This window comes from Chrysoperla carnea, chromosome X, assembly GCF_905475395.1.
Source record: "Chrysoperla carnea chromosome X, inChrCarn1.1, whole genome shotgun sequence".
Classification (NCBI taxonomy): domain Eukaryota; kingdom Metazoa; phylum Arthropoda; class Insecta; order Neuroptera; family Chrysopidae; genus Chrysoperla; species Chrysoperla carnea.
The window spans coordinates 1,017,762-1,138,836 of NC_058342.1; the positions used below are offsets into that span (position 1 = coordinate 1,017,762).

At 30.9% G+C, this 121,075-nt stretch overlaps 2 protein-coding genes and 1 long non-coding RNA gene across 3 annotated transcripts; 2 read left to right on the forward strand and 1 right to left on the reverse strand.

The window, feature by feature from the left end:
• Positions 1-18,210: 18,210 nt before the first annotated feature.
• On the forward strand, positions 18,211-38,906 carry LOC123302688. The gene is made up of 3 exons (XR_006535548.1): positions 18,211-18,221; positions 33,285-33,289; positions 38,774-38,906. It is a non-coding gene; the product is annotated as an uncharacterized LOC123302688 (long non-coding RNA).
• A 5,252-nt stretch (positions 38,907-44,158) lies between these two features.
• Positions 44,159-49,447, reverse strand: LOC123302284. Its single transcript, XM_044885151.1, has 4 exons — positions 49,336-49,447; positions 48,612-48,699; positions 45,581-48,242; positions 44,159-44,173 (listed from the first exon to the last, which is right to left on the reverse strand). Exons 1-4 carry the CDS (start codon positions 49,445-49,447, stop codon positions 44,159-44,161), a joined length of 2,877 nt encoding a protein of 958 aa, XP_044741086.1.
• A 66,440-nt stretch (positions 49,448-115,887) lies between these two features.
• On the forward strand, positions 115,888-116,274 carry LOC123302287. The gene has a single exon (XM_044885159.1). It carries the CDS (start codon positions 115,888-115,890, stop codon positions 116,272-116,274), a length of 387 nt encoding a protein of 128 aa, XP_044741094.1.
• Positions 116,275-121,075: the final 4,801 nt, after the last annotated feature.

Consider the following 121,075-nt stretch of genomic DNA (forward strand, 5'->3'; position numbering starts at 1 on the left):
TAGGGCGATTTACAAACATTCATATCTAACGTTTTCGTGATAATTATCGCCAAAAGCGGCACTTATCGTCAAATGTGACCATTTTTTTTACCGACGGTGGCGGTGTGATAATTATCGTCTATAGTCGTTAAGTTAACAACCAATTGTTTTTCCGTGATAACTATGTAACGATTCTGACGCTTGCGCACTGACAAGATTTTAAGTAAACAAATTAGAATACAAAATAAATGTTTTAACCTTACTAATTTATTTAATTTTATTTTTCTATTAAAATTACAAAGTGCGTAATAAATTTTCTCAAATTTAAATATTTAGTTTAATTAATATTAAAAAGATAGTTTAATTAATTAGTTTAGCATTAGGTCTTTATTTATTTCAGTGCTGTGTGGTGTTCTCATTTGATAGTTAGGTTTTAGGTAAGTAATTTTATTCGGTTATATTCTATTCATATTCTTAAAATGATTTTATTTTGATTGTTGCAAAGATATTGTTATTTCAGTAACAATGTATATTGTTATCTAAGAATTAACAAAACAATTTCTTAAAGTTATTTCAAGCATTGTTTATAAAAATTTTTATTCAAATAGCTACACATTTTAGCTCAGAGTCAACCAAATTTTTGTTACAATTCAAATTAGAAGCACGAAATAAATTACAAAATTTTGTGTAATGCATTAAAAGTTTTGATATTTAAAGTTTTTTTGATATAAATTTATTTATCTTTATAGTAATGGCTTACACAGAAGCTGCAGCGGACCTCCTCTGCAGCGGACCTCCTTCCAAAATAAGCGTCGGGGTACAATTCAATTGATAATGACGAAGATGATGGTGTAATATAACAGCCCTAATGATGTGGCAGTGTCAGTTCAAAATCGTTTGATTATGGCAGAGATGTAGGATAGATTATATTTAATATAATAAATATTCATTATTTTTCCAACTTTTGTTTTTTTTTTATCAACCCCCAACAAATTACATTACCTCAGTTTTGATAATCATTGAATACTTACAGATACATCGAGCTACAAACTCAAATTGTCCTAAATGTTAAATGTTTTCGGATGTCTAACTTTAATTCGTGGTTAATAAATTGTATTTCATTTTCAAAATATTCTTCCTTTAATTAATTGAAATGTATTAAATGTCGTGGATTATCATTCTTCGAAAATGGTTCCACAGAATTTGTAGGATAGAATTTTATCGATCATTATAGAAGTAGTTACAGGTTTTAAGATAAATTAAGGACACAAATCCGACTAACAAAGTTATTTTTCTGTTTATGAGAAAGTGCATCACTTATCTCTGTACACAATACATAGTATTTTGGCCGCCTGTCAAATCAGCTCTATTGTGAAAAGTCCTTAAATCCGAGACCTACAATAACAAACATATTTTTTGTAATCGGAATTTAAAAACCACAAGGTCTTGAAATCTTTAAATGGTATATTTTTAACCGTAACGGGAAGAGAGAAGAAAAATTCAAATACAATCTTGTTTTTCATAATTAAAGTGAAAAACAGTTGTTTGCTGTTATAAGAACAAACTTTATTTTGTATTTGAAGTTTTTTCCATTCGTTACGGTTTAAATGTGTGAAGATAGATTTAAGTTTCTAACTATTCTGATTTTCAAATGCCTTTTTTACTAAGAATATTGAAGAATAATGAACAACGATACCGCAAATTTTTTTAAAAGCTGTTGGTTAGACTTTAAAGTTAATAAATTTCATTGTTTGATTCAAATCGAAATTTGTATATTCGGACATCTATTAAATCTTTTTTAAAAGATGTATTCCATCAGTTCTAAAGATGAAAATTTTCTAGATCGTGAACTTGTTTCTTTCAATTTTCTTGACCAATATGCATTTGATATTGGAGAAAGTAACAAGATTATACATTAAATAGCGGACATAATCTTTCGCTTAAATATAGACTATATTTTTAGAGTCTCTTACTAACCAAAATTATTTTTTAGGTTGATATATATCAACATGCATCTTGACCAAGATCAATTCTATTCAACGGGCGATACATCCCTATTGTTTGTTTTTAAATATCATCAAATCCACCTGGAGTCGGTCTTCATGCTTCTCAATTTGAGTGTTTTAGTGGTGTCAATGAGTGTTATAGTGGCTCAATTTCAGTGAGTGCTTTAAAGTCAATTATTGTTATTGCTGTATTTTGTTTTTATATTTAGGAAAATATTTAAAATTAATTTTCAAAATTCTTGATATTTTCATATCAATATTTCTTTTCTATATATCAATTTTTAATATTTTCATTCTTTTTGCTGTGTTCACGTTTACTTTTCAAATATTTTCATTTTATTTTAATCTAAAGGAGATTGAGGTTTTTTTACGTGGTTTTCTAACCACGAATAATCATTTATTTCTTTTCTGTATGTTTCTTATAATTTGAATATTTTGTTTAAATACTCTAGAAACACCATTCAATCAAAATTTTAATTATTCTTGGTTGGTTTCCACGATTTTTTTCTTCGACCGCGAAGTATATTCCATAATACGGAAATAAATTATTTAAAAAGAATCTCTTTGTTTCAATTTATTATTTTCAGGTTCATCACAAAATAAAATGAAAAGTTGATTCTTAAAATACATTTTATACTTAATTATATTATCCAATTAAATTTTCTATTTTTAGACTTATTAGACAAAATTAATGTGTTCAATTTTACAAAAAAAATTTTGCACTTCAAATCTTTTCAATAAAACAAAGAAATGTTTTTAAATGTACTTTTCAACCAAAATTAACTAAAATGTATAAAATATATGAGCCTGTATGAAAATTGTATTTATCCTATTGTATGACATTGCAAAACTTATAATCTTTAATTACCTTTGAAAAATAATCTAAAAAATTCAATTTTAAAAATTACATACAACTTAATTATTATAATTGAATTTTATAAATAAGTTTTCAAAGTTAATTAAATATTTTAAGTTTTCTAATGTGATGCATATGGGATAAATACAATTTTTATGCAAGACAATAACCCTATTATTCAAGGTGAGAACCTTATTATATAAGGTAATAAAGAGATCTATATAGTCGATTATACTAATTAAGTTTGCCTGTACATTCAGAAGTGGCATTCGGTGGCATGTGATAAAAATTAGCATTGACTTTCGGTTCTGTTTTACCGATATATTCTCTGGTGCAAGCGCCAAAAAACAATAAGTATCATTTTTGTGATAATTATCACGAATGTTTGTGAATAGCGCTATAGTAGGGCGATTCACAAACATTCATATATACCGTTTTCGTGACAATTATCGTCAAAAGCGGTACTTATCGTCCAATGCGATTCACAAACGTTTCTTACCAACGGAGGCGGTGTGACAATTATCATCTATAGACGTTAACTTAACAACCATTTTTTTTTTCGAAATAACTATGTAACGCTTCTGACGCTTGCGCAATGACAAGATTTTAAGTAAACAAATGTTAATACAAAGTAAATGTCATAACCATACTAATTGATTTTATTTTTTTTCTATTAAAATTGCAAAGTGCGTAATAAATTTTCTCAAATTTAAATATCTAGTTTAATAAATATTAAAAAGATACTTTAATTAGTTTGTAAAAATTAGTTTAGCTAATTCTTATTTTTATTTAACATTTCATTTTGTTTGCTTACAAGTTTTTTTAGTTTTTTACCACTTAGGAATAAATTTTAGTTTAGTTACGTTTTAAAAATTAGTTTAGTTAAGTTTAGCTTAATTTTTTAATTAATTTAGCATTAAGTCTTTATTTCTGTGCTGTGTGATGTTGTAATTTGATATTTAGGTAAGTAATTTTGTTTTATATTTCGTTAGTATTCTTTAAATGATTTTATTTCAATTATTCTAACGATTCAGTAACAATGTATATTGCTATCTTGGAAGTAACAACAAAATTTCTCAAAGTCATTTCTAGCATTATTTATAAAAAGAATTTCTGACATTTGGAAAAAGGTTTTGTTTCGATCACAGCATAATTTTTTTATTCAAATAGCTACACATTTTAGCTCAGAGTCAACCAAATTTTTGTTCAATTCAAATTAGGCTCACGAAATAAAATTACAAAACTTTATGTAAAACATTAAAAGTTTGTATATTTATAATGTGAATCTTGGAAATAAATGACAGTTTTTGAATAAACACTTGTGTTGCTCTGAAAAGAGTTTATTTTTATAAATTAATTACATGAATAATCTTAATACTAATTGAAGTACATAAAGGAATTAATTATTTAATTACCTGAAAAGAGAAACGACAATAATGTCAATTCTTACAATGACATTTATTCCCTCTCGAGTTATCAAATTATATCTAGTTTTTATTATGATGTATACAAATGCAAATCTATAGTAACAACAATTAGCATACGAACATACCAACCCGCGGTCAAGTGAGCGCTGGGGTAATTAATTAAAGAAATGCATTTCTTTACATCTCCCCCCTTTGGGTAAAATTTTATGTATTTAGTAAAATTTTAAGATATTTCAATATATAATACTATCTTCTATTGATTCTTAATTTTTCTTTTCATCTTCTTCATATTCTACATCTTTTGGTAATAGTTTAGTTATGTGAAAAAAATTAGATTCTAATTTTCCACGCCCTGTGTTTATTTTGTAAATGGAATCAGATATTTTTTCCAGTATTTGGAATGGTCCTATTTTCAGTTCATCTAATTTTTTTCTGTTTAGTTTGTTTCCATTTTCTATGTAGACCAAATCTCCTTTTTCAAATACATGTGGCTTTCTATGTTTATCAAATTGTTGTTTGTTATATTTATGTGACCGAATTGTATTTTTTAATGCTATCAATCTATCTGATATCCACTCTTGTTTTGATTTATTATGTTTAAGTTCATCTGGTAATATCGATACATCTGTGCCATTCAACAGGTATTTGGGGACAAATCCTGTAACTGTATGCTCTGTTTCATTGTACCTTTTTACGCATTCCTGTGCGATTGATGTCCATGCTAATATTTTTTCTTTCTCATTTATTTTACATCTTATTTTGTTTACTAATGTTTGATTTAATCTTTCGTTTAATCCGTTTGAAAATGGTGAGTTTACTGCCGTAAATATCATAGTTGTATTGTTTTCTTTTAAGAATTTCTTAAATTCTTTTGAATTTATTCCTGGATATTGATCCGAAAAGAGTGTTTCTATTTTTTCGGTTTCATTAGTATTTTTAATTAGTTTTATAAAGTCATTTGACATTTGGGTTTTTGATGTTGCTGTAAATGCATACCTTGTAAAGTGATCCACTAAAAGATGCAAGTATTTCTTTGTTGATCTAGATCCACCAAAACCCCCTATTGTATCAATTGATACTATTTCAAAAGGTCTGGTTGCCGGTCCCAGATGTGACATTAAACCATACTTTTTTGCGCCTCTTGACTTATTTTTTATACAGATCTCGCAGTTGTTTATTATTTTTTTAATATTTGTTGTCAAATTCCTTGCTGTATATGTTGTACCAATTTTTCTTTGGGTTTGTTTAATGCCTATGTGACACATCTCTTCATGGATCTGTTTTATTAATTTCTTACTAAAGTCTTCCGATATTATTATTTTTTCTGTTTTGCTATTTATCTTGTAATATACATTATTTCTTAATATTAATTTTTCTTTTTTTTTGTTGTAGATCGCCATTTTGTTCTTGATCTATTATTATTTCATTTAATGTTATTAAATTTACAACTTTAAGTTGTTCATCTTCATTCGCATTAGCTTCTACTACTGGGTTTCTGCTAAGGCAATCAGCTTCTACGTTACTTTTTCCAGGTGCATATTTTATTTTGAAATCATACTGTGATAAATAGTACGTCATATCTCCCAGTTCTTCGTCTGGTCTTGATCTTATGTTTAGATCCTCTAGAGGTTTATGGTCTGTGAATACCAAAAACTGTTTTCCGATCAACCAGTATTGCCAGTAACGCAAAGCTTCTTTTATGGCTAAACATTCCAAATAGATAGCTTTTTTTTTCTTTTGAGCTTCATTTAATTTCTTTGAGAAGTAAGCTACAGGCTTTTCTTCACCATTCTGTTGTATCTGTTTAGGTGTTGCTCCAACACCTAGTAGACTTGCATCTGTGTAGATTTTTATTGGCAGTTCATTATCAAAGATTTCCAGAATTGGTTGCGAGCATAACATTTCCTTTACCTTATCAAATATTTCTTGACATTTATCTGACCAGATAAATTTTATGTTTTTCCTTAATAAATTATGCAATGGATCCAGAAGAATTGCGCTCTTCGGTATGTATTCGTTGTAGAAATTTATTTTCCCCAAAAATTGTCTTACATTTTTTTGCGTTTTTGGTATTGGAAAATTCTTTATCGCTATTAGGTTATCTTTTAATGGTCTTACTGTATTATTTTCTGTTATGTGACCAAGATATTTTGCCCAGCTTGCTGCAAAATGGCATTTTACGAATTTTAGTCTAAACCCTTCTATTTTAATTGCATTAAACAATTTCTCTAAATGTTGCTTATGGTCATTAAAGGATTTTGAAAACACCAAAATATCATCTATATAGTTAACTGCAAATTCTGTCAGCTTGTATTTCCTTAAAATATTACTTAGTATCCTTTGGAAGATAGCTGGAGAAGTCTTTAGACCGAATGGCATCACTGTCCATTGATAATGTCCTTCTTGAGTCACAAATCCCGTTTTTTTTTTATCCCCAACTCGTAATGGTATAGACCAAAAAGCAGAGTTTATGTCTAAACTTGAGAAATATTTGCAATTTCTTGTCTTTACCATAAGATCTTCTATTATCGGAAACGGTTGTGCTTGAGGAACAATTATTTTATTTAAATCCCTGAAATCTATGCACATTCTTGTTTTACCTTCGCCTGTTTTTTCTGCTAGTGTTACCGGAGCCGCAAAGGGACTGTACGATTCTTCTATTAGTCCTCTCTCTAGCAATCTTGATATCTGTGTTTCAATTTTTTTTCTATCTTCAATCGAACATCTGTAGGGTCTTTTGCTGCAATATTTTTCTACCGTTAGGTCAATTCTGGCTTCGTATTCTTTTACTGTGCCTATATCATATTTATCTTTTGCAAACAAACTTTTATTTTTATCGATTAGAAGTTTTATTTCTCTTTTTTCATCTTCTGATAAATTTTTGTCAATATTATATTCTGTATTTTCTATGTGCTCGTTAAAGTTCACTGAACTTCTTTTAAAACACTCTTTTTCTATTTTCTCAAAATTTGATGTAATATCTTTATTATCAATTTTCTTTACATCATCTTTTTCTCTTCCTTGTTTTATTTCAAGGTTTTCATCTTGAGTTAAATGAAACTCTTTTATTAAATCTAATCCGATTAAAAAATCGTATTTGAAATCTTCATTATCAATAATATGACAACAAACTAATTTTTCTATGTTAAATATTTTAATTTTTAATTTAGTCAAACCACAAGTTTTTTGATTACCATTAATTGTCTTTAAATTAATCTGATTATTATTATTTTTATTTTCTTTTATTTTTAATAATTTTGAATTAATTAATGAAATATTGGCACCTGAATCATATACTCCTAGCACCTCTGTTATATCATTAATTAGTAGTTTGACTGCGATTAATGGCATTATTCGTTTTTTTGTTCTTCTTCAATTAATTCTGCATCAATAGCATTGTTTACTGTTTGAACTCTTTTTGTATAATCATTTTCTTTGTAGTAACATTTATTCTCTGGGTGATAGCGTACTCCTTTTTTTAATCTATTGCATATAGAGCACGGAGTTCTCTGACCTGGTTCTTTATAATCTGATTTTGTTGTTTTTTGTTTCTCTGTTTCTCTCTTCCTTGCTAAGAACTCATACTGGCTAATCTCTTTAAATAAATCTGTGGTTGTCTTTAGTGATTCTTTTTTTATTTTATTCATAATATTGTCCGGTAATCCCATTACTATTAAGTATATCATTGTAGAATCGTCTATGTTTCTATTCACTTCAAGAATCAACCTCTCCTTCTTTGTTGCATATTCTAATATTGGGCCCGTCTGGTATCTAAAATTAAAGTTTAACTTGTGACCAACCTTTAATTTCATAAGTTTCAAGAAATTTTGCAGTCCATGTGTTCCAATTGGACTCTACGGTATATTTTATGGGCATGCTGCTCTACCAATCGTGACATTGTTTTTCTAATAGGAACTTCAAGATTTCTATTTTTTTTTCTTCTATAACATTTTTGTGATAATTATCGTTTTTTGGCGCTTGCACTAACGACTTAGTGATTCACGAACACTCTATGTTAGCGAGAAAAACGTTAATTTTCTTATCGACTTTATTCACAGACTTCTGTATGTATTAAGAAATTATTAAATAAAAGTTAGTTACTTTTTGTTACAAACCAAAAAAAATTACTATAAAAATAATAAAAACTAAATTCACATGTAAATAAACTATATGTCAAATACCTAATATAAAAATAATTTAATAATGATAATTTAAAAAAAATACTATTTTTATTTTTAATAATCATTTAATTTCGTGTTTTTGTGCGTGTGTGTTTTGTATTATTAGTTTTAGTTATGTTTTGAAATTAATTAGAAAAAAGAACATAATTTTCACCTACTCATCGAGGAAGAAATATTTTAGGAAAGAATTACCTAGAAAAGAATGTTGAATTAATATATATTGAAATGTACATATTTTTATTATTAAAGTTTTGAAATAAAATGAATAATTTTATTAATTTACTTGTAACCTAAATACCGGTATTATCATCGTCATTCCAAAAACCTAATTTTATGAATTGATTATTTATATCTATTAATTAGATTAAAACATAAAAGTCTGTGATATGGGTGCTTTCAAATTTATCAAAATTTATGGCCTTGACCTTCAATAACGAACGCTAAAGAATTTTTCGCAATCGGCATTTGAAAATCAGAAAAGTTAGAAACTTAAATCTATCTTCACATATTTAAACCGTAACGGATGGAAAAAACTTCAAATACAAAATAAAGTTTGTTCTTATAACAGCAAACAACTGTTCACTTTAATTATGAAAAACAAGATTGTATTTGAATTTTTCTTCTCTCTTCCCGTTACGGTTAAAAATATACCATTTATAGATTTCAAGACCTTGTGGTTTTTAAATTCCGATTACGAAAAATATGTTATTGTAGGTTTCGGATCTAAGGACTTTTCATAATAGATCTGATTTGACAGGGGGTCAAAATACTTTGTATTGTGTACAGAGACAAGTTCGTGATGCACTTTCTCATAAACAGAACAATAAATTTGTTAGTCGGATTTGTGTCCTTAATTTAAAACCCGTAACTACTTCTATAATGATCGATGCAATTCTATCCTACATATTCTGTGGAACCATTTTCGAAGCATGATATCCACGACATTTAATACGTTTCAAATAATTAAAGTAAGAATATTTTGAAAATGAAATATAATTTACTAACCACGAATTAAACTTAGACATCCGAAAACTTTTACCATTAAGGGAAATTTGAGTTTTTAGCTCGATGTATCTGTAAGTATTCTATAATTATCAAAACTAAGGTAATCTAATTGGTTGTGGACTGATTAAAAAAAAAGAAAAGTTGGAAAAATATGAATATTTATTATATTAAAAAATATTTTAAATATAATCTATCCTACATCTCTCCCATAATCAAACGGTTTTGAACTGACACTGCCACATCATGTGGGCTGTTATATTATACCATAATCTTCCTCATTATCAATTAAATTGTACCCCGACGCTTATTATGGAAATCGAGGAGCTCCTAGGTCCGCTGCAGCTTCTGTGTAAGCCATTGCTATAAAGATAAAAAAATCTATATCAAAAAAACTTTAAATATCAATAATGATTTGTATGGATGTTGAAATTACCATCCTAGTAATATTGAAATAATATCATCAGTTGATATTCTATTTCTTTAGTATTACAATAAGGTAGCGTCGTTTGAACTAATGTTTGAACCGGCGTTCTCATATTTCAATACGGGTGTAAAAATATAATTTATAGTAAGTTTTTTTTGAGCATGCATATTGCGTATTTATGTAATTTATTTCGTATACGCCGTGTTGTGGTCGAAATTTAAGTAGATTTAAACGTGTTTAGTTTTATGATTTATTCGGGTGACGTGTCCTATTGTATAATTTAAAGCAATGTAGGTTTAAGTATGTTAAGTTGAATTTGTAACTGCTCAGGTAGTATCTAAGTTTGTTAATATTTCATTTAACCCCATGCTATCGTTTAATAAAATGGTGGTTTATATATTTAAAGTCAATTGTTCAGGTTTGTTAGTATTTGGTTAAAATTTACGTTACCACTACGGTAAACGTAATTTATAGATTTAAAGATATTAGTTGAAGTTTGTTAAAATAGTTTGTTAAAACTCATGTTATAGCTGAGCATAAATTGTTATAGATTCGAACGTTGTTATTTTAAGTTTGTTTAAAATTTGTTAAAGTTTATTCTGATACACGTTTAGTCATTAAAAATAAATTGTTTATCGATATCGAGTATAGTGGTTATCAATTACATTTTCTTTCAGGCGTGGACTAAGTTACTCTCTTCTCTACACTGATGCATAGGGGTTCCTTTGAAAGGAATTAGATCTGGGGTAAATCCTCTGGGAATGGATTCAGTTTAGTTACTCAATCCCTACTTGGGCCCAATTTTAACATCTGACACCCGCTTCTAATGTCCATCAAACTCTCATTATTTAATTAATTATTAATCATTTTTATCGTTTGCAACATTTAATCTAATATATTTAATATTTCGCAACATTTGGTAACAGATAATTTTTGTTTCGCAACAAAGTGTTAAATATGATAAAACCTACATTCATTAATTTTTCGAAAAAACGAAAGTTTTTTCAATTTTACTCTGATTAATTCTGAAAAAGTCTTACTATTACTTTTGCTAAATTTGCATAAAATGTCTGATTTATTCTGAAAAAGTCTTCGAGTAGAGTCCAGGCCCGTGCGCAAGGGAGAGATTTTCGGGGTCGAATACCCCTCCCTTTGAGAATATGTCCACATAAATTTTGAACTTACAATATAATACTGTAAATGCGCCCATTTATGAGACGCATTTAAACTTTGAGTCGAGTATTTCAAACAAAAACTTGGATCTTGGCGAGACCATCGAGCTAGCTGATGCTACGAAATTTTGATTGAAAGAAGAGGAATTGTTGGAGAAGAGTCAGGAAAATTTTCAAAACCATGAGCGATATCGTCGACGAATTCGACATAGAAGTGCGGAAGTCAAGGTTGACGTCATAACAGACTCAACGCTTGAATATACACACTGATTCAGTTAAAGATTATAGATCGAATTTTAAATCATCGCAATATTTTGTCAAATTTTAGTTGTCTCTTTCTCAATAAAATGATAAATTTTGATGAAAACTCTTACTCCACTTTTTGAACTATAATATTCAATTTTGAACATTGATTCCCATGACATTTGGGTCGACGAAGTTCATCTTTGATGAAAACGCATTGTTCACTCGAAATTTGCAATAAACGTGTCCAAATGTTTGCTAAATGCTTCGCGTTCTACCAGTTTTGTCTGTGACAAAATCGACGAATGAACGCTTCTTTTCAACCTTGCGTTGTCTCAAAACATACCTAAGATCGGCAATGTCTGAAGATCGGCTAAACGGTTTAGTCCTCGCTTAATATATATCGCGGTGTTGAAGTCGTGTACAGACTTTTGGAAAGGTTTTTTTCTGTACCTCGTAGAATTAACTGATTGAAAAACAATGATTGATTACATTTTGACCTAGTAAAATGTTCTGTTACAAGAAAAAAGAATTTCTTGTTTTATTGACCTCATGGCCTAACATGGCGAACAAAAATTTTTCAGACTTACTCATTCTAGAATTGTTTTTCAGAATACTGCATGACGAAATTAGACTATTGGCGGAGAAATATTTCCACTAGGGAATTACAAAATGCAAAAATACAAAATGATATGGCGTTCGTTGAGGTGTTGATCGGAGCGTATTAACAGCGATATGATCCGAAAATAACTACATAACATTCGAGCCGGTGGAAATTTTAGTTTTTATAACTATTTATTTTGCTGGGAAAATATTCGCGTGGACCTCAGGGTCGCAACAAAGCCTACCCACGGATAGTTTAATAAAAGGATAATTACCTGTGCACATAATATGAAAATAAATGAATATAATATTAATATTATGCAAAAAGTGTCAATAAAGAATGAAATCATTTATTTGTGTCAATACAATGGCTTTCACTGGCATCGTTGCAATATCACTTCATGAAATAAATTTTTTCTGGAAGTCAGAATAAATAGTATTTAGTGAAATTCAGAAAAAAAATATGTGAAGTCAAATTATCTCTGAAAAACGTCAAATTATCTCTGAAAAAAGTCAGAAAAACTCTGAGATAAATTATTAATCAATTATTTAATGGCCGAAAATGGTAGTAAATTGAGACTCTTTCGGAAGAGATAATCTGAGTTACTAAAAAAATTTTCAGAAAAATCAAAGAAGACAAAATAATACTTTTTTCTGAATTTAGCATCTTTTTAAAAGATTCAATCTTAAGAGGGAGCCCTTAAAAATACTTTATTACAGACCGAAAAGCCACATAGAAGAAAATCGTCTCCACCAAAACAAAATCTACTAAAACAAACCAACAAAAGAAATTAGATGCTGTATCTGAAGTCCGAAAGGTACGAATTCTCTTAAATTTATATTTTTGATCATTTTGTAGTATATATATATATCTATCTATAAACTAAATTGAAGAGTTTAGACGTTGATTTCAATCCGTTTTTGAATAATTGATTTAAAAAATTTTCATCTAAAGAGATTGACAAAAATAATTGATAGTTAATAATTATTGATAATTATAAAAATAAAAATTATATAATTGATTTGTTTGAAGATTTGCTACTATATTGTAATTTATATAACTAGATTTCGTAGCCAATGGAAATGATAATATCAGTTTATTGAATTTTTAAAATTATCCAGTCAATTATTTTTGATCTATTTTTCTATAAAATTGTATTTTTAACTGAATTATGTTTACAAATTACAATTATTTCTTGTATTCAAATTCTTTCTTGTATTATATAATGTATTGAATTAGTTTAAAAAGCTTATTTTATCATGTATGAATCAGACTTGATAAAAAAAATTTTAAGCATTGCCTTTCGTGAAGCTAGTAATGAAGATGTGTCATCAAAGTTCGTCACTGCCATGGCGTATGCTATCTGAAATCCAGTAATACTAACAACTAGAGTCATGATAAAGCAGTGTAATATTAGTGAAATGGTGAGCAATATACTCTTAAACCTAGAAAATTGAGTTACTGAAGTAAAATTTTTTGGAATGTCGAAATTATTCTCAAGAGAGAATATTACAGATTTGAAAATATTAAATACATATTTGGGCCGTGCAATAACCATAGAATAAAAAAGTTGGACATTTAAGGATATTCTATGACACGGGCCCCCACTTTTAAAAAATATTCAATGACTTTCAATCGTAATGACTTTATTGAAATTTGGGTAGGAAAAATTTAAAAAAAGTTAAAGCATTAATTAAAAAAAGGGCAATGCAGTTATAATTTCATCGAGACACAGATTTAAAAAAATTATTAAGTTAGTATCGATTAAGAGTGAAACGTTACGATTCGGAATGTCTAATTTTTCAGGCTAATATTTATTTACCAAATTTAGTTTAACAATGATTTTTTTTTTTAAATCAATTAATAAAATTTACTGTTATGACAGCTTAAGGCCATTGAGTAAAAAACAAATGAGAGACATTGAGAATATCCTTAAATAATAATCGACCACTAGAAGTTCAACTTCAAAAAAAATTCTTACAGATTAAATAGTCCACAGTGACGTTTCAATTTAAAATTTAAGTACCATTTTTTATACTAAGTTTGCAAAATATCTGCTAAGCTAAAAATTTGTTTTATAGTATATACAATTAAAAATAAAAAAATAATTCAATTTATAATTTATCTTGAGAACTTGGACAAAAAATTTTGATACAAAAAACACGTTATTAGGTCCATTACATCCTATGTGGGTCATTTATAAAAGCAAAACGTTTGGGTGGTGGAGATAATCAACTATTTTTGGAATCCATACTAGTGGAAAAAAAATTGCCATTTCATCTCGATTTTTAAAAATTTTTAATGACTTGCAACTGTTATAAGCGTATTAAAATTTTCAGAATTGATTAAAAATATAAATTAAAAAAAAAATTCTAAAAGGGATATAAATTATTAGTTCGAGAGTCCAATTACTGCTCGAAAGATATTATTTATGTTTTTATATTAATAATTAATAATTAATTGTTTTTTAAAAAGTTAATATTAGTTTCAAGTTTTTGTCATATTCAAATAAAAAAGTAATATCGTCCATTGTACAGCGTGTAATAATTGCTCGTAAAATATTATGTATACTTTTAGGTTAATAATTAATAATTTATTTATTTATGATAATTAGGAATGAATAAAATTAAAGCGATAGTAAATAGATTTAAAAAATATTAATATAAGCTTTAAAAGTTTGTAATAATCAAACAAAAAAGTAATATTCAAAAAACAGCGCTCTTAAAAAATTATTAATATTATTATTTTTTAATTATTAAATATTTACGATTTTATAATTTAAAAAATGTAAAAAAAAAACTTTGTAAAAATAGATAGAAAAAATAAAAATTTGTTTTTAATTATTTCTTCAAAATTATTACCTTAAACGTTTGAAATACAATTATATTTATATTTGAAAATATGTCAGTTATCGTCGGCATTATAAATTCGTCCCTATTAAAAAGTACAAATAATTGTTACTAACTCTTTTAGTAAGTTTTATTAACTCTGAATAACTTACTCTTCTGGCAGAGTCAAAATCTTGGAATTATTCCGACTTATTACGTCTTACTCAAAGTTACTCAGATATTATAAGAATTTTTCGGAGTTTTTAAGAGAAAGTAAAACTTTGAGAACTGTTATTCAGACTCATTAACAGCTTCTTTTTTCCATAAGGGTGATTAAAAATTAATTTCATATTTTCTGACTTTTTCAGAGTTTTTCTGACTTTTTCAGACATAATTTAAATGACTTCACATAATCTTTTACTAAATTTCAAACTAAATATTCTGAGTTCCAGAACAGATTTATTTCCACAAGGGTACCTGTACCTTTATTTTCAGATTCAACTTCAAACGTTAAAATACAATCAAAACAAGCATTTAAATAGTGTTGATCTTTTTATTTGGGATGAAGCTCCTGTAGCACCATAATAAACATTAGAATTGATAGATCGTACTATACGAGATTTTATGAATAACAACAAATCATTTTGTTTCGTAATTTATGTCATTTAGTGTACATAAATTACGAACAAACATATTACATAAATTCATATATCTAGTTTCTTATGCGCAGTAGATTGTGGCGCAGAGTAATCTTACTAACCTACTTCTTTGAGGATTGATGATGAGTTCTCTTCGGGTCGGTCTCTCGGACAGCAAGGATCGCAATGTAAAATCAATAATGGATCCTACATTCAATATACAATTTTAAATTATTGCACGTGGCACACTTAAAAATATGTGAGCAAGCAGTGGTATTCTTATTAAATTATCTGGTATGTTTTGATTTATTATAATTATGGGATTTTTGGAGATAGTTTGAAAGGTTTTCATTTCAATATATTATGCATCCGTTTAAACTTTGATATAAGTTTATTTAAGGTTTCTAGGTTAAAAATGACTTAGAATTTATTAATCTTTATTTGTAAAACACTTTAGATTTTGTGTATTTATTAAATATTTGATTTATGTTATTTAGTAAACACTTAATGTGTTCAATTTCTATGCCTTGTAGATTTTCATAATGACGCTTAACGCGTTAAGTTTGTATTTGATTGTGTTTATATAAAATATCTTTCAAGTTTAAAATTATCTTTGATGTTGTTTTTAACTCTTTCCCTTTTCGACATTTTGTTTTGTAGATGTGAAATTCAAATCCATACGGTAACTTTTGGAAAATAAAGAAATGAAGCCTTTACTTTGAACACTAAACATTACTTCCAAGTTCTGATCTTAACCTCTGGACCTGTCAGTTTAAATATCAGGGTGGCTCTAAATAGTACAATTATCCCGGAAAACTGTATGGATGGGCCCTTTAGCACACTTTTTTAACTCGTAACTCCGTTAATCTTAAATAATAATAATTATATTCTCATTTCTTGTAACCCCATAATGGGTTACTTTCGTTTTTTTGCTTCATTTGGCAGCGAGCCAAATGGATGGATGTTTGGTGTTTTATAACCGAAATTTACCGTAAACTGATGGATATACCAATTTCTTCGGTTATCAAACTAGATAATTTATTTTCGTTTTGATCTACACTAAATTTTATCTTTCAATTCTATCTCAAACCCTTAATATGATATTTTATTCTCATTACTTATGATATTTAATTTTTGTTTTCCCTTTCTTACTTTAAAACTGAGATTTTGCCCATTTAAAGCACCTTTTGTGCGTTAATATTTTAATAGATAACTTGATGTTGTACTATTAAATTTTTTTTTTTTGGAAAAATACCTCGTGTATTTTCTTCCTCTCTTTAAGTTTTTTACCTTAAAATTGAGATTTTTTCTCATTTAAAGCACCTTTTGTGCGTTAATATTTTAATAGATAACTTGATGTTGTACTATTAAACTTTTTTTTTTTTGGAAAAATACCTCGTGTATTTTCTTCCTCTCTTTAAGTTTTTACCTTAAAATTGAGATTTTTCTCATTTAAAGCACCTTTTGTGCGTTAATATTTTAATAGATAACTTGATGTTGTACTATTAAATTTTTTTTTTTTTTGGAAAAATACCTCGTGTATTTGCTTCCTCTCTTTAAGTTTTTACCTTAAAATTGAGATTTTTCTCATTTAAAGCACCTTTTGTGCGTTAAGATTTTAATAGATAACTTGATGTTATACTATTAAAAATTTTTTTTTTGAAAATACCTGGTCTATTTTCTTTCTCTCTTTAAGTTTTTGTTGAACATTTTATGTACAGTTTTTTCTTATAGGTTGCATATTAATTACATCTGTAAAATTCATTAATCTGATATTTTTATAATGGATTCGTCAATTACCGAAGTACAATCTGAAGGACCAGCAGTACCTGTCCCAGGCACTAGTCCACGTAGACGGCAACGTACGCCACTATCTACCTTTAGAAGAGCAAGAAGGCGAATTGATGATTTGGTGAGTCCTCCTTTAAGACAAACTTCATTATTTTTACAAGAAACCACAAACTTGTTACGGAATTTATCCTTGGCCGTTAACCAACAACAGAACTCTCTTGCTGAATTAACTAGAAATGCGCAAATGCAGCTAAACCACAGTAGTAACAATAATAATGAATCTGTTCGACCCCATGATGTCATTAAGGAAATTCCTGTGTTGGATGTATTGAATTTTGAGTCGATTTTGAACTTCGTAATTGAAGTTGATGAAGTAGTTTCACTTCGCATTATTAAAGAGTCTATTTTAATAAGATCATTAATTGCGAAAGTTAATGTGCACTCACGACATAAATGGTCTGAGTTTATTGTACAGAATTTACCTTGGAATATTATCAGAAATAGTCTAATAGCTTGTATCCCTTATCCAGAAATTCAAATTTTAGTAGACCGTTTTGTGCGACGAACTCAGAGATTCAATGAAAAATTTTACAGTTTTTGCCTTTCTATTCGTAAATATGCTAGAGTAATTTGTCCGTTATTTCCGCAAGAAGAAATAATTAGCATTATATTTTCTCATGTAAATTCACAGACATATGATTTAATTAAAACGATGGATATGCCACGTAATTTCGAAAATTTAGATTCTTTTGCTTTGAAAATCGAACAAATACAAAACCGTGTTGCTTCCTATTCGACTGTTTTGCCAAGTGCTAGTTTTCGATCACCTACAAATAGTTATGGTATAAATGATTCAACTAGTAGTCATAGAAATACTATTGCACAAGCTTCAAATTTTTCAAATAGTACATCAATTTCTAGTTTAAATCGTTCTCGCAGTAATTTCACTAACTGTGTGTATTGCAAAGCGTCTGATCATCATATTTCAGATTGCCCTACAAGGCCTCAAAGGCGACAAACTTCTGTAGCAACTACAGAAATTGTTTCTCAACCGTTACCAAATAATAGTTCGAGTAATTCAAAAAACTAAATTCTAACTTCCCTAACTTTTCTATACACTTGCCTTTGATTTATCTTAATTTTTCTTGTACATCTTTATTATCTCTTTTGGATTCGGGCAGCACATGTAATATTATTTCACGACAAGCAGTCAATTCTTTACTCAAAACAATAAAAATTAATTTCGAAACTGTTTCATATACGGCAACGTTACCGGGTTCTAACTTTATGCAATTTAAGCAAGCGTGTAAACTATCTTTTAAGTTGGGCTATTTTTCTTGGAAATCTACCTTTTTAATTGCGGATAATATCCCTTTTCCTGTTATTATAGGATCTGAAACTCTTACTCACACGGGTATTTTAATTAATTTTGCGACCTCAAGAATCAAATTTCAGTTTGATTCAGATTTTGAAGTTCCATTTGTATCTTATAAAAGTGATTCAAAATTATGTAATCTAATTTCAGAGGTTCAAGCGGTGTTATCACAACCTCAAACCGAACGCTTAAATAAGGTTTTATCTATGTTTTCATCTGTTTTATCTAATAAACCGGGTTTAGCTCGCAATTTTGAATATAAATTAATTTTAAAAGATAGCGAACCTCTACGAAAATCTCCATACTATTTACCTAAAGATAAAATGCAACTTTTGGAGGCGCATATTCAAGAATTAGTATTTTGGAAAATTCTTTCTCCATGTATTTCTCCTTGGGGAACACCAGTATTTTTCGTTCCAAAACAAAGTGGTGTTCGTTTATGTGCCGATTATAGGTTCGTAAACCCTAAAATACAGTTTGATCCGCTTACGGGAGTGAAAATGAACTCTATTTTTGATTCCTTGTGTTCGTCTAGGTACTATTCGAGTCTGGACATGAGTAGTAGCTTCTATCAAATTCCCTTAGCTCCTGAGTCACGCGATATCACTGCGATTGTAACCCCCTTTGGCCAGTATCGTTTTAATGTGGTCCCTTTTGGTATGGTAAATTCCTCTCAAGCTCTTAATAGGTATTTATTACGTGAATTTTCTGACTTTCGGAAAGAAGGTTTTTTCCTACAGTATTATGATGATTTGATTATTTACTCAGATAACTTGGATGAGCATATTTCTCAGTTGTCAAGAGTGTTTAAACGTTTCCAGGAACTAAATTTAACAATTAATCCTAAAAAACTTCGTTTATGTATGACACGCTTAAGACTTTTAGGACATGTTGTCAGTAATATGGGAAAATTACCTGATCCAGAAAAATGTGCAGCGATAAATACTCTACCTTTTCCGAGAAATCTTAAGGAGGTACAAAAGTTCGTGGGTATGTGTGCTTTTTATGCTAAGTTTATTCCAAACTTTAGCTCAATTGTTAATCCCTTTAATGGTCTCAAAAAGAAAAACGCTAAGTTCAAAATCGATCAAAGTCATCATACAGCCTTTCAACAACTTAAAAAAGCTTTAATATCTCCCCCTTTATTACGTTTCCCAGATTTTAATTTACGTTTTATTGTTACTACTGATGCTTCTTCTTTCGGTATTTCGGCAACATTGTCACAAGATTTTGTGGACGGCAGACATCCTATTGAATATTTTTCAAAAAAATTACAAGGAGCGGAAATTCGCTACAGTGCGCACGAATTGGAATTACTCGCTGTCGTCAAGGCCCTAGCGCATTTTAAAGATTACCTTTTGGACAGGGAATTTTCGTTAGAAACTGATTGTTCAGCTTTAGTTTGGCTCTTTAAAACACCACAAACTTTTAATAAACTCAGTAGATGGATTTTACATTTGAGTAGGTTTAAATTTTCTATAGTACACATTCGAGGTAAAGATAATGTTATAGCAGATACTTTGTCGCGTATTTTCGAACAAAGCGAGAAAGATACAATATTTGATAATTTAGAAAAAGTTCATATTTCGGAGTCTAAACTGTTAGTATCTAATATTATTCACACAGAACCGCAAGGTTATTTATCTCTACGAGAATCACAGAAAAATTCAGAATATTGCAAATTCATTTACCGTGACATCGAGTCGGGTTTAAATGTCAAAGATTTCTTTATTCGGGATGGCCTTTTGTGTAAATTCGTGGGTAAAAATCGTGTGAAAAGAATAGTTCTTCCCGATAATTTTCTAAATTATACACTTCAGTATTTTCATAATCTATCTCATTCCGGTATTACTAAACTGTACAGAGATATAGCCAAAAGATTCTGGTGTAAAAATCTATTTCAGTTGGTTAAAAATTTTGTTAATAAATGCGATATCTGTGCGGTCATGAAACCACACAATAAATCAATGGTCGTTAAACCAACATATATATCCCCAGAAAATGTTTGGACACATTTGTATATCGATTATATTGGTCCCTTAATAAATTCCGTGGAAAATTTTAAATACATTTTTGTAGCCATGGACGGATTTTCCAAATTTCTAATTACAATTCCTACTCGTAGGGTTACGGCAGCTGTAACAGTTAAAAATTTAAAAAATATATTTTGTCAGTATGGTTACGTGGATTTTGTTATTTCTGATAACGCTCCGAATTTTAGGTCAAATTTATACAATGATTACCTAATGAAATGCGCTGTACGACCGGTATTCATTTCAGCGTACAACGCCCAAAGCAATCTTTCCGAACGCGTCAATAGAAATATTAAAATAAACTTATCCTCTGTTTTAAAAATGGAAGATTTAAACCATAAGTATTGGTCAGAATTATTGAAATCTGTTACTTTCAATTACAACCGTACGTACCATTCTTCTATTGATACGACACCAGCAAAAGTTTTTCTGGGTAGAGAATTGAAAACTCCTTTCGATTTAGCGTATAGTATTAATTTGGCTGAAAACGATTTTTCTATAGATGATGTGAAGGTCGCGATTCATGCCGCGAACGTAAAAGCTTTAAAGAAGTATAAAGATTATCCTATTCAATCAAATCTAAAAATAGGTGATACTGTTATGGTTAAAAACATGGAACCATCTTCGACTTTTGATACTGATAAAAAATTCGCTGTTAGATTTTCGGGTCCATATGTGATTACAAAGTTTAATACACCGTCTTCTGTACAAGTAAAACATATTAATACAAACGAAATTAAAAAATGCCATGTTACACATCTTAAACCTGTCCATCATAGTACTAGATAATTACATTATCCTAAAGGATACTAATACTTATTTAACGATATATATCTAGGGGAGGGAACTGGTACATCAAAGTTGTAAATTAATGAAAACTTATTGAGTTATTTATAAATTGCTTTATTCTTTTCAAACTTTAATTTTTTTCGTAAAAATTATACAATGTTGATAATTTAAAAAAAAAAAAAATAATAATTTCATATTTCGGAGTCTAAACTGTTATTATCTAGGGCTATTTATCTCAACGCTATTTATCTCTACGAGAATCACAAAAAGTTCGGAATATTGCAAATTCATGAGGTCCAGTCGGACCAGTCTACCGTGACGTCCAGTCGGGTTTAAATGTCATAGATTTCTTTATTCGGGATGGTCTTTTGTGTAAATTTGTGGGTAAAAATCGTGTGAAAAGAATAGTTCTTTCCGAAAATTTTTAAATTATACACTTCAATATTTTCATAATCTATCTCATTCCGTTTCACGATACTGTACAGAGATATTTCTGAAAAAGAAACTGGTACATCAAAATTGTAAATTAATGAAAACTTATTAAGCTATTTATAAATTACTTTATTCTTTTCAAACTTTAATTTTTTCGTAAAATTTATACCATGTTTCATCAGCAATTGTTTATATATAAAGTAAATTGTAATGAACGTAACCTAAAACTGAAATAAAAATAATTATTTAACAACTTATAAAACATATATTACGTGCAATTAATATTAAATTGTTTAAATCATTACCTAGCAGCAATTGTAATTTATTGGATGATTATTGCATATTTTCTAATAATTGTTTATTTATAATATATTGTACAAGAATTTTCCATAGAGATCCGTAATATTATCTTTTGGTTAAACGTTGTCTGAAGGAATTTTTCCATATCGCGGATGTATTTTCCTTTAGTAAATAAAAGGAAAAACTTTTGTTTGTTGGAGTAAGGATTTCTTTAGATGAATTGTTTATTTTCCTAGTAGAAGAGTGGAAAATTCGCATAACATCTAGTATATTTTTTTTTTAAATTTTGATTTTTCTTTTTGTCTTGAATTCCTACAAATTAAATGTTCTATTGCATAATGTAAAAACTTATTGTAAAAATCAAGTCTTTTTCGTTTCTTAAAACTTACCGTTTCTTAAATAAAAAATATTTTTGTATACTTTGGTGTATTTGACCGATACAATGTTTATAATTTTAATACACCTTAGTAGTAGTTAAATGAATAAAATAATGTTCATCCAAAGAAGGGAAAAGACTTGATCAAATAAATTAATCATCAAATTCTTCAAAAAAAACTGTGTTATATGAAACATAACCTCATCTTTATTAAATGTCATTTGATATAAATATGGTTGTCTACAATACAGAAATATGATAGTACACTGTTTTAGATAACGATTTGAAATTTCATACACTTTTGGCACAAATTATTTTTTGTTTATGGAGATGAACTATTAAGTTTTACAAAAATGGATTATGCATAATTATATTTGGATACATAAAATTCGATGGAAAATTTTGTATATTTTTTCGTCACAATAAACAACTTACCATGATACAAGTGTGTGTATTCGTGTTTGGATGTTGGCGTCAATTTTTTATGCAATCGATATAACATTACTGATAACTGTTTGCCTGACCGTTGAGAAAATACTTTGAATGTTGAATTATGTATATTAAAATTTAACATATGTATGGAGTATGACACATTGATTTTGTAATTTGCCTAGTGTATGATTTTCTAAGTGCTATTAACGGATGTACTCTGGAATTTTATCTGCATCAGCAGCATATATGAAGAATAAAGTGGTATGAAGATGGTTTAATATAATGGTGCGAATTAACTCCTAATCTAAATTTTAAACATAACGAGTGCAATAATTTAAGTTTTCCTTGTTAAGTAAATTTGTATATGTAAAGTAGGAATTCAACACATTGTATAATTTTAAATAATTTTTTTTTTGAATCTTATAATTAAAATTGTAAATCGGGTCATGATGAAGACATACCCGTTTAAAAAAACAATTTTTTCCTTTCGTCACTTGACATTTGTATTTTCGTTTTGAACCTCAAAAAGTGTCAGAGGTGTAATTTGTTCTTGTTCTTGTCATTATAAATGTTAATGATATCGTTTTTTTTTTTTTTTTTTTTTTATGTACGTAAAAATTGAAATTATTGATTTAGAAAATTTTTACATATATGGTAATGTGAGAATTATTTATTAACGGATAGCTAAAGTGGTAATATTTTATTAAAAATTTTTATAAGATAGTTGAAAGTTAGGGAAGGTTTTGTTAAAGCTTAAAAAATTCTTTATGATTGTTGGAAGTTTTTCTTAAACTTGTTATTTAAATTGTATTATAGATTCTAATTAAGATTGTCAATGATTCGCTTAGTCATTGATATATTTGTACTTTTCTTTCTTAAATTTATGGTTTATAATTAATGTGAAAATTATTTATTAAGAGATAGTTAGATTGAAATATGTTATTAAAAATTTTGATAAGTTAATAATGTTTTGTTAAAGCTTAAAAAATTCTTTATGATTGTTGGAAGTTTTTCTTAAATTTGTTATTTAAATTGTATTATAGATTCTAGTTAAGGTTGTCTAAAATTCTATTAATCATTAATACAATTTTTTTTTCTTTTTCTTAAATTTATAGTTTATACTTAGTTATACAAATGTGAAAATGGATGCATATCGTTTAGATGATTAATTTGGGGTGTATTTCTTGCTTTCTTTAGACATGGGGTGGTTGCTTTAAAAAAATTTTTTTTTTCTTTCAAAAAAAAAAAATTTTTTTTTACCTGACCCTTGGGGAATGTTCCGTAATTTATGTCATTCAGTGTACATAAATTACGAACAAACATATTACATAAATTCATATATCTAGTTTCTTATGCGCAGTAGATTGTGGCGCAGAGTAATCTTACTAACCTACTTCTTTGAGGATTGATGATGAGTTCTCTTCGGGTCGGTCTCTCGGACAGCAAGGATCGCAATGTAAAATCAATAATGGATCCTACATTCAATATACAATTTTAAATTATTGCACGTGGCACACTTAAAAATATGTGAGCAAGCAGTGGTATTCTTATTAAATTATCTGGTATGTTTTGATTTATTATAATTATGGGATTTTTGGAGATAGTTTGAAAGGTTTTCATTTCAATATATTATGCATCCGTTTAAACTTTGATATAAGTTTATTTAAGGTTTCTAGGTTAAAAATGACTTAGAATTTATTAATCTTTATTTGTAAAACACTTTAGATTTTGTGTATTTATTAAATATTTGATTTATGTTATTTAGTAAACACTTAATGTGTTCAATTTCTATGCCTTGTAGATTTTCATAATGACGCTTAACGCGTTAAGTTTGTATTTGATTGTGTTTATATAAAATATCTTTCAAGTTTAAAATTATCTTTGATGTTGTTTTTAACTCTTTCCCTTTTCGACATTTTGTTTTGTAGATGTGAAATTCAAATCCATACGGTAACTTTTGGAAAATAAAGAAATGAAGCCTTTACTTTGAACACTAAACATTACTTCCAAGTTCTGATCTTAACCTCTGGACCTGTCAGTTTAAATATCAGGGTGGCTCTAAATAGTACAATTATCCCGGAAAACTGTATGGATGGGCCCTTTAGCACACTTTTTTAACTCGTAACTCCGTTAATCTTAAATAATAATAATTATATTCTCATTTCTTGTAACCCCATAATGGGTTACTTTCGTTTTTTTGCTTCAACTTGATGGGAAAAGTTTTGTTTTAGGAAAAAATTTTTGACAAATTATCGAAGTTAAATTCCAAGTAATCCGTACTGAAACGGCCAATCTTTCTGTTTCCAAATGAAATTGAATTCACGAAATTTTTGCTAGATGTAGGCAATGGTAGTTCAACTGATCAAAATAATTATTTAAAAGTTCAAGAACCTTGGTTTTCAACCGCCAATGATAACATACTTTAAGAATTTTTTTCTTTCATAAAAAATTTCTTTGTAAACATAATTTTTAATTGAGTTTTCGCATTGATCGTGATCAATATATATTTTTAAACGCTCTGATGAACGTACTTGTGATAAAGCAACATGTAATTGCCCGTGAGTAAAAATATCTCTTCGAATATCTATGCTAATTTTATCAAATGTTTGTCCTTGTGCATTATTAATTGTCAAGGTGAATGCAATTTTTATAGGAAATTGACGTCTTTTAAATGTAAAAGGGTATTCATTTTCTTAGTAAATTGTTACGCGATTTAAAAATAAAAATTCATCTTTTTTATCACTACAATTTTACATTGTAAAACATTATTACCTAGCTTAAGAAGCATTAATCGTGTTCCATTACATAAACCTTCATTTACATTTTTAATTCCTAATTAGCATAATGATGGTATATTTTATAGCCTTAGTTCACGACGTTGTAAATATGAAGGTTATAAAGATTCAAGTATTCTGATAAGAGAGCTTCTGTAACTTTATAATCAATATCATTTTCTGGAATGTCGACGCTAGTATAAATACGCTCACTTTTTCATCCAGTAAATTAATAACTTGATGCTTAAGTTCATCTACATCCATATTCCGAGCAGATAAAATAGCACATGTGGCCATTTCGTCACATTTTTTATATCTGATGTATTCCGTATATAGTCTGGTTCACATGTACGATTTTTTCTAACTTTTTTGTATATTCTCCGAAAATTACGAAATAAGTGTCATTCGATTTGTAATTTTATGTAGAAAGTTTACTGAAAAACCGAAATGACGCTGAGAAAAATTGCAAAAGTTATAAACAATTAAGTGAAAAATAAAATTGGGTGCTCAGTTTTTTTTGAATAACTCAAAAAATATTGAAAATTTTCAAAATCTAAAAAAAGATCCAAAAAGATGAAGAAATTTCCTAAAATAAAGTTCCAACTGCCGGAATTGTATCTCTAGTATTTATAATTTTTTACAGAGCCCTGAAAATAGCTCAAAATACGGCAAGTCTGGCACTCGTGCGCGTTCTGTCTCTGAGACCTACTAACAAAAAAAGTTATTTAAACATATAAAATATGAGTATAAGGAAATAAAAAAATTAATGTAGTTTTGAGATACATGAATAAACAATAATCCGTGGTTTAAAAATTTTTTTTTCCATTAGTTATGTAATTGTTAACTAACAATTGTTTCTATGCAGAATGTTAACATCAAATCTCCGATAATTATTAAACTAAAATCCCAGAATTTTTTTCCCTCCATGTAGGTATTCTTAATAGGCTTACAAATAAATTGCCGTTTTTCAAATTTTAAAATTTTGATTTTTCAATTTGTTATTAACATTTGAAAATTAACAAGTGAAAAAAAGTAATGAAAAAATCTTTTTGCATCTTTTTTCAGATTTTGAAAATTTTCAATATTTTTTGAGTTATTCAAAAAAAAACTGAGCACCCTATTTCATTTTTCACTTAACTGTTTATAACTTTTGAAATTTTTCTCAGCGCCATTTCGGATTTTTCAGTAAACTTTCTACATAAAATTACGAATCGAATGACACCTATTTCGTAATTTTCGGAGAATATACAAAAAAGTTAGAGAAAATCATACATGTGAACTAGACTACGTAAGTGTTTTGTAGTATGTTATCAATGGCGGTTGATAACCAAGGTTCTTTAAGTTTTCAATTATTATTCTGATCAGTTGAACTACCATTGCCTACATCTAGCAAAAATTTCGTTAATTCAATTTCATTTGATAGCACTCGCATATTTTGAGTTAAAGAGTGTATAAAAAAGTGTTGCCATAATATACTACGTTTAATTGAAAGATTGAGAGTACGGATTCCATGCAATTTAATCGGAAGAATTCCTCCTAAAACAAAAATTTTTCTACCAAATGGTTTGTTGTTATTCATAAAATCTCGTATAATACGACCTATCAATTCTAATACGTATTATGGTGCTACAGGAGCTTCATCCCAAATGAAAAGATCAACACTCTTTAAATAATTTGCTTGTTTTGATTGTATTTTAATGTTTGAAGTTGAATCTGAAAATAAAGGTACAGGTAATTCATGCTTTATGAACTATTTTTCTTCTGGAAGTAATGTTGCAGTGATGCCAGTGAAAGTAATTGTATTGACACAAATAAATGATTTCATTCTTGTTATGAAATAAATGATTTCATATTATGTGCAATAGTAATTATGAAAGAAAAAAATTTTTATTTCAGATTCAAGAATTTTGTAATTAATACTAAAATGTAACCTACCAAAATTTGAGTAAAACTTTCTTAAATAATATTCTAAAATAATGTAATTTGTGTTTAAAAACTCAATTTTTTCACTATTCGTTACAGTGTGTATAAATTAATTTTTTTCAAATAAAATAACCATATAATTAGTATTTAATTGTGATAGGCTGGTAATTAAAAAATTTTATATCTTTTCACTAACAAATTTAATTTATTTCTTGAGCTTCGAATGTGTACAGATCTACATCGATCTTTTCGCCAAACGAAATGGGTATCAGAAGAAAGAGAATTTAATTACGGAAATAATGATAAAGGCTTGCCTACAAAAAACTGTTAATGACAAAAATTGATTAAAATTAATTTAATTAAAAATAACCATTTTTCAATAGAAAAAATATGATATACGTGTTTGTAAAAAAATAAAATTTAATAAAAATATGTTTCAAGTTGGTTATCAGATGGGTGAGTTCGACATTATACAGTCTCCTGTATTATTATGTGATAAAGTTTCTTCGCCTTTCAATACTTTTCGTGGGCTGAAGCAGGGCTGTCATCTTTCTGCTTTATTGTTTTTAATATATGTAAATGATATGTTTGAATGGATGAATTTCTTGGACTGTGCATCTCCCTGTGTAAGCGGGCGGGAGGTTAAAACCCTTTTCTATGCTGATGACGTCGTGTTGTTAGCAAGAACTGTTGGAGGCATGCAACGAATGTTAATGCGATTAAATGACTACTGTACAACATGGTGTTTAAACGTAAATGTTAGTAAGTCAGAGATGATGGTTGTCTCTAATTGATCCAAGCAATCTAGACGGGAAATCTGGACCTACAAGGAGAATGTCCTTGAAAATGTTAAGCACTTCCAGTATCTGGGAGTAATTCTAAGCCATAATGGAAAGTGGAACGAACATCTGAAATTTGCAAGCGGAAAGTGTAAGCAAGCACTAATGAGTCTCAGGCGGCGTGTTTACAAATACAATGACTCCCCGTTCAAGTTGATCCTGGAAATGTTTAATGCTTTGATAATGCCAATAATAACGTATGGTTGTGAAATTTGGGCTTTAAACTGCGGTAAAGAGCAGATTAAAATTGCAAATACAGTCGCATATAACTTCTATAAAGAGATTCTTGGAGTATCGCGCTCCACCCCTAGTTCCGCCATAAATATTGAGCTGGGCGTAAAATCTATAGAACTTATATGTTGGCAAAGGGCTCTATGTTATTACATGCCCGTCGTTAACAGCAATAAGTCTTTACAAAAACTTTGCATGAATGGAAGCTGGGGTGCGCAATATGTCTCTAGAATGACTGAGCTTGGCATTGGGGATCCTTATGCGAGCAATAAAAATATGATAAAAAATAAAATCACGGAGAAATCTATTACGGAATCACTAAATGACATCAGTACCAAAGTCAGCCTTAGTCTTTTTAATAGACTGAGCCATTACCAAAATGGCGCTAAGTATCTATCGGTCGCCGGTAAGAATGACAGGCATCTCATAGCTAGCTTTCGCACATATGGCTTTAGATGGAACACTTTGAAAATAAATGGTGAAAGAATTTGCGTGTTATGTGGTGGATGTGAAAGTGTTGAACATCTTCTAGAAGACTGCGAAGGTACAGCTGGAGAGCTGAGAACCCAACTAATAAATTTAGGACTAACTAGCGCTACCGGTATTTTAAATGTGACTGACTGCAAAACACTCTCCGCCGTTACACAATACCTAATGTACATCCGGTCCAGACGAAGTGAATATCTGTCTTGATTGCTATGTCTCCACTTGTTTGACCTGGTACTAATTTAATAGTTTGACCTGGAATTGTTTGATTTTTCTTTTTTTTTTCTTAAATTATATTTTTTATTTTTTTTTTATTTGTTAGCTTTTACTTGTTATTTAATTGTTCTTTCTTTTCGAATTTTATTGTTTATACTATTTATTCTGTTTTGTGATTGGATTTTTGATTGTTTGTTTTGTTTTTGTGATTTACTCATGTATTGTATTGATTTATATATCAAATATACTAAATTGAATTGTATTATTATGATAAAATGACAAAAATTTTATCTTTTCCCTAAAAAATTTGATTTATTTATTGAGCTTCGAATGTTACAATTTAACTGAAAAAGGCGCGAATAATATATCCTCTGCTAGTTATATTTTTTTAGATACTTAAAACCATAGTATAAAGTAACATGTGCATTTGTTAAATAATAATTTATTACCTTACTTAAATAAGAATAGTTATTTTAGAAAGATTATTTTAAATATTGCTATACTCAAAAAAAAAAAAAAGTTTCTCAGAAAACTGACCTTTAAATATTATAATAATATTAATGTTATAACATCCGGACGGTCACAAGTGTTGTATAAAAGATCATATTACAAAAAGGATCCTTTAAAACACATCCCTTAATTACTAATCAGTATTTTAAAACCATATATAAAGTGAACTATCTAATGTACGAATCATAACATTCTTGTTACAATCTTTTGACATAAGTTCGGATTGTTAGATAATTTGTTTCATTAAAATATTGATTTTTAATTGTTGTTACTTAACGTTTTGTACAATTGTAACTTGAATTGTAAATTTAATTAAATAAATAAATTTTTATTTAAATATCTGGTCTACGAGATATTAATGGCGCAGCCGATAGGATAATTCAAGAAAAATATTTTCTTAAATTATCGCGCCCATCGTAAATTTTTGCAAATTCTACGAGTAGCTCTTAAGTCTTTGGGACGTATCTTCACTCCAAATAAAGTTTTAATATCAACCAGAGTAAAAAATAAAATTTACTGAATTGGAAGCAACATTAGAACTGGTTAAATCCATTTCGACTGCATATCGAAGATTTATGGTATATTTTTTTGGAATCTCAACCAATTCAAAATAACCCCTTTAATAACTCGAATCATTACCGCCCCATACAGTATAATCGACCAACTTGGAATCATAATCAAATTCAACCCCAACAAAGTCGATTTAATAGTTCACCAATAAATAAACCTCAAGTACCTAGACCTGAACCTATGGATATTTCAAGTGTAAATACCAGCCAATCATTTCATCGAATGAATAATATTATCGCTTTTGATAACATCAAATATTCTCAAAACGTCCCTTTTGATAACAACAAATATTCTCAAAACGATTATTTTGATAGTTTTGCAAGTGACCAATATTATTCATATGATGTAGATCCCTATAACTCTATTTCATATGACCAAAATAACAAAATTCCTGTAGATCCCTATAACTCTATTTCATATAACCACAATAACAAAATTGCTGAAGAACAACATTCAGAAAAATTAGAAATATCTGATGATCAAAATTTTCCCCAAAAAGCCTTGAATCTTCCGGATACATAGAATTAAATAATATGCACCATAGCTCGTTACCGTTTATCAAAATAGAAAATTTACGTTTTCTAATTGATACAGGAGCAGATGCAAATTTTATAGATCTTAAACATACTAATAATTCCCAACAATTTAAAACTAAAGTAACTAATGCAACAGCTCTTAAAAATCATGAAATTACTGAAAAAATTATTATTAATTATATCCCGCAACTGGATAACCCAGAACCATTAGAATTTTTATTTTTAAATTTCATCGCTATTTTGATGAAATTATAGGCAGTAATACCTTAACAAAATTAAATGATAACATAAATTATAAAAATGATACAATAAAACTTATGGTAGAATTCAAAACAAATTGTATAAAAAATCATTACATGAGTATCAAATATACCAGTTGGAACTTTATCAAAAAAAATATAGGGGCTCTAGTTAACGTAAAAGAAGGTGACGTGTTTTTCAAATTCTTAAAAAGATACATACGTACAAATAAGAAAAACTATTTACGAATGTTGTAAAAATCTTTCAGACAATATATTATTTCACAATAAGTGATAATTAAGAAAATATTGTAACCAAAGATAATTAATTTATAATTGGCTCCTGGATAACAACGTGCGAAAACATTTTGTGTTTCAAAAACAACCAGGACCACGATAAGTGAACACATGGCCTGCCATACAAATTGAGGTTATTTATGAAACCAAAATGTTACATTAATTAGATCAAACAAATCATGACTCACCGGATTAATAGTAATAACTAAATTGTCACAACCATTTAAGTAAATGTAATTGATATGTCCATAATTATTGAAGTATCAAAATTAAAATATATTTCTCTCCCATATAATATGCATCATTGAATAGACTCCATTATATATGTGTATTAAAGATGCTTTCCAGCCAAGAAGTGACTTAACCATGCAACAGGTAATGTTAGAAGAAGTACTATGTAACTCATTCACATGAATCATACTTAGAGTGACGAAAGCGCCACTGGTCAAGAACTAAAAATACATATAATATTTAGGTTTGTTCAGATAACCAAGATTGAATATGAAATTGAAAAAAAATTTCATAACACTATATATGCTAAAGGATTTAGGTAACCTCATTCTCAAAAAGAAGAAATAACAAAACAAATCAACGAATTGTTGGAAAAAAAACACCATACGACCATCGATTTCCCCTTGGAATTATCCTGTTTTTATCGTGAGTTAAAAGGCACATTCTTCCGGCATAAAGAAATTTCGTTTAGTAACCGACTATAGAAAGCTGAACGAAAAGACAATTGACGATCGCTACTCATTGCCAAATATATCTGACATTCTTTATAAGTTAGGTAAATGCCAATATTTCACTTGTCTGGATTTAGTTTTGGGGTACTATCAAATAGAAATGGGTCCCAAAGATACGGCCAGGATAGCATTTTCTGTAGATAACGGACACTATGAGTATACTCGTATGTGTTTCGGCCTTAAGAACGCTCCTGCAACGTTCTAAAGTGTTATGGCTAACATGCTCCGTGAATACATTGGAAAAAACGTATTAGTATATATAGGTGACATAATTGTATTCTCTTCTTCTCTACAAGAACATATTGAAACTCTTCAAAAAGTTTTTGATAAATTATGATTGCACAATTTTAAAACACAATTAGACAAATGCGAATTTCTACGTAAAGAAATTGAATTTTTGGGACATGTAGTTACAACCAAAGGAATTAAACCTAACCCAAAAAATATCTGCCATTGAAAAATATCCACTTCCAAAAACTGTCACGGAAATAAAATTATTTTTAGAGCTAATCGGATATTACCGCAAATTCATTAAGGATTTTGCTAAAATAACAAAACCGATGTCTTCACAACTTTGTAAAAATAAAGTAGTACATTATAAAAATAAAGCCTATATAGAAACATTTGAAATTTGTAAAACATTGTTAAAAGGACACCCAATTCTCCAATATCCCGATTTTAAGAAACCTTTTATTCTATCACAATGTACTGTTGGTTCAGACAAGCCAATTTGCTATGCTTCTAGAACATTGAGCAAAGGCGAACAAAACTATTCCACCATTGAAAAGGAATTACTTACTATCGTTTGGGGATGTAAACAGTTTAGACCCTATTTGTTCGGGCAAAAGTTTAATATTTTAACGGACCAAAAGCCTTCAAAATGAGTATTTTCCTTAAAAGAGGCCAACTCGAAATTAGTAAGATGGGAAATAAAATAACTCGACTATAATTTCAATATAGACCATAAACCTGGTAGAATAAATACTAATGTAGAGCATTATCTAAGGTTCAAATAAAAAATTTAAGTAGCAATAGTACCCAACATTCAGCCGAAGAAGATCTTAATCTCGGTATTAGAATATCCGAACGTGCATTAAATGATTAAATTAATTTTCACAACAAAAAATAATTAAATTAGGAACAAAAAATGAAAGAAAACTAATTAAATTACTTAAAACAAGGCAACATGTTCTATTAACAATACCAAAAACAGACAAATCCATAGCTATTAAAATTTTAAGGACAGAAATTGTTAACAATAAGCAAAACACTATCTACGCAGACAATATCTTTAATGTAATTCAAAGAGCATATGTAAAAAATTTTGATTTAAAATTAAAAATCATTCGGTGTATTAAATTCTTACAGGATGTTGAAAACATAGATGAACAAACGAAACTGATAAAAGACTATCACGAATTATCAATCCATCGTGGGATTGATGAAACGCTAAATCATCTTAAAAGGTTATATTATTTTGACGATATGAAGTCAAAGATTCAAAAATATATAAATAATTGTGATATCTGTAAAAAAAAAACAAATATAAAAGGCATCCACTAAAAATCAAATTGACACAAACACAACAGGCAAACAAACCATTTGAAATTTTACACATAGATATATTTCATGCAGATAATACAAATATTTTAACTATCATAGATAAATTTAGTAAATATGGAGAAGCTACGGTTATGAAAGCTAAAAATTCAAAATATACTTTAGATGCACTGAGACATTATTTATCAAGGCACGGTATTCCTGAACTTACAATTCATGATCCCGGTATGGAATTCGAAGGTAATGATTTTAACGATTTTTTGAATCTTTATAATATTGGTAATCACACTACTTGTGCTAGAAAATCAACTGGCAACTCACCAGTTGAACGATTTCATTCAACTTTAGTAGTATTAATAACAATATAAAAAACTACTCATAAAAATTTGACAATAGTAGAGCAAGTAGATATGGCTTTATTAACTAATAATAATGCCATACATTCAAGTACCAAGCTTACACCTTTTGAAGTTATAAAGGGAATCAGAGATAATAAAATTTTAAAACCTACCACCGATAATATACATTCTACTTATGTTAATAAACATACCGAGGAAATACAAATTATAAAAGATTTAATCACTAAACAAAACGATAAATTAAAACAAATATCGGAAGTCCGAAACAAAGACCGAATTGACCCTACAAATGTAACAGTAGGTGAAAATGTTTTTGTAAAACAGAATAGACGAAACAAAATAGCACCGAAATATACAAAAGATAAAGTAATAGAAAATAAGGGTAAGACTCTTAAAGTTAGTTAAGAGTCAGAAAGTAAAAAAATATCATAAAGGAAAAATTAAAGTGAGAAAAAAATAATCTGTTTCAGATTATGTGTTGCTGTGCAGAAAATTACTTACAACGACGTTAGCAGTACTCAAGGACTATTCGCGTTTCCCAAATTAAACAAACCTTATTACACGAAAAAGCTTATCTCGTCACTAACCCAATGACAGATACAGCAATGTTTTTAGTAGAAATAGAAAAAGTAAGTGATAAAGTTAATAGTTTAATGCCTTTTCATAGAAACAAACGAGGGCTTACAAATGGGTTAGGATCTTTAATAAAATGATGCTATACGCATAAACGATGATGCTATACGCATAAACGAACAGATTAGGAATTTAGAAGACAATGAATTGATTTTAAAACAGGGACAAACAAATCAATATTCATTAAATCAAGAAATAATCAAACGATTTATATTACAAATTTTATAAATGCAGAACAAACTAAATTAAAGCACATAATCAATTCTTTTAATGACTATAACGTAGTGCAACAACAAATCTTACAATCACAATTTTTCTTTTCTATTCAGTTTCAAGTTAGATATTTAGATCAACACATAGACAATATAATTACTGTTATTCAATTAGCCAGAGAAAACGTTATATCTAAACATATTTTGAGTTATAACGAAATGAAATTAATCAAAAATGAGTTAGATCAACATATTAATTTAATAAACGTAGAACATATATACGAGTTATTAGGATTGAAAGCGTATTTTAATGATTCAAATGTTATATTCATAAAAAACGTAATACATGTGAAATGGAAACACTTGAAAATAGTATTGGACACTGCATTTACGAGCAGGCAGACAAAATGATTATTATGTTAGAACTAGTTACTAATCATTTTATAATTTTTACAAACACCGGATTAAATATTAGTTCGTCATGTGGAAAAAAAAATTACCAATTTTGTTGGTAAACTTCATGTTAGTCTGAAGTATGGTCAAAGGAATCAAAACACACAAGCTGTGCCAATACCTGCAATTATTATATGTGCATGTTACGCATTTGTTAAATAATAATTTATTAGCTTACATAAATTAGAATAGTTATTTTAGGAAGTTTATTTTAAATATTGCTATACTCAAATAGTTTCTCAGAAAACTGACCTTTAAATATTACGAGAAAGCTGACTTTTAAATATTATAATAATATTAATGTTATAACATCTGAACGGTCACAAGTGTTGTACAAAAGATCATATTAAAAAAAGGATCTTTTAAAACACATCCCTTAATTACTAAGCAGTATTTTAAAAGCATATATAAAGTGAACTATCTAATGTACGAATCAGAATTGTTATACAATCTTTTGACATAAGTTCGGATCGTTAGATAATTTTTTTCTTGACATAAGTTCGGATTTTTAGATAATTTGTTTCATTAAAATATTTATTTTTAATTGTTGTTATTTAACGTTTTGTACAATTGTAACTTGAATTGTAAATTTAATTAAATAAATAAAGTTTTATTTAAATATCTGGTCTACGAGATATTAATCGCACACTAAATTTGCCTAGTAACGATAAAAAGGATGTATTACAAACTCGTGTTTTAAGTCTAAATTTCAAATAATTTTGTTGAAATTGTCCTATCATGTTTTCAAGGTATTTAAGAATTAATAAATACCGTAAAAATTTTATAAAAATCATGCTATTTGTTTCGTTATATTTTTTGTAAACAATCCAGTTAATGGCGTCCAAGTGCGTTCAGTAAATGGCGTCCAGTAATATGACGCCTAAGTGCGTTCTTAAAGAGCGTGTTTAGAATGGATCTTTACAACTTTGTCAAGAGTTATTTTTTCTGATATTTGAAGACACAGTTCTTAAAGAGTTCCTATTTTTTTCTTACTGAGCGCTTTCAGAATTATTTTTCATAAAGACAGAATACAGACTTCTTTATGTCTTCTTATTTTAGACCAATTAATAAGAGGTAACATTCTTTAAATCTATGGTATTACTTTTCGACAGAATTTAACCAATTTTTTTCACAGACTAACAATAAGGCTTGCTATTAAATCTAAAAGTTTCAGAAATTTTTACCGTTTAGAACACGAAATAATTAATGCCCATATAAATTCCCTATTTTGATCAATTTACGTCAAATACGAGCTTTGGCGTTAATTATCTCGCGTTCTAAATTTTTGAAGCTTTGAGATTTAAAAGTAAGCCTTATACTTAATTTAAAAAAAAAATTGGTTAAATTTCAGTTGAAAAGTAGGTTTTACGAAAGTAGTTTCCACGCTGGTAATAACTTAAATTTTAAGTTTTACTTAAAAGATAAAACTTAAAATTTATTATCAAACATTTAATTTAAAAAAAACCTTGTACATTGATAAATATAGAAAAGTGGGCAAACCGTACCGATTTCAATGAAACTTTTTGTAACGTGTAATAGGGACCAGCGGGGGGCATATGTAGTTCAAGTTTTTTGAAATGCTTATTTTGGCTTAAAATGGTCATCTAGCAGGTATTTTTAGTCGCTGAATACGAATCCGATGTCAGATTACATGAATTCTGCCAAGTATTCCAAAAATCGTGCCGTCTTTTACCCGAAATTCCACTTTTGATACAAAAACGGAAAACTAAGTATTTATCACCGAAACTGTTAATTCCGAAAATCGTGCCATTATTGGGCAAGAACTTCACTTTTTTGATACAAAAAAAACTAAGCAAGCTAATTATTTGACGCCCAAACTTTGTTCAGGTAGTTATTTTCCGACTAATCTGACATCGGATTCGTAATCAGCGACCAAAAATACCTTCTAAAGTACAATTTGGACGATAAATACTTAATTTTCATTTTTGTGCCAAGAATGTCATTTTTTGGCACAATTTTTGGAAGATGGGCAGAATCCGCAACATTTTGGACGGTAAATATTTAGATTTGACCGAAAAATTCCCACTATATATATATATGTCCTATAAACACTGTAGCGGGCTTAACGTAATCAAATTTGTGTAATGAAGAATTGAACTATTTATACTGAAATAATTATACAAATTTTTATTGTTAACCTTTTTTTACTACATACAAATATAATACATTTTAATGTTATTTTGATAATGTAATCTCACCATATTGTAATCTTTCGTATTGTAATCTGTTCGATTTTTAACTGTGCTGACGGTGTCGCACTCTCTGTTTATATAGTTACAATCCATTGTTATCGTATCGTCTAGCCAACTCTAGATGTTCTATTGCATATATCTTATTTGTAATTGTTACCATAGAGTCTAGCAAATTCTAGAACTGTCGTATGTTCTATAGCATATATTTTACTATGAAACGATATTGTTTGTTTCTTTTTGGAATTGTCTGGATTACATTTGCTTATAATATAATTCTGTATGTGTGTGTTAATTGTTAACACCACAGTCCCCCCCCCCCCGCCAGAACTTTGCGCTATTTTGTTTCAAAGTCGCTGTATCGATCCGGAAATCGAACTCGTCGGCCAGATCTTGTTGATCGATTGTCAACTGGAGTAGGAGATTTGGTGCCGTCACTCCTTCGGTTGTAGAGGTGAACTGTCGTGATTTGTTTAGATGTACGCTGGTAGACGGTTTTTACTGACTGTTTTTTCTGTACCGCTGATGTTTATTCGAAATACCTTATCGGTTCTGTTAATAACTGGGTAAGGTCCATCGTATGGCGGTTGAAGTATCTGTTTGGAACTAGCGCGCCGTACGAATACTTTATCGGCTGTCGCTAGATCTTTGTACACGAAAGTCTTTGCATTGTTATGTCGTTCAACCATTAGTCGAACTTAATATGCTCATATGCTCTTTTAATTCTTTCACGAATTGATATGTTGTTGTATTTTCGCTGTTAAGTCGTGGTACTAAAAATTTTACAGGTAATCGTATTGGTTGTCTATACAGCATAGCCGCAGAAGTAGCGTCGAGATCTTCTTTTAAAATTCGTGCTCATGAAGTACCTGAGTGGCACATGATAGCGGCTTTCAGTTGTCTATGAAATCGTTCCACCATGCCATCGGCAAAAGGGTGATGCTCTGTTGTTTTGAAGAGATTTGTTCCCAACAATTGGTCCAATTCCTTAAACAAGTGTGATTCGAATTGTCCTACTTGATCAGACGAAATGCGTAGTGGCGTGCTAAACCGAGCTATCCCATTCTCGTATAAAGCGCCGGCCAATGTAGGTAACAACAACAACAATAGGCGCTACAGCCCGACGTGGGCCTTGGCCTCCTCCACAATGCGCCTCCAGACGTTGCGATCCTGGGTCTTGGTTCCCCATCCAGTGACTCGTATTGTCCTCAAATCATCCAGCACCTGGTCCATCCATCTGAGCCTTGGTCTTCCCCTCTTCCTGGTTGCATAGATCTTGGCGTTAAGTATCTTCTTCGGCATCCTGGCGGCTTCCATTCCATTCTCTGGACGTGCCCAAACCAACGAAGTCTTTGGGATTTGATGAACTTAACAATATCTTCACCGTCCAGGATTTGTAATATCTTGCTGTTGTTCCGGATACGCCATTCTGTCTCATTGATTTGTACAGCTCCAAAGCTTCTTCTGATTATTTTCCGTTCGAACCTTCTTATCTTCTCCTGATCTTCTACCGTGAGTGTCCAGTTTTCACTCCCATAGGTTATTACTGGTCGAACCAATGTCTTGTATATTTTCAACTTTGTCCTTCTTCTAATCAGTTTGCTTTTCAAGAGCTTCACATTTGCAAAGTATGCTCGATTGCCTCTCTGGAGTCTTTCTTTTATCGCTGTGCTAGTTGAATCCGAGACAGGTGAACGAAGAGACTCCTTAAAATAACACATTTTCAATCTGAAGGTCTTGGACTTTCCTCCGATCAGGTGAGGCTGACATATACATGTAAACAGTTTTCTTTTCGTTGACACTCAGTCATAGCTCTTTACCGTTCTTTTCTAATTCCTTGAACACGTTAATCAGACGGTCCTTAGTTCTCACTATTATGGCAATATCGTCCGCATATGCTCATATTTGGGTGGTCTTGTTGAAGATGGTTCCTCTCTGGTCAATGGGTTGTATTGCTTTATGCAGTGCTATGATAAACAGCTTAGTGGACAGCCCATCTCCTTGCTTAGCTCCGGACGATATGTTGAATGGCTCGCTCAGACTATTGTCGACTTTCACCTTCGCTCTTGAGTTGGACATTGTCATCATAGCTAAATTGATCAGTTTAGGTGTTACATCAATGTCTATGAGTGCGCTTTTGTGTTTTGAGCGTATCAGGCTGTCAAATGCTTGTTTGTAATCAACGAATAGGATATGCAGGTCGATTTCATACTCATAGCTTTTCTCTAATATCTGTCTCACAACAAAAAGTTGGTCAGTGGTGCCCTTAGATTCCCGAAATCCACATTGATACTCACCAATTTTGGTATTTGCTATAGTCTTGATTCTATCATTAAGTATGGTTATGAGTACTTTGTAGGCCGTGTTTAACAGTGTTATGCCTCTATAGTTATCAAATATGGTCTTGTCGCCTTTTTGTATGGGGTAAATGATTCCAGTTTTTTCAGGCATCGGGAATTCTTTCCTGCGTCCATATATCCTCTATTATTTCTTGCATCACTTCTTCTAATTGATTTCCTGCATATTTGATAAGTTCCGAAATAATGTTGTCTTCACCTGGCGCTCTGTTGTTTCTGAGTCTCTGTTTGCTTTCCGGACTACACAGGTAGTAGGGATTGCATCGTACTCATTCTCTCCAATTGTTGCGGTTTCGTCAATGGTAACATCTGGTGAGTTGTCTTTGTTCAGGAGCCCTTTGAAATGCAGCGCCCATCGCTCCACCGTTTTGGCTTCGTCGGTAAGTATTGCCCCAGTTTCGCTTCTACAGCCTGCAATCTTTGGTTGAAATTCTTTCCGGACTTTCTTGATGGCTGCATAAAATTTCCTGTCCCCACCTTTTTGGTTAAAATTTTTAATATCCCGTATCTCTTTATTTAGGCTTTCTCTTTTCTTCTTCCTCAGAATCTTGGATTCTCTTCTCATATCACTATAAGCTTCTCTGTTACCTCGAGTGTTTCTGTTAATCAGGATTTCTCTGGCTTTATTCGTCTGTCTGATCATTTCTTGGCATTACTCATCAAACCAGCTTCCATTGCGTTCCTTCTTTTCTTCACCGAGGATTTCCCTTGCTTCATCAATAACAGCATTTTAAGTTTTGTGCCATTTTTCTTCTATGTTATTACTCCCAGATAGGTTAAGCTTTTGTTCAAAGGCATCCTGATATGCTGCAAGGACGTTGTTGTTTTTTTTGAGCTTATTTGTGTCCCATTTTGTCTTCTTGTTTTTCTTGAGTGTCTGTAATGTGGATAGTTTTTCTCTTAATACAGTTTTCACAAAATAGTGAACGGAGTCACAGTTTTGGCCACGGTATACTCTGATGTCCATTATTGAAGAGTAGTGTCTTTTGAAAACTAGCACATGATCGATTTGGTTGACCGCATTTCCACCGGGCATCATCCACGTTCCTAAGTGTATGTTCTTATGCTGGAATGACGTACTCCTGATGAAGAGTTTGTTACGGGACGGGAACTCAGATACGTAGTCGCCATTAACACTATTAAAATCATGTAATGTGAACGGGCCTGCCACATTAGTCTGGTTTTCCAGTTTCCCGATTTTTGCGTTGAAATCACCCATCACTAAGATTAGATCATACCTCGGGATCTGGGATACAACTTCATCAGGTGTCTCGTAGAAGTTTTCTTTGTCTTCGTCTCGTTTTTCAGCAGTGGGAGCGTGACCTTACACAATTGAGACATTCCGAAATTTACCTTTAATGCTGATTTTACAGATCCGATCATTTACGGTTTGGTATTCAAGTACACAATCCCTCACTGTCTTGTTGATCAGAAATCCAGTGCCCAACTGACCGGTCTGTGAGTCGGATCCACTGAAGACGACACTGAAGTCCTTCTTGTCGATTGTCTCTTGTCCTTTCCATCTGATTTCTTGCAAGGCTACTAAGTCTAGTTTGTATTTGAGCATTTCGACAGCTACCTCCTTCATCTTGCCAGGTTGTAGTATGGTTCTGACGTTCCAGGTACCAAGATGTAAATCCGATGCAGTTAATTCCTTCCGTTGTCCATTATTCAAGTCCAAATTGAGTTTTCCGAGCTGCCAATGAGATCCAGTCTGTTTCATCCAAGGCTTTTATTTTGGATTCACAGACGCGTTAGATAGAAGTCCGTTTTACGTGATCGGGGAGCTAACCCAATGCACAACCCTCCTCTTTTATCCAGGCTTGGGACTGGGAGAAGCACTTACTCGAGAGCAACTTCCCGCGGAGTTCAATGTAGGTGATTCTTGATAAACAATTGGTATGGCTTCAGGCCATCTTGAGAAACGATCCACTATTGTAAGACAATAGCGATAGCCTTCCGATGGTAACATGATTTCAATATCTATGTGAATGTGATTAAATCTCAATGAAGGTAAAGCGAATGTGCCGATCGGCTATTCGCGACAATCGGTATTCATTGATGGCCAAACGTAGCGTGATGTCACATTCTTCGTCGCAGACCTTATTCCGGGATAAACAGTTAATGTATCAAGTCGAATGCTTGTTTTCTGAACGACTTTCTTAAAAAATTGTCGAGCATTTGCTGTCAAAAGTCGCAATAAACTGAGTCATCCGTGCCAGGGATGAGAATCAATTTAAATCGGAGTGACGATGAGTCGTTCAGATATTTTCGAAGTTCCGCATCGTTACGCTGTGACTGCGAGTTCTTTATAGTCAATTGCATCTGAAATTTTGTCGATTCTTGATTCTGCCACGATGTTTTTTTTTACCTGATATAGGCCCAATGTTTGTCGTAAATTGTACAATGAAATCAAGGTGTCGCATTTGTCTAGGTGAACACTCTGAATTACGGCGTTCAAATGCGAAAGTAATTGGCTTATGATCCGTATATATAATAAATATTCGCGCTTCTACCATATGTCGAAAATGCTTGATGGCAAGATAGATGGGCAATAATTCGCGATCATAAGCAAAGTAATTGTGTTCTGTCACTCTTCGTTTTTTTGCAAATAATTCCAACAGGTCCAACCGCGAAATAAGATGCGTCGGTGAAAACTGCTAGCGATGCGTTAGGTATTCTAATCTCTAGTATTGTAATCTGTCCGATTCTAATCTGTGATGATGGTATCGCACACTCTGTTTATATAGTTACAATCCATGGTTATCGTATCGTCTAGCAAATTCTAGAAATGTCATGTATGTTCTGTATTCTGTTGTATATATTTTACTATAAAACGATATTGTTTGTTTCTTTTTCGAATTATATGGATTACATTTGTTCATAATGGAGTACTATGTGTGTGTTAGTTGTTAACACCCTAGCACGTTAAAAAAGAATTCATTAAAATCGGTATTGTTTCACCACTTTTCCACTTTCGCCACTTTTTTCCGGTTTATTAATTGAACTTAATCACAAAAAATAACTATAAAAATAAAAATATTGGTAATCATAAAAATAAACCCAATAAGCCAGTTGAGTCCAATAAATTTCACGCGGTATCAAATACAGTTGTCGCTTTGAGCTCTTCGATATTGGCAAACCATGAATAGTTAGTTTCAAAAACAATAAAACAAATTAATTCAGGTTACTTATTTAATTATTGTATATTTTATATGTATACAAGTGAAACGTTTTCCAAAATGCTTCATCATATTGTCTCTTCAATCGCCTTTTCGTTTGACTTGACAATTCTCTAAATTTTTTCCTTGACGACATATCCTGGTATATAAAACATATTTTTAAATTATGAAAATTCATATATTCCTATCCATACCTTAAATTTAATTTTAGATTCTTTCCATAAATCCTTATTATTGGATAAATACACTTTGTTGGATTTTCCGCCAACTTCTTGAATTGAGTGGACTGAATCTACTACTATTTTAAATAGATGACGATTGTCCAACATAAATAAATAGGTTTTGTTGATGTAATTAAATGTTAATACAAATTCATTAAATAAGTTAGTGGCACTTACCCGTTGAAACTTGATCCCATGTGGTACGAGTCCTGGACCGGAGGAAAAAATTTTGGGATACCAGGATAAGGAATCGCACTTCACAACTTTGCAATAAGGACCCGTTTTAACGACAGAATTATAAGAACGTTCAATAAACACCAACTTTTACAATGATTTTATTATAGATCTAAATAACTTTGCTTTTGCGGTAACGTTACGGAACGATATTAAATATTAGCAAAAAAAAGGGACTTGGTCGTCACGCTTTCAAAAAAAAACTACTACTAATCACTACCAAAATATCTTATTATTACATAAATGTTTACGGCTTGTATGTAACATTTATGTACAAAAAAAATAAAATATAGTCTGTCTACACAAAACATGATGCGACGCCATAAAATAAAATAAATAAATTTGGAAACTCTATATAACGGCTAAATGCGGCCTCAACATCCCCCCCACCCTGAAATATTGTTTCAGAAATCAAGCAAACCAAGTTTACCAAATTTTAATGTAAAGGGGACATAAAGGGACATATATAGGAAACTAAAATGCTAAACCATAAGGTTCTAAAATAAAAAAATCAAATTCTAATTAAGTGAATATTATATTAAACTAAAATAATGCTACTCTACTGAAATACGTAAAAAAAAGGGTCTATAAAGGTTATTGTGAGGGAAGCGGGCAAACTTTAACCGTGGGCCTTTTGAACAGCCCTTGTTTGGTTCGAACGGAGACAACTCTAATTACACCGTCTTTACTAGGGAAGATTTCTTCGATAACACCAAGAGGCCACCCTAAAGGCGGAATGCCATCTTGCTTTAAAATGACAATCATACCAGGTACGATTGGAACAGAGGGGGTGTTCCATTTTTCCCTGACTTGCAAGGTTGTTAGATATTCCAATCTCCAGCGATGCCAATAGTCTTGAACCATTCTATCAATCAATTGAAAACGATCCAGCCGATTGATTGGTTCAGCACTTAAATCTGGTGCGGGAATATTTTGGAGCGGAGTTAGCGTCAAAAAATGGGCCGGAGTCAACGCGGTGGGTGCGGTTGGATCAGAACTAAGAACGCATAGCGGACGTGAGTTAAGTAATGCTTCAATTTGAGCTAACAACGTTGTTAATTCTTCATAAGACAATAGTTGGGAATTGAGACCTTTATATAATTGGGTTTTTACGGAGCGCACGTTGCGCTCCTAAATACCTCCGAAGTGCGGAGCGTTTGGTACGTTGAATTTCCAAGCTATTTTCCTTGAGGCGACCTCATCTCCAATAAGTTCATTGTACTCTTTGGATATTACAAGTTTGTACAACTCGTCTAAATTCGATTTAGCTCCCACGAAATTCGTACCTTGATCGGAATAAAGGCAGGCGCATAAACCACGGCGAGATAAAAACCTTTTGAAGGCTTGTAAAAAATGTTGCGTTGACAATGAACTTACTAGCTCTAAATGCACAGCTTTAACGCTTAGGCAAACGAAAAGGCAAATATAAGCCTTTGCGACAGTGTACCACGTTTACGGTGAAGAGTGATACTTACAGGTCCTAAATAGTCAACTCCAGTGTGAAGAAAGGGTTTAGCTTGCTGAATTCTATAAGCTGGCAGGTCGGCCATCAAAGGAAATGTAGGTTTGGGTTTAAATTTATAACAATAGTTGCAAGATTGGATACGATTACGAATCACTCCACGACCCGCCATGATCCAATATTTTTGGCGGATAAGTGCAGAAACTAAGTATGGTCCAGTATGTAAATTCTTACGATGATAGTAATCTATTAAGAGGTTTACTAGCGGATCCTTCTTTGGTAAAAGCAAGGGATGCTGCTGATCATAAGTGAGTTCAGCTGAGTTTGACAAACGACCCCCCACCCTGAGAAGGCCATCCCTCAAAAAAGGTCTGAGTTTTCGTAAATAAGGAGAGCATTCCTTATTAGAAGCTAAAAGTGACATATCTTCCTCGAAATGTACCCTTTGTACTACTCTAATCATTGTTAGCTCAGCCTTTTCCAATTGTTCAGCGAGTATATAATTTTGTCGCGGTAAAATACGAAGAAATCGCAATACGTTTATAGTAGCCCGAATTAGTTTCCACCATGTTGAAATTCGGGTCACTAATAGATATAGTGAATTTGCTCCTTTATCAACAAGCGGAAGCGCTATTAACTTTTGTTCAATAGTGGTCGAACTTACACCACTATCAAATGGTTGAATAGGCCATTGATCTCTGTAATTAGATAACCAAGATGGCCCAGTTAACCAGAGCGGGTGTTCTAATAATTCGGAAGGAGTTAAACCACGTGAAATGCAATCAGCGGGGTTAGATTGGCTATCAATATGGAACCAATTTTCTTTGGAAACCAACTGCGTGACCTTTGTAACGCGATTTGCCACAAATGTCGCCCATCTTGAAGGAGAAGAATTTAGCCAACTTAAAACTACGGTGCTATCAGAAAATGCAAGTAGGTCGATTATAGGAATCCGGGATTTATATGTATCTAATACAAAATGAACTAATTTTGAAACTAAATGTGCGGCGCATAATTCTAGTCTGGGAATAGAAATTGTTTTTGTTGGCGAGACTTTCGATTTAGAACACAGCAATGTGACTTTGATTTGTTTGTTTGGAGTTAAGGTTTGGAGGTAAACTACTCCCCCATAGGCCTTTTCACTGGCATCAGCGAAAGCTACTAAAATTGTGGGACTATTTTTGAAAACAGACACATGTCGCGGAACTTGAAAATTATTCAACAACGATAGTTCATCAATGAATAATAACCATTTTTTTAATATGTTAGGCGGTGGCGTATCATCCCATTGAAGTGCAAGACTCCATAAATCTTTAATAATTAATTTAGCGTAAAGAATAACGGGAGATAAAAGACCTAAAGGATCATAACAGCGTGCAATGGTGGATAAAATTATGCGTTTTGAACAGGTTTGTCTAGTTGAGTTAACCTGAAATGATAAAATATCTGCATGCGGGTTCCATTGAAGGCCAAGCACCTTCAATGTATCACTTTCAAATTGTAGCAGGTCAACAAGATGAATTTGCGGTGGAATAATGTCGAGAAGTTGTTTACTATTAGAGGACCACTTGACCAATTCAAATCCTCCTGATTTAAACAAACCCACCGATTCCTCATACAACAATTTGGCATCATCAATACTATCGACACTAGAGACAAGGTCGTCTATGTATAGATCTCTTAAAACAACTTGTGCAGCATTCGGATATGTTTTGGATTCATCTTTAGCCAATTGTTGGACAACTCTTAGAGCCAAATAAGGAGATGATTTGATTCCAAATGAAACTGTGTTCAATTGAAGTTTTGTAACTAGTCTCTCAGGTGAGAAACGCCATAGTCGTCTTTGATAACGTCTATGCGATTCATCAACAATAATTTGTCTGTACATTTGTCGTATGTCTGCACACATAGCAATGGAAAATAAGCGAAAATTCAATAATATAGTGCGAATATCTATTTGCAATTTTGGTCCCGCATATAAAATGTCATTTAAAGATAATGAAGAAGTACTTTTCATACTGGCATCGAAAACTACGTGAACTGGTGTTGATGAACTAGCTTTGAATATGGGATGATGAGGTATATAATAGGTCGTTGAGTCGGAATCGTTTTCTTCGACTATACTCATGTGACCTTGATTTAGATAATCTTGAATAATTTTGTCGTATTCAAGTTTTAACTCAGGAGAAGCCTTTAGTCTCCGTTCCAATGAAAGATATCGTTTATAGGCAAATGAATATGAATCACCTAAATTTGAAGGGTGATTTTTAAAGGGCAATGATACAATATATCTCCCAGTAGGATCTCTATCAACCGTTGAAACGAATAAATTTTCGCAATATTCATCTTCAGGGTCCATTGCCACAGATACTGAGACCTCTTCTAATTCCCAAAAACGTTTTAAAATATTTTCTATGGGTGGTTCATCCATTGTAGTGCAAAAGATCTGAGTTTGATCGGTTGAAGACAAAAGAGGTGCGCAACCCATAACTACATAGCCTAAGCTACTCTCAACTGCAATAGGTGATGATTTGGAGGTGGTTACTCTACCAGTGTAAAACAAATGCGGGAATAATTGAGCACCAATTATTCCGTCTATAGGACCCGGTTGATGGTATTTTTCATCTGCAAGGGGTAAATTTTTAAAACAGGACATGGATTCCGTGTTTATTGGTGACGTTGGTAATTGATTCGTTATTTTGTTGACTACTAAGACATTTATATTGTATGATTTTAAGGGATCATATCGCGAGAAAAATGTTAAGTTTGATTGTCCATGGGCTGGGTTGGAATTTGATCCGATTCCACTAATTGAATTGTAAACTTTGGACATTGGTAGTCCAAGGCGTTTGCGACAATTTGTGGTTAATAAATGAGCTTGAGATGCACTATCCAAAATAAAACGAGCTTGTTGCTTTTCTCCATTACAATCTTGAATATAAACAATAGCGGTAGCTAAGAGCACTGTTGAGTTTTGTTGAGGACTATTACACGATGTCGTTGAGCACAAACTATGCGAGGGCGAAATACTTTCTAAACTATGGTTTTCTTTCGGCGGTGATTTTGACTCAACGGCAATAGGTCCAGTTTGCGGTATTGTAACCCTAGTTTGGTCAAAATGCAATAATGAATGATGTTTCCAGTTGCAAGTTGAACAAGTTGATTTTGAATTACAATTTGCTATAAGGTGACGATCGCTTAAGCAATTCAAACATAAATGTTTTTGAATGGCGCAAGTGTATCTTTCCTTTGGGGAAAGCCTTGTAAATTGGCTACAACGGTAAACTATATTGTGGTCAGTCTGATGGCACATTGGGCATTTGTTATTTGATGAGCCATTTTTAATCATAAATGAAGACATGGTTTTGGACTTATTGTGGCTAGCGTTATTAATTTGGCTGGATTTAATGCTATTAGCATAAGTAACATGAGGACGTGAGCGCGATAAAATTTTAGTTTGTTCTTTCACAAACTCAATAATATCTTCGTAATTTGGGATAGAATCTTTTCTTTTACAATTTTCGAACAAACGTGATGTTTCGGGATCAAGTTTAGATAAAGCTAAATAAGAAAAAATGAAATTTGATAAATTAGGGATATCTAATTTTTGTAGGGCAACTACAGCGGTATCAAATTTTTCGACGAATGAATTGAGCTGGGACTCAGAGTTTAATGATTTAAATTCAAAAATTTGTTTCAGATAAGAGCTAGCTAGTACGCGTTTCTCCTGGTATTTATCAGTAAGTGATTTCCAAATTATTGGATAATTTTCGGAAATTGGAGGTATTCCAGAACAAATATTTAAGGCGTTTCCTTTTAGCTGTCCAATTAGATAATGTATTCTATCCGTGTCATTTAATTCACAATTATCATGAATCATGCTTTTGTAACACTGGTAAAAGATGGGCCACTGAGAAATATCCCCTGAAAATGTAGGCAATTCTAATTTAGGAAGTCGCGGTAAAGATCTATGGGGTTGTGAATTTTGTATTGTCGATGAGGCTGCCTTTTCTCTATCAGCTACTTGCCTAGCTACAAAGCGAATATGATCACGTAGGTCCTCGAAACTGTTTAAAGATTGGTAATCAGGAACAAAAGTTTTGTCTAGTTTTAATTCAAGGAGGTTTATGGAATCGATTGTTTCCGTAAATAATAAACTGGTTTGCTCGAACCCCTCGTATTTAATTTTGAAAATACGAAGATTTTCTGAAGTTGCAATATTATTGCTTGCATCGTAGATACCTTGAATTCGACGAAAAAGATTCTCCTTTTTTGCCGTTAAAACTCTCAACTGTTGTTCAGTTGCCATTATGATAGCCGTTAACAATTAATTTGTAATAACAAACAATGAATAAAGATACAAAAAAAAATTTCTAAAATGTTCCAAAAAAATCCCAACAAATGAATTTAAGTATTGTTTAAACAATTCTTGAATGTTCAATAGATGTTTATTGAATGTTCAATAAATGTAGCGAAGCAAATTCAAATGAGTTTAGAAAGCTAAATGAAATTCAAACTATTTCAATAAATGATTGCTATGGCGAAGCAGCAATTTTGTTTGAGACAAACTATAATAAAGTACGAAATAATTTTTAAATTTTATTTTCTATTTTCGAAATTAATAAGTTAATTAAATAATCTTGATTCGCAAAATGGTTTTAATTATTATCTCGAATTTAATTATAAAAGTAAATAAAACTATTTAAAGCGGTTTCAAAACTAAAAAAAAAAAAAAAAACAAAATATCAATGGCGATTTCAAAACTACAATAACAAAATTTATGGCGGTTACTACTAAACTAACAAAACAAAATTGAAAAGGTTTTCCATCCGGTTCGTATGGACCAAATATATGTTGGATTTTCCGCCAACTTCTTGAATTGAGTAGACTGAATCTACTACTATTTTAAATAGATGACGATTGTCCAACATAAATAAATAGGTTTTGTTATTGTAATTAAATGTTAATACAAATTCATTAAATAAGTTAGTGGAACTTACCCGTTGAAACTGGATCCCATGTGGTACGAGTCCTGGACCGGAGGAAAAAATTTTGGGATACCAGGATAAGGAATCGCACTTCACAACTTTGCAATAAGGACCCGTTTTAACGAGAGAATTATAAGAACGTTCAATAAACACCAACTTTTACAATGATTTTATTATAGATCTAAATAACTTTGCTTTTGCGGTAACGTTACGGAACGATATTAAATATTAGCAAAAAAAAGGGACTTGGTCGTCACGCTTTCAAAAAAAAAACTACTACTAATCACTACCAAAATATCTTATTATTATATAAATGTTTACGGCTTGTATGTAACATTTATGTACAAAAAAAATAAAATATAGTCTGTCTACACAAAACATGATGCGACGCCATAAAATAAAATAAATAAATTTGGAAACTCTATATAACGGCTAACTGCGGCCTCAACACACTTCGATAATTAAAAATTTAATTTATCAAATACTTTTTTAATCTTAAAAAAAAAACTTGCTTGAAAAATGTAAATGAAAGATGCATTAAATTTTAGGTTATAAATAGAAACATAGACATGGATAGACATCCGATAGAGTATTATAATTTTTTGTTAAGAAACAATATTTATGTAGAATATATGGGCATGCGTCCAATTTATTTCGATTTTCAGAAGTATTAAGTAAGACAAGATATTTGTCAATATTTAGTTTACGCCTGTATGTAACATATTACATCAAAATATAGTCGAATAGACCATGATGTAGATATCGTGTGCATGATTAAATGCAAACAACAATAATAAGTAATAATAATAAATAAGTGGATAAACTAATTAAAAAAATTCATAGAGTTGAAAAAATTGCATTCGTGTCTAAAACTCGAATAGCCTAATTGGTAGGGCGCTTGACATGAATCCAAGAAGTCCATGTGTACCAAGTGATGACCTCCTGCTTGCAATCAATGTACTACACATACACAACATCTCCCCCCTTATACAATTAATTCCCCAATGTATTGATCGTATAATTTCAATTACATAAGAACTTTCAACAATGTGAATAAATCATTATTTTAATGATACAATTTTTTCCATATTCTCAATTCTAGTTTGATAAAATAAAATTTAAATAAAATCCTTATATTTTTCAGGCCTATTAATGGCCCTCCCACATCTTGTCATTTTTGGTTCCTCTGATACGGTTCGATCTCCATCCGTTTCACTGTTTTAACCCCGCTCCACATCTAAACCCCTACCTTCCTTCTCATTTTTTAACAAATCCTCAACTCTATTATCACCCTCCCCACTAGTCTCCTCCTGAGTGAGACTTTTTTTTTTGAATTTTTGATTTGAATTTCTTCTGACTACTTTGCAATTTCCATTCCTCACTATAAATGATCGCGGAGTCGAACTTTTTCAATGATTTTACCCGGAACCAAAATGTCATCTTTTTGAATCGCAACCTTATCATTTTTATTAAGTGTCGGTCTAAATTTAGCCGTTCTGTCATAACCTGTTTTATACTGTTGCTGTGTTTTGTTTAATTTATTCGCGATATTACAATCTATCTTTGGTTTTAGGTTTTTGCCCAAATTTGGTAATTTAGTTCTTAGCTTTCTGTTCATCAGCATTTCTGCTGGTGATAAATTGATTATTGGAATACGTGTCGATCTATACTCCAATAGTGCACTATACAACCCATTATGGTTCTTCCCACATTTAAAAAAAATCCTTTTAATTATATCCACAGCCTTTTCCGCTAACCCATTTGACTTTGGGTAATCAGGGCTGGACGTTGTTATTTGAAAATTCCACCTTTTTGAAATTCTGTTATCTCACCGATAAAAATGCCATATTATCAGCGATCACTATTTTTGGTATTCTATGTACACTAAATATGGCCATTAATTTAGAGATAACGTGATGTTTTCTTTTCAATTGATCTAATTTCAATCCACTTTGAATAGTAATCCATGACTACCAAAAATCTTTTTGATTATGTGTCAGAATATCTACCCCTATTTTTTGGAATGGTAAGTCTGGCAATGGATGTGGAATCAATGGTTCCTTAACATTAGAAACATGATGTTTCTTACAAATTTTACATTTTTTATAACATTTTCTATATCCTGATTTATCCCCGGCTAATAAATTATTTGCCTAGCTCTTGTTTTAACAATCCCAAAATGACCTTCATTATGTAGCCATTCTATGATTTTCATTCTCAAATTCTCAAATCATTTAAGTATATTATATTATTCTTTACAGTGATATCATTTTTTAAATTTACAAAATGTTTAACTTCAAAATGTTTTATTTGACAATGTATTTGGTATCGAGTGCCATTCTTCCTTATATAAATTTAATACTATTTTCAATGTTTCATCTGATTCTGTATTTTCCCTGATAGCATGCTCATTAACAATCTCCAATTTTTCTATCATATGAATTGTTCCTTCCTATTTAATTTCCCCTTCCTTATTACTTATTACTTTCTTTTAGAAAATTCCTCGAAAATAAATCAGCTATGAACATTTATTTCCTTATCTGGTAGGTATTGAACGTTTATATCATACTGTAATAGTTTTAACTTAATTTTTAAAAGCCTATCAGATGCTACTTTTTCGAATTCTTTCTCATTTATTGCCACAAGAGGTTTGTGGTCTGTGAGTATCTTTATCTTCTGCCCAAAAATATAATTATGAAACATTTTACAACTGAATAAAATACTTAGCATTTCCTTTTCAATTTGCGCATAACCTTTTTCAGTTTCAATTAAACTACGAGACGCAAATGATACCGGTTTCCCATTTTGAATTAAACAGCATCCTAGCCCGTTTTTGCTTGCATCACACTGTATTACAATTTCTGATTTTGGATCAAAATTACACAAAATAGGCGGTTTTGTTACTATTTCTTTTAACATGTTAAACGTCTGTTCGTGTTTTTCGGTCCATAACCACACTGATTGTTTTTTTAATAATTCTCTTAAATTATTAGTTAGTTCTGCCAAATAAGGAATGAAATCCCTCAAATACTTAAACATACCCAATATGCTTTGAAGTTCTTTTCGGTTTTTAGGTGATTCTAATTTTATTATTGCACTTATTCTTTCTTCATCTTGCCTTACTCCCTCAACACTAAATACATGATCCAGGTATTTATTACTCTGTTGCTTATATTGCAACTTATTTTTATTGAATTTGACATTCAGTGATCGTGCTCTTTTTAATAGTGCTTTCACTGCTATGTCATGTTCTTCTAGTGTTTCAGTTGCAATTAAAATATCATCAAAATAAATTATTACGTTTTTAATGTCTCAAAAATTCTTTACTACAATCTTTTGAAAGATTTCTGGAGCGCACGCTACACCAAACGGTAATCGTAAAAATTTATAATATCCATGTGGGATACTGAAGGTACACAGATCACTAGACTGATCTGTTAGTGGGATGTGCCAAAATCCATCGTTTAAATCAAAAACCTAGTAATATTTTTTATGTGATAATTTTGAACGTATTTCATTGAACGTGGGAATTAAGAAATATTCCCTTTTAATTACTTTACTTAGATGATGGGGATCCAAACAAATCCTTAATGATTTGTCAGCTTTTTTAACAATAACTATATTACTAGCCCATTCTTTTGGCTGATCTACAGGTGCAATGATTTTTTCTTTTACAAATTTATTTAATGATATTTGTCTTTAAATTTTCCTAATCCTTCAAAAACATCAATATTATTTTCAATAAACAAATTTCTAATATTTTGTTCAGTTATCACAGGTTTATTTACTTCAGTTATTTCTGTAATTATATCCCTTTTAAATAGTTTTAATGCAATACAACCAGGCATACCTAATATAGGCACTGCTTTGAAATTTACAACAATAAACTTTAAGTATTTTGTAAGCCCATTAATTGAGCATTTTAAATTAATTTTACCAATGGGATTAACTTTCTACGCACCATAACTGAGCAAAATAGTGTTACATGTTCTAACTTTTAAATTTTTAACATTTGTTATATCATTTATAGATATTAAATTTTACTATACTATTTTCTAATCTAATATTTTCAAACCATTTTGTATTTGATTTTTCTTTGCCATCTGTTTTATCCACTGCATCCACTTCAATTGAACCCACCAAGGCAGATTCTTCAGAACTATCACTATCTACATCAACGGTGTAGACTCGTTTGTTTTTACACACTACAGCAAAATGATTGAATTTGTTGCACCTCAAACATTTTTTACCATATGCAGGACAATTTCCAAACTTGTGCTTGCATTTATACTTTTTACATAACAAGTATTTTTTATTAAGCTCTTTTTTCCTTTCACTGCCATTTTTTGCTTTTACCATGTCAACTGTGTTTTCACTTTTTGTTGCATTATTTTCACCATTTTGTATTACTAGTAATTGGTTTTCATTTATTTCAAATACTTTTGCCACTTCAATGCATTTATCCAATGATATGTTGGTTTCTATTAATAATTGTGATTGTAATTTTTTGTTTTTACAACCCAATATTATTTTGTCCCTGATAAATCCATTTTCTTGCTCCTTAAATTCACAATTTTTTACTGCTTTTATTAGTTCCGTTGTAAATTGATCAATACTTTGATCACTTTTTTGATACAACGAAAAGAATTTAAATCGCTCAAATACCACATTCACATGGTCCTTGAAATGAATGTCAAATAATTCCAACATATTTGTATATTTTAGTGTTTTCATATCAACTTTGAATGTATTGTATATACACAATCCCATGCCAATAAAATTCAAAAACAACGCTATTTTCTGCTTGTCTGTTGATTCCTCCTGGCCACTAGCAATCAGATATATTTAAAAATTTAGCTTGAATATATCCCAGTTAACCGCCGTGTATCCTATCACATCCAATTTCTCTGGTTTATTTACCTCCATTTTCAAACTTATTTTCTTCGTATGTTTACAACTTAACGTACACTGAACCACGTGGTGTTTATATTCTATTTTTATTTTACTGCACTCAATGTATTAATATATTTTGTTTTATTATTTTATTTATGCAGCGCCATGTTATGTTTGATAATTAAAACACATGTTATTAAATTAAATATGATTTATTAATTAATTACCATAAACAACTATGTTGATTAATACAGATCAACTTGTTGAAAGTGTGTAGTAGTTGCTTACCAGCATGTATATTATTTGTACCAAGTGGTAACCTCCTGCTTGCAATCAATGTACTACACATACACAACAATAATAAGTTACAAATTTTCTTAGTTTTCGTTCGCGTCCACTGCGGGGTTGTCCAATGCCCTTTAGCAAATAAATTAATCTTCACGCATAATTAACGAAAAAATAAGTATCAAAATGAAACGACATAAAGCATATGCAACAATTTAAGTATAGCAAGTGAAAATTAACAATTGACTGAGTGAATTGTTGAATACTATATACAGAAAGTGCAGCGTTGAATATAACTGCTTGTATTATTTTTATAAATAAGATAGGCTTAAAAAAAGAGAAAAAAGGTATGTCGGATAAAATTTCTTTTTCCAAAATTTTGCTGATATTTTTTTGATAAAATTTTATTTTGTCCTGAAGACCTATATTAATTTAAATTTATAAGAAATATTCTTGTTCAAAGTTGTAGAGCATTCAATTTCTTCCTGATCTGTGCATTTGTTTTAACTTTACACGATATAGACATTTCTTTTGCTCATTCTAGTAGTGAAAGTACGAAAACTGAAAATATACATATCAATTGAAAACTTTGAAGTGAAATATTTCTTCAGTTAAATGCTTAGTTTTTGAGTATATCAATGCAGATTTTTCCAAAAACATGAAAACTGGAAAAAATCAAAATAGACATATCTATAATTTTAAGCTCTACAACTTTGGGACGTTCTACATACTTTTTGAGTAAATTGCAAAAAATAGGAGGGTTAACAAGTTGCCTCCCAAAATCAGCCATTTTTTAATGCGCCTATGAAAAATGTTCTGTAAGCTGGGCATAGCTGATTGTTTACCTTCTTTAATGTTTTACTATTTCGGATGGACATACATATTTTAATCGGTTGTATTGGTACGATATGATCAATTGGTACGATATGATCTCACCAATCTGACTATATGATAGTACGATACGATTTTTTTGATAAACTAGAAACCACATTTTGTGGTCCTTTATGCGAAGAAACTATCACACGGCTACATTTAGAATTTAAAATACTTACCTAATAGAATAAAATCCAACGCAAATGTAAATTTTTAACCCTCTAGAACAGTTTCCAATCTTTCTTCTTTGTTGACTAAGGACCTCTTTGATCATCTTTTATCTAACAAGGACTACAAAGCTAATTCTTTGAAAATATATAAATCGAAAGTTACTACTAACGCTGTCTTTTGCATAACTATAGTATATAAAACTATAATATAAACTGGGGGAATCATATCGTGCCATTTTGCATGATGGTTTGTAAGTACGATAATTTACCAGAATTGATTCTTCATAAAATTGCTCAAATAGTATAATTTCATTTGTTACTTAATTTAAACCAGTAAAAAGCTCAAATTTAGAGAAAACAAGTGAAAGCAAACAATTGACTGAGTTAATTGTTGAAAAACCATGTATAGACAATGTTGATTACAAAATCGTATTTTATTTGACGTCAGGTAGTTACTCTCCTTAGATAGCAACACAGAACTGATATTTCCATATAATACATACTATATAATTTGCGCCCTTAAGGGTAATCAGTGATGTTTACGAAAAAATGTCTAAATCAAAAGTGTTTTTTTAAGGTAGTACCTACACGAAAGTGATATTCCAAGAATTTCTCAAAACTCAGAATATAAAATATTTAATTCATAATACACTTGCTGTTAAAATTAGAAGATGATTTACCATGCCATACATGAGATATTAGCAATTAAAAGTGACGCAATTTGTACGTGTACATGGGAGAAGTGTATAAAAATACACAAATTTACAAATATTATATTTATTTACCAATGAATGACGTCCACCATCTCTATGAAAAACTAATATAATGTAGAATACTATATTTAGAAAATATATAAATAAAAATAAAAATTATTTACCATATAGTTTTGATAAAAAACTTAAATAAATAACTCGTTTTAGCGATGATTTTTGTGGAAAAGATATGAAGACTAATGTTAAAGGCATATGTCATAGTGTGTGTATTTATATGTATACTAGAAACAGTAGTAAGGAACTACAGTCTTTTGAAAATAATATATAGTATATGTATAATAGTCATAGCACAGTTAACGCACTGAATGATAGTATTAGTCCAAAACTTTTTGACTGGACGGTCGCGGAGGAACTACCTTAAGAGGAACAATTGTTACATTTAAACTTTTGTTCTATCTCCAACGGTATATAAAATAGGTCTCACGCTGCCAAGACCCAGTTGGCCTTTGAAGCTCGTGTACGAACTCGGCCTTATTTTTTACATCCTGAGCAAGCTATAAAAATTTCAGCAAGATAATTTTGTCCTCTTTGGAGCTATCGTGTCGACGTACAGACGAACAGACGGACAAACAACCGAAAATGGACTAATTAGGTGATTTAATGAACACATATACAAAAATTTTCTTTCTTATCATCAATATTTTTAAGCCTTACAAACTTGTGACTAAACTTAAAATATATATAATAAAAATATTAAAAATAAAAATTTATTTACGGTGTTTCCAGCTTGGTATTTGCTTGAACTTCGGTAATAGCCTCTTTTCATTCGAGTTTAACGGATTCTTAAAGAGTTTAGTTTAGTTCATATCAACTTTATTAGTTCAGTTTAAACCACGAATTAATTAATGCCTAAGCTCAATTTAATTTTTTGGATTAATTCTAGACACGTTCCTTTCAATTCTCCTACCTTTTGTTTTACTTCTCTCCACAGAATTTTTTAACACGTAAAAAATCGCTGGGAGGGCGTAGGGAGGGAGTTGTACAGGGTTTTACCCTCGAAATCGCGAACTTAGGATCTGATTATTTCGCGAACCAAAAATAATAAGCGACAAAAAATTCTACAACTTTGAGATCTCACAGTTAACATTATTCTGAGTTTGTGAACAATTTGTCGACAAGTGCTTTCATGCTAGAAATAGTGAACGGAAGCTAGCAGACAAATTTATTCTCTTATCATGAATATGCGAAACTCCCTATACATCATTATAAATTTGAAAAAACCCAAATATTATTGAAAATAATAAATTTTTATGAGTTAAAATTAAAATAATAATAAATTTTAAAAGGGTTCAAGTTTCTATAGTGGTGAAAATCCCATTTATAGGGACTGTTAGTATGGAATATCGGGAACCATGGATATGGTGATGGAAAAACCAACGTAATGATTTTCCTCCATATGGATTTTGATTAAATTGGATTAACTATATACTAAAGAAAGTTTTCTGAGAATATCAAGATTTTAAAATGGTGCAAAGATATTTTTTGGGACTTTTTAAGTTAAAATTGAAGCTAACAGACAATTTTAAAAATTCGTTAAAAAGCATTAACAGGCTATCCTTCGTAACAATTTTCAATGAAATGGATTTATTATATCCTAAAAGAGGTTTACTGAACGTTTCAAGTTTTTAACGATGCAAACCCTATTTATAGGGACTCTAAATATGAAATATCGGGATCAATAAAGATGGGGTGGAAAAATCAACTTAATGATTTTCATCCCTCACAATTTTGATTTTATTTGGTTAATGATATACTAAGGAAATTCTCTGAGCATATTAAGACTTTAAAGGGTGCAAAGATATTTTTCGGGACTCTTTAATTAAGTTAAAACTGAAGCTAGCAGCCAATTTAAAAAATTTGTTAAAAAGCATTCATAGATTTTCTAAACAAGTTTAATTCATCCTATTTCTGTTTTCACAAAAATATATTTGTTTGGTATTGGTGCTATAATTTTCTAAGTTTTAAAAAGCGAAATATAATTTCTAGGCTGATTTTCAACCGTGTATAATTACGAAAATAATTTAACGGAAAATGTTACCACTCACCTTAGCTTTTGTCGAATACCATGTCAACCATGTGGGTACTATAATGAGCAAGGATAATTAATTGGATTGAAGGAGAATAATCGGGTTTACTCTAAGCGGTGTAACTATATTTTAAGCGGTGTAACTATGAAATTATGATTTTATATTTGCGATGATTTTATCAAGCGGATATATCTATGTGGTTTTACTAACTGAACTATTGCTACTCAACTAACAAAAAAAAAAAAAAAAAAAAAAAAAAAAATATTATTCAAAAAACAAAAATTTGCAATTTGGACTTATATAATTACTGATCGATAAATTTTTTGTTTATCTATTTTTGCAATTTTGCATATAGAGGTCCATCATCCATTCCCCCGCCCCTGAAAGGTTGTTTCAGAATCGGGTTACAAATTCCAAGGAAAATAAACGTCTACATTCTAATTATAATTCTAACCATTGGAATATTTTTTAATACTCCAACTAAGTAATAAATTAACTCTATGTAATATTGTAGAAAATAAAACAAATGGAAAAATTAAAAATGAAGGGATTCTATTCTAAATAAATAACTTAAGGTAAAATATCTAAATCCATAAATTATTTTATTGGGTGGGTAAAGGACATACCTTTACCAGTGGCCGACCAGGTAATAACTCTATGATACGCCCTAAGGGCAATTTCAACATTTCAAAGGGGGGGGGGGGTAAATTTTTAAACTGTTTATCTATTTTTGCAATTCTGCATATAGGGGTCCAATATCATCCAATATTTGTTTGTTTATAATTTATTTGTTTCTTAATAAATAATATTATTTTTAATAAATAAATAATAAATTTTAAATTTTTATTAGAATTTGGTTAAATAATAAAATATTATTGATCGAATTTTTTTAAGTTAAGGTGCCCTAATTTAATCTATTAATCCATTTTAATGAAAATTGTTACGGAAAATAGTCCATGAGTGCCTTTTAAGAAATTTTCATGCATCCCCATATTCCATATTTAGAGTCCCTATTAAAAGGGTTTGCACCGTTAAAAAAACTTGAAACGTTCAGTAAACCTTTTTTTGGTAAATAATCAATCCATTTTAATAAAAATTATTAAGGAGGAAAGCCTATATATGCTTTTCAGTTTTAACTTAAAGAGTCCTGAAAAATACCTTTGCAACCTTTAATAATCTTGATATGCTCAGAAATCTTTCTTTAGTATATAATTAATCAAATAAAATCAAAATCGTTAGGTAGGAAAGTCATTAAGTTGGTTTTTCCACCTCCATCTCCATGTTTCCCAATACTCCATACATAAAACCCTATAAATTGGGATTTTCACTCTTTTAGGGACCTTAACCTTTTTAAAATTTATTATAATTTAGTATTAACTCATAAAAATTTATTATTTTCAATAATATTTGGGTTTTTTTAAATTTATAATGATTTACAGGGAGTTTCATATATTTATGAGAGGAGAATAAATTTGTCTGCTAACTTCTGCTTTATAGGAAAATATTTGTCATGCTTTTAACTAATGAATAATAGTTTTCCATATTAATTTTAAGAAAATTATCTTGTTAAATAATAAAGCATACCTTTAAAAACACTTTTATGATACCTTTAAACACAATATAGGATTTATGTTATAAACGAAAACTTTAACAGATCAAATCTTTAAAGTTAACACCGACAGAGTACATGCGCTAAGCAATGGCTCTAAATAAGAGATGTTAGTGACATGTGCTGAAGCTTCGGTACGCGTTGAGTTAGTTATAAATTGAAAGAAGACTTTGAGTTGTAAGACATACTTTTGCAATTTGATATAACATGTATAATGCCTCCTCTTTAGAGGCATTCCTTAACGCATGTACTCTGTCATACTCGTGCTACGTCTATGGCTAGATGTTATTAACGATTAACATACAAATTATTAAAATATGTACCTTTAAAGTATATGTAAAATGTACAATAATTGATACGTGAATGGTTTATTAATGTAAACATTATTCTGAATTCAATCCACGTTAACAAACTGACAAAACTGAATCGTTTTAGTCGCACTTGATTTCATCTCTTATGTCATAATTGATCAAAAGCATCTAGTTACCATTAAATATTATTTTAGTACACAACAGTCTCTTCATTTTAGTAAGCAACATGCTGGTATTAGCTTTGGTAATCTGCCCACTTGTATTTCGTATATCCATCGTATTCCGAATAACAATTTCCATTGAATAATCGAATAACCATTTCCACTGTGTAATCAAAAAGCTTATCCATTTGTAAAAAGTTGTAATTCAATGCATAGGCGTCCCTAAGATCAAACTATTGGGTACACCAATAGTAAAAAAAATGGATACTTAGTTGAAGAAAAAGTTGTAGTTAAATAAACACGTTATAAAACGCGTTAAGTATTTAATTATGGATATCAAACAACAAAAGTATAACAACAACAATAAAAAAATTAGCCTCTTCTTAAAATTATAATGAAAATAATAATAATAATAAAAATGCCATGCTTAAAAATTATAATAATTAATAAAAATAAAAAAAAAATCAACCTTTTCATAAAATGTTAAAATCTAACAAAAATTATAAATAAAAAACAGTCTAAATTAGTCTTTTTTTAAAACTGTAATATTAATAAATAGTTAATAAGTATAAAAATAGAGATTTTTTTTAAATTATAATAAAAAAATCTGCCCATCTTAATGCAAATCGATTCATCTAACATGCATACTAGCAAATTTTTCGATCAACATATCGAGTCCTACATCTTACATCAGCTCAGCTGTCTTTTCTCTTTCAATAGCCATCAAAGTTAATCCTGCTAGCCTATCCTCTCCCATTTTACTCCTTAGATAGGCTTTTAGACGTCTAAGTGGCGAAAATGACCTTTCAGCCGTTGCTGTGGTAATTGGCCAGGAAAGACTAATCTCAAAAAAATGTAGTATGTATGGAAGACTTAAGTCATATTTTAAAAATAGACCAGCATATTTGAATAGTGACGGTTTTTCAATGGTGTCTTTGATAAAGTTGGTAATTGCAAAGGATCTATATATTTTATGAATTCATTTGGTAATTTGCCATTTAATTCATAAAATTTATCTAATGTCATGATTTTTTTTCATCAATAGGTTTTTCTATCTCTAATTTTCTATTTCTATAATGTTTATTTTAATTTTCGAGTAACCGTTTCTGAAAATGGGCGGTTTAGGTTGGTTATGCAAGCGTCTAGTCCAGCATAGAAAATATTAACTTTCAAATCCTCTGTACTTGACGTTTCATAAAACGCAGTGTTAGGGTTGGCTTCTAATTTCTTTGGAACTTTTATCCTTCTTTGCACCTTTGGAGAGCTGATATTAAATCCCTCTACTTTTATTCCCTTCAAACATTTGCTTGGTCTCATTCCAAAATTTATTAAATTCTATTTCATTCGTTTTATCAGTAAAACAATCCACTAATGTTTTTACTTTTGGAAAGAGTATGGCTCTGTTGAAATTTTCCTTTTGATGTGATATAAAAACTTTAGACAAAATATAAATTTCAAATTTATTTAAGCACGCCATCAGCATCCCCTGCCACTTTGACGTTGACATTATGGTCTGAAATTCTATCTAACGTTTTTAAAATTTCTATAAAATTTTCTAAAACCACTCTTAATGCTCGGTGTCGAATAGTCCATCTCGTTGGAGACAGCGAAAATAATTTCGAATGTGCAGAATCATTACCACTTTCATTCCTAATAGTCTAAAAAATTGCATACCGTTTTGAGGAACACATAATAATATTATAAAGGCTATTAATTATGTTCAGAACATTTCTAAGACCTTTTAAAATTTCGCAAAATCTGACAATAGCCAAATCTAATAAGTGAGCATGACAAGGAGTGTAAATTGCTCTCGGTTCAATTGCTTTAAATTTAACTGAGACGCCATTAAATTTGTTACTCCTATTTGAGGGACCATCGTAAGCTTGACCTCGCATTTTTTTTAAATCAATACCTGCATTTTCAATATAGTTTTTGATGGTTGAAAACAATGTTGTAGCAGGCCTATCCTTTACATCCACAAATCCTAAAAACGTTCTTTTATTTTAAATTATTTATTATTATTTCGATAGGGGTATCGTACACAAATAGATAGCTGCTCCTTAGTAGCTCTGTCGGTTGTTTCGTTACAAATTAAAGAAAATGATGTGTTGATTTCTTCTACAATGTCTTGAATAATTTTAGTTTTAATAATATCAATAATTTCATTTCGTGTTCGAGCACTGGCGTGACTATGTTTTGCCCTCAGCAAAACTCCGCACGTTTTTTTTTATATTCGGCTCTTAAAGTCAAAAGCTCTAAAAAATTACCCCTGTTAAAAGAGTTTTCTTTTTCATCATGGCCTCTTAAGAACAAAGCCTGATTTTCCAGAAATAGAATCGACTCAAATATAAATTTTAAATATTTTGTATTCTGGTCAACTTGTTTAGTGTGAGCCGAAGAAATTTTATCGCAAATTGTCTCACTTGTACTCGTACCAAAACTGTGCAGCTTTTTGATTCATTTCACTATGTTCGTGTTTGCGGAATATACAATGTGTAAAATTTGGCCAATCTAAAATAATATTAACCTCGAAAACTTACCACTCTTTCGTGGTTTGAAGTTATTTTTAGATTATACTGACTTAAATTTACAAGAGTAATTTTGATATTTTTAAACAACTGCATTTTTTGGCCTAAAAACTCAATTTTCTGGGAATGGTTTCTTTGGTGCCGGAAGTGGCGCTTTCCAAAAAAAGCAAAAACCAGGTGAAAGAACATAAAAATCACTATCTTTACCAGCATACATTTGATTTTTAGATCCAACCTCCTACTTGAAAAAATTATTCAGCAGCAAAATGACCCAAAAAATTCGTGATTAGCGTACAAAATTACCCCTTAGAATAGTATTTTCAGCCATTTGCAAAAAAATAATCAGCAAAACCTACCAGGAGACTGGGCTATTATCAGTAAACTATTAAATATAAAAATTATTATTTTGGAATGACGAGGGGTTGACGATGGATTTTTATAAGTCATTATATTTATTTAATAAAATATGTATGAAATTTACTGGGATGTTATTCTCACACGATGCATTTCATTTAAGGTCTAGGCTTCCTTTTCGGCGTAAGTTCATACTGGAAAATACATCGGAAGTAAACCCATACTGTAAATCCGATTTTTGGCACAAGCCCATACTGTAAATTCCATTTTCGACCGTAAACCCATTCTGAAACGGCGATTAATTTAATGGGACGTTGTCCCATAATAATGTAATTATCAAATCTCCATTATAAACGTAATGCGGCCTATTTCTTCATCCTCATCGCCAACTATTATGAATAATTTATTATTTTGAAATGACGAGAAGTTGACGATGTATTTTAAAAGTAATTCTATTTATTTAATAAAATATGTACATTGTAAAATATATTTATCTTGTACAATAATTGATACGTGAATGGTTTATTGAAATTGTGTAAACATTATTCTGAATTCAATCTATGACTGCAACCCAACAAATACCAATCGTTCCATCGTACTTGATTTCATCTTGATTCATGTATTAGGTTGACAGTTGAACATATCATTATTATTTCAGTACACAACAGTTATTTTTTGGAAACTTCCTTAAGTGATTATTTCATTATGTGTGTGCTACAATGTGCCGTTGAGAAAATTGGAAAATTCAGAAATATAGAGAAATGGCGGCCAAAAATTTTTCGTCAGCAGGGTGATTTTGTTTTTTCGAAAAAAAAAAGATAGGATAAAATAGTGCTAGAGTTGTGCTGCAATGTGTAGTCGAGAAAATTGGGAAAAATACAGGAATGGCAGCCAAAAATATTTTTTATGTCAGCAGGGTGATTACGTTTTTTCGAAAAAAAAAAATATTGGGTAAAATTGTGCTAGGGTTGTGCTGCAAGGTGCTGTCGAGCAAATTTTAAAATTCGGAAAAATACAGGAATGTTAGCGGAAGTTAGCAGGGTGATTTTTGAATTTTTGAAAATCAAAAATTGTTGTCACAATGTGTTACATTAAGAAAAATAAATTTCTGGTGCAGGGGTGAGACACCAAATTTTTAATCAATATTAAAAATTACAATTTCATCAGATTTATCATTTAATTATTCTATTCTGGTGGAGAGAGATTTTTATAATAATATATATTTTTTTTTATATTTATGTCCTATGATCCCGAGGGGGACGTAGGGCCTCTACAAATGCTCGCCAACGAATCGATTCTGTTATATGGACTTGACTTCTCTCCAGGATTTGCCTTCCTCAGTAATTTCTTGCTCCAGAGTTCTTCGCCAGGTATGACGAGGTCGGCCCACCCTTCTTCCTCTTTCTTGGTTCCGCCTCAGTGTGTGACCAATCCAACCATATTTTCGTTGCGTGATGGTGTGTCCTATTGTAGTTTGGTGATAGGTGTCCAGCAGGTTTTCATTGGAAATTGTGTCGGGCCCATAAATGTTGAGGATGTGCCTGAGACAACTGTGGATAGAAACTTGCAGTTGTCTGGTGATGCTTTGCGAGGTTTAGTGTGTCTTCTGAGTTGGTGTGATCTCCAGATGGGTCGTAGTTGCGCAAACGTTGCCTTGGTTTTTCTGATTCTTTGTTCTACATCTTCATCAGTGCCGCTATTTTCAGAAACAATATTTTCGAAGTTGAAGACTTATACCTCTCGTAAGTTTCCTTGATGATATTTCCCAACTTTGTGGGTACTCCATATTCTGCTAGTGCTTTCCAAATGGCGCTTCTTTGGATGTAATCGAAGACTTTCTCGAAATCAATGAATGCCAGGTATAGTGGCGTCTGGTATTCCGTGCTCTGTTTTAATATTATTCTCAGGGTATTCATCAAGTCCACACATGAATAGTCTTTCCGAAAAGCAGCTTGTTCTATGCGCAGCTTCTTGTCTATTGCATCTTTCATTCTGTTGAGAATTATCCGAGTAAGTATCTTGCTGCGTATTGGTAGCAGAGTAATAGCTCTCCAGTTATTATACCCTGAAAGGTCCCCTTTTTTGGTAGTTTCACCAGCAAGCCTTTCGTCCACTCTTTAGGGATCGTTTCTATTTCCCAAACTTCCATAAAGATCGGTATGTTCGCTGATACAAGATGTTCGCTGAGATGCTGGAGTTCTGTTTGAATATCTCAGGTGGTAAATTGTTGATATCAGGAATTTTTCCATTCTTTAGTTCTTTGATAGCTTTTATGATTTCTTGCTTAGTTGGTTGACTGATGGATATGGTTTGGTCTCCTGCTATCGTTAAGGTTCCGTCTGCTTGTGTGTTTTGGGAACTGTTAAGTTTGTTTAGAATCTCTTCAAAGTGTTCTTTCCAAATCTTGAGTTGTTCGCTTTCCTCAATTATTTAATGTACCTGTCTGTTCTTGATTGTTTTTTTTTTTTTTTTTTTGAAATCAGAAGTTGTGCTAAAATGTGTTAAATTAACAAAAATAAATTTCTGGTGCAGGGGTGAGACACAAAGGGGTGTGATATTCATATAATTTACACAGATGTATATGTACCGCGCTGTATCTTTTTCAACATGATCCCTGGTGAGTCATTTCACCCGAAAATTTTTAGCATGAGCTTATAGTATCTATTACAGTCCATGAAAGGGGAAAATTACATATTTCATACTTAAAAAATCAATATTTAAAATCGCAATATCATCAGATTTATCATTTAATTATTCTATTCTGGTGGAGAGAGATTTTTATAATAATGGTACTGTAAATTTAGTCTAAGTAATTTCTTTGCAAGGACATTTTGTTCATGCATGAATCATTTTTAAATATGTATAATGTTTGTGTACCAATTGATAAAACGCATTTATGTAACATATACAAACAAACGTACAATTCTGCGAAAAATGACAATACATTGCGTTTACGCAAAGTAAAATTCTTTAGCAATTTTCAAAGTAGGGAATTAAATTTTTTAAACGATACATTGAGCACAACCAAAGCCCAATATTACCCAAGTATTATTTTTTCGAAAAATCGAAATCACCTTGCTAACGAAAAATTTGTTTTTGGTTGCCATTTTTATATTTTTCCAAATTTTCCAATTTTCTCAACGGCATATTGTAGCACAGCTCTTACACATTGTATTTTATTAAAAATTCAAAAATCACCCTGCTTTCGCCAGGGTGATTATTCGTTCCGCCAAAAAAAAATTTTTGTCTGTCATTTCCGTACTTTTCGGAATTTTCCAATTTTCTCGACGGCAAATTGTTGCACAACCCTGGCACAAGTTTATTCCTTTTTTTTTTTTCATCGAAAAAACGAAATCACCCTGTTGACAAAAAAAAAATTTTTGGCTGCCATTCCCGTATTTTTTCGAATTTTCCAATTTTCTCTACCGCACATTGCAGCACAATCCTAGCACAATTTTTGGCCACCATTTCTCTATTTTACTGAATTTTCCAATTTTCTTGATGGCACATTGTAGCACAACTCTAGCACATTCTAGCACATTTTTTCTTTTTTTAAATTCGAAAATCACCCTGCTAAGCTAAAGCACATTATGATTTCTTCGAAATTCACTAAAACCATTTCTGCATTTAAAATAAACAAATTTATAACGATAATTTTACTTCAGGACAATATTTGTTCATGCATGAATCAGTTAAAAACATGTATAATGCTTGTGTACCTATTGATAAAACGCATTTGTATAACATCTACAAACAAACAAACGTACAATTACAACGAAATTTGACAATACAATGCATTTAAGCAAAATAAATTTTCGCTTATACCTTAAGCAATTTTCAAAGTAATTAAATTTTTTAAACGGCATATTATAGGACAACCAGAGCACAATATTACCCAACTTTTATTTTTCCGAAAAAACGAAATCAAGTTGCTGAAAAAAATACTATTTTTGGCTCCCATTTCTGTATTTTCTCGACGGCACATTGCTGCACAACCCTAGCACAATTTTACCCGATATTTCTTTTTCCGAACAATCAAAATCACCCTGCTGACGAAAAAAAGTATTTTTGGTTGCCATTCCTGTATTTTTCGGAATTTTTTAATTTTTTCGACGGCACATTGCAGCACAACCGCAGCACAATTTTATCAAATAGTTTTTTTTTAGAAAAAACAAAATCACCCCTCTGACGAAAAATTTAATTTTTGGCCGTCATTTCTCTATTTCTGAATTTTCCAATCTTCTCGACGGCATATTGTAGCACAACTTTTCTTTTTTTTTTTTTAAAACACCCTGCTAAGTTCTAGTACATTCTTATTTGTTTGACCTTCATTTTCCCAGAGTGGCTTATTTGTTTGTTTTCCTCGAAAATTTTTTTGATTTATATTGAATTGGCCAAAAATTTTGGTTATAAAGATGTTCTTCAAGGAACCAGTCTACTCCAACTTTAAATGACTTATTTTGTCCTTTCGTATCTAATTTTTGTCAATTTATATCTTTCCCACTGTTTGTATATTCCTTTATATAGTTTACCACATTTTCCTCTGTGTTTTGATTTTCCACTCCTCCGATATATACTCAAACCATTTTTAGCCTGCAGACATTTCCGTTACAATTAAATCTTTTTTGAAAGGTGATATGAATGACCCTAACAACTATAGAGGTATCACTCTGCTAAACAGTATCACTAAGATTTATACGTACATGCTTAGCGAAAGATTACAGCAATGGGCACAATTGTCTAATGCCAATCCAGAGAGAGTTTAATTGCCAGTCAGTTCACCTTGCTCAGCAAGTAGAGCAAGTTTCTGAACAACTTCTAACTTCAATTACTAGTGTTTGGATAATAATAGTCTCTGAAACGTTGGAAACTATTCAAAATGTTGTTAATAATAAAATGCTGTTGCGGCTTGTGGCAAACAATCACTTTTATTCCATTGTTCGGTTTAATTAGGGCACTAGTACACAGGAGATGATGGATAATGTTTTTAAAGCGATCGTATAGCAAAATGATACGTCTTCAGCTAAAATAATCAGAGAAGATAATGCCTTCAAACCAATTGGCAATGAAAAGAGTATTTTACGAGGTATCTTCCGTCAAGAAAGTGAAAGATTCCACGAAGATTCGAGAAGACGTCAATTTACTGCAAATGTAGCTGCAGCTAAAACATATCATTGCATGGCAGCCATTTAGATTGTATTCTTCTAGTAAGTAATACATATTCCACATTGTGCATAGGGCAGCTTAATTTTTGACCCGAACTTCTTAATACTGAAGAATTACTGCCATTAATTACAATAGCATATAATACTTTCAAGTTGAATCAAATGTTGTGATTGGAGTGATAGAGCCACATACACCATCGAAGGTATTGCAAGGTTACTACACCAGTTAAGATACAGGTATAGAATTTTTCTTTTCTACGGATGTAAAAATAATAATTACATGTCAAACCGCGTATTCTGTCGCTATAATAAAATTTACTAACAAATATTATATTTTGATTCACATTCTTGAGTTCCTAAAGGTCATTGTGCCAAGCGAGAATAATGATACTTCCACTGCAATGTAATGTAATGGAATTCTGTCCTTATACCAACACCTGTTGGACTCATTGCCAGTTGGTAATCGAAAAGATTTGCAATATTCTATCACAGCAGTAACTCTAGTGATACAAATAAATTTGAAAATGTACAGCAGAGAATTGGGTCTTGACCAATCACGTAGGCCCACAAATCGACTATGAAAATATAAGCAACACACAGTTGCATAGCACCGATAGACACACACCAATAGACACTGATACACCGATGATGACGGATGTACTAAGTAATGTCAATGAAGACTCTCTTATACCGATTCTCGAATTAAGACGAAAAACAGCTGCCCCAATAATCATACTTACAGAGCAAAGAGCGGAATACCTTTCCTGGATAAAGCTTTTCCCTAATGGGAAAAACCATCTGAGGGAAAATAGAATTACTCCAATTTCTCCTCTCGGCTACTTCCAATCAAGAATAATCTCTCAGTACCGAAGATTCCAATACAATGAATACCGCCTGTTCCATGTTGAGTTATATAAGGCTCGGCAAAATATTTCTGTTTGTGGTAGATAACGGCAAAATGACTACACTCACTGGTTCAACAGCCCAATTGATTGGTGGAAGTACCCTTCATATGACCTTTACACTTCCAACAGAAAAGGGTCGACCAGAAAGCCCCAGATCTTTAACTTGTGGACTCCTTCAAATAGAACGACAAAGACGGAAATATATAGATTGGCTGATAAAAGATAAATTATCGATGCCATAGCAAATGCTTCGGAATATTAATCTACCCCTTCAGAAAATCAAACACCATCATTTTCCATCCGGGCAAAATGAAAAATACACAATGCAAATAGTGTGTGTGTTTCTTTTTTTTTTTTAATAATACTTTTTTGCCGTGAAACACATGCCAATGTAAAGTGTAAACCAATGTTTCCAATTAAGGACAAAAGCCTTTTTGTGTGCTGATATTCGTGTAAGAGATGTTACTTAAAGCAACAACAAAGGAAGTGTTTTTATATAAATAATATATGATTTTATAAGCCATGTTTATTAAATTAAATTAGTATATACTCTTATAGTTATCGAATAAAATTGGACAAGAAAAATTTTAAAATTTCATATAAATATCAATATAACATATTAAATTTGCATGTGTTGACGCGACAGGGTCTTAAGACAAATAAGGTCCAATTATTGTTGAAGTCGGAAGATGAGCAAATATGACCCTCTCGTTTAGTTAAAATCAAACAGGGTACACAAGCAAAAAGCATCCTCAACGTATAGTAGATATGTGGGGCACCAGTAACCATCCAATGTTACAGCTGTCAGTTCTACGGGTACGAATCATGGTTCTATCGCGAGTTTCAACGTTGGTGCAGTAACGCCAACAACTGGCGGAGGATGAAAACCACATAGATATCATCGTGGCACAGCATCAAAAGAGTACTGAAATGTTAATTCGTAAACTACCATTTCATCGCTTAATACATGAAATTGCACAATATTTCAAAACAAACTTACATTTCCTAATTTCAGTTGTTATGGCATTACAAGAAGCTAGTGAAGCCTTTTTGGTAGGTTTGTTTGAATATACCAATTTATGCGAAATCCATGAAAAAGAGCAATCATTAGACCAAAAGACATTCAATGGGCAAGACGTATTCGTGGAGAGCGTGCAGAATTGTATTATTATTCAATTAAAATATGTTTCCATTTTAAAGTAACCGTGGTACACTTCAATGAATTATTAGTTCGATAAATTTGTCAATAGTTATACAAAAATTATGTTTGTTTATTGAAATATAACATAACATATGAAACGAGTGTTATAAAAAAGAATATTATAATAAAAAGACAACTGCACACTGTTGTACCTCTTCGTTACTCTTTTATAAGATATCGAGGTTAGGTTAGATTACAGTGGCTGTCCTGGGGTTGTGCACACTAAGACCAAAGAGTCCGTTGTGATATCGAAAATGGATTGGCCCATCCCCGGCCACTACTCCATAAAAAATTTTGAGCTGTTTAAGAACAGCAGGAGTGCTTTGACGTCAACGGACAGAGAGGTCGTCAAGGACAGGCTGGCTCAAACAAGTCCACCTTCTCTTGGCAAGAAAAAGACAATGACAGAGAAGGTAAGAAATGTCTAGTTCTGTCCACTAAGTAGAGACCCATATAATAGTATTGGCGTAATTACCACAATGTATTCCCAGTGGACTATTTTGGGATTTAAGCCAAACGTTACCCCATGACCATTTAGCTGGTGTATGGAACCACCGATCCTTTCGGGACCTTTCCAAGACGTTTGATCCCCATATTAACTTTTGATCTAGGATTATACCTAGATATTTGACTTTCTCCGATAGTTTAACGTTCATCCATCTCACCTTTCTGAGGGTAAAGGAGGATATTTTATGTTTCCTTGTAAAGAGTACCAACTCTGTTTTGCTCGGATTTTTTCCCAAGGCCAGAGTTGGAGCACCAGTTTGCCAGACCTTGCGGACTGCATCATGTTTGAGAAGATATCAGGAAATTTCCCTGAAGGCGCTATCGCTACATCGTCTGCATAAGCAATAATCTTGCACCCCAAGCCTTCCAGTTCAAGGAGAAGCTTTCCATTGAAGGGGTAAGAGTACAGCAGCTTGTGTTGTACCTCTCGCTACATATCGATGTATGAACGAGTCACCCAATTCAGAGCTTATCTCTCTGCTTCTAAGCAAATGATTAATAACTTCATACTCCATATCTTCATTAATAGGTCATCGATATTCAGATCATACAGTGCTCTGATTATATTTTCAGACCTGATGTTATTAAAGACACCTTCAATTTCTAGAAAAGCTACTAAGGTGTATTCCTTGTAAGTCAATGATTTTTCTATTGTACCCACATGTGAATGAAGAGCTGTCTCGACAGACTTGAACTTACAGTACCCATGTTGTGAGGCGGATATAATTCTTGTTCTCATGCTTTTGCGTATGTAATCTAAGAGGCTCTCCAGCGTCTTGATTATAAACGATGAGAAGCAGATGGGTCGAAAGTCCTTGGGGGTAGTGTGTGAGACAGGTCCCCCTTTAGGTATAAAAACGACCATGACCTGTCTACATTTTTTGGGAATGTGAGTCAAAGCTATGCAGGCCATGTAGATCACTTTGAACCACGGAGTCATTCTGTCGGAGATTGCTTGCATTTATGCTGCAATGAGATTATACGAATTAGTTGTAGCTTCCAAGCCACTATATTCCGGCTGTTCTTGGGAAGGGAAATGGTTATTGACTTGAAGCTCCAGAGTACTGATTCTGTCCATTGGCCAGTGAGAAGGTCTTTCAAATATAAATATAATATATAAATATAAATATAAATAAACAGGGTTTTCCCCACTGTTTGGATATTCTAAGAGTGCTAGGCTCGACTCGAGCGTAAAGGGGAAGGTGGGATAGACTGTTTCCCAATATCCCATGCATGGCACATTTAATGTTGAGGCCTGCTAGTTAGACGTGGCCTGCCCCCTTTGTTCAGAATCTCCACATTGTTGAAATTTATGTAACGTGTCCAAGTGATGTTAGCCAATGCAGTCTTCTGGGATTTTAGTAAGCTAATCAGTTTTTTCGATTATACATGTGTTGGTATACCCTCTTGTGTAGCAGTTGTTTTACCTGTATGACACACGCATGTAATTTTTATAAACTAATTCCGGCTACATATTGCTCGGAACTTACCCTTTCAACTTCGTCAATAACTGGCTAATCGTTCTTATTATTTATTATTTACGTTCGTATCGTAATCATTCTGTGCCTCTGAAGAACTCAGAAATTGTAAAGGATAGTTGTTTTACAAATGGAAATCTAACGAAGTAGAATTTTTCTTACGTTTTTGTCTTTTACTGAACCGGTCTTGTCTAAATTTTTCAACAACATTTATTAATAAAAGCCAAGAGTAGTCATTTTTCTTTAAGATGCAGTGTATTCAAGTTCTTTTGGTGAAAACTAGGTCACGCGTCTTTTCACCTATCTCTTTTGATTAAAAAATTTTAAAAACTTTTTAATAAGAAAAATTTCTATGTCATATGACAATGAAATTTGACATATATATTTGAAGTATGACATATATATTTGTGATCAAAGAATTGAAGAAGAAGAAAATAATTCAAAAAGACTGAATTTATTTTATTTCCTATTCAAAAAAAGCAAATATACAAGGCTAGTATAAACAATAATTATATTTTGCTGCAAGGCATCAACAGCCATTGTTAATATTGTATGTTTTGGTATGTGTGATATTTGATACTGTTTATGATGTTGTGCTATTATTTTAGTCTGTTGTACTATTATTGCTTACATGTATGCATTTTATTGTTTATAGAACGCCTGAAGGAGCAATAAGTAATTGCGAAACGTTGCGTTAAAAAAAGTACAATTAAGGTGCCATACTGACACAATAGCGTATGTTCGGAATCGAACGGAATAGACTATTTTGGCGATCCAAAAACGGTTAAAATTTATGGGTAAGAAAACTGACTCACCTGTTTGAACCTTATGTTGCCTTGATGTCGTCTTTGCTTGTATGGTTGTTTATGAGCTCATTTAAACCTCTCGCAATTTTTACGGTTAAAAGGTTTCACGTTGGTTTTCGAAACAGCGATCATGGATTATAACCTTTTATTTATTTATCACTTACGTTATTCACTACCACTTTCAAATGTTACCACTAGGCAGGTGTCCGATCTCAGCGGATGCTAGACTATAACTATCTAACTGAATGAGTGCGCGTCTACTCGTGTTTACAGTTGTTTACTTTTTACCTGAGATTTTACACATTGGCTCCAATATACCACCCATCAAAGCACGAAGAGCTTTCATACCTGAAAAAGAGACGGTATAAGGCTAGGTAACAGAAATGTACAACAAACTAGTGTTAACTTCTCAGTGTTTAATCAGTTCACGACACATTTTCCACCCTCCAAATAACAACAAAATTAACAAGTAAAAACATAAACACAAAAAACGAAACAAGACAATGATCATTTACTAAAGTAGACAGTATTTGGCAAAACTAGTATGACAAGCGAAGAAGCTTGTTAATTGACGAGTATAGCTACTTCACACTGTTTAGAATAAGGTATTGTAACTTTTAATTAGAATAAGATGTAATTAGAATAAGTTATTGTAATTTGTAATTATAATAAATTGTAATTAGAATAAGTTATTGTAATTTGTAATTAGAATAAGTTGTAATTAGAATAATAATTTGTAATTAGAATAAGTTATTGTAATTTATAAGATATTCAATAAAATTTGGCGTTAAAACCATAAAAAAATAAATTGCTTAATTTAAGGTTAACTGTTTTTATATAATTTATTTCCTATGTTTCAATTATGTACGTGATAATTAAAAAAAATTGATTATGAAAACAATTAATTTCATTTATTATTTCTTAAATTTTATATAAAAAATAGGTTGATAAAATCTAATGGGAAATACATTAATTAAGGTATAACGTTCTTATGGAGTATCTTATAGTGTACACACGAGTTACTCGTCTTCAAATTGCGCTGAAAAAATTTTGTCCAGGCAGAGGCTAGGCAACCATTTTTTTTTTCCTCAGACTAGAAAGTTCAACCTTTCATTTGATGCAAAAATCATCCTTTAACTAATAAGCTTAGCAACTAGACCAACATTTAAATATTCAAAAAATGGTTGCCTAGTCACGGAACTGACCCGGGACTAAAACTCCTATATCATTGTTTTCATCTATTTGAGTACTACCTTTTCCAACGAAACGAAAAGACAGAATACGATCAAAAAATAAATTAACATTATGAATGTAACCGGACGATCGTTCTTGATCGTCCGGTTATGTAAGTAAAAATGCGTCGATGTTTAATGCAGGCGGAAGCTAGATGTGCTGTGTTTGTACAGGCCAGTGGTATTCACTACCAATCTAGTAATGACGAAAACCACTATTAGTTATAAAAAAACTGCGCGTTTTGAAATGGCTCAAACACAAATTATACAAAAATTAGTAAAATTTATTAAAGTTCCTCTAAATAGACTAAAACACCGTCTAATTTTTTGAGTTTCAAGAATATATCTCTTATTACCTGAGTTTAAATTTATTAATTTTAAAAGTAGGTTATATAATCCCAGTTTATTATAAAATTTCATTAGCTTCAAATAATTTAATTTATTTTAATATTAATTAAAATTTTCACCTTAAATTAATATTTTATTATATTTAATAAACAACTAAGTGAAAACTGATTATATTTATTTATATAATTTTTATGATCGCAGACTTATTCTATATTAAAATTTATTACCTATTTAAAATTTCTTTCATTATTAATACTAAATACTGCGACTAATCATTTTATACTTTAAGAATTATATTTATTCACACAAAAATTTACATGTAAAACATAAATGTCATAAATTATAAGGCTGTTACAAATTGTTGACAAATTAATTAGAACAAATTAATCTAATAATAATAAAATGTATAAATATAAAAAATGTCTGCGACGGTACAAAATGAATTGAAACATTTACTCTGTCCGTGACTGTACTTTACTTGTTTTTTTAATTTTTTTTTTTTTTAATTTTTAGTTTTATATTTACTCACTAGGAGTACAGTAACTCTGGTCAGTTCTTGTTCTCTTGAACAAAGTCTCTTACAATTATGACCGTTCGCAGAACCATATCGGAGAAGCATATCGAAGATTCTTTAATTCAATATGGATCAAATTTATTAAAAGACGCATTTAAATTAAACTAAGTTTTTTTTTGTTATTTATTTAGTACGCACAAGTTGCGACGACTGTAAAGGGACATGGTCCTACTTATTTTAAACTTGTGTAATAATAATAATCTCTTATACTTCTAAATTTTGTACTTAAAATATTATTTTTTTTTCGTGTGTTCTTGTGACGGTCAGAATTGTGAAACAGAGCAGGGTTTACTAAATGTAATTCCCGAAACTAAATTCACAGTGATGGTTAGAAGACACACAGAGCTTGGCTTACATATTTTTATTTATTGATTCACGTAAGTCACAAAATGGATGACTCTTTGAATTCTTAATGTGAATTTTGTTTTTAAATTCCATGTTTTTTTTGGTTTGTTAAAATAAACTAAATTTTTAAAAAAGCATTTTAACGCAATTATTTCTTTGGAAATTTTTTCTTTCAGAGTAATATGAATTAGGTGCATTATGGAAGGTTGATCTTATCGGTATCTGGGTGGTAGTCGCCTTTCGCGATAACCTGAGGCCTAGCACGCAAACTTTTTTTTATTATCTGCATAACATTTTAAACCTCATTTGCGATATTTTATTAAAATTGATCTGTTCCGGGATTGATCATATCCATCCCATTTTTAAATGATGCATACCGGGATGTTTCCCTTTAGAAACACATTTTAATATTTCTTCGATCAAATATTAATATTCGTGTTTCGGGGGTTGCGGAGGAATTCAGGTTATAGTGGTTAATTTTTGTTCTCGAGTTTTGTCGAGAAATAATTAAGTGACTCTATGAAAATTATTTACCTATCTCTCATTTAAATTTTCCGCAACGCTTGGTAGCGAGCGCTAAAAAATTATGTTTTTTTTCTCTTTCCATACCACTTGATTGCAAGGACTTTCAAATTTTTCTTCAGGTAATTTTTGAAAGCATGAAATTTCTTTTGTAACACTTCATGTTACAGAGGGTGTCAAAAAAATATTTTTTTTTTTACATATGACCATTACAAAATGTACTAATGTATGTTACTCTGAATTTTTCGAATGAAAAATTTGAAATCTTGCCAGTTTTGTGTGAATTTTGATCATCACATGAGTTGAATATATATTTTTTCGTGTATAAAATAGACGATTTAAATTTAATTTATACCTAATTTTGGATATTAAATTAATATCTAATATTCTTTGTGGTCTATGTCAAGGAAGTGACATTGTAAATCCAGTGGATAAAAATATTGAAATTTTGAGTTCAATTTTTTGTTGTGGTTGTTACACAGTTTTACGTAATCTTAAACTTTGATATTTTCTATTTTGATTACTTTTATTGGTCTACGTTTTTACGTAACGTTGTAAATCCAAATTTTAATTCCCAGATTTTTTTTTTTTTTTTGCTTTTTTTTTTTATGTTTTTTTATTGCTTATTTAAATTTTTTTTTTACATATTCATTAACTGTAACACGTTAATATCTTACTAAATTTAATTCAAAATTTTGGAACTTTTTAATTTTTGTTTAACTTTACTAATTTTTTTTTTTGTTTCCATTTTTTTATTCTTTTTGTTGAGAAAAACAAATAAAAAGGGAAAATGTCGTCCGACGACGAAGAATTTCACGGATATCCGACAACCATAAAAGATGAAAAACAAATGCATAAAGAAGTTCAAACAACCTTTGGTGGTATTGAAAAAGAAGTTCAGGTGTCTGTACCGTGTGCAAATGGTACAATGCTTAATACAACAAGATGATATACCTTCAACATCTGATAATAAACATACCGACAAATATATTGTAGTATCCTGAATTATCCTATATTTCCCAAATTATTTCTTACAGAGCATGATCAATAGATCATGGCGACATATTGCTGAATAAGCAATAATAATTATATAAATTGAGAAACAAAATCCAATGTAAATAAGATTAGTATTTTTATTCAAATTGTAATATTATTTAATAAATAAATAATTAATTAAATACAGTCTCCGGTATATTTTTAATTACAATACAAAAAAAGTCAACAAGTGTTAAATTGCAAAAAGGAAGGAAGTTTCATATAACATTAAAATCAATATAAAAATTGATTTAAGTAATGAACTGAATTCTGCATAAGTCAACAATAAGTTTTGACTTTAGTAAATTATATTAATTTACTTGTGATTGAAAGTAACCGCCCGTTTTGGGATCTACGTACAAGGATCAACCTGGTGACAGCAAGCCCCGCCCTTGGTAATACCAAGTAAAATTAATTAAAAGGTTCAACCGTTTCCTGAAACAACTCCTGGGATACGACATAAATTGGTGACGTAGCGTTGGGATTTCTTCTAACAATTGGATCAAGAAGTAAAAGTTAAATCAAGAAGATACATCTAGCTTCCCGATTGGTGTACCAAGTACTTAAAGGAAAACTCAAGAACTCGTCCTTTCGCCGAAAAAACCGTAAGTCATACTGTTTATTTTACTAGAGTAACATAGCAAGATTTAAATCGTTCAAATCCTAAACAAAATTTTACACTAACTATATAATGACTTCTGGTTCTCAAGCAAACTTAAACCCATTAACCCCTGCAGCGACTGATGACGATGGATCACAGCACGATCTAAACGACACAGCCGTAAATTTAAATGAAAATGCAGACGACGATTCAAGCTCAGTTGATGAATCAAATATTAGAACAAATACTAACACAGAAACGATACCCTTAACCTTCATCGCGCAGATGATAACACCGTTTAAAGGGGATTCAAAAGAATTAAGTAATTTTCTTCAAAACGCTAGCAATGCTTTGGAAATAGCGTCCGCAGCGCAAAAAATACCTTTAACATTATTAATATTTTCCAAAGTAAGCAGCGAAGTAAAAACAAAACTTTATATGCGTTCAATTCAATCTTTTAAACAACTAAGAGACAAACTTAAATTAATTTACCAACCGGTAGAATCATATAGTTATTTGATGGAACAACTTGAAACCATCAAACAAAAACCTAACGAATCAATAAAATATTTCTTTATTAGGTTAGATAATATTACTAACAAATGCCTAATTGCTACGGAATCTCAAACAACATCTCACACTCTCGAAAGTGGGGTAAGAGTCATTAATAGAATAGCTTTGAGAAGATTCACTCATCACACTATTCCCGAAATATCGCAAATACTGCGACACAAACAATTTGCTACGATTAACGAGGCAATGAGTCTCGCTTGCGAAGAGGAGGCATATCTTTTGGCCGAATCCCGCATTAAAAAGATAACTATAAGTAATCAAACAAAATATTGTAAAATTTGTAAAAACAAATCACACAATACAAAAGATTGCAGACGAAGCAATTCAAATAGTAACAACACTAATGTTTCATCGTCCACAACAGGACAATCGAATTACAACTCTAAGCATTGTAATTTTTGTAAATTTCGAGGGCATACGGAAGACGAATGCCGCAAAAAACAAAGAAGCCTACAAATGAATCCAAACCCTCGTATCGCACAAAGCGATGTAATTAATACTGAAGTAAATCATTTAAACTTCGATCAATCCCAGTCGTCGGTCGTGACTGCGGATCAATTAAATCAACCGACCACGTCATCTTACACTCTGGAGTAAATGACAAAAAACTTACGTTTGATTCTAATCAATCAAAAGTAAAAAGTTTTAAATTTTTAATAGATACAGGAGCATCGACTTCTATCATTAAATTAAATAATATAATCCAGGATGGTATCACGAGGTACTTTCCTGAACAAAAAACCACTTTAGCTGGAATTAATGGCGAAATAAGAACACTTGGTAAAATCGAAATATATTTAAACAAACCAAATAATGAATTTCGTTTTAATTTTCATTTAGTCGACAAAGACTATAACATTCCTTATGATGGGATAATAGGGCATGATTTTCTAACCGAATATCAGGCAGAAATTAGCTATAAAACTAACTCCATTAAATTTAATAGCAGTTTCTATCTTAAACCAAATTCAATAAATCATGTTCCTGTACAATTTATTACAAAAAATAAAAATAATTGTGTTATTACTAACGATACAATTATACCTAAAATTGATGGAATCAGCATTCCACACAATATACTCATAACAGCTGATACAACTACGTATCCAGTAATAAATACACTAAGTACTGAAATTAAATTAAATCACCTAGGTTTTAAGCTCTCTACAATCAATTAAATCACCTAGATTTAAAAACAATACCAGCAGTACAACTCATTTACAATTTAAACAATAATAACAGAAAAAAGTGCTTACACGATAACTTAAGATTATCGCATTTGAATAGTGAAGAGAAAGAGGAAATTTTAAATATTTGTGAAGGTTACCAAGATCTATTCTTCTTACCGGGTGACACACTAACTTCTACTCCAACTATCAAACATGAAATAATCGTTACGGATCCAACACCTATTGCAGCAAAAAACTATAGATACCCCAAAGTACATGAAAAAGAGGTTGAAACTCAAATCAATAAAATGTTAGAACAGGGTATTATCGAGCCCTCAACTTCTCCTTGGTCATCTCCACTCTGGGTTATCGAAAAGAAAATGGATGCAAGCAAGGTGAAAAAATGGAGAATTGTGACCGATTATAGACGGCTAAATGACGTCACAGTAACAGATTCTTTCCCACTCCCTAACATAGAGGAAATTCTGGACCAACTAGGTGAAGCCGTATACTTTACTACGCTTGACTTGGCTTCAGGCTTTAACCAGGTGGAAATGAAAGAAGAAGACAAACCAAAAACAGCCTTCTCAACTCCTCGTGGACACTATCAGTTTAATCGTATGAGTTTCGGGTTGAAAAATGCACCCAGTACCTTTCAAAGATTAATCAATACTGTACTCATTAATAATCTAGGACAAGACTGTTTCGTCTACCTAGACGATATAATAATTTTCGGAAAAAACCTGAAAGAACATAATCAAAAATTGTGCAGAATATTCGATTCTCTTAGGGCTCACAACCTCAAGTTACAACCAGACAAATGTGAATTCCTACGCACGGAAGTTTGCTATCTCGGGCATATAATAAGCGACCGCGGAGGCCGCCCAAATCCAGAAAAAATAAAGGCAGTAGTCGAACGTAAACAGCCACGATATTCAAAAGAAATCAAATCTTTTCTAGGCTTAACCGGTTAGTACCGACGATTTATCCCGAATTACGCCCAAATTGCTAAACCTTTAACGTTGTTGTTAAAAAAAGATGTAAATTTTAATTTTAATGAAAAATGCATTGAAGCATTCAATAAATTAAAAACGATACTGACTACAGACCCTTTGCTACAGTATCCTAATTTTAACGAACCGTTCATTCTCACTACTGATGCATCAAATGATGCTATAGGAAGTGTTCTATCACAAGGACTTATAAATAAAGACAAACCTATAGCTTACTATTCGAGGACTCTTAACGCAGCAGAGAGAAACTATAGTACCACAGAAAAGGAACTTCTGGCTATAGTTCAATCGGTTAAAACATTCAGGCCCAACCTCTATGGGTCTGAGTTTACGATCATAAGCGATCATCGCCCCTTGCAATGGCGGATGAATTGTCGTGACCCATCGTCACGCTTGGTTCGATGGAGGCTTAAACTCCTAAAATATCAATATAAGATAATATACAAGGCGGGAAAAACACTAAAAAATGCGGATGCATTAAGCCGTCCTGTATTACAAGTAAATACTATACAAAAAAACTTCAATCTATTTAAGGAATTTCATCAAAAAAATCTAGAACCTAGACAATACGAAAAATTAAACATACCATTTGATGAATTAAAAAACCTTTCCATTCCGTACTCAACAAATATGTCATTGAATAACCCATATTCAATGTACATTAGCACCCAGTAATCTACAAAACACTAGAGGTGTTAAATTGAATGAAATAATAAAACTTAATTAGGTATAAAATGCGGATTCAAAAACATTTTGGACTTTGGACTGTGCCCTAGTTTTCTTATACGGCCTTGAGTGCATTGAGAGAGGTCATTGGATGCATTTTTTTTGGGAAAGTGCATTGCCCGAGGGGGGTCATTGCATTGTTTACTTTTGGGATGCACTTTTGAGGATGCACTTTTAGGAATGCAATTTTGAGTTCATTGAACTGATGATGACGTATTGTTTCAACAATTAATTCAACAATGACAACCTACTCACTCGATAGTCGCTGTTCAAATGAAGTATTAAGTGAAGATGTTAGTATAGAAATATACTTTTTGAACGCTGGTTTCCTGGGTGCGAGTCTGAATACTTAACCACTCGGCCACAGAGGCTAGTTAAGTATAAGTTATAAAAGTTGTATACATGAAAACTATTCAAAACTGGTTTTATAAAATGAATATAATTATTAAGGTGAAGAACATCTTTAATTTATTCTATTTTCAATAAACTTGAAGTATTTATGGAAACTTGATATGTTAAACAGCCATAGTACGTTGACATATAGTAAATCAGTATTTTAAATTTTGTCACAGATGGTTATTATGAGAGGTGTTTTTGAAAAAAAATACTTATTATGTAAATATTTATGTTTATTTTTTTCAAAGTATAAAAAATTTATTTTATTGTATAATTTTAAACTTGTTTAATAATAATTCCTTTATTTTTAGATAATCACTAATATTATTGCTTGCTAACCAATTCTCACTCCCGCAAACATCTTCCCCAGTTTGATCTATTTGTATAAATTCACCATTAGCATTCACAGGAGACTTAATTTTCTTCAACAACCAAATCCATATATCTAGATTTTTTGAAAATGGATAAAATTTCAGGTTTATATTTCTTGCTTTACATGTATTAATAAGACATTCCAATGCTTTAACTCTACCATGGCTTATGCATGTAATTAATCCATCATACAAATATTTGTCTAAGCTATTTTTCTTTAAAAATACTTCAATTACTCCATCAAATTCAGTTGATCCGTTGAATGATTCCTTAATTTCTTGAAAATGTTGTTTGAGTTGGTGGATGTGTATTATTTTATATTTAATTAAACAATCAATTATATGGTGATGATTTCGTTTGACAGCCATAGATAAAAAACTTGATAGAATAAATTTTGGATATTTTGCTAAAATGTATTCTATTAGCTCAAGATTACCATATCGAAGCGCGGCAATGTAGAACTCTAAATGCACATTATATTCATCTTCTTGTATTTCATTGTCGAGGCTTTCAATTGTTAACTTACGTAAGCTAGCCAACATGTTTCAAACAGATGTATTTAACACCAATTAACGCGATTTTATATCACCAAAAAAAAAATCCCTCCCAATATTCAAACATTTGCAGGTTAACAAAAATATATATTTTAATCAAAATAATAATAATTATAATAATTTATTTAAAGAGAATTGAAAAAAATACACTCGAACCAGGACTCGAACCCGGACTTCTTGGATTCATGTCAAGCGCCCTACCAATTAGGCTATTCGAGTTCTAGACACGAATGCAATTTTTTCAACTCAATGAATTTTTTTTTTTACTTTGTTATCCACTTTATTTATTATTATTACTTATTATTGTTGTTCACATTTAATTATGCACACAATATTTACATCATGGTCTGTTTGACTAATTTTGATATATAATATGTTACATTCAATCGTAAACTAATTTGACAAATAATTGTCTAGTAATCTTAATTAAAGAGAATTGAAAAAAATACACTCGAACCAGGACTCGAACCCGGACTTCTTGGATTCATGTCAAGCGCCCTACCAATTAGGCTATTCGAGTTCTAGACACGAATGCAATTTTTTCAACTCAATGAATTTTTTTTACTTTGTTATCCACTTTATTTATTATTATTACTTATTATTGTTGTTCACGATGTAAATATTGTGTGCATAATTAAATGTGAACAACAATAATAAGTAATAATAATAAATAAAGTGGATAACAAAGTAAAAAAAATTCATTGAGTTGAAAAAATTGCATTCGTGTCTAGAACTCGAATAGCCTAATTGGTAGGGCGCTTGACATAAATCCAAGAAGTCCGGGTTCGAGTCCTGGTTCGAGTGTATTTTTTTCAATTCTCTTTAATTAAGATTACTAGACAATTATTTGTCAAATTAGTTTACGATTGAATGTAACATATTATATATCAAAATTAGTAAAACAGACCATGATGTAAATATTGTGTGCATAATTAAATGTGAACAACAATAATAAGTAATAATAATAAATAAACTGGATAACAAAGTAAAAAAAATTCATTGAGTTGAAAAAAATTGCATTCGTGTCTAGAACTCGAATAGCCTAATTGGTAGGGCGCTTGACATGAATCCAAGAAGTCCGGGTTCGAGTCCTGGTTCGAGTGTATTTTTTTCAATTCTCTTTAATTAAGATTACTAGACAATTATTTGTCAAATTAGTTTACGATTGAATGTAACATATTATATATCAAAATTAGTCAAACAGACCATGATGTAAATATTGTGTGCATAATTAAATGTGAACAACAATAATAAGTAATAATAATAAATAAAGTGGATAACAAAGTAAAAAAAATTCATTGAGTTGAAAAAATTGCATTCGTGTCTAGAACTCGAATAGCCTAATTGGTAGGGCGCTTGACATGAATCCAAGAAGTCCGGGTTCGAGTCCTGGTTCGAGTGTATTTTTTTCAATTCTCTTTAATTAAGATTACTAGACAATTATTTGTCAAATTAGTTTACGATTGAATGTAACATATTATATATCAAAATTAGTCAAACAGACCATGATGTAAATATTGTGTGCATAATTAAATGTGAACAACAATAATAAGTAATAATAATTTATTTGTCATAGATAGAAATACATGGCTAACGTTAAATACATTAGTTATATACAGTGCATTAAATTTACATTAAATAATACACATGGTATACAATAATTTTTTTTATTACTAATGACCAACCACACATGATTTTTTACATTGTATCATTATTTATTATTATAGAATATGATTATTAAGAAAGAATTTAATTTTTTTAATACTTTCATATACAGATTACTTCATATATATATATATTAATAATCAACTAAAATAGACTCTTCTAATTTTTTCTTTGTATGATTATTTTTTTATACTTCCATATACATATAATTTATCTATTCGCGATAAGAGTCATGGATTCTATAAACATTTGTAATTGCACATTTACCCTTATGCATTAAACATCTATTGAAACACTTTTTTTCACTTTCTTTATATAGCTCTTCGTCAAAATGCCACATGTCTTCAATATTTGATACCACAGCATTAAATAACTCTGCACACCACTCAACTTTTTCAGTACCTTTCACAATAATGGTTTCTTCTTTTTTTAAAATGGAATTAACAATAAATTTCACATCTTCTAATTCTGCAAAACCATCCTCCCAATCAAGGCAATGGTAATAGTTGGTCAACCACTGATTCGATCTTTGTGCTTTTCGCCCCAGAAACTCCTTTCTATATGGTGGTTTCACTATAAAGTGTAAAATTTCATCACCATTTTTTAGAATTGCAATTTCTTTTAAAATAAAATTATTATCATCATCTTTAAACCCATGCAAATCAACAATAGTCAAACTCATATCTATAATATGTTTCATCAGAAAATATCAGTATGCAATAAATATTGATTTCCCATATGTGTTTTTCTTTTATATAGAAAATAATAAGCAGGAGGGGAGCCATATAAAAAATTAGATATTCTGTTTTATCAGAAATATACTATGCAGCTATTATTCAATTTACGTAAAATGTAGTATAATATTTCATCCATCATTGAATTAGGATAAAATCAGTAAGCAAAATATGAATACACTAATCTATATTCAAGCTTATTAGGCATAATATTTTATCATAAAGAAAATAATCAAAAGTGCTTCTGTTTAATAGAGATTTTATTTATTTATTATATTACGTATTCATTTTCATATACTTTAATTTATGCTTAATCTTCAAATTTTTTCACATGTATCCTAACGTTAAGAATTTTGTCTCTTAACACTTCATTTTAATTCGAGAAGTTGAAGTGAAAACAAGTAGAAGTGAAAACAAGAAAAAAAAAATGGATTTCAAAAAGATAATGTCTGTGATTGCGCTAATTATTCTTGTTACACTAAATATATTATATATTCTTTGTTTTTATTATTCAACTATGCAGTAAGTTTATCTTTAGTTTTTTTTTTAAGGTAGTACCAGCATGGTATTTGCAGTTTCTATGTTAAAGCAATGGTACAATTTTTTTTTCGACAGAATTTAACGAAAAATTAAATTTAAGAATTTAATAATGCTCACTATTAATTCCCAAAGTTTCAGAAATTTTGACCGTTTAAAATGGGAAATAATTATGACAACGTCCCAATTTCGATCAATTTACGTCAAAATTAATATCTCGAAAGTGAAAATTAATTTCTAAATTTTTTTTTTAGAATTGTATTGTATAAACATTTTTTTCTACTTTTTCTTCAATATATAATAATATCATAAAAAATAGTTGGAGAGACCGGACATTTTACATGCTTTAAATGGGACATGACCCTCAAAATCGCGAACTTTGTCTTTAAATATCTCGCGATCTAAACGGTCAAAAATTATGAAATTTTAGGAATTCATAAATAAAGCTATTATAAACCCGAGAAAAAAAATTCGGCCAAATCTGTCGAAAAGTGATTTCATGCTGGTACTACCTTAAATCACATATGCTTTAAATTACTAAAAAAAAAATTTGTGTTTGCAGTATGGAGAGACAAAATGAGAGGGAGGGGTTTAAGTATGATTCTACAGTAAAAAAAACATTTAGAGTAAGTTTTTATGATCGATTAGCTATATTTATATGTTCTAAAAAAAATTGTTTTTAGAGAAACATATATGAAAGATGACGAGTTTAATATGAGGTAAGGCTTCTTGTTTAGATTAAAATAATAATAATAATAAATATTTTTTTGTTTTACAGCAAAATGATGGATAGTAGGATGTAAGTTTTTCTTTAACTTTTCTTCATTAAATATATGTTTTTTTTCTAATTTGTATTATTCTTAAAGGAACATTACGCATGAGGAAGTAATTGGATTAATGAGTGTGGGGGAAGAAATATTGAGAAGTCTAGATTACCTACCTTATGCTCTACTTAATGAACTGAATAAAACCCAAACTTAAGTAAAGTTTTTTAAATTTTCATCAATTTTTATAACATTTTTATCAATTTTATAACATTTTTATCAATTTTATAACATTTTTATCAATTTTTTTACTTTTGTGAATTTTTTTACTTTTTTGTAAATTTTTTGTATGTTTTTTCATAAATTTTACATGTTTTAATAAAAATATCATCTAAATAAGGATTTTGTTTTCCTTAATAACAACCTCTTTTTAATTTTTTTCAGATTATATTTATTTTATATAATAGTACAAAATTGTTAATAATCAATATAATAATTTAAGGTAAGAGGAGAAATTTGTAAATTTTTTTCTATAATGTCAGGATATTCCATTAACAATTCCAATAAAAATTTCTTCAATAGTAGATTTTTTTCTTGTTCAATCATTGATGAAATATTTGGACGCCAATTCCCAAATTGTGCTTGTGAGTTTTCCTCTGCCAGGAATTTGTTAGTCACCATTTGCATATAACCAGGAATATTTAATGATTCCAATATTGAAAATTGAATGTCAATAATTTTTTCTACCTTAAACATTTTTTTAACTGTTTAATCACCCAGAAAGATAGTAGAATTACCCGATGAAAACTTAATTATTTTCTTGTTATAACAATCATGGGAGAAATAGTAACATCACCAATTACAATATCCACCAGAAAGTTATTTATATTATTTATATAATCCAAAATAATTTGTTGATTATTTAAGAGTTGTATCCATTGCGATTTAGTAAAATTTATAAATTGACCACGATGTGTTTTAATTTGCATTATATTTGATAAATCAAAAGGTGAAATTCCAATAATAATAAATTTTGTTCCACATTTATTCAACTGAATTAAAGATTTTAATAATACATCTTTTTTCATATTTAGATAATATTGATCAACCTACTTCTGAGCCATTGTTAACGTTTTACAGATTCGCGATGGTTACTAATTAATAATTTTTGAATTAAAAAGATGTAAATATATAGTGAACATGAAATCACTCCCACCATCTATTGACGTATATGTAAATGAAGTCAATCATATATGGGTAAATATCTACTACATAAGCAAGACATATTACTTATTATTAGCACCATCTCATGCTATGAAATTAAAGTTGTGAGACTACTTAAAATGAGTGCTATTACTTCTTTAAAAATGTAACATTTGTGTAAATGTAATATTACTTTCATATTTTTAAAATACATTTTTTTTTTAGAATTGATGAAAGCGCAAGAAAATTTCAAGAATATGAGAGAGAATTTGTTATAATATTGGAAAAACTCCGTAATTTCAATACAATGTTTGACTATGTTTTATATAATAATCCCCATCTATTTTCAATATTAAGAACTAATGGAACGTTTAAATATTATTTCAATTTAATTTAAATTAAATTAATAATAAGCTTTATTGATATAAATTAATAAAATTTGAATCAAACAAAGTTCAAACTTAAATAACAAATCCTGACAAAAAGTTAAAGAAAAAAAAAAAAGAAAAATTAAGAAAGCAATAATACTAGTAATAATAACAGAAATAATAATATAATAATCGTATAACTAAAAAGTTAGAAAAAATACAAAGATGCAGAGTAAACAGTTTACACAAGAAAATTTTTTCTTTTTTCCAAAAACCCACTTATAAATTTACAAACTTTCACACACATAGACGGATCTCTCACATTTAAAATATTGTCAACTGTATCACCCAATACACATATAATATGGTCACGCATTACTAAGTCAACTCCCGCACAGTCTAAGAGAAGATGATGACCTGACTCGCACCCATTGCACAAAACACACACACGTTCTCCATCTCTCTTCGCCTTGTTTTCCCAAGCAAATCTTCCGAGTCTAAAATTTGTTAATACTCTTCTCAAACTCCTATCATCTAACATTTTTAAATATTGGGCTCCATTATCAAATTTTCCTATTATATTAAAGGTTTGTAGAGACCTTTTGCTTGCAACACTTTTCAGCATATTATCTCTATAAAAATCTTCCACACGAGCTTTTACGCGTTTTTTCCATTGGATATAATCCACATTGCTCCCAACGTGAAGTATGCGTTCATCCACTTACTTTCTAGCACAGTCATTCATTTGTATGTAATTAATACAATTTTAGCGCTTTCTTTTTGTATCAGCCTACCTTCATTGTTCAAAACTCTAAACATGTAAGAGAGAGATTGCAGAGTTTAATATGCTTCCAGCGGAAATTCACCAATTTCTAGCAATACTGCATCGCTCGGCGTACACTTAGCTACGCCCAGAATTTCTTTATAGATTAAGTTTAAGAATTTTGTTAATTCCACAGAATGCTCTAAACCCCATACTTGGCAAGCAAATGTGAGTAATGGAATTATCAAAGCTTTAACCATTTGGATTATTACCTTAAAAGGAAATTCATTGTATCCATACATTTGTTTACGAATGGACATCCACACACTCCTTGCTTTAACTATCATATTTTCATGGTGTGTCTTCCACTGCCCATTATAGTTGATGTATGTTCCCAAATATTTAAATACTTTCACATTCTCAATAATTTTTCCACTAATAGACCACTGCTCCTTCACACTATGCTTAGAGCCTTTACTAATTATAAGCATTTTTGTTTTTTCTGTATTTAAATTTAAATGCCATCGATTGCAATACTCATTTACATTAGCCAAAGCTCTTCTCATTCCTCCTATACTTTGTGAAAGCAGAACCACGTCATCTGCATACATCAGTAGTTTTATCTCATGAGATCCAAAGCAAGGTCCAACAGTGTCCAAAGAATTCAAATACTTGGGCAGATCATTTATAAATAGAATGAAAAGAAGAGCGGATAATTGGCATCCTTGACGAACACCTCTATCACTATAAAGGTCTCAGTTACTGCATTACTATCGTATTTAATGCACCATGATGCATTAACGTAAATCGACTTAACTGCTTCAATTAAATCGTTTGGTATGCCCATATTATATAATTTTCCCCAAAGCATGTCTCTGTTTACCAAGTCGAAAGCCTAGGTAAAATCAAGAAAACAACAATAGAGTTTACTCCGTTTCATACGGATGCTTCTGTCAATAAGGCCTTTAAGGACAATAATATTGTCCTGCACTCCATATCCTTTCCTAAAACCAGATTGATATTCAGATATAATACTGTTATCTTCAACCCATTTCGTGATTTTGTTCGCAAGCATTCCCGTGTATACTTTACTTATGTTAGGCAACAGAGACAGGCCCCTATAATTATTAGCATCCTTTTTGTTCCCCTTTCCTTTATAGAGGTTACATATGACACCTGTCGACCATGCTGACGGAAAATATGTATTTTGCCCCATTTTTTGAAAGAGCCCCGTTAACACACTTACAAAGCTATGATGAGTGCTAAGACATAAAATGAATTCATTCAGAATGCCATCCTTTCCAGGTGCTTTGCCCTTTTTGACATTCATTAGCGACCACTGTACATCCTCTACACTCCATTCGAGACCTGGAACTGTTGTTCTGTTGTTTGAATTAATATTATTTACAGACGCATCATCATGATTAAATAAATCTTTGTAATGCTTGATCCAATTTCTTATAGGTATTTGCTTGCTGTCATATATGTTTCGCGTTTTTATTTGTTGCCATAGTTTTTGTGTGTCGTTTGTCTCTAGAGCGTTTTTTATGTTTTCAATTTTCTTTTTTTCCAAGCATTTTTTTTTATGACTACAAAGTAGTTTGTATTCACGCTTGCTATTTAAAAAGAGTTGAATATTATTTACAGATTTCATCTTTCTCATTTCCCTTAAGCATTTTTTCATAAACTTTCTTTTAGCTAGGCATTCACTATCGAACCATTCACATTTGCCAATTGGGTTATGACACGCCATATTATGTTTTCTGGAATCGGATAATAGATATTCTATCCACAAATCAAACACTTTAACAGCCGAATCTAACTCGTTTTGTTCAGTAAAGTATTCAATTCCAATTTTGAAAAATTCGGATTCCGATGACGAAGTCTATTTTCAACTAACTTTTCACTTTCCGTTGACCATTTATATCCTTTAATCGAAAATAATCGTACCCCACAATCCAAATTCTTCCTTACATTACCATTGCTGATAATTGAAAGCTCCATCGGAAAATGATAGGAAAGACATTCTTCACCAACATTCATCTTGTCAACATGTTGAAACAGCTCTTGTGACAAAATTATATAATCAATAACGCTAGAACCTAGTGAGCTAACATATGTCCATTCTCCATGTAAATCACCGTTTACCCTTCCGTTGGCTAAATATAATTGCGTACGTTCACAAAGCTGAAGTAAATGCTTGCCATACTTATTGACTTTATCGTCTTTGCTTAGTCTGTCATTTAAAGTCAAGCCATAAGTGTCAATTTCTTCTATTTCAAGTTCTTTCATTCTGGCGGTCCTAGCATTAAAGTCCCCTCCAATAATTATTTGAGCAAAGGGGAATTTTTTCGACAGTTGCAATATTTCCTCCTCAAGAAGAGTAAATATATTGTGTTTCGAATAACGTGAGCTTTCAGGATGTATATAAATTATTCCCAATAAAATGTTCATTTTATTCACTCTTAATAACGACCACAGACTTTCGTCCAATTCAGTATTTAAGAACTTAATATTATTTTCCCATTCCGATTTGTATAATAATGCTATACCACCGGGATACCGACCCTTCTCTGAAAATCTATGCCTATTCTTTAAAATACATTCATATCCCCGTACATTACATTTACTTCCCTCTGGCATCCAAGTTTCAGTGAGACCAATAATTCAATTCATTTAAAAATATAACCCCACATTAAAAACAATAGAAGAACGAGATTTGGAAGAATTGTTATCACTATATCACTTTTCATATCCAGAAGACAATGATGATGATATGTTACTCTTAGGACCCATAGAAAGACGCCCATTGTTATTTTATGAGAAATACCGTGTTGAGAAACTGTTTTCAAACAATAAGAAAGAACACACTATCAATAGAAAACGCAAATTGTCTACAACTATACCACTCATTAATCTGGAATATAGCAGTGATAGTGGGATTGAGGATGAATAAGGTTTTATTAAAAAAAAAAAAGTTGTTAAAAAAAAAATTTTTTATTAATTAATAAAATGTATACAAGTATTTATGTAAAAAATGTTAACAAATAAAATTATTATAAACTAAAAGTTTTTTTTTATTATGGTATAACTTTCAACTTGTTTAGTAAATCTATACCAGACACTTCTTCATGCAGTTTTCTGTTTTTTTCTGAGAAATCTTTAGCAGCTATTTTTTGTAGTTCTTGAAGATTTTTAATTGTTTCTTCCAAATTTATACACTTTTTTTGTAAAATAGTTACACTACTCTTTAGGACATCAATCTCTCTTGTTTGTAAATTGCTTATATTAGTATTTAACGATTCGACGTCTTTTTTTTGAATGAGATACAAGATCTTTCAATTCTTTCATGGATTTCAAGAGGATACTTTTCTCTCTAAGTAAATCTTTCTGCATATTTCCATTTATTTCACTTATTGTTTTAAAAATGTTTTCCTTCACATTGCCAATTAATTTACTTAAAGTTGAAAGGATACTATCTCGCTCATTATTTAATTGATATTTTAGATCTTTGATGTTTTTTCTTTCTTCTTCAAATTGCTCCTTCACATTCTTATCTAGTTCTTTGATATTTGCTTTATGTCTATCAATTTCCATTTTTATATCATTCATTCGAGTGCTTAACCCCAAAAATTTTTTATCAGATTTTCCATCTAGCTTGCGATAACCAAACTTATTCATGCTCATTGTAAAAATGATAGTTTGTAACTGTATAACAAACTATTTATATTATTCTCTTAATATCTCCTGTCTGCATTTTAAATTCGAAAAGTGAATCAGAAATTAATAACACATAAGCAGTTGTTTTATCAGGTATAGCTTTTTTACATTCAAAATCAATGCGAATATCCACAGAGTTTGTTGTAATAATTTCATTTTGTCGTGAACAATCAATGCATACAATAGGCGTATATCTCATAAAATCTTTGATATCAAATAACGGTTTCTCATAAGATTTTTCTTGGTTATTGTAAGATGATTTAAATCTGAGATACATATCGTAAAGTGTTGCAAATCCTCCTGAATTTTGGAAAAAAACATCTTGAGCTGGAAACTGACGCTCATTTAGAAATAGGCGAATAGAAGTTAGATCGTTAAAATCGAATATTTGATTATTTTTCTTAAAATCATCTATCCTATCAGTCTGCATAGCGAAAATAACATAACGTGGAGCATTAAGATTATTTGTTGATTTCACCATCCACGAATGCTTATGTGTTGTTGGTAGAGTGGGATATGTAACTAAATCATAGCTTCGGAAGGCCACATCAACTGTTACATTGCGCTTTATTAAATCCAACAAGTGTAATCTTGCAACATCATTAAGATGAATTGTGGGTACTCTGTACACTATTTTTGTAATATCAATATTTATTTCCGAATCACTTTTCACACTATTTGCATCATTACGTGATCGCACGAGAACAAGCTCATGCTTGGTGTTGGTTATAATTTTCTTATATGTAGCAAAAAATGGGAGTAGTAGAGATAGAGGTATAGTAAACAGAAATTGACCATCTTTTGTTGAATTTAACTTTGTTCCATCCAATTGACCATCAGAAATCCATGAAGCATTTGATGAACCCCTAACCTGATCCGATGTAAGCAAGGCTAAGCCATTTAATGTTGAAGCAACACCAGGGTTATATACTGTAAAAATTACTTGTTCATTCATTTTATAAGATATAACTTCAAATAGGTGGGCAATTCCATTGTTTATGAGTGCTGAAGTAATGTTTGCACCATCTGCTTTTTTAATAGTTCCTTCTATTAGAAGATCTGATTCACATAATAATAATATTGCATCCTTATTTTGAATCCCAATTCGTATACTACTTCCATGTGATAAACTACTACCGCTGTAGGGTGCATAACTTATCAACTCTTTTGATGTTATTTCATTATCAAAATGCACCTTCTCTGATAAGTTTAAAATGTTGTTATTCATTGTTTTAAAACTTTTAATCCAATTGATTTTAAATAATCTATGTTTTCTTTCAACAGCCGTGTTTCACGTTTAACCACTTTTTTCTTAATGATACATTTTTTTGGTGAAGTTAGATATTTATTAGAATTATTAAAGTTAATCATCTTTTCTTAGATGTAATCTTACAAGAATTTCTTCCCCTCTCAAATTTATAGGACGATTCTCTTGATCTACAAGGTTGACTATCAACTGAGTTATTTCCTTAGTGTTTACAGGTAAATATATTATTGCACTAGGAATGTCCACAATGCGATAACCACTTTCTACCACTATTGGAGATTCGTGTATTATTGGAAGTTTTTGATCTTGAAAAAAGGCATTTTCCACAATATTACATAATATTCGAATTGTGTTTACAACACTTATTTCAATTGGTAAATCAGATGTGTGCTTAATATCTGGTTTTAATACTTTTTTCGAAAAACCAAATACTTTTGCAATTGTATTTTCTACTTCGAAATGAATGGTGTATTTTCCTTTAATGTCAATTTGGTATGTATTTAAGTTTACGGTAAACTTGATTGAGGGAAATTCTCCTTCAAGTAGTTTAATAAGTGCATCCATTTCGTAAGTACCTGTAGGCACAAATTATGATGTGCTACCATATTTAAAATGGTTGTTGAAATCGCTAATGTTTGGGATTGTGTTGAATGCAATGAAGCTCACCAATCCGCAAGAATAATTACCATCTAGCTGAATTGGAGGGAAAAAATTTTGCTTTAATTCCGATTGATTACCTTTTAAGGATAATGTGTAGGCCATATTAAGTATTTGTAATAAATAGTAAAAATGCTAGACAAAGGTGTCCACAAATTGATCCGCTTTTTTGAAAACTGTTATAGTTATATAGAATATTTTTTCCTAGATAAGTTATTATTTCAAGTGGTGGGGGTACATCTCCATAACTATCAAAATAATATATTTTAGAGTTTTTCTTGAAGAAGCAAATCCAGTGAGATCCTCTTGATGATGAACTAGCAAGATTAACTATGGCACATTCTCTTTGTAAAGGTTTTTTTGGTAGGGTATTTCGCATGTATACACCCCTAAAGTGTTTAATATATTTTTTACCAAAACTATCTAATTCTAAATCAGTTAATGCTCGAATCGGTAATTTCTGTAGTAATCTTAAGGTTTCTTCTTCTTTTGATATGGTCTTAAATAAAAACCCCGTCCTTTAACAGCTGATTCTTCCAATTTTTTATTGTGACGTATAGTTTCTTCTAATGCTTTTTTAGAATTTCTTATATCATTTACAGTTTTAACGCCGCCCAATACTGCTGTCACTGCACCTGCAATTACAGGGATTAGAGCTAATGGAAGAGCACCTCCAATTTTTCCAGTTGGTATAATTCTTTTACTCTTTTTCTTTGATTGTTCAATTTTCTTTTTACCAATTAGTAACTTTCCTCCTTTTTTTGTTTCAACATTCTTTTTTTTCTTTGTTTTTAAACCGGATCCAGTTTTTACTTTACCCTTCATAATATTAGTAACAGCCCAGGCAGCAGCTTTTTCCCTCTAGTTGGCGTCTTTACTTTTAACTCTACTCCAAGCTTGTTCTGCTAAAATTTTATCCGCTTCGTGTCTCTTGTTTATATCTGTATACGTATCATAGGCAATATCATGAAATTTGCAAAATTCATCCAATTTGTTAATGCCTCTAACACCTCTCTCTAATTTTTTTTTGCAATTTGGTACCAGGCCCACAATATTGATAACCAGGAATATGAGCTTCAAATGGTAATTTGTTAATTAATTTATTAAGCAAACCTCCTCCCTTATAGCGCAACATCTATACACTCTCGCATACCAATGGAGAATAATATAAAATGATTGTTGTGAGGCGCTTTTATACATTTATACCATGAAGACCGTGCAGCAACCATCAAAATTAAAAGTTGAGAATTTTGATGAGCAAAACCAATCTGGAAGAAGGCGACATGGAAAATTATTTCCAAATCAGTTGAGAGTTTTGATTGCAGGACCTGGGGGTGGAGGCAAAACAAATATTTTGTTATCACTTACCGAAATATAAATTGTTGAAAGATGTTATCGAACCATTAAAGCCTATCACTATGTATATGACTAATGATATATTATCATTTCCAACATCTGAAGATGTAAAACCCAATTCGTTAGTGATTTTTGATGATGTGAATGCTAATTCAGATCAAGAAGTAATTAAAAACTATTACTCAAGAGGGAGACATAAAAAATTGGATATGTTTTTTCTTATTCAAACATATTCTGCAGCACATAAACAAAATTTACGTGACAATTGTAATGTGATTATTTTATTAAAACAAGATACATTGAATCTAAGACATGTTTTCGATAATCATGTTATTGGTGATATGAGTTTTGAAAAATTTTGTACACTTTGTGGCGAATGCTGGAAGAATAAATATGGTTTTATTGTTATCGATAAGGAGTCTGAATTAAATAATGGACGATATAGGTGTGGGTTTGATAAGTATATAATTATAAATACATAAGATGTTGGTTAAACTGCATCAGATGTAAATCGTTAGTTGTTCAGAATGGATGAAAAAATAGAAAAGGAGCGACAAATTAAACACAGGATAATTAGTGCCAGAAAAAATATAAGAGCCAAATATTTATTATTGAAACGTGGCGAGCAGAGATTGGAACAAAATTTACAAACACTATACAAACCCATTATACAACCGATTAATGAGTTATCTGAAAAAATAACCAAAGCTCCTTTAATCAAAGATGAAATAAAAAATGAAAGAGAAATATTAGACATTAAAAAAGAGGATGACTCATCATTAGAAGCAAAATATGGCCCCAATGTACTTAAATATATGCAAAAATATTTAAATTCAAAAGATAAAAAATACATTTTTGGTGTTAGTAGAGAGAAAGATGATTGGAAAATAGGAAATTCAAGTGTTGATTTTCAAAATGACTATATGAAGCTTAACGGAAAAATGTTTCAGCTAACTGAAGGGCTTTGTGAATTATTATTCAAGAAAAAATCTCAAAATTATGATGAAGCAGATCTAGAAACATATAAACATATACTTCAGCTAACAAATGTACATCGTAAATAATTTAAGAGCAATGGTCAAATTTCTGGTGAACGAAGTAATAAATATCGTGATATTATTTCAAAATTGTTTCATGAAGGCGAGGGGATATCATACCGTAGCTTGCATAAGCCAAAAGTAATTTATTACACTGATCCAAATAAATTAATACATCGTCTTAAGCTTTTAAAGCTTTGGACGATGGAACGATACTACAAACTTCCATATTGTTTGGACGATACTTAGCAAAGCTTTTAATATTATGTTCCGAAGAGGATTTCGGGATTTATTTTATGTTGAGCAGGTAGGGGATATATTTTGTAAAGATCAAAGTTATCTATGGAAGTTACGGGAACTTTAATTACTATTATTAATTTGTCGCCCGTCATAAATGCTTTGGGTTTAATAATTTTGTAATAGTACTCTAAATTTTGCCAACTTACATCTAAGGGTAGATGATACTTGATGGTTGCTTGAAGTTCATCAAACAAAGTTTTATGTGAGATAATATTGTAGTCTATTATGCCATGACGTGCTAAAGATATTGACATTGAATATTTCGTTATTTCTTTTTGAACCATATCATTAATTTGTTTAATTAGTAATAAATGATCAATTAAAGCTATTTGCATAGATTGTCCATTTATTATTCTCTTTGATTCGGACATGAAACCATTAAAAATTTTTATATTAGTATTCAATTTTGCCTCGACTGTATCGAGAACAAGTATAGTTTGGTTTATATTTTTAATAGTGTCAGATATTACGCGAATTTGACTTTGCATCAACACGTGAGTCTGCTTTTGATCGTTTATTAATGATTCAATGGAGCTTTGATAAAATTCAGCATCAGAACTATCGGGTATCCCAAATAACCATTTAATAGGATAGCTTACAACGTTGGCTAAACCTCTTTTGTTTCTGCTATTTAATGAAAAGTGGTGATTATCAATTTCTTCTAATTGATTTCTTAGATCTAATATATGTGATTCTAACATGGTTAGCGTCATTTTACAAGTACTACCGTCATTTTCGGTGACTAAACTACAAAATGAAATAGACTCCGAGAAGTATTTTGTGGATATGTCTAGCATGTTCCGTAAGGAAGTGGGATTGTAATAGTGAATTAAGGAAATATATTGATTAGCAATTTTTGTATTGCCTAGATTTAAATAAAACAGACCAGATGTTTTATTTATCTTAGTTATTTTGTAATTCAACTCCTTCGTCTGAATTGATGATATCAGCATCATCATTAGAATTATTACCATTTGTATGGTCAGCATCTGAAACATATGGTTTCAGTAAATTATAGTGATATGTTTTTAATTTATTTTTTATTCGTAAAGTAGCCGTATTATTATTATGAATTTGGACTATTTTATACGGTCCACTGTAGCTTGGGTCAAGCTTTTTATCGTGGCGTGATTTCCTGACTGCATTTTGCAATAACACCAATTGATTGTTTTGAAAGAATTTTATTCTAGTCTTTTTATCATAGTATTGCTTATTCTGAGTTTTTGATTGTAATAGATTCTTTTTTGCTGCGTCCCTAATATCTTTTGCCCTTTTCATCAAATCTTGCGTAAGATTTTGATAGGTTGGTTTTTCCTTTGGTTTTTCGATAGCTATAGGAATTTGGGGAGCTTTACCTAAAACAAGTGTATAGGGTGTTTCATCAGTAGAACGATTGGTATGAGTGTAATGGCTATGAACTGCCAAGTACACTAGTTCGTCCCAAGTTTCTGGACTATTATCTATGTAAGACCGTAGGAAATTTTTGATTGTGGAGTGGCTACGCTCGATTGAACCATTGGACATCGGATGATATGGGGTAGTTATTTTATGCTTAATCTGCAACAATTTAGTTAATTCTTTAAACAGTTTGTTTAAACATTTGGTTCCTCGGTCAGTCAGTATAGCATTTGGGAATCCGAATATAGAGCAATATTTTAAAGAGTGTATAGCACACACTTCAGAAGTTGCTTCTGGAATTGGATAAGCTTGCACAAATTTTGTTAGCTCATACTGTATAGTGAGGATATAACGATTTCCGTTTTGTGTGATATTGTATGGTCCCATGATATCTAGTGCAACGGAATCATTGAAATCATCTTCAATAGTGCTAATAACTAAATGTGTTTTAGTAATGTTTGGTTCTTTAGTCATTTGGCAAGTTTTGCAACTTTTAACATATTTTTCGATGTCTTGTTTGATTCCTTTCCAAAAGTATTTCTTTTTTATTTCTTGATGCATTCTAGATATGCCGGGGTGACCTGATAGTATATTGGTATGGTAATCGTTTAGAATTTGAGGGATTTGATCTCTATTAAGATGTATCAAATCTCCTGTAATTAGTTTGATTTTTATTTCGTCAGGCATTATGTAATCAAGCATAGACTCGAAAGTTTCCTGCTTGATATTTCGCGATATATTTGGAATATTAATAATATTGATATTATTCTGATTATTGTAGGTTAATAAACTCGCAAGGTTGTTTAGCGTTTTATAGAGATTTTCATATTCGATATTCTCATTAGGTGTTTGTTTTAAAAATAATAAATATATTTGCTGATCTTGCTTTGTTGTGTTTAGTTTTATTATTTCATTTAATTTAACACCTCTAGTGTTTTGTAGATTACACTGGGTGGTAATGTACATTGAATATGGGTTATTCAATGACATATTTGTTGAGTACGGCATGGCAAGGTTTTTTAATTCATCAAATGGTATGTTTAATTTTTCGTATTGTCTAGGTTCTAGATTTTTTTGATGAAATTCCTTAAATAGATTGAAGTTTTTTTGTATAGTATTTACTTGTAATACAGGACGGCTTAATGCATCCGCATTTGTTAGTGTTTTTCCCGCTTTGTATATTATCTTATATTGATATTCTAGGAGTTTAAGCCTCCATCGAACCAAGCGTGGCGATGGGTCACGACAATTCATCAGCCATTGCAGGGGGCGATGATCGCTTATGATTGTAAACTCAGACCCATAGAGGTAGGGCCTGAAGGTTTTAACCGATTGAACTATAGCCAGAAGTTCCTTTTCGGTGGTACTATAGTTTCTCTCTGCTGCGTTAAGAGTCCTCGAATAGTAAGCTATAGGTTTGTCTTTATTTATAGGTCCTTGCGATAGAACACTTCCTATAGCATCATTTGATGCATCAGTAGTGAGAATGAACGGTTCGTTAAAATTAGGATACTGTAGCAAAGGGTCTGCAGTCAGTATCGTTTTTAATTTATTGAATGCTTCAATGCATTTTTCATTAAAATTAAAATTTACATCTTTTTTTAACAACAACGTTAAAGGTTTAGCAATTTGGGCGTAATTCGGGATAAATCGTCGGTAATAACCGGTTAAGCCTAGAAAAGATTTGATTTCTTTTGCATTTCGTGGCTGTTTACGTTCGACTACTGCCTTTATTTTTTCTGGATTTGGGTGGACTCCGCGGTCGCTTATTATATGCCCGAGATAGCAAACTTCCGTGCGTAAGAATTCACATTTGTCTGGTTGGAACTTGAGGTTGTGAGCCCTAAGTGAATCGAATATTCTGCACAATTTTTGATTATGTTCTTTCAGGTTTTTCCCGAAAATTATTATATCGTCTAGGTAGACGAAACAGTCTTGTCCTAGATTATTAATGAGTACAGTATTGATTAATCTTTGAAAGGTACTGGGTGCATTTTTCAACCCGAAACTCATACGATTAAACTGATAGTGTCCACGAGGAGTTGAGAAGGCTGTTTTTGATTTGTCTTCTTCTTTCATTTCCACCTGGTTAAAGCCTGAAGCCAAGTCAAGCGTAGTAAAGTATACGGCTTCACCTAGTTGGTCCAGAATTTCCTCTATGTTAGGGAGAGGGAAAGAATCTGTTACTGTGACGTCATTTAGCCGTCTATAATCGGTCACAATTCTCCATTTTTTCACCGTGCTTGCATCCATTTTCTTTTCGATAACCCAGAGTGGAGATGACCAAGGAGAAGTTGAGGGCTCGATAATACCCTGTTCTAACATTTTGTTGATTTGAGTTTCAACCTCTTTTTCATGTACTTTGGGGTATCTATAGTTTTTTGCTGCAATAGGTGTTGGATCCGTAACGATTATTTCGTGTTTGATAGTTGGAGTAGAAGTTAGTGTGTCACCCGGTAAGAAGAATAGATCTTGGTAACCTTCACAAATATTTAAAATTTCCTCTTTCTCTTCACTATTCAAATGCGATAATCTTATCGTGTAAGCACTTGTTTCTGTTATTATTGTTTAAATTGTAAATGAGTTGTACTGCTGGTATTGTTTTTAAATCTAGGTGATTTAATTTAATTTCAGTACTTAGTGTATTTATTACTGGATACGTAGTTGTATCAGCTGTTATGAGTATATTGTGTGGAATGCTGATTCCATCAATTTTAGGTATAATTGTATCGTTAGTAATAACACAATTATTTTTATTTTTTGTAATAAATTGTACAGGAACATGATTTATTGAATTTGGTTTAAGATAGAAACTGCTATTAAATGTAATGGAGTTAGTTTTATAGCTAATTTCTGCCTGATATTCGGTTAGAAAATCATGCCCTATTATCCCATCATAAGGAATGTTATAATCTTTGTCGACTAAATGAAAATTAAAATGAAATTCATTATTTGGTTTGTTTAAATATATTTCGATTTTACCAAGTGTTCTTATTTCGCCATTAATTCCAGCTAAAGTGGTTTTTTGTTCAGGAAAGTACCTCGTGATACCATCCTGGATTATATTATTTAATTTAATGATAGAAGTCGATGCTCCTGTATCTATTAAAAATTTAAAACTTTTTACTTTTGATTGATTAGAATCAAACGTAAGTTTTTTGTCATTTACTCCAGAGTGTAAGATGACGTGGTCGATTGATTTAATTGATCCGCAGTCACGACCGACGACTGGGATTGATCGAAGTTTAAATGATTTACTTCAGTATTAATTACATCGCTTTGTGCGATACGAGGGTTTGGATTCATTTGTAGGCTTCTTTGTTTTTTGCGGCATTCGTCTTCCGTATGCCCTCGAAATTTACAAAAATGACAATGCTTAGAGTTGTAATTCGATTGTCCTGTTGTGGACGATGAAACATTAGTATTGTTACTATTTGAATTGCTTCGTCTGCAATCTTTTGTATTGTGTGATTTGTTTTTACAAATTTTACAATATTTTGTTTGATTACTTATAGTTATCTTTTTAATGCGGGATTCGGCCAAAAGATATGCCTCCTCTTCGCAAGCGAGACTCATTGCCTCGTTAATCGTAGCAAATTGTTTGTGTCGCAGTATTTGCGATATTTCGGGAATAGTGTGATGAGTGAATCTTCTCAAAGCTATTCTATTAATGACTCTTACCTTACTTTCGAGAGTGTGAGATGTTGTTTGAGATTCCGTAGCAATTAGCCATTTGTTAGTAATATTATCTGACCTAATAAAGAAATATTTTATTGATTCGTTAGGTTTTTGTTTGATGGTTTCAAGTTGTTCCATCAAATAACTATATGATTCTACCGGTTGGTAAATTAATTTAAGTTTGTCTCTTAGTTGTTTAAAAGATTGAATTGAACGCATATTAAGTTTTGTTTTTACTTCGCTGCTTACTTTGGAAAATATTAATAATGTTAAAGGTATTTTTTGCGCTGCGGACGCTATTTCCAAAGCATTGCTAGCGTTTTGAAGAAAATTACTTAATTCTTTTGAATCCCCTTTAAACGGTGTTATCATCTGCGCGATGAAGGTTAAGGGTATCGTTTCTGTGTTAGTATTTGTTCTAATATTTGATTCATCAACTGAGCTTGAATCGTCGTCTGCATTTGCATTTAAATTTACGGCTGTGTCGTTTAGATCGTGCTGTGATCCATCGTCATCAGTCGCTGCAAGGGTTAATGGGTTTAAGTTTGCTTGAGAACCAGAAGCCATTATATAGTTAGTGTAAAATTTTGTTTAGGATTTGAACGATTTAAATTTTGCTATGTTACTCTAGTAAAATAAACAGTATGACTTACGGTTTTTTCGGCGAAAGGACGAGTTCTTGAGTTTTCCTTTAAGTACTTGGTACACCAATCGGGAAGCTGGAGGTATCTTCTTGATTTAACTTTTACTTCTTGATCCAATTGTTAGAAGAAATCCCACCGCTGTCACCAATTTATGTCGTATCCCAGGAGTTGTTCCAGGAAACGGTTGAACCTTTTAATTAATTTTACTTGGTATTACCAAGGGCAGGGCTTGCTGTCACCAGGTTGATCCTTGTACGTAGATCCCAAAACGGACGGTTACTTCCAATCACAAGTAAATTATTATAATTTACTAAAGTCAAAACTTATTGTTGACTTATGCAGAATTCAGTTCATTACTTAAATCAATTTTTATATTGATTTTAATGTTATATGAAACTTCCTTCCTTTTTGCAATTTAACACTTGTTGACTTTTTTTGCATTGTAATTAAAAATATACCGGAGACTGTATTTAATTAATTATTTATTTATTAAATAATATTACAATTTGAATAAAAATACTAATCTGATTTACATTGGATTTTGTTTCTCAATTTATATAATTATTATTGCTTATTCAGCAATATGTCGCCATGATCTATTGATCATGCTCTGTAAGAAATAATTTGGGAAATATAGGATAATTCAGGATACTACAATATTTTTAAAAATATTTTATTTAAACATATATTTTTTTCTCCAATTCATTTCCTATTTTTAGTTATATCTTCTATGTTTTGACTATGTTTCAATTATGTACATTTTCTGGTTCCATCGAACCGAATTTTCGTATCCAGAGGAGAAAAAAATATATTTTTAAAAATATTCATTTTTAAATAAAATACTTTTAAAAATATATATTTTTAAATAAAAAATTTTAAAAATATTGTTACAAATTGTTGGCAAACTAATTATAATTAATTAATTAGTAATAAATTATGCAACAATAATGTAAAATATCAAACTTTAAATCTGTCTGTGACGGTGCATACTGAATTGAAAAGTTTACTCTGTCGGTGACTGTACTTTATTTTTTTCAACTTTGTTATTTATTTTTTTGCAACTGTTAGTTCTAAAAATTGTCACCAGTCACCCGAACAGAGCTCAGTGCAATTTGATTTAAAATCAGCCTCTTTAAATTCTAAGCATCATACAGGGAAGATCTTGGAATAATTAATTTAAATTATTTATTCCAAGATGGATACCTTTTTTTTAACACACCTTTAGTGTGTGGCAATAGTTAAAATTATTTAATTTTTTATAATTTATTTATTTAATTCTTATCAAGAATTTATATTTTGAATACGACAGTTTAAACATATATTTTTGTTAATTGTCGTTTATTGAAAACACACAATTTGTACAGAGTGTAAAAGGAGACATTCTTACATAATTTAAAATTGTGTAACTTTATATTATTTTCCTTCGTATGTTTTTTGTGGCGTTTAGAATTTTTTTTTTGTGAGCACAATTCCTTATAAAATGTAATTTTATGGAATTGGATTCACAGTGATCGCAAGCTACATACAGTAAACTTTTTATTTTTATTATATATTTTATATATAAGTTAATTTTCTTTCTAAATTCATATCGAAAGATATTATTCAAAAACTTTGTATTTTGGTTTTAATTTCAACATGTAAAATTCATGTAAGTGTTAAAACAAGGCTGATGCCTTCTGAATTTATATTTTTCTTAAGTATGTATGTAAAGTCAAACATTTATATTTTTTTTGAATTAATCAAATAAACAAACTTTATAGTTTATTTTATTTAAACGTAGACTTTTTTTTATTTGTATTGTTAATACTTTCTGGGGGGGTAATCGCCTTCGGTGTTATCTTTGGGCCTAGCACGCAGTTTGATCTGTTTCGGTTTTATTTTCAGACCGGGATGTTTCCCTTTAGTGACACTGTTTAATATTTCTTTTCTTTTTTGGATATGGTAAATATTAATCCGAGTGTTCTGGGGGTTGCGAGGAATTTTGGCTGAGGCTTACTTCTTGTTCTCGACGCAAGTCGAGAAACAATTAAGTATTTAAATTTAGGGAAGAGAAAAAATTCGTTTCTTTTTTTTTTTTTTTTCAATTTCCTCACCAAAACATTAATTCCCGCAACACTTGGTAGCGAGCGTAACACTTGGTAGTAGAGCGTTAAATGGTAACTTCGAGATCTACGTTTACGCAACACTTGTTAGCAGAGCTCCGCGATCTACGATTTTCGTACATTTGGTAGTGAGCGTAACACTTTTTTAGTTTTTTGCGTTATATCTGGTTACATTGCTTTAAAAAAATCTACGTTTAATTTTCTCTAAAATTTTTTTTTTTTGACTAGTAAAGTTTTCTTGTGTGTAGTTTGTGGAATCACGTAAGTTGAATATTTTCGTATATAAATTAAATTTTGAAAATTAAAAAATTTTTTACGTAATATTGGATATTAATTAAAATAATATCTAATATTTTTTTTTTTTTTGTATTTGTTCAAGGAATTGACATTATAAATCCAATTATATAACATTGACTAGTTTGAATTAATTAGATTTTGTTTTTGTCTTTTTACACATTTTATGTAATCTTAAAATATATTGCTATTTTGATTACTATTATTGGTCTACTGTTTACGTTGTAAATCCAAATTTTATTTCATAGTTTTTTTTTTTTTTGTATGTTTCTTTATTGGCTATTTTTAAAAAAACTTTTTTTTTATTTACATGAATATTTATTTTGAAACAAGTTCATATCTCATCAAAATTAATTCAAACGTTTGTAATTTTTACTTTGTTTAACTTTACTAATTTCTTTTTTTGTTTCGTTTCGTTAATATTTTTTTGAGGAAATCGTATAAAAAAAAAAAAATGTCGTCGGCCGACGAGGATTTTCTTGGTTTTCCAAAGCCTGTTAAAAACGAACAAGCCAACAACAAAAGAATACAAACGGATTTTAATGTCGTTGACAAAGATGTTCAAGTATCAGTTCAACAAAAGGATGAGACAATACAATGTTTAATAGATCCGGTACCGTCAACGTCGTGTGAAACTATGCAAGCAACAAAATATATTCATGTGGATCATTTAACACACATTATTTCATCACTAAATACCAAGATAAGTAAAGAGAAATCTCAAGATTTTAAATTTAGATTTGAATCTCTTACAAATAACATTAAAATTTTAGATTTATTTGATACAAGTTCAATTATTAATTTTATTATTGAAACCAATAGTGTTGTTTCATTAAGTTTAGTTGATGAGAATTCTCTTATTAAATTTTTAATTACAAAATGTAATTCTAATACAAAACCATTTTGGTCTAATCAAATTTCAAATAATAAAACTTGGACTTATATTTCAAACATTTTATTATCTGAGTATATATCTCCTGCACAATTGCAAATTGCAATTGATAGATACATTAGAAGAAGACAACTTCCGAATGAAAAGTTTTCTGATTTTGTAACTGATATTTTGAAATACTCGCAGATACTAATGCCTAAAGAGGACATTAAAATAGTTATACAAATTATATTTGCCCATGTTAATCAGAAAACCTTTAATTTGATTAAATTGCTTCCAATTCCTGAAACTTTAGTTTCCTTAAATTCTTTTGTAAGAAATTTACAAGAAATAATAACAAGAGAAAATTCATTTAATAAATTTAACTTGTATCAAAATAGAATACAGAATAGTTTTAATGATCAAAATTCTAGTTTGGTTAATATTGAACAAAATGTTCAAAATGTTCAAAATGTTCAAAATGTTCAAAATGTTCAAAATGTTAAGGATCTTAAGCCTGAAACTACAGGGCAAAATGATAAAAAAGCTTCTGTTCAGATAGCAAAATCAAATTTAAATAAAAGTAAATCTATATTTTGTGTTTATTGTAAACGATCAGGACACAAAATTCAACAATGTATAAAATTAGCCAATAGAGACACATCAAGTTCAAAAAACTTGAACCATGCCACACACTAGGTTCTTCAAAAAATGCATCTTCGATGCCCTTAATTTATGTTTCTGTGAACAATATTAAAATATTATCTCTTTTAGATTCGGGATCAACTATAAATGTGATTTCTAGAAAAATGTTTAGTAAATTAAAAATTAAGAAAGTTATTTATGAAGATGAAAAAATTACTGTTACATTACCGGGATCAAATTATGTAGCTATGAAGAAGAAGGTTACGTTACATGTCAAGATTAGTAATTTCAGCTGGAATTTAGAATTTTACTTAATGGAAAAATCCATTTTTGATATGATTATTGGAGCACCGTCTCTCAACAAATGTGGTATGATTTTAGATTTATGTAATAACAAAGTATTTTTTAATTCATTTAGAAATATTGAAATTCCTTTTGAAAAAAATTGCACACAATTTTTCGTTAATATTATTTGTGAATTACCACTAAATTTGTCAGTAAAGGATAAAGAATTTATGGATTCATTATATAAAAAGTATAAGGCAGTATTTTCTGAAATTCCTGGCCGAGCAAAAGATTATGAATATCATATTAAACTTAAAGATGATACACCAGTTTATAAAACTGCATATTTTTTACCAAAAGATAAATCTTTACTCTTAAAGCAACATTTAGATGAGCTTTTGAAATTAAATATTATAGTTCCTAGCCAGTCTAGTTATGCATCTCCTGTGTTTTTTGTTAAAAAACAGGATGGTTTTCGCATGGTAGCTGACTATAGGTTCGTTAATAAAAAAATTGTGTTTGATCCGATTTCAAATGTATCGATCAATCACATATTTTCTAGTCTAGGAGGCGCAAAAGTGTTTTCTATCTTGGATATGTCAAAGAGCTTCTACCAGTGTAGCTTGAGTAATGAGAGCAGAGATATTACTGCTATTAATACGCAATGGGGACAATTTTCTTTTGTTTGTTGTCCGTTTGGACTTAATATTAGTTCTCAATGCTTATATCGTTTTCTAATTAAAGAATTTAACGATTTGTTGAATGTGTGTATCTTAATTTATTACGATGATATTATAGTTTTTTCAAGCTCTATTGATGATCATAAAATTCATTTAAACCAGGTATTAAGTAGATTTAAAAAACTTAATTTAACTTTAAATCCAAATAAAAATAAATTTTTTATGGCACGTCTAAAAATTCTTGGCCATATTATATCATCAGAAGGTAGACGTCCTAATCCTGACAAAATTAGTGCTATTTGTGACATGCCAATTCCAAAAAATATAAAGGAATTGCAAAAATTTATCGGAATGGCAGCGTTTTTTGCTCGCTATATTGAGCATTTTAGTTCTATTGTTGCACCTTTGAATGAATTAAAAAAGAAAAATGTTCAATTTAAAATAACTGATGTACATGTCGAGGCTATTTCTAAATTAAAAAAAGCTTTAACGTCTGCACCAATTTTGAAATTTCCTATTTTTGACGATAAATATCCCTTTGTTGTGAGAACGGATGCGTCATCTGTTGGCCTAGGAGCCGTTTTATTGCAAAATATTAATGGGAATTTACACCCAATTGAATATTGTTCTAGAAAATTAAATCCCGCTGAAATGAGATATTCCGCTTATGAGTTAGAGCTTTTAGCTGTAATTTTTTCATTAAATACTTTTAGTGACTACCTTGTCGATAGACATTTTTTCTTAGAAACCGATAACAATGCTTTAGTGTATCTTTTTAATTCACCACAAAAATTTAACAAACTTTCGAGATGGATTTTGACACTGTCAAAATTCAATTTTACACCGAAACATATTAAGGGCATAGATAATACTGCAGCAGATTGTTTATCTAGATTGTTTTCGAATGGTAATTCCAAAAAATATAAAGGAATTGCAAAAATTTATCGGAATGGCAGCGTTTTTTGCTCGCTATATTGAGCATTTTAGTTCTATTGTTGCACCTTTGAATGAATTAAAAAAGAAAAATGTTCAATTTAAAATAACTGATGTACATGTCGAGGCTATTTCTAAATTAAAAAAAGCTTTAACGTCTGCACCAATTTTGAAATTTCCTATTTTTGACGATAAATATCCCTTTGTTGTGAGAACGGATGCGTCATCTGTTGGCCTAGGAGCCGTTTTATTGCAAAATATTAATGGGAATTTACACCTAATTGAATATTGTTCTAGAAAATTAAATCCCGCTGAAATGAGATATTCCGCTTATGAGTTAGAGCTTTTAGCTGTAATTTTTTCATTAAATACTTTTAGTGACTACCTTGTCGATAGACATTTTTTCTTAGAAACCGATAACAATGCTTTAGTGTATCTTTTTAATTCACCACAAAAATTTAACAAACTTTCGAGATGGATTTTGACACTGTCAAAATTCAATTTTACACCGAAACATATTAAGGGCATAGATAATACTGCAGCAGATTGTTTATCTAGATTGTTTTCGAATGGTAATTTCTCTACAAATAATTTTTTATTAAAAAATGATAATGGTAGTAATTATTCGGGTGAAGATCCATCTTTAGTTGACAATAATAATTTGGCCAAGGATGAATCTTTACAAAACGACCCGGTTTTTCTATTAAATACTTTAGTTACTGAACCTCAGGGTTTTCTTTCAATTAAGCTTGCACAAGAGAATTGTAATCAGTGTAAATTCATAATGGATCAATTAAAAAATGGCCATAATGTTAATAACTTTTCACTTAAAGACGGTCTTTTGCTGCGCGAAGTTGGACGAAATAAATTGAAACGAATAGTTCTACCAGATTCAATGCTTGAATATGTCATTAAATATTATCATAATTCTTTATATGGTCAGCATGGTGCTGTAACTAAAACTTATAGAGAAATTGCCAAAAGATTTTATCATAATTTATTATATAAAAAAGTTGTAGAATTTATTAAAAATTGTACAGTTTGTCAACAATTTAAACCTTATAATAAAAATACCAATGTGCACACAAGGTCAACGGTTCCCACTGGTATTTGGGATAAACTTTACATAGACTTTATCGGTCCTTTAATTCCATCTTTGGATGGTGGAATGAAATATATTTTAGTTATTCTTGATTCATTTAGTAAATTTGCTATTACATACTCTACACGTAGGGCAACTGCGGAAGTTGTTATTAAATTTCTTCATAAAACTTTTATGCAATTTGGTTACCCTGCATGTGTTGTTAGTGATAATGCCAAATGTTTTGTGGCTCAAAAATACAAAAAATTTTTATTCAATCATGGTGTTAGAGCAGCTTATATTTCAAGCTATCACGCATGTGCTAATATGTCAGAGAGATTAAATAGAAATTTAAAAATTAATATGGCGTGTATTATAAAGCAATATGCCTTGGAGCATAAAGCTTGGACTAAAGTTTTACCATATTTTACTTTTCAATATAACAATAGTTATCATACTTCTATTGGAACTTCTCCAGTCGAAATTTTTTTTAAACGACGTTTAAATAACACCTTGGATTTAGGGCTAGAAACTTATAATTATTTTACGGCAGATAAACCACCAACACATGAAGAGGTTAAACAAGCATTAGTTAAAATGAATCAAATTATAAATAAACGTAAAGGTAATACTGTAGATGTTAAATACAGGGTGGATCAGATAGTCTGTGTGAAGCTTCCTAAGTATCGTGCGACCTTTGATACTGACAGTAAATTTCAACCTAGATATTCAGGTCCAAAAAGAATTTTACGTTTTACTGGACCAGTGTCGGTCGAGCTTTTTGACGAGAATGATAATACTTTATCTCGTGTGCATGTTAGTCATCTGAAGCCCTATCAACCACAAATAGTGCAAAATTAATTTTTTTTTTTCTTCTCTCTCCGCTTTATTCTCTTTTTCTTTATTCTTCGAATTTTTTTAGGGCGGGGGAGTGTAACAAATTGTTGGCAAACTAATTATAATTAATTAATTAGTAATAAATTATGCAACAATAATGTAAAATATCAAACTTTAAATCTGTCTGTGACGGTGCATACTGAATTGAAAAGTTTACTCTGTCGGTGACTGTACTTTATTTTTTTCAACTTTGTTATTTATTTTTTTGCAACTGTTAGTTCTAAAAATTGTCACCAGTCACCCGAACAGAGCTCAGTGCAATTTGATTTAAAATCAGCCTCTTTAAATTCTAAGCGTCATACAGGGAAGATCTTGGAATAATTAATTTAAATTATTTATTCCAAGATGGATACCTTTTTTTTAACACACCTTTAGTGTGTGGCAATAGTTAAAATTATTTAATTTTTTATAATTTATTTATTTAATTCTTATCAAGAATTTATATTTTGAATACGACAGTTTAAACATATATTTTTGTTAAATGTCGTTTATTGAAAACACACAATTTGTACAGAGTGTAAAAGGAGACATTCTTACATAATTTAAAATTGTGTAACTTTATATTATTTTCCTTCGTATGTTTTTTGTGGCGTTTAGAATTTTTTTTTTGTGAGCACAATTCCTTATAAAATGTAATTTTATGGAATTGGATTCACAGTGATCGCAAGCTACATACAGGAAACTTTTTATTTTTATTATATATTTTATATATAAGTTACTTTTCTTTCTAAATTCATATCGAAAGATATTATTCAAAAACTTTGTATTTTGGTTTTAATTTCAACATGTAAAATTCATGTAAGTGTTAAAACAAGGCTGATGCCTTCTGAATTTATATTTTTCTTAAGTATGTATGTAAAGTCAAACATTTATATTTTTTTTGAATTAATCAAATAAACAAACTTTATAGTTTATTTTATTTTAAACGTAGACTTTTTTTTATTTGTATTGTTAATACTTTCTGGGGGGGTAATCGCCTTCGGCGTTATCTTTGGGCCTAGCACGCAGTTTGATCTGTTTCGGTTTTATTTTCAGACCGGGATGTTTCCCTTTAGTGACACTGTTTAATATTTCTTTTCTTTTTTGGATATGGTAAATATTAATCCGAGTGTTCTGGGGGTTGCGAGGAATTTTGGCTGAGGCTTACTTCTTGTTCTCGACGCAAGTCGAGAAACAATTAAGTATTTAAATTTAGGGAAGAGAAAAAATTCGTTTCTTTTTTTTTTTTTTTTTTCAATTTCCTCACCAAAACATTAATTCCCGCAACAATATATTTTAAAATTTTAATATTTGTTAATTGGATAATTTCAAGTAATTTCAATATAATATTTCAAATAAATTTCATCATTCCCATTTTTTCAAGATTTTTCATGAAACGACGTGGTTAGTATCAACGTGGTAAACAAGTGGATTCATAGTTTCTTTGAATAAACAAGCCGTGTAATTTACCAACATACGCCGCCAGTTTAATTGAATTTCGATCATAAAATCTAAACTACTATTTTAATCAAACAATAGATGTCACTTTGTTGACAATTTAAAATATTAAAATTGTTTTGGATATCTAACACTTATTTTATAAGCAATTAAAAATAATCAAACTCAAAATATTTACATTTCTTTCTGTAACTGTCAGTTTATATTGATTTGACTTATTAATTTCAAAACTTCATTTTAATTAAATCGCATATGATTTAGTGTTTTTCAACATATTGTTACGGGACTGCCTTGGAAAAGGGTCCAGGGAAGATGCTGCCACCACAAAATCTTAATATTTTATAAGGAAAGACTTTGAGAATCCTTGGGGATGAATACGAAGTCTAACAAAATAAACACTGACATACTGCTATTAATATTTCGTATGATTTTTAATAATTCGATGTGTTTGAATATATTATACAAAGATATCACTGGTATTGAAATTTGCTTGAGTATTTTAACGATGTTACAAGCGAGTAATTATTTTATCTTCAAGTTGTATAATTACTGTATAATCAAGTTGACGTTCAAGTTGTATAATCACTGTATGATTTTTGAATATTTAGCTTGCCTTTAAATATAAAACATTTAGGTCAAAATATGAAATATTGTGACGTAAATTTTAAATATGAATTTTTCTGACCCGCTATAAATAAATCAAACCATGTTACTATTACAATTTAGGTTATAACATTATTAAAATATTATTACTTAATAATACTAATTTGATTGATTTGTGTGTTAGAGCCACGTTTTTAAGGATAACGCCGTCCAGGGCCTAACAATATTCAATTAATTTCATTAATTTCAATTTCATTTAATCGAAATTCGAATACATTTGATTTGTACACTTTTCAACAATTTCAATCAATTTCGTTTTTTAATTAATTTTGAAGAATTATGGGTGTCCATTAAATTTCACTTATCATTCATTTTCTCTCTCTTATTTTCGTTATTGTTGTTTTCGAGCACTTTAAAACAAATTTCAATTGTTAACTTATTACTGATTGTTCGGATAATTGGTTGCTGATTTACACCATTATAATGTATTTATTCAAAATTTTCCGGTATTTACCAAGTTTCTTTTCAGTGGTTCTGTAATTCGATTGAGATTATCAACTTATTGGTCATTGGTAATATTTCAATTATTTAAATTCATTTGATTGTTCCCTCAAGTCAATCAACAGTAATTTTCAAATCTTTATTCGTATTTTCATACAAGTATGGCAGAAGTTAGCGACAGCTTATTCCAATATGGGGAAAGCATGGAAACAGTGAAGGAAAACCTTGTTCTTCATCGTGAAAGTGCTTTTGCACAAGTAAACTCAATTTATGACACAGTAAAAAATCTTTCACAAACCGATTTCTTGCAATGTGAATTATTATACAAAAGGCTGCCATCCTTCATTGAAAATCATAAACGCATTCTGCACAAGAAAAACGGAAGCGAATCGAAATGGATTCAGCTCAAATTGTATATGACCAGTTGACATTTTCAATCGAGCTGCATGATCATCAATTGACGGTATTAATGTCAGACAAAGTTTCTGATTCAACATTGGTTGATTCAGTCAAACCTGTTCAACATGACAACAGTTTAGCGCGGAATAATTTACCTCAATTTCATGGAGATATAGATTCTTGGTTGGAATTTATTTCTATATTTGACAGTCTTGTCCATGTAAAAAATATGGGCAATATTTGCAAATTTCGTTATCTAAAAACTTTCTTGAATGGTGATGCGGCAGCTGTAATTTCTTGTTTCGCTTTAACCAGTGATATTTATCCGTTGGCTTACGAAGCGTTATGTTTTCGCCACAACAATAAAAAACGCATAGCGAGTTTCTATTTACAAAAAATTTTAGAATATAAGACAACTCATTTGTCGAACTTAAATAATTTAAACTTATTTCTCACAACTCAAGAAACCGCTGTAAAGTCTTTTCGTTCTACGGATCTTCCAGATTTAGTTGATTTTATTTTCTTTAATTATACATTGAACAAGCTTGACGCTTATATGCGCCGAGAATTTGAATTACGTCATTCAGACAAGGAGATTCCGTCATATACCGACGTAATTACTTTTGTTACAAATCAGCTTCGTTCATTAGAATTACAATCATCGACTACTCGCACCAGTAAGCCAACGTTTTCAAAGCAAGCCCAAATCATTCTTAGTAAATACCTCTCATAATTTAAATAAATATTTTTCGTCAAAACACAACACTCAAATTTCAAAATGCATACGTTGCAGAGGGGAACATAATCTCGCAAATTGTCCATCGTATTTAAAAATGGAATTGTCAAATAAATATCAATATGTACAATTACTCAAGCGGTGTTTAAACTGTTTGGGTTCTCATTTAAGAAGCCAATGCGCTTCAAAAAATGTATGTCGCAAGTGTGATTCAAATCAACATCATACTAGCCTTCATTCAGGGATTCAACCACCGGTCATGTCGGCAGCTAAAGCCACTGTTTCGCACTTGAATACGTCTTCCTCCAATTCGGCTCCTCAACCCCTTGCAATACCGGTAACAACATCCCTGCGATATCATGCACTTCATATGCCCAAAACCCTCAAGAAGGCTTACTGGGCACAGCTCAAATTTTAATTCATACCCCCAGTGGTTTATTTTTGCGTTCGGGCACTTGTTTCTATCCCATCTAATCAATTAGATATTTTGGCTGAACGTCATTTTCAAGATACGCACTCGCGTGATTCAACGGGTCGATACATCGTCTCTCTTTCGTTTCGTCCGGGCCGCCTCCCTGAGCTTTTCCACAAGGAGCGTTCACTCGCCTCCTTTATCAATTTGGAAAAAATATTGTCCAAATGTCCTGAGAATTACAAGACGTACACTCAGTTCATGAACGAATACATTTCACTCCAACATATGTCTGAGGCTACTAGTTCATCAAGCTACATCATTCCGCATGATTGTGTCACCAAGAACACTAGTACCTCCCCCAAATTACGTGTGGTTTTTAACGCATTGGACCCTGGTTATAACAAAACTTCGTTAAAATCATTATTATTGGCCGGTTCCAAATTACAAAGCGACATCTCCGACGTCATCAAATATGAACTTAATACTACCGTTACCTACGGTGTAGTTCCTTCAGCTTTTCTTGCACAACGGTGTTTAAAACAATTAGTTATTGACGAAGGCGATCCCTTTCTTATGGTTTCTCAAGCCTTTTTACACAACACTAAAGTTGACGACATTGTTACTGGCGCTTCATCTTCTGAAGAAGCCCGAACTTTATTGGCTCAGCTGTAAACTCTCATGAATAGGGGAGGTTTCAAGTTGCGAAAATGGACTAGCAGCGATCCGTCTGTGTTAGTCAATCTTCCGGTAGACCACATCAAAACTCCGTTCATGTTCGAAACAGAGACTGTCTTCAAAATACTTGGACTGCTTTGGGACCTAAACACAGATAGTTTTCTGTTTCAATTTAAAGCGTTTGAAAATGTTTTGACCAAACGTACCCTACTTGCTCATGTGGCAGGATTGTATGCTCCATTAGGATTTTTAGCATCCGTCACTCAGTTTAAAATGCATCCTGCAAAAATTATGGTTGGATCATTCAGGTTGGGATGACCCTGTACCTCTACATATTTGTCAAATTTGGGACGTCCATCAACAAAACCCGCATCTAGTAGCTCAGATTCGCATTCCTCGTCTCATTGCTCCCACCGAAAGTAGGTCTGTATGGTTAGCCGGTTTCTCAAACGCGAGTCAGCTTGGATACCCAGCTGTGCTTTACCTTTCTTGTGACACTGGACATTCAATAATATCACATTTATTTGCTGCTAAAACTTAGGTGGCTCCATTAAAAACCTTGAGCATACCGCTCTTGGAACTTTGTGGAGCACTTCTGCACAGCAAACTTGATTCGCCTGTCCGTCAAATTATGTCGAATCTGTTTAAAATTCCCCCACTCTTATTCACCGATGCTCACATCGTTTTACATTGGCTCAACACTTCTCCACATTTACTCAAAGTTTACGTTCCCAATCGTGTTGTAGTCATTCAAGGAATTACCCAACAAATGTGTTGGTCATATATTCACACTTCTGTCAACCCTGCTGACATCGCGTCTCGTGGACTGACCCCTGATCAGATTTCCAAGTCAACTCAACATGACTTGTGGTTTCATAAGCCATCTTTTACTTCAGAGCCCCTCAGTCAGTGGCTCCCTCCTTTTACTTCCACGGTTCCAAATATTTCTGAGCTGCCTGAAATTAAGCCCTTGGCTCTCGCAGTCAATTTAAATCCTCCGGATCAACTTTTAGAATCATTTTCCCGCTTTACGTCATGGACAGGTTTGATCCGTGTTGTCGCATGGATGCTCCGTTTCTTTAAACGATGGAAGGCACGCCTACAGCGCTTACAACCCATTTCTGGCCCGTTGTCCGTCATTGAAATAGACTCCGCAAAAAGCGGTATTATCTACGTCACTCAGAAATATTATTTTCGTCAGAAATTCGTACACTCGTAGCTCATCAAGCTCTCAAAGGCAGTCTCAGCTTGCTTAATACTTTCCTGGATTCGTCCTCTTTACTCAGAGTGGGTGGTTGCCTCGACCACTCTCAACTCGCTTCAGGTGCCAGGTACCCCCTTTTGTTGCCCAAAGTGGCACATATATCTAAATTAATATGCATGCAAGCTGATCTGTGTTCTCTTGATTCTGGGCCTAGAGCGGTCCAAGCTTCTGTTCAAACTACTTATTGGATTCCTGGGCTTCGGGGTCTCGTTAGAAAAATAATTCATATTTGCTCCACCTGCTACAGATTTCGTGCTGTACCTTTCGCGTCTCAAATGGCCGCTTGGCCAGAGCCTAGAGTCACACCGTCTAGACCCATTTCACACGCCAGAGTGGATTTTACCGGTCCATTCGTTGTTCGATCCGGTAACCCCCGCAAACATCGCTTAACCAAAGGGTTACCTTCGTATTTCTGTGTGCTTCTCTAGTGTGTTCATCTGGATTTTTCCTCGGAACTTACCACTCAATGCTTCTTAGCAGCTTTAGATCGACTCGTAGCCCGTTGAATTCTTCCCTCCGATATATATTCTGAGCAAGGTCGGAATTTTCTTGGCGCTTCACGCCTTTTAAATGAACTTTCTCTTTTTCTACGAGAATATAGAGAAAATATCTCCGATAACTTGTATCTTAAAAACGTGCAATGGCACTTCAATTGTGCATACGCTCCATGTTTCGGAGGTTTATGGGAAAGCAGTGTCAAATCCGCCAAATCATTGCTTAAACGCATGTTCCATGAGTCTTCCTACTGCGTTGAAGACTACTTCACGATATTCGCCCGAATTGAAGCGGTGTTAAATAGTCGCCCATTATGCGACCTGCCTGCTAGTCCCTCCGAGGCATCCTCGTATTTAACACCTTGACACTTTCTCACCGGCACACCCTTGATCTCTTTACCCGAACGTTACCCGCCGTCCGATCAGCCCGTTCGTGACCGATGATTGAACCAGCGACATGTGGTCCAAAGTTTTTGGAGACGCTGGTCTCGTGAGTATTTAAATACTTTAGTTCAAAGATACAAATGGAAGCTACATGCCGCACCCCCCGAAAGTGAGGATGTCGTACTCATCAAAGGGGTTCTAACTCCCCCATTTTCTTGGCCTATAGGTCGTATAATCAGACTCCATATGTCTGCCGACGGTGTACCCCGTGTTGCCAATTTAAGGCTTGCTAATCAGCAAGCGATTAATCGGGCAGTCGCAAGGCTCATTCGGGCATTCGCTCCCCCCTTTCCCTTATTTCTCTCTCACCTATGGGTTTTAGAATTATTTTTGTTTATTTTTTGTTCTTAGTTTCATTTTCAATTTTTTCAATACAATTTAAGTTCCAGTTAGTTGGATCGAATTTGGGGGTGGTGGTGTGATTTATGTTTGAGCCATTTAAAAATGCGCGGTATTATTTTATGTCTAATAGTGTTTTTCGTTGTTATTACATTGGTATTGCATATCACTAACCATGTATAAACACATCTAACTGGGCTTGTATTAAATACCGATGTATTTTAACTTATATAACCGGACGATCAGGTATTCCTTCATAATGTAATTTTTTAATCTAATTCAATCTCTAATTTCTGGAGGAGAATCATATTCTCTACAAACTAATTTCGAGTCAGTTAAGAGTGGTTTTTTCATATAATTCTATATTTTCGTCTTTGCGTAATTCACATTTTTCAAATTTAATGGTTTTCGGTAATGATATTTTTGAGTGCTCCCACGTGCTAATCGGGTGTTATCTGTAACAATATTAATGAAATGGTTTTTTTTGTATGGTCGAAGTTATCAACGTGGTGCCGTGTTTAACGTTGCACGAGGCATGAGGTTTGATTGACAATTCTCCTTTTTCCAACTTATTTCCCAAACAAACCTCATCGTACTAAATCATTTGGCCATCAAAAACACGTTAGTACTAATTTCATTTTTCATACAGTCCATTCAGTCAGTCCGCCACATTTTTGTTCGGGCTCTGCCCCTACACATCGTTTATCAGCACATTGGTGAGTGTTTCTACTTTCATTTTATTCAATAAAAATCATTATTTCGATATTCTATATTTCATAAAGTACGTAACATAAATTTTTGGTCCTTCGAACCGGCTACCAACATTCTTTGGTAAATTCGGCCGCGGTCGTAACTCAAAAGCACAAAATTGCTATTTTTTCACGTGCATTTTCGGCATTGACCATGAAGGGATTCATGCGCAATTAGTTAAGGTCTTCACAAGTTACGAGAAAGTATTCTTTCATTTTATTACTCTCTTATTGTTTGCTTCCATAATTCATTGGAAATAAATTTCTCTTTTTTCGAATTTGTATCCATTTATCGTTTGGAAACAAATTCTACCTCATTCAAAATTTAATTTCATTTTGTTTTATTCATAAATTTCTTGAAAAACAACTTGTTATTTATTCAAACCTCAATGTTTGAAATTCATTCATTGCGCATGAACCAATTTCATGGTCAACGTTGAGAAACAACTTATCTTAGTGTTGCTGCTAGCTTGATTTTCTAAAATTTAATCAAAACTTTCTTTAAATTCATTTTGTTTGGAATTATAATAATATTCAAACAAATTTCTCTCCTTCAAAATATTCTAAATTTTTTGTTTTTTTTTTTTTTTCTTTACAACAGTTTAATTTCAAAATTAAATAAAAATTTTTACGCAATCAATATTGTTTTAACATACAACTTTTGTTCTGTCTCGATTCAATTACATACACACATATACATTTGCATTTCACATTCATTCATTAAGTATTTATTATACACAAAAACATTCAATTGATTTTTTGGTTTTAATTTACAATTTTGTATTGAAACTTGTAAATAATTAGAAACTAATTAATATTTATTTTGCAAAGTCCACTTTAATTAAAAATAATTGTGACAATTGTTTCGATTTTTACATCATATTCATACAAATGTGAAGTTTAACAAAATATTTCTGTTTATATAGTAAACATTAGAAAAAGGATATACATTGCTTATGTGTGTTAGACAAAAACAGACATAAAAATTTGTTTTTGTAAACAAAAAAACAATCTTACAATAAAACGATAATACATTTAATTACCATATAAGGTAAGAATATTGGTTTTCGGATTAAAATATAAAAATACAATAACAGGTACACAAAAAAAAAACAAAAAAACTAAATAAATTAAATTAAGTCAAAATCTAAACATAAATATATTGCCATTACTTAAAGCAAAGGGAACAATCTGGAATTAAAAAGTTCCGTTTGTTCGTTTAGAAGGATTTGAGATTCCTTTTTGTTTTTGTAAACCTCCATAGCTTCTAGAACATCCAGTTTGAAGCCCTTATTTTGGACATGCAAAATTTCCATATCTGATGAAGGTTTGTGACCTTCCTCCATTAAATGATTGGCGAAAGTGGAGTCAGATTTTTTCAATCTTAGCGAGCGCCAATGTTCCTTTTTTCTTGTTTCAAAGGACCTTCCTGTTTGACCTATGTACACACCTTTGCAATCATAGCAAGTTAATTTGTAAACCCCTGATTTTTTATTCTTTTCACACCT

What these genes read in the sequence shown, in the direction of transcription:
- LOC123302284 (XM_044885151.1), bottom strand. Translation starts at nt 49,447, where the DNA reads ATGGCAACTGAACAACAGTTGAGAGTTTTAACGGCAAAAAAGGAGAAT. An exon ending in TGCAACTTCAGAAAATCTTC is followed by an intron (nt 48,700 to 49,335) that starts GTATTTTCAAAA and finishes TTTCTTATTTAG; the next exon opens with CTTTATCTAAACTTGATCCC. An exon ending in AATTACGAAGATATTATTGA is followed by an intron (nt 48,243 to 48,611) that starts GTTTGTGAAAGA and finishes TGACCAAACTAG; the next exon opens with GGTTACAATACCGCAAACTG.
- LOC123302287 (XM_044885159.1), top strand. Translation starts at nt 115,888, where the DNA reads ATGTCTGAGGCTACTAGTTCATCAAGCTACATCATTCCGCATGATTGT.